The sequence below is a fragment of the Dryobates pubescens genome, chromosome 2 (assembly GCF_014839835.1).
Source record: "Dryobates pubescens isolate bDryPub1 chromosome 2, bDryPub1.pri, whole genome shotgun sequence".
Lineage (NCBI taxonomy): Eukaryota > Metazoa > Chordata > Aves > Piciformes > Picidae > Dryobates > Dryobates pubescens.
The window spans coordinates 27032509-27162343 of record NC_071613.1 but is presented as its reverse complement, the minus strand read 5'-3'; the positions used below and the strand labels follow the sequence as shown (position 1 = coordinate 27162343).

Genomic DNA, 129835 nt, shown 5'->3' with positions numbered 1-129835 from the left:
AAAGAGAGCAGGATGGATGTGTTTCTGGTGATGAGGTTGTTATGAAGTTAGCTCTTGCATTCTGGATTAGTTAAGTTTCTTTTGAAGGACAATTATGCTTACCCACAGGTACTATAAATGCTAGTTATATGACCTGCAAGATAGCTGGATGGATCAGCCAAAAGCCACAAGAGGCTGTGCCCAGTCTTGAGAATTGTTCTGAGCATCCATATCAAGGGAAGGCACCAGAAGCCTAGCTAATCACCATTCTATTGTACCCCTTTCTTAAAGTGTGCAGTTTAATGAAGTCACTTCTCAGTCCTTTTCTTGTAGCCATCACAAGCGCTGCTGGTAAAATGTGGCAAAGCATGAAAATACCAGATAACCCACTTAATTAGTGAAACATCTAGGTGATGGTGCTCTCCTCCCCAGGAATGGCTAAGAGGCAGAGAACAGTATGGGCTGTGTACTGCCTGCACAGGAGGTGAATGGAACTTGTAACTCCCTTGGTGACTCCATGTATATGTTGAAAAAAGGGACCCTGAGCTTCATAGTGCTCCACAGGTAAATGCTCAGGATTTAGAAAACCAGCACACTGGCATGTCTGGAGCAATAAATGGAATGTGTCTGCTACTTTTTTGACAGCCCAGAACTAAAGCAGGTTAACCTATGCAGCATTTATTTTGCTTCTCTGCTGCAGTTTTAAGTCACGAGCAGAAGATGCAATCTGCAATCTTCTTTGCAGTTCTTCCTGCTGTGACAGCACCCACTGCCAGTTACTCATCAGGCTTTCATCACTTGGACAATTTATCCTCCCCAGAAATACTGGGATTGTTTGGAACCAGCGTGCCATGAATATATTTTGATAATATTTTAAATATTCTAAACACATTCTAATTCCTGTTACTGTTTTGAAGGGGACAACAAGTAAAGGTATTGATTCCTATTTGTTTGCATGATGCATGTTATGGAGCCAAGTCACAGCTTTGAATGCAGAAGATATCTGTGACAATTATAGTACTTCCTACGTTATTGTCACACTGCAAAATGGCACTGCTCCACATTTTATTATAAGAACATAAAGTAAAGCATTTCTGTATACTGCTCATCAGCAGTTGTATTGCTTTACATGCATTAGACATGAAAGCTCAACACATTAAGTCATACTCAGACCTAGTCAAACACCGTGCACTTCATATGTTTATTTGTTTAAGCTGTAACAAATATGTTAAAACAAAATCTTGCTCCTACACCTTATGGAAATTAAAACAACTAAAGCAGGATTATTAATTACTTGAAAATAGTTTTCAAAAGCATTTTTAATCACACAAACAAACAAAAAACCAACCAAAAAACCCCCAAACAAACAACCAAAAAAACCCTTACTTTCATCCCTGAATAACTCGGATCTAGATCCTCTTTAGATTCTGCTTGTATCTGACACTTCTCCTGTCTCTGGGTTTGTTTCACTCCTTTCACACTCCTTACTGCTATCAGATTTTGCTAGATGCTGCACAGGCCAACTTTGAACAACACACATATGGTTTCATGTGGAACTTTTAGGGTGAGTTTTCTTTACATCCACGATGCCCTTACTCTGGCCATAACACCTAACATTATGGTGCTAACAGTGATCCAAAAAATAAGAATGAAACTCGTCATAGAGGCTGTGAGTCTTCTGTAAGTACAACTTGAGCCTGCCTTTTAGTGACCTCAGACATTTTAGTGACTCCAAACTCACTAGAGTGAAGTCTGATCCCACACATACAGGATCCATCTCTTCATCCTCAGGTCCTCTCTACTGGGTGATTTTAGCAATCCATTTGTCCACGTGAGCTGAGCTGATACTCATGTAGTCCCATACCACATTGAAGGGCCAGCCCTGGGAGGTGATGAGCACTCCAGCGTCACACTGGCACTCAGCACCTCAACAGAAGCCTGCCAAAATGTGCTGCTTTGTAGTCATTGTTGGGAGATCAAGAAGTGCAGGCGTCCCCCTACACATGAGGTCTTGATTCTTAAAATAGGGTGGGTAGTAAAAGTTGCAGATAGAACGAAATCCAAATGTTGGTAGCATATCAAGAATGCCCTCAAAGCAGACTGCTAAAACACACAGAGCTGCATGAACAAATTTGCAAACCAGTGATAAAAAGGATGCAAATAAGTCAGGAAAGAGGTCAAAATAGTAACCCCAAATGAAAAGTAGAGAAACCCAGGTCAGAGAGGTTTAACTATTCATAGGCCTGAATCCCAATGTCCGTCCATCAAAATAACCAATACTTTGAGAGTTTTGTTATGCCAAGGATTGAAGGTTTATGAGTAGAACCAGTCACTACTCATAGTTACATATATATGAAAAAGGTATTAAAAATAATAATAAAAAACTTAATTTAAAATAATAATTAAAAATAAAGGTATTAAAATAATAGTAATAATAGCCAATCTTATGGCAAATTACTATACTCCAAGTAGCTTCAAATATTCTTGTCTTATTCCAAAATTATATTCACACAAAGCAGCACATATAAATGAGCAGTCTACTGCCTGAAATTTATTTCTTTTTACCTACAGTTCTTGCAAGTAATATTGAAGGTTGAAAGACTAAAATTCTATGAGTCTAATCTAAACATTAGATTATGCCCCAGGATGTTTCATTGCATTTCTGATCTCTCCCCTGTAAAGTGAATTTGTTTTGCTTGTTTGTGTGGGTGTTCAACATCAGCAGGCAAAAAAGACATTAAAAAAAATTAGGACAAATATAATAGAATTTGCTTCACACAAAACCTGTAAGATCCTAGTCAATATTCCAGAATATCTGGGGGATTTGAGGAGGCAAGCAGATTGAAACAAGGCATTAAGATTAAAGCAATAAAAAACAACAGATGGGACCTTGGACATAAATCAAAATACATGAGATAAGCAAAAGACAACTTACAGCAAAATGCATTCCTGCCACGTTTTATGAAGTACAATATTTAAGAAAAGTTGTCACATAAACAATATCCTGAGGCTTCGGTGCCTCACTAGTGTTAACATAGTTTTGACAAAAATTAACCTGTTTCTTAATGCAGTATTTTACTGTGGACAGGCTTGAGAGGGTGTTGCACACTGCTTTTATGGCACACACAATTACCTGGGCCAAGTACGAGGTTAATTTCTTCAGAAGCCAGTGCTAAGTTCACCTACGCACAGCATGTTTTTCCACAAATACAGATCAATTTTCTGAATGCATGTTTAGTGACAGCAGCAACACCAAGCAATAACCTCACAGTGTCCAGCTGCTGAAGGACAGGGGCAACTCGAGTCAAGCTTATTTCCTGTCAAGTGACAGTGGCTGCAATGGGTTTTAGGTTCTCTTGAGGGAATAGAATGAGCAGCAGTAAAGGTACATTGTCCACCATGTTTCTGAATCTTTGGGTTTGATACCATTGAAAGAAATGGCCTAGTTAATTTAAACAAGAGAGCTTAATGTCCCCAGGTATCATGCAAGAAAGATGCTGAATGACAATTTGCATATAATACTCTCAACAATAAAACTTCATATCCTTTTAGGAAGCAAGTGATTTTTCTTTAAATTTATCTTCCAAAAGCACATATTTACAGAGCTGGCAAATATAGTACAGAGGTTTGCCTATACTTGTTTTGTGTTTAAGAGATGTAACGTTTCTATATTTCTGTTCTCAGGACAGAAGAATGTGTACAAACTACAGAAGGAAACTCTTGATTTACAAACATTAAACACTTCTCCCACAAGCCACTGTTAGGATTTTGGTCCTGTGAGTATAATGAAAACATATACTGTAAAATAAATATTTTAATTGTTGACATTAATTAATTTGATAAATTACAGTATTTTAGTAATGTAGATTTTATGGCCATATTATAGGATGATAAACATACTTTACATGTGATGAACAGGCATATAACTATAGACACGCTTCACTTAAGAGGGCAGAGATGAATGTTGCTCCTTCTGATTCAGGCCTAAAACCTTGTGTTACTTCTGTTTGTTTTTATAACATTTAGAAAAGCTAAAGAGATTGTGAGAAGTATATTGGCATGGCTTATTCATTCACTGAAAGGCAGTGACAAGATTAGTTTGCTTCTCTTTCCACATATATATATACTAGCCCTGTAGTTTAACTTCAGCAGAGCGTGTGATGAGGTGGGAGCATGGGATTCTCTGATTTGGGAAAACATCTACTTGGAGATGTTCTGGAGCATTCTGGATCCTCCTTGCCATGGGACAAAGGGAGCTTTGAACTAGTTTAGCTACATCTCAACTACACAGCGTCTTGTCTTCATTGCATCATCCTCGTGTATTGCACCTCACACTCAGCCTGACTTTCCCTCCAGCAGAGCCAAAGAGCAATCACCGAGGGGATGTGATCTTTGAAAAGATGAAGAGAGAAAAGCCCCAAACCCCACTGCTTTTTGCAACCAAGACAGCATGCAGTGCTCAGCCCGAGTATCAGGCTCACTGTGCTCAGCAGGAGCATCTCCAGCAGTTAAGGCTTGCATAGCTCAGCTGATGCTTCATAGTAGGAAGCCTGCAGGCTTTCTCTTATCCTTGGAGTAGAGACCAGTAAATAACAGAATCACAGAATGTTACAGGTTGAAAGGGACCCCCAGAGATCATCAAATCAAACCCTCCTGCCAAAGCAGGATCACCTACGGCAGGCTGCATAGGAATGTGTCCCAGGTGGGTTTTTGAAAGTCTCTAGAGAAGGAGACTCCACAACCTCTCTGGGCAGCCTGTTCCGTGCTCTGTCACCCTCACTGTAAAGAAGTGTTGAGGTGGAATCTCCTGTGTTCTATCTTGTACCCCTTGTTCCATGTCCTATCACTGGGTACTACCAAAAAGACACTATTTATCACCTTCATCTTGACACCCATCCTCAGATATAGACATTGATAGGATCCCTCATTGATAAGATCTTTGGACTAGGTCTACTTGGGGTCTTTTCCAAGAAGCCTCAACACTCTGCCCAGAGCAGCAGGGTTGTGCAGTGGTAATGGGAGGAAGATGATGTGGATGTGCTTGCAATCTATTTGGCTTCTCACAGAAACCCTTTTGATGCAGGGTAAACAGCAGCATGACAGCCACTCTGAACTGTATGCTGGGCTATGCCCTTCTCTCCCAAGAAGAGTGGCAACCACCTAAGCACATTTGCTTCATGCTGCATGCTGAAGAAAAACTCAATGTGCAAGTGCTGCTGTTCAGCTCTGCCATACACCAGCACAGAGCCAGATGGCATCCCACCAGGGGTGGATCATGAACCAGCCTGCCCTTTCTCCTGCTTCCTACCATCCCTCTCTTAGCAGGGTTCAGTTCCTCTGCCAGCCTCCTGCACCTTAACTGGAAACAGTTCCAGAAACAAGGCTTCCCAACCCTGTAGCTTGCTGGTTTGCAACAGAAGAGACCTTCTAAGTATCTCCTGTGGCTGGCTGCTATGCTAGGGTTTACACAGTACAAGCGGTTTTGATACTACTGCTTGCTACTGTTTGGCTACAAATTCCTTATGTTTCCTCTTAGTCTCAGTTCATGGCTTACATAAGCAGATAGGAACTTTTGCTTGCCTGTGTCTTAAAATCATATTTCTACCCCTCATGATCCCAGGGTAAAACTGGTTTTCCAGAAGCAAACAATAAATAAAATTATCCTGCTTAATAGTGATTTTGTAGCTGCTGGTTTTGAGGGTTGGTTTAGAATTTTTAATGGTCCTGCAAGAAAATTCTTGGCATGGCAACAGAAATGCAGGTTTCCAATAAATACTTCCCACTTCACCAGAAATCCTGCAAGGCCGCCCTCCTGCAGGAGATTCTCTGGCTGCCCATATGTGCCTTAGCCCCAGCAGCAACACCTACCTTATGGGATAGAGTAAGACCTACAGCTTGCTGTAATGGTTTGAGTCTGATTTTGTAACTAATTCAGAGACCTGCAGGTGCTAGAATTTCCTATTTACAACGTATCTGCAGGGATCAATTATTACCTTTCCAATAAGAGAAAAGGGGGAAAGGGAGAAGGAGATTGAGAAAAGAGGTATAATTATGGCAGACTTGAGAAATGCCAGTCACTGCAAAAAAAATACAGACTCTCAGCAACAAAATGAGGAACAGAGCACAAAGTAACCTCACCTTATGAAAACTGTCTTTCTGCTCATTCTTGCACCCTGTGGCATGAACTTCTCATTAACAAAGGTTACACTAAGTGACAGGGGAAAGCAAAAAAGCCTGTACTATGCCTAGGAGCTGCTTGCAGGCCTGTTGCAAGCAGTGACACTAGCAAAATGAACTGTGCAATTTCTGTACCTGCATTATCACAGTGCCCTACATTATCCTTCCCTATTAGCAGCTGGCTGGAAGAACAGAGAAATAGGGCCAAAGACAAATGCTGAGTCCTACTGTGTTGCTGATGTCTACCCTCCCTTCATGTTCTTTCCCCTTCCTCAAATCCACCTCATGCAGGTGAGACGCTGCCCACTGGTTTTTGTCCATCATCTGCTTAAATGATGCCTCTTCTGTACTGGGTGTATGTCCTAATTCTCAAAAGGTGCTTGGACTGTCCTTTCCGTTAGGAATTGAAATGTACCTGGACCTTTCCAACCTTCCTTAACATTTTCCATTTCCCCATCTAGAAATGGCATTTGTTCTCACACTGCATAGTAAATATGGACTTGCTTTCCTTAGTCATCTTCCACAGATCAGCTGTTGTCAAGAAGCATTATTTGTTGTCTTTGTAAAAGAGACGTGAGTGATCCCCAAAGCATGAGTTCAGCTCTTATCACCATTTATGGATTTCTCACAGACCTTCCCTGTTGTACTAAGAGCTGAAAGAAGAAGGTCCTCTGCCATACAAGCAGAAAACCCAGGTGTGCCATTTAAATTCTAGGGACAAAAACATTCAAACTCCTCATAGGGTGGAGAATGACAACCTTTCAGGATAACATGAAAAGTTGAATTTATAGAGATAAAAACATTTTGGTATAGTTGAGTTTTCCTGCCTGTGAAAAAATTAACCTTCTTATTCAATAGAATGTGCTTTGGGTCATGGTAGTGAGCAGATGTCTATAATCTCCTGCACCTGGAGAATTTCCATAACACCAGAATTAACAAAAAGGAAATGGGGGAAAAAGCCTTGAATGGAAACAAATGGAAGACTGACATGGATGTATTCCACAAAGTGCATTCTGCAGCTGCATCACTGCTCTGGAAGAAAGGGGAATATAATTATTGTTATTTTACTTTCATTTCCCATTAGCAAAGCAAAAGCTGAATAAAAGTTGCTGTCAGTTCTGCAAACTCACCTAGGGTGAATTCTATTTCCTCATCCAGATCATTGATAAAGATATTAAAGAGAACTGGTCCCAGTACTGAGCCCTGTGGAACACCAAGGGAACAATGTCAGAGCTTAGCTAGTGTTTGCATGAAAGAGGAAGGAAGATGGAGCTTGTTTCTTGTTTAAAGGGAAGATCTAATATTTTGCTTCTAGTCAGAAAGGGTCCCATTCCTGGGACACTTTTGTATTCATTTCCCTCTGTTCTCTACATGGACAAGCATCCATGAGCTAAAACCTCAGCAACCTGCTGCCTGCCTCAGTAGCAGTCAGGCCATGGAGCACAAACTCCATCAATGAGATGAGAAAGATAAGACCAAATGAAGTGTCACCTGGGTATGGGGTGTATCTACCATTTGTATGGTGGTGATTCCAGTTAATGACTCAGCTTCAAGTTCCCCACAAGCATGACCAAATGAAAGGAAACTGGAGGAAAGGAGACTGCAGTGAGGAAAAAAAACTGTCTCTTCCCAGCACCTTACCTTCAGGAGGCATAGCAGGCAAACTCCTGGGTCATGCAAGTCAGCAGGGCCCACTTAATCCATCTCCTCTAGTTCTGATAGACAGGAAAGCGGCTCTGGGCTGGAAAAGCAGCTGCTTGCAAGAATCCTGTGACATTGTCTTCTTGTATGAAGGGGAAAGAGTGCAGTAGTTTGTGTGGGAAGGATAGAGGGTATCTGTTTTACTTCTTGTCCCACCTGCAAAGGTTGTTGCTGCATTCCTCCCTCATGCCTGGTTGCCATCCATAGAATCAGTCAGGGTTGGAAGGGACCAGAAAGATCATCTAGTTCCAAACCCCCTGCCATGGGCAGGGATACCTCACACTAGATCAGGCCAGCCAGAGCCTCATCCAGCCTGGTCTTAAACACCTCCAGGGATGGGGCCTCAACCACCTCCCTGGACAACCCATTCCAGGGCTTCACCACTGTCACGGTAAAGAGCTTCCTCCTCACGCCCAGTCTGAATCTCCCCATCTCCAGCTTCATTCCATTCCCCCTAGTCCTGAGAAGTCCCTCCCCAGCCTTCTTATAGGCCCTCTTCAGATACTGGAAGGCCACAATAAGGTAATCTCAAAGCCTTCTCTTCTCCAGACTGAACAGCCCCAACTCTTTCAGTCTGTCCTCATAGGAGAGGTGCTCCAGCCCTCTGATCATCCTCGTGGCCCTTCTCTGGACATGTTCCAGCATGTCCATATCCCTCTTGTAGCAGGGGATCCAGAACTGGATGCAGTACTCCAGGTGGGGTCTCACCAGAGCTGAGTAGAGGGGGAGAACCACCACCCTTGACCTGCTGGCCACACTTCTCTTGATGCAGCCCAGAAGGCAAATCAGATCCTGGGCTGCAAGTGCACATTGAGAGCTCATGTTGAGCTTCTTGTCCACCAGCACCCCCAAGACCCTCTCCTCAGGGCTGTTTTCCAGCCAGTCACTGCCCAGCCTGTATTTGTGCCTGGGATTGCCTCAACCCAGATGCAGGCCCCTGCACTTGGTGTTGTTGAACCTCATGAGGTTGGCTTGTGCCCACCTCTCCAGCCTGTCAAGGTCCCTCTGGATGGCATCCCTTCCCTCCAGTGTGTCTGCTGCACCACACAGCTTGGTGTCATCAGCAAACTTGTTGAGGGTGCACTCAATGCCACTGTCCATGTCAGCGACAAAGATGTTGAACAAGACTGGTCCCAGGACTGATCCCCGAGGGACTCCGCTTGTCACTGGCCTCCACTTGGACATGGACCCATTGACAGCCACTCTGGGTGTGGCCATCGAGCCAGTTCTTTATCCATCTAGTGGTCCATGCTGCACTCTACCCAAGAGCAACCAGAAGTGAAGCAGACAAGTACTTAGTTTAATGCCTCTTTTTTCCTGCTTGCTTTTTTTTCTCTTCCTGGCTGGGTTTTTGGCTGGTTGGTTTGGGGCTTTTTGGTGTGTTTTTTTTTATTTCCCCCCCCCGCCCTTTCGTTTTCCTGTATTTAAACACTTAGCAGACAAGGAGTTTTAAGAGGTTATGTAAGGCCTGGTGCTTTGGAACACATACAAAGCTGTATTTAGTTGCCAGTACAAGCATCTTAAATGGCTGACTGGTGAGAATAGGACAAAAAGCAAGCAGAGGCACTGTACTAATGTAATGCTGACAAGCCCTTATTATTTCACAGTTATCGGACAACAGTGCACTGTGCAATCTGTCACATGCCTAAGGTGTCTGAAAGTCCTGTTTAGCTGTCAATAATGAAGCAGTGCCTTACCCTTCAACCAATGAAACACAGCCGCAACAGGGGTTCTCCTCTTGTTCCTGGGAGTGTCTTGTTACTCATGGCCAGTAGTACCATGAAAAACCCACAGAAGGCCATGTTGGTTTTGTCATTAATACGATCTTTAATAAATGGAATAATGCACCATTTTACAGCAAGCCTTTTCTTTTAGACCTAAGGAATAGCCTTTTAAATGTTCTTATCCAATGTCTCTGTATCAATACAATCTCTTTATTTAGGTTTATATATAACAAAGCAATTCTTACAAGTATTCATAGAAAACTCTGTAGTGGCTTTAACAATGTCAGCTTTCATAGTGGCATCCACAGATGATTAAAACCCCAAAATTAGCTTTTTATTTCATACTCACACTATTCCATGAAACACAACTTATACAGCACAGCAAGGGTACTGGGCAGCTTATACAAAAGAAATAACTGAAAGCAATTATTTATAAATTCATACATGATATTTCCTCAGTCATGAGAGAAAAAAAAATACCCGTTAGCAAAAGGGTTCTGACGAGCCTCCATATTCTAGGGTTTCTCCCCCTCTTCCCCAGAAAAGCTCACTCAGAAAGTAATGCTCTCTTTACAGTCATTTGTAAGGAAAATGGCAGTTTCACATCTCCTCGTTTCAGCTTCTACAGAAGACCAAACTCTAGAAACCAGTCTTTGTCATGTTCATTTTCCTCTTGTACTGCATTTGGGGGAAAAATAATCAACAGCGATTGTAAAATATGATTCCAGCTTATATAAATGTGAATAGAGCACACTTTCCTCTAGAGACAAGAAGCAGACAAGAAACATTACATACAAACCTTTTTAAATACATTTCAACAGCGTGAAAGAGAGAGAAGGGTCACAAATCAGGAAATTCAAAAGTGACAAATGAAAGTCGGCTGTAACTTGTACTTGCCTGTTTCGCTGTTCTTGTGACTTTTTACAAGCTACAGAAACATAAGCTATTTTCTTTCTTTTTGAAGAAGAACGATTGAAGTGTTATACTTCATGATACAGTTCTGAAGCACACAAAAAACCCCAAACTGAATCAAGTGCTCTAGAAATAAACCTCACAGAAAACAAGTGAACAGACTACAAAAACTGATTCTTGGGAGACCCTGAAACTAGGAAGTTACAGAGGCTAATTATTTCTGCTTTAAAATTGTTACCTGGCAAGATGCTATGCCCTGACAGATGTATGCTCTTGTAAGGTATCTGCAAAACCCAGAAGCAATTTTGAAGAAATGCATCCTTACTGAGACAGTTGATGCATCTGTTGAAACATGATGAAGTTAACCAACTGAATGACTTGCAAAAATTTACACAATCACTGATCAAAAGGTTTTAAAAATATCTGACAATTATGTGATAAATTAACATAACTCTGGACTAGTTCCTGCTTACTATGGACACATGTATTAAACTACAGTGAAACAAAGACAAATGGCCTTAAGAAGTAATTCATGTTAGAAATGCACTACAGCAGCCATTAAGTATGACCGGCATGAAACCCAGATCAACATTAAAAGGACTTTGGTGTAAATAAAGATTTAGCTTGAAACCTTCCACTACCGCTCCCACTGGTGCAGTTCCACTTCTTGACAATGCCAGATGCACTGGTACTGACCCTGACAGCCTGAACTGAGGCATCAGCTAATATCCCTCAAAATGTCAGTAGCCAGGGTTCACCCATGTGGTCCCACATTCCACCTTAGCGTTCTCAGGGATTATCCTCTCAAACTTTTAAAACCACTGCCAGCAGAATCCAAACCTCCTTTGCTCCTATCAGTGGCAGACTCCTCTTTCATTTCAACAGCAACCAGCTCAAGCACTACCCAATCAGATGCTGATTTCCTCAGACACACTAGTGCCAAACATAAGGCCCCTTTTGATTTGGAGTGCCTAAATCTGTTATCTGCAGAAGTGAAAGTTCTGCTATCAGTCTTAGTTGGTATAGAAGAAACCTCAAATCTGAGTTGTTACTATTTCACATTAAACAGAACCTACTAGGAGGGTGGAATCAAAAAAGGGATGTATTTCTACAGTTCAGTGTTTTATATGACAATACAGAAGCCTAAAATAGAATTGGGTTTAATGGTCTAAAATACTCTGTTTAAATGGCAACCACACACACAACTATAGGCACTACATAAAATAGCTTTTTTAAATTTATCATGTATTAAGAATTTTGGGTTATTTTTTGATCTTTAAGGTACCTTGAATTGCTCAGCTTCAGATAAAGTTTGTCATGTGCATTCCCAGCTTTCTCCTATAAATCCATTGCATCTTTAAATAATTAGTGACAAGTCTGTCTTGTGACATCTTGCACTACTGGACTGTATGTCATAGTCTGATCTCAACTTTACAGTGATGTGCTAAAGACAACTTGAAAATGGCATAAGCAAAAGGACATTATACATGCTACCAGTGCTCCATCTGATGCTGGAATTTATGCACAACAAACATATGCATCTAAATGCATACAGAGTTTACATTAAAAAAAATACTACTGGCTTCACTGCAACTGGCATTGCTTTTCCCCTGGAGAAAGGCTTCAAGCTGAACAAAAAATAATAAGCACATTAAACCCAGGAGGTTAATATATTTACTTGTTAAAATGGATGGTGGGAGACCAGATGGAAAAATTCAAGTAATCCCAATTTATGCAAAATACTGCATTGTCCAGGCTATAAACCAGCTTGCACAGGCTAATCAATCCTCTTTCAGTTTTCTTTGATAAGCTGCATCAGGTCACATATATACTAATGTACTCAGCAATTATTATTTTTATGACTTAAAACCAGCCTGTTTCAGCAAGGGAAAGTGCCACAACTTTTATATAAGTGAAAATTACAGCATAACTGGTTTCTTCAGTATGTACTAAAATTCTCCCTCATTAGGCTGAAAGCTTCCATAGTAACGTTTCTATGGCAGAATGACTATGATCATTTGGATATTTTTCATGAAAGAAAATTAAAATCTGAACCCAAAGTTAGCAATATTGTATTAATGGATATTTAATTTAAAAGGGACATATAAGTAGAGCAAAATGCACTGAACAGACACAATGGTATGTGCAATGGATACATACATATTTTCAAAATAACAATTCATTCTTACTAAATTTGGCCCAATATTCTATTCTATACCACTACAGAACTTCCTTGTTCTCCTTTCTGAGGCAGGCTGGATTAAAGATTTCTTTCAGAGAAAGTTGACAGTAGTTGGGAAATACTTACTTTCTAAACATACTGATAAGGTGGGAGTTTTTTTTTGTTGTTTGTTTGCTGGAACCTGTGCTATTTTTTGTTCCCCAGTGCACTGAAAAAAAAAAGAAACTGTATTGCCTTGGAAAATTAGGTAATTTTCTATACAGAAACAAGACACAAGAGAATGACAGTAAGAAAGCAAACACAAACAGAAACATTCTTTGTTTCTGAGAATATTCTAAGGATATCAGTTGGTTTTCTTTTAAATTAGGAATTCCTTTACCTTTAGCTGTGCAATTTAAGTGCATCTTGGAGTTTTTTAACATTACTTGTTTAGCACATGAAGCTGTAGATCATTATAAGCAAACTGAGGAGAAGTGTTGCAGTTAATCTGATTGGTACATACCCATTCTAGTGGAAAATAAATCTGACTATGAGTCATGTCTGTTCAAATGGTTAGAATTCGCATTTTAAAACTCATGTTATGTTGGTGGCTATTTTTATAACAGGAAACAGAAAAAGAGACAAAGCATTTACCTAAGCAACTCTTCTGGCTTCTACCAGCACATAATTTTCTAAAACCAGTAAGATTTTGGATTTTGGCTTATTTACACAAACACCACAAATGTTTGCTCTAACATTTTACTTGAATTATACATTATAAATTACCAGAGCAAATATTCTACTGTTGCCTATTTGACTGTGGCACAATTCATAGGTATTTACACTATCAGTCTATTTTCTTTTTGCTATATTTATCTTGTTGGCAATATACACGAGAAACTGATAAAAAAAATTATCAGCTGTCAACATTATCCCTTTTTCTTACAAAGCCAAAACACAAAGTAAAAAAAAAAAACAACCAACAAAAAAACCCCAAAACAACCAAAAAACCAACCAAACACACATGAATTTGTCTCCTCTGATTATAGTACAGTTATCACCTACCCTCTGTGTCTGATCTGTATAATTCTCTCTCTTACATGTATTTTATCTAGTGAAAGAGGATTCCCCATGGTACAAGATACAATTCAGTATCATTAATTTGCTACAAAAGCATTCTGTGGAAATTGGATTACAGGCTGTGAGTGAAAAAAAAAAAAGGCATTACTAAATGAAGCATTAAAGACAGACTGCCAATCTGATCTCATCAAGCTGTGTAGAATTTGTCTTTTGACACCTACTTAAGTTCATTTTCACTGACCTTTAAGAGTTTTTTCTCTATTTTATGGGGTGTTTTGTGATAAAGTACACATTTCTATCATGTTACAAATTATCCGTGATAGATTACAAAGCCAATACTTTCTGTTAATTCTTATTAATCCCAGAGGCTTTCCAGCAAGTGACAGACTTGATACAGGGAAAAAAAATACTATTATGGCTACTTCAAGAATGTTTAAAGAAAACTGCAGAAAATAACATTTTCATCTGGTATTAGAATGATTTTGACTGCATTGCTCAAAAAAAAAAAGTTGGATTTCTTGCAAAGGGCTGGCCAGAAAAGAAAGGCTAGAAGACCGGTGCAGACTTAGCAGAAAGAAGCATTAGTCAGCGCAAATAACTTTTATCGCTGCAGAGTGTTGCAAGTTAGATAAGAGTGTCCTAAATATGCTTTTCAACCCACATTATGAAATGCTGATAGATGATACACACAAGGCAAAGCAAAACAAAAAGTCACTGGGCAAGGAGTGAAGTATCTTCAATATACATCATCGCAACACAACATACTGTACTTCTAACGAGGACTCAAAGAACACCAAAAAAAGAAGACAACCACAGCTAGCATTTTGAACAAAGTGCCAGAAATTTTGATTCAAGTCTTGAAACCCATCTGAGCAACTGGCAGGTTTTCAACATCTGGGATGCAAGACTGAGGCAGATGGGAAGCTGAAGAGTGAATTAAAAGTAAAACCGGAGAAAGGCTGTATTTTTGAACAGGGAAGATGTAACTATGTATTTATCTGGGTAGATGACAGAATGACACCTCAAAGATGAAAGGTACTACTCGAACTAGTGCTTAAAGAGCACAGTGTACCCAAAATGTGTCTAGTGCCTTGCTATTTCTACAACTACACTTAACCAAATTCTGGATTTATAGAGTCATCTCTTGGAGGTATCTAGGAAAATATAATAAACATTAAGAAGCATGTCAAGGGAAAAATCATAGCAATCAAGCATGAACAAGGCAGAGTTTGGGAAATGCCAGGAATCAGATGTAGCAAGGCATATATTATGCTAGTTGTATATAGAAGAACGGGGATGACAAAGTTTATGTGGGGGGGGGGGGGGTGTGGAAATAATATAGCAAGGAAACAAATGAACTTGAAAGCATAGAGCATCCAAAAGCAAAGCCAAAATAAGACAGGCTGGGGGAGGCAATTTTTTGCTGCCAGCATCCTGCCACTGGAGTTTGGCGGGCTGACTGAATAGGTTTTCTTTCTTTGAACATCACCAGTTTTTAGGCAAAATGATAAAACTTTATTCAGTACCAAAAACTGCCACATGTAATGCCTTCTATCTAGTTTTTACTGATGTGCTTTCAATCAGAAAGAATATTTCTCAGGTGGAAGATACTTCTTAGGTGGAAGGAGGTCCTGACCAATGAGGAAATTAATTTTCTTTCAGTAGACAGTTTAAACAATCATTCTAAAAAAGGGTAAGGTTTACTTGAGATAGTGAAAAAAAATAAAATCATCTCTGTTGAGAGATTGTTCATGGACATCTAAAATTATTGTGCAAACAAAAGAAAGAAGGGTCTAAGCAGAGGGACAGAAACTCCAACCCTCTCCTACAAACACACACAATGATGAATTTTAAAAGCACACAATACATTTTAACAAGATGAATGAGGGTCTCTAAAAACTCTGAAAGGCAAACAAGCTTTACCTCAATAATGTCAGTTAACTCAGGTGCACCTACCTGCATAAGTAATCAGGCTGATTTTACCCCAGACTGCTTCTAAGGAGGTAAATCAGGAAAGATTTGTGACTCATTGCAAAACTGCTTTATGCCAAATAAGATTCATGATTTTTCCACTGTGTAAACAAAATACATTCACAGCCTATCTTCACCAGAGCTTTTAAGTATGACAGTTATTAAGATTTCTGAATAAAATGTAGTTTTTAATGTACTTCATTAGTGATCTAAATAAGGTTTTACATAAATACAGAGGATGAAACTGCACGTGAAACAACAAAATGGCTGACACTGCTTATGTTTTTTCAATGTTATGTTATTGAGAACTTCACAGGTTGGCATCTACTGCTATAAAAGAAACACATTTCGATTTGGAAGGATCAAAGGAAAGGTAGTGAGCTCAGGTTGTCTTTTTTGTTCTTTTTTAAAAGCCCTTTCAAGTTGGGGAAAATTCATGCATTGTCACCTCAGAGCACAATGTGAAGAGGCAGCCGCTTCAAGCTGGCTACAGTGTGCAAAGTTCACTGTCTTGACCGTCTGACTGCTCAACTGTCAGGGAAAAATTAACAAATACAGAAAGGGGAATATGTGGCAGTTTTAGAAAACCACTTTTCAATAAAGCATACTGTGAACTATAGACTATTGCACATTTCAACATGACACGAGAAAAATGTGGAGTTTAAAAGAGAAAACACTTTGTAACATAGAAATATACAGACTAGCTTGTGCACAGAAATGAAAACATGGTTACAAGACACCACTGCAGTCAAACCTGTCTTATAGTCTGCTCATGATCTTAGTGACCTTAAGAAACTGGTCCAAACTGATTATCAGCAATACTTCCTTTGTTACTTTTTTTTCTAAAAAAATATTTTGAGACCACCTTTTCGATATACATATATATATTCCGTGGTCAAAACAGACAGACTCAACCTTAGCGATCCGAAATAAAAGTGCAAAAACGTTCAAAAAAATAAAACAAAATTAAAAAATATGGAAGCATAAGCTAAAAATTCTCTGCATAGCTGAAATCTATTTAAAGCGAGTCCTCGGGAGGGGTTGCTGACAGGAGGAGAAAGCAGTTTTTTAAAACGTCTTCTGCACATTTGTTTCAAATAATGCAAAACTCAGGTCATTTGTAGGCTTTTGAAGTATTTCACAGGCAGTTCACTCCTGCGTCCTTAGATACCATGGTGGTGGCAGCGCCTCCTTCCGCAAGATAAACAGCGGTGCTGGATTTGGAGTGAACTGCGCGGTCGCTGCCGTTGTTGTTGACCTCGCAGTGCAGCGGCTCTGTGGAGATGACCCACGTTGAAGGACGCCACCGCTTAAGTGAGTATGGAGTTTTCACACGTTTCTTGATCTTTTCTCCTGAGCCCGATTTGCCATCCTGTGAGGAGTCACCTACTGAAGACAAACCAACACAACAAAACAAAAAACAGAGTAGAAAATAGGCAAGATTAGACTGGAAAGTCCCAGGTTGTTACTCATACAAAACAGAACAAAAGAGCAAAATCTTTTAACACAAAAGCAACTGTGGCAGAGGCATGACAGGTGTATCGACTACAGTAGCTGCTGCTAAACAAGTGCTCAGATTCTGTTCTCTACCAGAAATTACTTCAGTGAAGTAATCTGTGTTACCTTGAACGCACTTTGGCATCAAACAGCAGAATCAGCATTTGACATTTGAGGAGCTTTTGCAATCGCAGTACCTTATATTACCTATAAAGGGAGGTACAAACAACTGTTGCTATTACAGGACAGCAAAGGCTAAACTTTCAATAACATAATTAAAACATAGGTCCCCATATCCTACTTTACCTGGCAAAGCATTTCACCTGAAGTCAAAATGGTTCATTCTCTGTTAAGATCCTAAGCCAGGATTTGGGATGCTAGTTTGTAAAACTGACAAACCCAACTTTAATCACAAAATTTCAGCAGTAGAGATCCAATTTATTAAAAAAAAAAAAAATCTTCAAACTCTTTAACCTTCAGTTAAAGAAGGTTACTGCAAGAATCTTTTTTTCTTAAGATTTTGACACGAGTTAACACATTAAGACAAAAAATTTAAAAGGAAGGCTTATACGTTCCACCTCTGAATAGTCAACTGCATTTCCTGAAAGATCTGTTCTGGTTTGTTTCTAAACCTTTTCTTTCCAAAGATGCCTGGCATCTCCGATTATCTCATTAATACTACAACACCTGTCTAAACAGAGGTTTGCAAGCACCTTTCAAAGGCAGCACTGTATTCTGAAAATATATTCTCTTAAAAACACATAGTAGGAGGCCTTTCCAACAGCTCCAGCAGGCCCAAAGTCAATGCGCAGGATGTACTTATTTTAACTACAACTACATGCTTGCGTTGTTACTGTAAGAAGTGAGCCCCATTGTAATGCCTTAAGAGCTGCAGAGCTCTTAAGGCAGTTACTGTGAAGGAGTCTGTTAAAAAACAATTCCTTCTCTACCCACTTAATTTAATGAATCTACTGATTACGTTTTAATATGTACATGGTAAACTGACAGATTGCCATAATTATTAGAGCTCAGACATCAAAGCAGAGAATGCTTGACCCTCCATCTAGGCTGGGCTAATACAGTAAAATGAGCTGCTCTAAAATTAACGAAGCATATACTTGGCTATTACGATTATTTTAATTAGTGCATCTTAGAGACAGCTACTCTTAAGAGAATGAGGAAAAGTAAGGAAAACAAGGTGTAATGTGTCCCTGAAGGAAGAATCAGGAAGCTTTTCCAAGCTCCCAAGATAGGTTCCCTCTAAAGAACAATGAAATAATGAAAGCTAGAAATTATTTCCTTCCTGGATTATAAGTTATAAAGGGATGGATTTACCCCATGAATGCGGAAGGAAAATGTGCTGGAGTTGATGGATATAGGACTTCATTGAGACAATGGACAGGACTTAATATAGAAGACCAAAATTGTGCTGATAGGAATTAAATTTACATGGGATTTAGTAAGTGTGCTTTGAGAAGGCACAGGAGAGACAGAGTTTTCTGTTCAAGAGGATAGACACAGTTAAGCAACAAAGTGTCAGGGAGACTTTTCCAAAGTCCTGTAGGCACTTACACTGCATACTACTGCTATCCAAACTATTTGTGGCTGACAGATCCAGCGAATTAGGCCTCTGTGCTCTTCTAGTCTGGGTCTGCCCAGGGTTTCTCACTACATTCTGGATACTGGCTGTGGCTGTGTCTTGCACTGGACATGGATTACTGTTGTTGTTATTGGCATTTGTTCGGCCATTATCCAGTGGTCGCTCTCTCCTATCTACTAGTCGGTCTAGGACACCTTCGTCGTGGCCAACCTGCTGCTCCCGCCTCAGTAAGGGTTCATGCTCATCAGGGCTTGAATTAATATTCAGCCGACTATCCTCTCCACTGAACTGGTTCTGAAGCATTTCCTGGGCCCTCTGTGCTACTGAACTGGTTGTCTGGCCAGATGGCACTGTGCCATTGGCGTACTGGGTTGTGCCAGAATGAGAGTTTATGCTGTGGCTTCTCCCAGCCACTCCATTCATGGTAACTGTCACGACATGAGGTTCTGCAGCATTGATAGTGTTCATCTTGGCAACACCTGTTTCCACTTGCTTCAAATTTGATTTGTGCTTGCCACCAAATTTTAACCGTGGCTCCTTGGTTGAATTTTTGGTGTTTAGGGGGAGGCTAGTAGGCCTCTTTGGAAGGTTCTGTTGCTTGGGCAGAGGATAGACCTGAGCAGATGGGACATCCGGAATCAAACATGCTTGACCGTTGCTAGCTTGTGTGAAGTCCTGTTGTCCTGTCACCTCTACTGCAAGTTTTATGAGTGGATAAAGCAAGCTGGAACTAGTGCTGCTGAGTGGATCTGGCCCACTAAACTGCTTAAGTGAATGTTCCATCAGATTTTCATCAGAGCTTTCTTTCAGGTTCTTATCCACTTCTTTTGGATCCAATTTATTTGTCTCTAAGTCCTCCTCTGTTAGCTGCAGACAAACAGGGGTGGGCCCACCTGGCTGCATGACATTTGTGGTATGTAAGTTTGTTTCATCCAAATAAGGCATTTCAGATATGGTAGTCATGCCAGTGCTAGGAGTGAGGCCAGTTGTATTGGTGGTGGTAGTATTAGTGGACAAACTGGTTACACTTGTCTCAGGACTGGGGATGCGAGCTTGAGCTTGTTGTCGCTCATAGTTAATGGAGTTTCTATTCTTTTCCCCTGAAGTCAATGGTGTAGTGGACATTGAATGTTCAGAAGAAATGTTCTTCACTATGCTGTCAGTGTGGTGGATTGAATCTTCAATGTAGGAAGAGGAAGAGTAATCTGGATATGGCCTTATCTTTGAAACACGTCTATGATGTGACAGATTCCTTTAAGAAAAAATAAGTGTTATTAAGATCACATATGTAAAACCACCTCATATTACAAAGCATCTCATTTAGCAGAGCTGAATATCTTTCTGTTTCTTTTCATGCATACACAGTACAAACTGAGATCTTTCAGTAACTTCCTTGAAAAATCCCGGGTGGCAGAAAATTTGGTTTGTTAGGACACCAATTTTGTCCCAGATAGTATTTATACAAATAGGTAATGGCAATTTTCTTCTACTTTTCCAATAGGCTGTCTGTCCAGTTCACTGCAAAGGTACTGCTCTAGCTGCAGAGAAAGTGGTGCTGAAGAAGGGCAACAAGAACTCAGCATACAGGATGGAGAAGGTGATGCTGGGAAAGTCACAAGGTCCTAAACCAGGAAAAATCTATTATTTTAACCATTTCGGTATTCCATGATTTGAACATATTCTTTTTCATTACAATAACCACAGCCAAATCCAGACCTCTAGTATATACTATTAAGCACCAATATCAGTTCTGCACATTCTCACTCTCTCTGGATCGTCTCTAAGCAGAGAATGTGCAGCATTTCTCTCCCGGGGGTCAGAATAATGATGACTTAAATGATGGCACTGTGGTTCTTAAACTGAAAACCTAGAGGTTTGAGATTCAGCAATTTCCTGAACTCTTATTGCCTGCAAATTTACAGTTTTTAGCAAAAGACTTCAAACGGAAGTTTTATGTGTTATTCCTTCAAGAAAATCCACAATCACTTCATATCTTTGCAATCCTGTTTGGACAGTTTGCCTAAGTTCAATTTAAAAGGCTCCTCTGTGAGAGGCAGAGTTGTTCACATAAAAGGTGCCTGAATTCTGGGGACACAAAGGAGATCTGAAGAACACAAGCTATCAAGAACATGTCATATAACACCCTTTAGCAGACCAGCTCACATAACACACACCCACTTCATGTGTGCAGGAACATTATATTAACAGTGTGCTCTAGTTTCCTTCGTAGAGCGAGCTGAGCACTGCATTGGGCATTTGCTGCTGACTAAACCCAAATGTTTCTTCTTACCGCTCATTTTGCATGGCAGTTGACATAGGGTTGACCGTTGGACTAACTGATTTATTTCTCTCCCAAATCATCATGAGTTCTGCCATCCTCTCCTCAGCACACTGCGCTGTTAGTCGAGCTTCAGCATCTTGATCCCAGCAGTCTTCAATTGTTTCTTTAAGTGACCTCACAGCCTGCCAGGAGACAAATAAACCAACCCACTGTATCATAAACAATCTTCCCTTTGTATTGTGCTTCTAATTGACTGTTTTCTGTCAGCATTCTGTATGCATGAAAATAGTTACAAGCTGGTGAGAAAGAGGAATGGAAGAAACACAATTTCATTCAAAGCTAGTTTACCCTAAACCCAGCAATATGCAGGACTAGTTTTATCATACCAATACTTCCACACTAGGAAGACCATCAGTTTAGAAAAGCTCCATTCACCAGTGTCCACACAACCTTAACCCAGCCCCCTCAGCTGACTCTCTCCACCTCATGAAAACTGTGTACTAAGGACTGATGACCTGGGAATGCTGTCATTGTTATCTAATGATCCCTGCCTTGCTTCTCTGCACTGTAGGCAACTAACTTAGCCTCGCTCATTTCATCATGCTTTCCTTCCTCTGTTCACTACTGAAACATCCAAATGCCTCATAAATACAATGAATTCGTCTGTGCTTGGTGAGTTCTTTTATGGACAGAGAAACAGAAATAGACACCCTTTCCTGGGATCACTCTGTGGGGTGAATGGTGCAGTTAGAATTGCAACTCACGACCTCCAAAACATGCTACCACCTGGTCAAAAACCCAGAGAGGAGACAACTGAAATTATGAGCACCAATGGCTTCTGCTTCCACCTAATATCCAGAGTATAAAAAACAGGCAGACATATATTGACCCCTGCTATGAACCTATACCCCATGGATAGGATATGGCTTGCTAGAACATCTACCATCTACAGCCCAGCTTTACCTCTCCAGCACCAATGACTGCCTAGTCCCAGCTGGGTCCTGCTGACTGCCTCTGTGCCAGAACTGCCTTGCTCACTTCTGGTAGAGAAAGCCAGAACCTGCTCTACATGCTAGCCAAGAGCCCCTCACCTGCAGAGGGTGGTCCTGGCATCACTTGCATTTGGCAAGTCACTGCTGCTTAGTGATGCAACTATGACTGCACAGGTGGGGATGAGCCCTCACATAAGTAAACCTTCTATCTCGCCACAGCAAAGGGGCAAAGCAACTACACCCATCGTATCTGAGGGACATGGGTCTAAAAAGCATCCTCAGGGACAATGACAGGATATTGTACTGGATCTGTTTTCTCTCCTAGTATAAAGCCTTCCTTTGACTTTTAGGACTTGATTTAGTCCCAGTTTAGATGTATCAAAGTCAATGGACACCCTAATTTCCTGTCTTGGCCCTTTGTAAGACTCCCCTATAGGTTTCACCAGCAGTAAATTTCACCAGAGTCTCTAATCTAGCAGATCCCTTCCTTTTGATGTTTTAAGAACCATGAAAGGCACACAATGATGACTTTATAGGCAATTAAGAAAACTGAAGTTCTAGACCACAGCAATGTGTTTTCTATAAATTTCAAGTACAGAGAGATTTGTACTAAAATGCATTATCTAGAAGTTCTATCACTCATTTGAAAAGGTATAAGGAACAGAAAATCTGCATTATTCTATTAGTATCTGTCACTCCTGACCTTTGAAGTCAACCTTGGGCCTTGCTCTGGCAAATGAGGTAAGTGCTCCTGACTATCTCACCTCAAGTTTATAACCCTTTAATGTACATCATCTCCTCAGATTGTTGGTTTACACTGTGAAAAACAATTAGATTTTGATGATCCACATTTGTGTCTTAACATGTGTGTTCAAGAAGCAGTCTGAGACTGTATAGGTAGTAATAAATTAAGGAATACCTATCTTTTGAGTGCCTTATGTCACCTGAAAAAATAAAATGTTGCTTTAAACATTGCTTTTAATTTGTATTTCTCAAATGAAAAATCCATTTCTCTAATAGATTAATTTGCATCAAAGTATTATAACTCAACATGTCAGCATAGCTTTAAATAATGGACCAAAGTCCATTGCATGCATTAGATACAACAAGCTAGTACCCGGGTCCCAAGTGATGTTTCCTGGAGCTCAGTTTTCTACAGTATCTCCCCAAAAGTACTCATTCAAATGTTATCCAAGACTGCCATAGGGTGGAGTAGATTGTTTGATACTCATCAAAGAACCACAGATTGTTTATCTGTTTCTGATCCATCCTTCGAGATGGACTTCTCATTATTATTTTGATTTTTTGCCAAAAAAAATTGACAAGACAAAGCAGTTAGGCAGTTTACCTATGGGGACAGTTACTAGCTCAGTGTCTAATAATACTGGAGTTGTTTAGCTTGTTATAACAATGAACATGTAAGATGATGTTCTGCAAAACAAAACAACCCTTCTGGAACTATTTTAGATGTAACTGTTTTCAAAAACAGCTGTCAAGCTTGGTTCTTCCAGTACTGCGTTTGCCAACAGAGCTGTAGTTAAAACAGTCGCTGTTTGATTTCCTATATAGTTTTGGCACAGTGGTTTTTTTTCCCCTCTTCTCTCCCCCAGTGCCCCTTTCCAAGATTGTCTAGCCAAAACTATGTAATAAAAGAATGTCTCTATGAAGCTCTTAATTCAGTTACAACATGTTTTACAACAGTGCTAATACTGGAGGCTATGCTCCTCTCTGAAAACGGTTTCATACACATTTACAAGCACCAGCACAGAGGAGCCCTTAGGCTCCCCACTATCTGTCTGCACAGTAGCTACATATTTATCAACCAGATACATTTCTGAAGATCAAAGGATATCATTTGAGTAAAGGAATAACTAGAAATATCTTTTAAAGTACGAGTCAGATACATTATTTTCATACTTGCAATCAAGCTATTTTAGCTTAACAAGTTACCATGTGTCAGGGGGAACCCAGCAACTGCTTACATTTCACTTTGCTTGTAATAAAAGACAAACAACCCCCTCTAAGCTATAGGGATTTGCATTACCTCACCTTTCCCACAAACAAGAACAAGCACACAGACTCTTTCCAGATTTCAGCTGTCCTGCTGTAACTTGTTGGCCTGCAGCAGCAAGCAAGGCTCTAAACCATATACTAATTCAGAACAACAACAAACAGCTTTACTGTGTTTACAGTCTTGACAGTAAAAACTGCAGACCAAGTGTAGCCATATAACATTTCTAATGTCATTATGATGGACTGATTGCTGGAAGCTGTAGCCTCTGAATTCTGAGGACTACACAGCTTTAGAAAAAGTTTATTGCAATATTTATAGTTTTTCATTTTGGAAGAGTGTAATACATTTTTGCCAATGTTTAGTGCATTATTAGTCCCCGAGATGTCAAAAGACAGAAGATGCCTTTATGTTTCTTACTCAGCATAAGGTATGCTAAAGACTTAGAGCACCATAATGCAGACACTATTTAACAGTTAATATAACAAGTTATCTTCTGTGTATCACACTTCAGTACCTGATAATAATCATAGTGTGTTTCCCCAAAAGACATCTAGTTTTCATGTCAATGGCTTTTTACAAATTGAATACAGTATTTAAGAAATGTAGGCAGGAGTAGCTCTCAATCTTTAAGTATTAACAAAAATTTAAACCCTAAAAGGAACTTGTTCAAAAATTACTTTTAAGAAGTAAGCACACTCTAAAGCTGGTTAAATGATTGTTTCTTTGAAAATACTCTCTCTCACCAAGCTGTTCTCCTTCCATGCCTCTGGGAATTTTGGTCTTTGCTTCTCTCTAGACACCAAGACTTGCATATCTTCAAAAGTGGGATGGTTTCCGACTTCAGTCTGGAAAGCCATCTGATACTCTGGCACAGATTCCCCTGTTAGTGAAAGAAACAATAATAATCACAGATTAAAAGGCAGAGCAAGGGCTTTCAGATGATGAAAGACAGTATTAAAGTTGTTGTCTATTGAGATGCTCTCCACTTTGCCCGTAAAGTGTAAACTTCACAAAACCCAGCTGAATTAACTGCAAACGAACAAAGTGTTGTGCAGTAACCTCTCAAAGGATAGCATCGTCAAGCTTTGCTGGCTGAGTGGCATTTCAGAATGTCTTGGATCCCGAGGATGACATCTAGTTTCTATGAAACAATGCCGACAGACATATATCAATGTACTGCATTTGGGAGGAAGCCCTGCAAGATTACAAGTCTTCACACAAAGTACAGCTGGTTGACGTCAGAGAGAATGCTGCATGGCAGATTAACTCTAAATGCTTTATCTTGGTAAGAAGATGGTGGTTGTGACACAATCTCACAAGTTACATTTTAAAAGTCCACTTCCTCTTGTTTTGTATTACAGGTATGGAGAAATTCCCTGAATTTTCAATGTCACCAGGTTACATAGAAGGACCACTAACTAAAGCCTACATTAAATCACAGCACTTTCCCATCTGTTATTTCATGGGGGCAGTCTGAAAGACACTTCAAGTACTTTTATTAGTTCCAAGAAGTGAAAGCACTGCCTTTGACATCATTGCAGCGCTCAGTGTTTGTTAGCTCTGGACAATAAGAAGAATGCTCAAATTGCACTTATCATGAGGCCTGAAAACTGCTTAAATAGGTAATGTAAAGCCTATCAGCATGAACAATGCTTTGCAAATACACTCTGTTGACAGCAATCATCCTGAACACTAGATGGCACCGACTTAATGGCAAAATCAATTCAGAAAATTATTTCCCTTTTCGCTTTAAAAAGCTATGGCTAAGGAGTCCCTTCGGTTGCTGGTACTGCTTTCTACTGTTACGTTTTTTTCCAGTTCTTTTAGTTACCTGGGAAGAGGTCTGTGCATCTCATAAATATCTCCCAGTAGATAAGGCCTAGTGCATACATATCTACTTGTTTCAAAGCAGATTCACAGTCCCTCAAGTTCACTGCTCCTTCAAGCACTTCTGGGGCCATATAGCGGATTGTACCAACCTGGAAAAACAGAAAATAAATGCTTCAAATCAGGAAGTGTTTTCCAAATCCTATTTATTATGAAGATTTGGGGGTTATGTAATACCCTACTTTGATATTTTCTACAGTTAAGAATAATGCAGTTCACGTTAAACAACGTCTTACCAGAACCCTTGTCATAATGAAATCCTTCCCCTACTCTGCCACATTTTTGCATGTACCAAAACAGAGTAATTTTGCCTTTATTCAATGTACTCACATGTGATATAACGTAACAGACATTTTTATTTTTCCTGAAATTACTCTCTTAAACACCAAGGTATGTATCATAATGGCAGAGGATGCTGCTGAAGAAGAAACTTGTTCTCTTTATTCCTGGACTGTAAGCAAGGCTCTTCCCTTACATATTCCATGTTCTAAGGTTATTAACAGCCTTGGAAGATACCCACTAATTTCCACTATAAATATGTTAAGAGTAAAGAAATCACTCATCAGCGCTTGTAGGACAGTATTTTGTCAGGGGGACTATTCTATATCCCTGCATTTTAAGCAGTGGTTTCCCTGTTTCCCTTTTCAGTAAGAGATTAGACATTATCAATGTAGCTTTTGCTTTCTAAGGGAGAGTGATTAGCACTGGAAAACACATTCTTTGAATGAAATATAAAGGTTTTCTGTAAAAGCACTTCAGCATTAGGGACTTTCACTCCAAAATAGTCTCACTGTATTTCAGTAGCTTATATTCAGGTGTCAGTGTATTGATGCCTATACAAAAAGAAAGCAACAACAAAACCACTCTCTGAGTCACAGCATCATAAAAGAGAAAGCCTGAGAAATCAGTTTCTTTTTTCTGCCCAGAATCCATTCTAACCCACTCCTAGCAGATGTTTTCCCAATCCATTCCCTAAATTCATAAAATGATGCAAATTCTACATTGATAGTCCGTTCTACACCTTGGCTGCCTTCTACAAATTAGAAAGGTTTCCTCATAACTAACTTAAGCTTTCCTCCTACAATGTAATCCAGTTACCTCTTGTCCTACACATGCTGAATGCAAACAGTTTATTCCTTTCTCTTTGTAGCAGCTATTTGCATATTTGAAGATCTGTCTTGGTCTTTACTTCCCTAAACAAGCCTCATTCTTTAATCTTTCCCCATAAGGTACTCTTTGAAGTACTGCCTGTTATTTTGTCGCTGTTCTGTCTCAGCTGGTTCATGTCTTTCTACTTGCTTTCCCAGATGTATCCATTTAAAGTTCAGAAAACTGCAGATGACAGAGAAATGGTTGTATGATGTAGAATTCAGTATGTTGCCATTTCAGAAAAATTGACACCTAAACCACCAAAGAGTGTTTGGTCTTTGGTTAATACTTGCTGTATTAACCTCTACCACAGCATTGCAAACAGTGCGGCAAGCAATCCTGCCTCACATCGTCTTGTATCTCACACAGAAAACTTCAGTCTTCAGGACTGCCACTCTGTCGTCTTTCAAAGTACTAGGTTTAGTTTTGAATATTTGGAGAATAAAACCAGATTCTTCCTATTAGAGTTTCAGCCACTTCTCACCTGTGCTGCAGCAATTCCCTCTTACAGGAACTGAACCATCTTAACATTGACCTTGTAACAACAAAAAGAGCTGTTTGTCAGGGTTACTTCCACGCTTATTTGTTTACCTTGGTAGACTGGTTTACCTTCATTTGTACTTACCTCACTGATAGCTGCATTATCTTCCTCACCTGGACGTACCAGTCTGTTTCCAGTTAACTTCATGGAGAGCCCAAAATCACTTATCACACATGTTCCATCATTCTTTACCAGTACATTGCGGCTGTTTAGGTCACGATGGGATATTGCAGGTTTGTAATGGTCTGTTTGGACACATGGAAGTGCTTGTTACTATTTTAACAGTTCTACTGTTTGGCAAATTGAAAGAACCTCTTTATGTTTGCTCAGCTATTACAGATAGAAAATCATCTTATTTTTCAGAAAGCTAACATTTTTGCTTCTAATGAGCTCCACTACGCTACCTACAGAAAACTGACTGGCATTCAGAGTTTCACTGACTCTATACAATATCTTCGTCTAACGCTATAAACAGTTTTAATGTTTGCCAATAAGCTTCCAAGGGATATTTCAGTATGATTTTAGCAAGGGAAACACAGGTCTGTGTTGCTGCAACCCTGACGGCCGTTCCAAATGTCCTCTCTCATCTCCACACTCCTGTGTCAAATACAGCACCAACTGTTTATGTTATGATTGGAATTAGTACTTATTACGAAGACATGTAGACAATATTATTCCAGAGAGTGTGGACATATTCATCTTGCAGACAATTTCATCTTTTCTAAAGAATAATCTCAGTTGTTCCTACTTTATATGCAATTAATTCTGTTAGTAAAGCTGTCAGCACTATTGAACAGTTTGTACAGTGGAATTTATTCTACTCCACAAGTTCCTTCCTCGCATTGATAGCCCCAACCTACGGCTGTCTCTTCTTTATGATGAAAGGTTTACACATTTTCTGGTTGCTAAAGGACACACCTGTCTGCACATTTTGAAATGATGACGTTAAGATGATAGCTGCAGTTTCCTTGACACACTGATTTAGGTATTTTTAGCCTTGCACTTCTAACAGCATTTTCTTTGCTAGAGATGACGCTCAAAAATGGAGATATATATATAGTTTGGAATTTTAATTAAAACATTAGCACCTTTACAAAGAATTTATAATACCATCCCTTTATTTACTGCCAAAAAGCTAGTGCTTTGGTAGCAAGACATATTCTGCAGCTTGATACATCACAGATCTCAGAATATCTGCTTTATAACCATGCTACATCAGCGGTTGAAACACTGGCTGAAGCCTGCAAGCAGAGATCTAAAGATATAAATCACTATATTGTCACATCTGGTGCTCTAATTAAACACTGCAAGTCCAGCAGTGTAGTTTGTAGACAGCAAAGACTAGACCCACACCCTTAGACAAAAATCAAGAGATATGATAAAACCGCAATGGAGTTAGAAGATAAAACAATTTATCTTTGTGTATACAGTTCACAGACAAACTAAAAATTGCTTTGGTGATGTGTGTCTGAACTGTAAAAACAAATGGAACACCCCATCTGTTTGCTCTCTGCTAGACAGACATCCAGTGCTCCAGGTCTTCAGTAATCTGTTGCCATGATACAGCAGCACCGCACAATTCTGCCTCCTCCTCCTGCCTTTTTCTGGGGCTGGCTCTTACTCCATGTTTTCATACAAGCGTTACAGATGGAGCCCACAGCACTGGATTGTTCAGAAGGCAAGAATGTATTAGACGTTCCAAGCAATCTCCATTTGCATTCATAATTTCCTACTCCCTGTACTGTCACAGAGGAAAAAGAAAGGCAGGAATCTACTATCTGATAGAAATAAAAGAGTATCTTGGCATCCCTCTCTGACCTTACCTCCCCGAGGTAGCTCTGTGTGGAGATATGCCAAGCCTCTAGTTATAGAGTGGGCCAAACGACAGGAGCTCACCCAGTCACTCGTGTGGAGATTCAAGTATTTGCACAAAGAACCCTAAAAAAATATATGTAAAATTATTGGATTAAAATCATTGTCCAGGTGAGTAACTCAAGATCTTCAGGACAGTCAGTTTTATCCTTTGCTTCTGAAAGGTGTAATCCTGCAACTGCTTCTGTGTTTACTCAGATGTTCTGAAACACAAGACTGGACCAGTTTAATTGATTTCTAATGCTGCCATTCATCTTACCTGAAGAAGTGGAACAGAAAATTTATCACAAAGCAATAGTGATTAAGAATGATAATATCTATTATATGACAAAAGCAAAGCATGCACCTGCTGAAAAAGTCTTGCTGAACAACAGAAAAATAAAAGTAGAATAGAATAAACCAGGTTGGAAGAGACCTTCAAGATCATCGCATCTAGCCCATCAACCAATCCAACCCCCCTAAACAACTAAACCATAGCAGCAAGCACCCCATCAAGTCTCCTCCTGAACACCTCCAACAATGGTGACTCCACCACCTCCCAGGGCAGCCCATTCCAATGGGCAATCACTCTCTCTGTGTAGAACTTCCTCCTGACATCCAGCCTAAACCTCCCCTGGCACAGTCCGAGACTGTGTCCTCTTGTTCTGGTACTGGCTGCCTGGGAGAAGAGACCTGTCTACAACCTCCTTTCAGGTAGTTGTAGAGAGCAAGAAGGTCACCCCTGAGTCTCCTCTTCTCCAGGCTAAGCAACCCCAGCTCCCTCACTGGGTTACTAAATAAGGATCTTTAAGCCATAAGCACTTGCAGAAGAAAACTCAACACTGCTAACTAGCATCTCCCATGCTATAATCTTTTTATTTATCCAAACAAAAACACCCCAAAGGCAGTTTAGAGTAAGAGTGAGCCCACACACACTGAAGAAACAGCAAAAGAAGAATGCCATGTCCCCTTTTCTGTGCTTTTAATGAAGTTTAATATAAATGACAAGCAGGAATTGTTTTAGCCAAGATTCAAATATATATATTAGTAATTAAGATTAAAAATTAATTAAGCCAAGAGAGGCATGTTAAATCTGAGATACCTGTTCCAATCATAATTTTTAATAAAACTGATGTTTTTGTCTAAACAATCCTATGATTGTATTTGTGTTTTACAACAAATTTTCTATTTCTAGTCTAAAAAGACATGAATGCCTGACTACTGGGGGGGACAATTCTGTGGCTATTAGCCATTTCCTACTATCTCATCCCTTGCAACTTACTGCTTACTCGCCTGTCACACCTCAGAGTACCACCAGAACAGCATAATGATTGATAAATACACATCTGTCCTTTCACTTCTTGCTCACCTGCGTTCTATGACCTGAAGGCATGTTTGAATGATAACATAACCTGAGTCAAACTTATCAGTCTTGCTTTCAGTGAGGCAGCACCAAAAACAGTTTTCAGTGTGAAAATGTTCTGGTCTATGTGTTCCTATTTCCAAGGCAGAAAGTATTTTAAGGAAGAATTGTGTTTTGGATGGAGAGTATTTCACCTGCACATCTTTTATGTTCTGGTCTGTGTGTTCCTATTTCCAAGGCAGAAAGTATTTTAAGGGAAAATCGTGTTTTGGATGGGCAGTATTTCACCTACACATCTTTTATGCCTTCCTCATTATTGAAATAAGACTTACGGCTCCAGTTTGAACAGTGCAATTCCCTTTTAGCAGGGCTGCCACAACAGGTTTCCTTCTCTTAGCTCCACAGACAGCAGAACACCTGCTCACTAAATTAAGGATCACACTTTGTGTTAATTACACCTGCTGTGCACTTTTCCCAATGACTTCCAAATCATCAGTGGATTGATTTTAGACTAATCTTGCTGTTTTTAATACCATCTTGAGAAAGAATGAGATGATGTCATAAAGCTCATCTGTGCATTTAACAAGATTGTTAACAGATCCTGTTTATTTTAGCAACAAGACAATTTTCAATCAAATTACATGTCAGCTGAAAAGTCTTTCATTCAAGAAACCAGTAAAACCAGATCACTTGTTAAGACAGTTATGCTATGCCCTCCCAGGAGTAGAATACTCAAATTTACTTAACTCAATTATTTGAAAATCAAGCCTACTCCTTCAGAGCAGGCCAGAGCTGATGTGCTTTGCCACTGACCATCTGGTATGGGCACAACTGAGCTTTTTCTATGGTCATTTCTAGTCTCTTCAATCTCTTCTTAGATGCCCATCTCTCATAAGCTAACATGATCAAGCACGTTCTAACTTAAAAGTTTTAGTAAAGATACTCTCTATAAAATATTTGTGAAGTGCTTTCTTATTTTAAGTTTGTATATGTATTGAGATTGGTGCGCATTGAACTTTCACAGAAGTGCACAAAGAGAGCCTAAGACAGACTGTCATTACTCTAGTTCTCGATCTTTAGTTCTGTATCTCTTTGCTTCTTGAATAAGAAGCTTTTGTCCTACTATTCCCATAACAAATCAGGCTTCAGCCATCACCTTTACACACCAGAAGAAATACAACGTGAGCTCGCTTACTCGAGACCAAAAAGACCAAGTTCAAAATTGTTTAACTGAACAATTAAAAATTGTTTGCCATACATAAGCAAAATAACCTCAAACCCAAGATAAACTGTGATTTTTTTTTTTTCATTTTCATATATATATACCCCCCATATACATTACATTTGATGGTTTTTCATGAAAGCAATTGATATTATGCTGTGTATTTTTAAACCACTTTTGTTGTACACCCACTGAGGGTTAGAAACTCAAATCAATGAATTTCAGGGATGTAAGCATTCAGTTACCTAAGGAGATATGAAGATATGTTTCCAGGAAGTAAAGCTGCCTTCTTAAAACTTGTCCTACATCATCAGTATATGGTACAGCAAAATAAATATGATATGCCACAGAATTTTTAAAGAAGATAACAATATAAAAACCCAACATAATTTATAGTACCACAAACTTGTTTGAAAGTAACACAAAATCTGTTTCATTGTAAAAACCTGCATTTACAGCTACTGAGTGAGGTCATAGTGTCTTAATACTAAAAATAATAGATTTTAAACTTCTTAAGTAAACACACCTCCTCAAGCTCTGTACTTGAATATTGACTAAAAAAACTGCACCATAACCAAAAGCAAATACTACAGCTAAGAATCTGTAAGACTACATTTGGTAGCACTAACTGGGAAATCTTAAAGGGTATTACAGTAAGACATATTAAAATTGTAATTTATATGGATAATTTTTACATTACTGTGCAAGAAGTAGCAATGAAAATCACTGACGAATACTGAAGTACACCATTTTTATGTGGCTATTCTTAGAAATCGACATCAATCTGATTAATTTCCTGGAAGCACTTACATTGGGGTAATATTCCATCACCAATAAATATTCCATGCGGCCATCTGCAGTGAATCTCTCATCCCCCACAATGAAGTGAGCAATGTTGTCATGCTCCATCAGTGGAATCCTGTAGATGTTCTTCTCATTGACAAAGTTCTGACGGTTAGCAAAAGAAAATACTTTCACAGCAACTGGGCGTTCATCTAGGGAGCCTTTATACACTGCTCCATATCTTCCCCGACCAATCAACTGGAAAAAAAGTGCAAATAATAAGGTTCCCAAAATAACAAATGAGAACAAAATCTAAATTTTCACTCTACCAAGTTTGTACACCAACTCTTACACTGATGTGTGCTATAAAAAATAGTGAATATAGTGAATATTTTATATTGAAAACTGCAATTTGAATGTTGTCCTCAAAGCTGTTTTGGAGCTCTAAACCTCACCACAGGCCAATTTAGAGCTTACTAAATTGATCTGTAGTCTGAAAACCCAGCAAATAAATTATAAATAATCTATTCAAGACTTTTATATATAGAATCAATAAAATCCAATGCCTTTTGATGCTAATTATTTTATTAAACAGTAGCCCACTAAACTTCTATAGCTTTTATATCATCAATTAACTCCAGAGACCACAGACGTTAAGTTAAACATTTTAGGTTTAGGATAGCTTTATAAACTGTATCCTTCAGGTGAGCAGTTACAAGGTCTGCATTTGTAGTGCAAAATAAATAGGTAAACAGCTTTTAACAGAAAGGAGTAACTAATTCCTTACTATCTCTGAATCTGTATTCTAGCCTCCATTATGCTAGACGATCCTCACAGAACAGCTTTCCCTGTCTCCATGGAAACTAAAGAATGATGAGATCTCTGTTCAAAACCAAAACACTGGACCACCTTCAGGAAGTGCCCTGGTTTCTAAAGCTCAGAAAATTTTAACTACATAATTAAAGCACCTGTTCATCTCAAGTACAGAGGACCTAGACATGAAACTAAGGATTTAATGGACCAGTATATTTTTACTTTTTAAATATTTATAAATGGAGGAGGGATGAAAAGCAGAAGGGATTACGGAAGTAACACTCCTCAAGAAGATAAAATTGTCTAGCAGAAAAGTTTTCAACAATAGACAGATTTCTGTTTCTCAGTCTTTCCATAGATTGTAAAGTGTCAGTGAGTCACTTCAAGGTACAAACCTGGAAGGTATTCTACCCACAGAGATGTGGAAAGGCAAGCACAGGTTAAGATAAGCTGTTCTGCAACAGCCTGTGACTGAGAGCGAGGAGTCAGCTCCCTAGGATTTGAGGAAGACGACACCATAGCAGATCTTACCACCAAAAAAGTGGCTGGTTTTTCCAAGTCTGCAGATCAGTATGACTAATTTCATCTGGGGCTTTGCACACACTTCTGCAGTATGTATCCTCATACTCTAGTAAACTCTGTCTGAAGTACTTTATTGGCAGAAGGAACCCAGACTTTTGCAGACTAGTTTGCTGTCACCAACAGCCCAGACTACATACCATGTCTGCAGCCTGCATCTCTAATGGGCAAAACCAAGAAAAGTACCACGCTCTGAATCTGAATCATTCTACTGATTTATTTCCAGACAAAAGGGTTTAAAAATTCCCTAAGTTCCATCAAGCACACCAACTGAAAACGTAACATTTTTGCAGTTTTCTGATGATATATCTAATACCAAGCTGAGCAGAAAGTTCTGGTTGGCCTCAAGTTGCCATGGAGATCAGAGTGCCCCACTGTGAAGAATGACTATACATAAATGCACTACTACTACCAAAATATACTGCCCTATCTTCAGAAAATTCTGTATTTCAATAATGCACATTCCAATTTCTCCCATTACTTCACAATATTCAGTATTTTCTTAGAATAGAATAGAATAAACCAGGTTGGAAGAGACCTTCAAGATCATCGCGTCCAACCCATCAACCAATCCAACCCCCCTAAACAACTAACCCATGGCACCAAGCACCCCATCAAGTCTCCTCCTGAAAACCTCCAATGACGGCAACTCCACCACCTCCCTAGGCAGCCCATTCCAATGGGCAGTCACTCTCTCTGTATAGAACTTCTTCTTAACATCCAACCTAAACCTCCCCTGGTGCAGCCTGAGACTGTGTCCTCTTGTTCTGGTACTGGCTGCCTGGGAGAAGAGACCAACATCCGTCTGTCTACAATCTCCCTTCAGGTAGTTGTAGAGAGCAATAAGGTCACCCCCCCCGAGTCTCCTTTTCTCCAGGCTCTTCTTAAGGCAGAACATACACCAACCATATTACTAACAAAACTAGACAAGAATGTACAGCAGTGACCTTTCTCCTTTTAATTTCTTCTTTAAACTATGATTTAGAAAGCCGTACAGAGGCTGTCTTATATTTCTTTCTGTAATTGTACTTGGGAGGTGACAGAACCTCATTACACTGAATAAAAACGAAGATTAAGAATCCAAGTTGAACATTTACCTCCAACAACTTCAGATTATCCAGATCCAATGAGGGCTCTGATGCTGCTGCCTCCATCATGTTCATACTGTGCAAACCTTGTTTACGGTCTCCTGAGGGAGGGAATGGGGAGGGAATCAGGCAGATTCCTTTTTATGCCACACTACAAATGAAAACAATAGAACTTACCTGGGACTAGGCAGAAATACATACTGTAGGCAAGGACATAACAAGTAAAAAGGAATCCTGTAAAATCTTCTTGGAGTCAAAAAAAAAATAAAAATCAGCAGTGAAGGTGCTCATGGGTACAGACAAGGTTATCCACTACACCACTGTTCTGATAACTGAATGTCACTGTCAATAACTGTAAAGAATGTGCACAATCTCACTTAAGCTGTGTTGAGGAGTTGGTTGGGTTTGTTTTTTTTTTTTAAGAAAAATGGGTCCCAAAATGCCAACTAGAAGAAATCATAAAATCCTCTGGACTGTTGTGAAAGGATATAACTATAAAGTGTCAGAGAGGAGAAAGGGGAGCATTATATACAAACATATGAAAGGCACCAGCGAGAACATAGGCCATGAGTATAACTTTGAGAAGAGTCAAAGGAACAAGTTTAGAAAAACCCAAAGGATCATCAAACCTAACCTGCAAGCATCCTGTATCCAAAGTACAGAGCGGCAATCAGAACAGCCAGTACAGACACTGATGCCAGGGCAATAACTATCGTCTCATCTCGATGAAAAGAATGAGAAGAATCTGAAAAAAGACAAGATAAAGACTCTTTAATTGCAATTTTGAAAGAATCAGCACTATAAAACCGTAATTGTTATTACAACGAGGAAAAGAAATTGTGCCCTGGATTATAAGGCATTGCACTAAACTCTTTTGCTTCTTAAAATTGAGGAATGGCAAAAGATCTGAGAAGCTCAAACAGAGGTGAGTGCACATTCATCAGCAGCTTCTCCCAGTTCTCTGTTGCACCACAGAGAGTGGCACCAACAGCAAAAAGTGAATCTTCTTTCTACCTGGCAAAGTTCAGCCCAGCTATAAAGGGTCAGACTGATGCAGTCCTGCTCTGCTATCTGTGTCTTAGTCCTGCTTCCTGGCATGAATCTGGTTTGTAATCTTCAAAAGTTCATTTTTAACTTATTTTCCCCCAAATGAAAAATCTAAAAAAAAGTTTGCTAATAATGCTGTCAATCTGATCAGTACTGAATGCTTTGTGTTCAAGTACCTACAAGATACATTAGATACAAGTCCGTTCATGTGAGTATTTCAAAATACTTTTGGGTTTTGATTTGTTTTGTGTAAGCACTCAGGTAATTTGTAGCTACTTCTCACTCCTTAATTCACAAAAAGTCAGAGACATCTCCACAGACTGCAGCAATCAGAAAACCTGACTCAACAACAGAAAAATAAACAAAATCAAGGAAGTAGTCATACTGAGCCATTTTTGTCCAAATGTAAGTATCTTGCCTTTTTTCCCCCTCTGGATAAGAGGAAATAAAAATTCATGAAACTATCTGTTAGTGTCTCAAATGGTTAGCTTAATGCTTCTGCATGTCAGAAGCCAGTCTTTCTTCTTGCAGGCATGTAAAAATTCAGCCACTTCAGTATCAAAATGTATTAATGTATTAATGCAGCTACTCCTCTGATGTCAGAATCACTGGAATGTGGCAGTACAAGACCTCATTTACCTTGGCTTCAAAACCAAGTTTGGGAACTATGTTTAAACTTGCCTTATATATTGCTGAAAGTACCCCTTAGAAGACTGTAATAAGGCCTAGCTATGCAAAAACCACAGAACATAAAATACACACAAGGCTTAAATACTGGGTAAAATTTTAGGTGAGTCTGAGTTGTAATTTATCCCAGTCTACACTAGATGAATAAACTGACAAATTCACTTGAACCGAATTTAAAAGAAATTAAACATGATGCACTTGTTCCAGTTCCCAGTGTGCATAGGCAGAGAAGAACCCAGTAAGAAGTCAGAGCAATTTTAAAAGACAACATCTTCCATTTTAACATAACCATAATGGTTAGAGGACATAGCAAAAGGTTAGCAAAACAAAAATATCCATTTCAGCAGCGATAGAAGTATGTGGAAAATCACCCACCAAAAAATAACATACAACTCATATCTGATAAGGCCTTCAAATAAGAGCTTTTGATAATCACAACAACATCAAATTTGATCTTTTTCCATCAAAAGAAATGCCACCACTTCTGGTTTTGGTAAAATAAGTTACACAAAGAAAATAAACTATTACCACATACTGTGAAATAAGAGTTGCAACCTCCATAGCAAGGAGATTAGAAGATACACGGTACAGTTCTCATTGGCATTACTCAAAACATATACATGCATGTATTTCGTAGAACACATCAGAAAGAAATCTTAAGGCATACAAAGCTAATGAAACAGTACATAACTGTAAGAAGCTGAATTATTGCTAGGAGGGAAACCAACATTTTGACTTTCCTATTTCTGTGCATGGAATTTACATTTCATTGGCTTATCTTTTAGAATATGTATTCAGTGTGTGGGATTTGCATCAGCTGAAGACAGTGCTTCGCATGCACTGAGAAAATGCAGCTTTTGAGGGGTTGAACTTTTTGCCGTAATCTCAGTTGTATTTTCTTTGACCATGCAACTAAGCTGCAGCCATTTACAACCTTTCCATTGCTAAATATACAGTAATTGTTTCCACCACTGCTTGCCAAATGCTGTGTAATGTCTAAGTTTGAGTGCTCTACTTTTATTCTTCTTACAGTCAAAGGGTTAACAACATATCTCCATCATGAGGGCCCTCCTCTACACTGGAAAAGGATTTCCCTGTTCTCTCCCCTCATAGCATGGCCCAGGGCAAGGGCATCCTGAGGACCATGGATTATTTAGCAGCTCTGGCTGTACTGGCACACTTGCTCTTTCTCCTGTTAGAAGCTTCTGAATGGTGGCATTATGCAGGCTGGAGAGCTACTAGAAAAATCTCTAAATAACCACGTTTTGTGCCGAACAGAAGTAGAAAAACAAGCAGAGAAAAAGGATCATTGCTTTCTAGTTCCTTAATGGACCATCCCCTCCGAGGGCTTTTTCTCTCTAGTGGGCAGCCACGCAGCTTGCAAGGTAACCTCAACTTCCCTGGAATGTCTGCTTGGGTTTTGTTGGTGGTTTTGTTTGTTTGTGCAGTGTGTTGTTTGTTGGTTTGTTTTAATTATTATTATTTATTTGTTTTGTTTGTAAGTAGAGCTGTTTCTTAACAAATCTTAGGCTGGCTTATCTTGAATCAATTTTTAATTCTTACAAGCATTTTAAGAAAAAGTTGTCAACATTCCAACAGCCAAATCCAAATGAGTCCTACAGTGCAAGATACTAGTCTCAGGTTGCTGAGCAAACATTTGTAAATTTAATAAATATTAATTTCTTAACAAGGGTAACTGAACATCTCAATGGAGTGGTAATGTGCAGCTCAACACAGTAAGTAAAAGGCTGCATTACCAAGGCCAGTCATTTCCCAGCCAGGATAATTTAAATATCTTTTACTTGTAAATCTACATAAAAAGAAAGGCACAAACCCACAAAGAAACACAAACTTCCACAAAGAGTAGTATTTCTATCTGCCTTCTAACTGCTTTGTATGAGTAGTAACATGTGATGTTGTCAGATTATCAATCTTTCTTAAAAGTACATGTCACTTACAAACCCAGTTTTGAAACCTTCCAAAGCTTAACAAGACTCTCAGTAACGAACTCATTTTTTCAATCCATCTCCTTCTTTGGACATACTCATCTTTAGACTTTTACACCAGCAGCTGACTTGCCTTTAAATGCCTAGATGAGGAACACTAGCAGAAAACCAAAAAGGATCTCTCAAAGCATCTGCAGGGATTCATATTTCTTCTTTTATCTACTTCTAAGTAAAATAATAGCTATTTCATATATATGTACGCACATGAGCCATGTTTCTCTTGGTTATTATTTGGCGATGCACTTTACCTAATTCACCAAAAGGCATATCAGTTTGGGTCAATCAAAAATAATTCTTGACTTTTAAGCAAGTCACTTTTAAAAGAAGAATGTAAAATGTACACATACACAAATTTCTTTCCAATTTTCCTTCCATGAACATAGAGATGCCTGAAACGACCATGACTCCTGAAGATTAGGAAATTCAATATAAAGTTTATTTCCTATCAGTAGCTGCAGATGCATCAGAGAGCACAAACAACATATTCTGAAGTAAGATTTTGTTAGTCTAAACCTGTTAACAACCCTATCACCAAATCAGTGGGCTCTGCTTTTAAAGCTCATTTACAATTACAAGACACCTGCCCAACAGCTTCAGTATTTTTTGGTCATGTCATAGTGCAAGCTAACTTTAAACATACCTAACTACCACTTAACAATCACATTTGCGTTTTTGGGACAATTATGAATATCTGTGTATCACTTTAGTGACAAATACAAACTGAACAAAACCCAAACTGTCCCATACTTGCTTCAAATTTCAGAACAGGAACATTGGTATCTCAGGACTATATCCAAACAAAGGTATAGCATTAATAAAAAAAAAAGAAAAAGAAAATAAAAAGGCAATAGCATATGCTGAGCACAATTAGTGGCAGACTTGAGAAATCCAATGGTCAAGAAGCTGACTGGTGAGCCAAATTCTGCCTACAGTAGTAGATGGAAGATACCTTCAAATCTTCCTTGGGTTTACACTATTGTAACTGAAAACAGAGAGTAGCATAGTTTCTTGTTTCACTGCTATTTTTATGTGAGGATTTTATTTCCAACGTCCACTTAGGCTCCTCCCTCTGAAGCAAAGTCTGCTGAAACAAAAAAAAACCTAACAGAAACTGTTATAAGGCCCAAAACACCTTAAGAGCCAACTTCTCATGCCATATGGAAGGGAAAGGGAGAGCACCACTCACAAGGTTACAAATGCTTTAAGCAAGAGTATGAGTATGCCATGTAGAAGTAACCCAGAACAAACACACTTCTATCCTGAAACATTTCTACCAGTAATTCTGGTACTAGTCAAGCTTTTTTGGAAGTCCACCAATCCCATCATAAAGAAATACCACAGCAAGTAGTGTACAAGTTGTCAGAGGTTTTTAATAAGAAAAACAAAGAAAGCATGATGCATTAAAACACACAACCTACTTCTGTCTGGGGAGCAGCTAGTAACCAACAAGCCACTGCTCCCAGAAGCATCCTGACCTTGTAAAAATCTTGGGTTTGAGTTCCAAAGACCTAAGTACAACAGTTCCTGTGTAGGGAGAGAACTTTGTCAAAGGTACACAAAAATAACTGAGTGTGCATTTCAGAGCAAACTGTGAAGGGGAATGCTTTTAGTACTCTGTTAAAAGTGAGTCATCTGTCTGAACTCACCCCTGCACTTTGGATACTCCCTGCAGGCCCTTCTCCTACATTAGGGATTCATCTCTTCTCTTAGGCATCGATGCCATAATAGCTTCCAAACATTTACATAGTATCTTTGGTAAATTAATAGTTTTTTTAATTAAGCTTCCATATTCCCACACATCGAGGTTGTCTACTGCTGCCTTCCTAACTTTCCTCAGGAATGACAGAGCGAAGAATGTTGACAGTGCTTAATAGCATGAAGGGGAATAATATTTTTCCTTCAAATTAACTTTTCCACCATAAACACAAACATGTAGTAATAATTAATGCAGAAGTATTCCAATCTGTGTCTATGATTTGGGGGGGGGGGGAACCAAACAAAACCCCCCCAAAAAGAATATGTAAACATACAGGACTCTTCTGAGGCAGCCAGTAAGAGGATGCATGACTGCTGTTATCTTCCTTTCCTATCAGCAAATACTGCAAAACCTACAGACAGCTATCCCCTTATCCCACATAATTTTTTTCCACCAGATCTCTACATTGCTATTGAAGCTTTTCATTCCATTCTTAGAAATCTGTCTGCTTTTCATGTAAACAACTCACAGCTGTGTATCTGTTACCCAGTAGGGAATAATTCTAGAAAATATATGTGTGTATTTAAGTTTAGATAAACATTGCACACAAACATTCTAGAGAAATGTCCTATTAATCCTACATTAAAAATATCTTTTCAAATAATTACCTATATTCTCATTGAATTATGGTATCAATATATCAGAAACCACGTGGTCTTGCAGCTGAAAGGTACCAAAATATTAATATTTAAATTGCCATATTGCTAAGTAGTAATGTTAGTCTACAATAAGTCAAGAAGACATCACCCTTTAACCTTCACAGCACAACTGTAACATCTGATTCTTCAAAACAACTACAGCTGGATGGACTCTGATCAAAGTAAAATCACACGGAAACTCAAAGATCTGCCCATACAGATCACTTTAAAGTAAGCAGTCCTCATGCCATTCTACAGCTATTTCTTTGATGTGATACATTCAGTATGTTCATTGCCAATCTGTTGCAGAAGTTGCTTTTCCATTAAGGAATCTTAATGATATGGAGGATGAGAACAGAAGCACAAGGGAAACCTCATGGCTCAGTCACCAACTCACTACATGGGGGGCAATATGGCCTTCAGTGGCAGATGACTGCAAACGTGCTCTGCAGATTGTAAGAGAGACTTTAAATAGAATTAATTGTACTCACTTTTCAAGTTGGATTTCCTTCTGCAGTGCCCCTGAACAACTTTCATGACAGCAATAAGATCTCAGTCCTTTGGAAAAACTTAAAATGAGTAGTCTTTTCCAAGGGCCCACAGATCTCAATCACAATCTGTTTATCTGTTCCATCCACACATAGCTTGTATCAAATATGCTCTAGAAATCTTCCATAAGTGTAAAATAAGACCTCATCCCTTACTGCATGCTAGCAGCACTTCCCAAAACCAAAACACTTCATCAGGTCTTTTTTCTTCTCTTTTCTAGACAGTAATCAAAATCTCTTTCCAACTGATCACTACCTCATTCCTGATCCAGGGTACTGCAGCAATGAGTTCAGTCCTCATCAAGCTAGAGCAAATGACAAGAAAGTATCCAATACAAACACTAAAACTATTTTAAGTAAATCTTCAATTAATTCATTTCAGGGAAGAACATGGCTCTGAGCAACCTGATCTAGTGTGAGGTGTCCCTGCCCATGGCTGGGATGTTGGAAATAGATGATCCTGGAGGTCCCTTCCAACCCTAATGATTCTATGATAACATGTGAAAGAAACAATAAGAATCAGAGAATAAAGAAATATATTAGTAGCCTTTTAGATACTGTGGTGATAGGTCAGATTTTCATATACTGCAAACAAGAATCCAAATCACACAGCCTTCTGCACCAGTTTAAATGCATTTAAACCCACTTTTCAGTTAAGCTGGAACTACAAGGTTGGAATACCTTAAAGTCATGTTCTATAGACCTTTCCAGTGAACTTGAGCAGGAACTATTGTCAGTTTTCCGTTAAACCTATGCAGAGCTGAGAATGATGAAAGGAGGAAAACAGCATTTCCTAAATAACTTTTGCCATTCATATAAGCTTTTGAAGGTGCATGTTTTAAAACAATTGTTACCCTAACCCTGATTTACGTGCATGTACATTTGAAGTAAGGCTTCATCCTTACTAATGAAAGTAAAATTCATGTTCAAATTTTGGAATAAGACAGTATAAAATGTAAATGCCCGATACCTTTCAGTATGACACCTTCAATACTTAAACCAAAGTTAAGATAAGGAACACTGTTTCACACAGAATTTTTGAAGGCACTTAAATGCACAATATAGTTATCAAGAGGACCTCTATGGAAGACTGAGCACTTGTTACTCACGCACAATAGGATTTGTATTTTTCTGTGGGATATGGTGCAACATTCTTTAACAAAATAAGCCTGCCAACCAGGAACCCTAAAGCAATTTTCTTTCATAACTGAAAATGGATGTTTTCCCTGGACTTAAGCATAAATCCCTAGTTTCTAGTCTACTGGCTTAGATGAAGCAGAAAATTTGCACTTAGTTCCAGTCATTCCATTATTTGAAAGAAAGATTTAGACAGTCACCAATACGTTTCCACTTTGCATTTAGCATTATCATATTTGACCAATTTTTAACTTTTTCCATAAAATCTTATATACTTATTGTCATTAAGTGTCCTTTAAGACGTAACCTCTAACGTTTTTCTCCACATCAGAAGAGCTAAAAATGTTATTTCATTTTTGACATAATCACACTGATGTATGGAACTTGGGCTGCAAGAAAGCACCACACTCTCATGAGACTTTCAATAACATCATGACCGGGCAATGATGCTTCACAGATCCCATCTGCCTCCTTAGAAAATCCTTCAAAATATTCTACAGCTGGGGCTGTAAAATTTGTTTTCCATAACATGCTCCAGAGGAATCCTGCTACAGCTAGAAGTGAGGGAGTTTCAGCAGGAAAACCTCTCTTTAAAAAACCTGCTGTCAGAAAGCACCATTTGGGTTTCAGCTTTCTGCATTTGCTCTAGAAGAGGAGGGCTTCCTCATTGCCCCTGTGTCCAGGTAGAATCCCTTCTGGTGCCTCTGTCCTCTGCAAGGGCACTGGCTTCCAACAAGCACCTAATCAAGAGCCAGACTGTGGGTATTAGATTTGCCTTTTTTGTTTGTGATGAACAGAAGGCAGCCCTAATACACGAAACTCAAAAAATTAATCATGTGTGGTAATTTATTTGGCAGAGAAGTGGGTTATGCAATTCCTAACAGCTCTTTCCTTGATGACTTGATACAGAGAGGTAAACTGGCAGCCTGACACTTTTGTATACAAGTAATTCCTGAGCTGAAGCTGAAAAAAATAACCCAACAGCTTCTCCTTCTGCCTTTTCTTCTGTGAGTTTGGGCATTTTTAGTGTAAATTGTAACTTTACTGAACAGACCCCTATAATCATGATGTATGTAAAATGAATAGCAATTCAAAAACAACCTGAAAAATAAATTCTCTTTCTGAAGTTCCCCATATACTTGGTTACTACAGAGACTGTAGGCAAACTACCTATAGGTAAATTGCATTTGAGTATACCTCAAACTTACTTTCAAAAGCTCAATGCAAAGCAAATGTGGGCATTTAAATACGTATCGGGAACATCTTCTACACTGAAATAAAAGTCAGAAAAACTTTTTTAATAAAAAGGCTGAGGAAAAAAAAAGTACCTTATCCTCTTCTCTTGATCTTGCACCAACAGGACTTTCTCCTTACCACACTAAATGGTAATACCAGCTTTAACATAATAACACACTCTCCCCCACCCTCTGTAAAAACACTGGGTCAAAAAATGCACATGCTGCAATGGAAAAAAATACTTCAGAAAGTCTCTTTAAAGCTATTTTAAGCTATTTTAAAACTAACAGGCTCAATAGCTATTTCATGTTTGTAATCATCTCAGGCACTAAAAGTAGAGCCCAAAAGATATCAAAACACTGTGACACCTATTTGTATGTGGGTGATCAAACAAGGAGACCCCTCCAAACCTTCTCTAAAAGGCAGCTCTGATCCACGTGCCTGCATTTTCCTGTCTTCCAGACTCCCAAACCCCAGTAATGTCATGATCCCCTCGCTCCTACAAAGGTCTGTCCCACCCTTGCCAGCAGTTTCCTCAGTGGGAAGGCGACGCCAAGCCCATGCGGCGAAGGGTGCCCGGGCCTGCCCTAGCATGCGCTCGCTGGGTGCACCCCAGAGGAGTGGCGGGAGCCCGCGCCTGGCCACGCAGACAGCAGCCGTACAGAGAGCGCTGACGCTGCTCCTGTCTGCAGCGTTCTGCGCCGGGGGCACACGGGGATCTAAAGTCCAGTCAATAGAGCCGCACACCTCCAACTGAGGTTCAGGATTTTTTTTTTTTCCTGTCAAACTCTGCAACAGGCAATGAAAAATGAACTAATTTAATGGACCTGATTGTATGAGGGGCTTACTCCAAAACAATTTCCCTCACCACGCAACAAAATCTGAATTACAGCGCAATTTTAGGGAACTGACATCTTCAAGTAAAAACCCATGATAAATACAGATAGGGTGCAAATGAATTCTGGCAAAACCTTTTTTTCATACTTCTGGTTTATATCCTATTACTTCAGATTTCATGTCCTAAATCAGCTTAATACTTTAAACCTCGAGCATAGCAAATACTTTATTACTAAAACTTAGGTGTTCCTACTTTAATTCATTTTTCCATACTTTCAGTACAACTCAGTATATTCTATGTTCTTGTATGTAAAAGACTTTGAAATATTAAATTTGAAGGCATGTGCTACAGAGATGCAAGTTAAACCTGTTTGACATTTTAGAAACATTCATGGTTTTTAAAGATTGCATTTGTTTGGCCAATGCCAGTTCAAATAACACCCATGGTATTCCAAAAGGAATGCATCTGCTCCAGCTCTTCCTATCATTGTTCAGATGGACAAAGTCTAACACGAAAGCACATGCCCTATTTTCCCATTAATCCTCCCTCATACTCTCCTCTTTTTCCCAGCTGTCTTCTCTACATGGCCATATAATTTCTACTTTTTTAACAGGTTCTCCTTTTAGGATTTCAAAATTATTTTAAGTCCTTTACAACTTTAAGATAAGAATAATAATTTTCTTTCTCCATCTTCTAACATAATACTGGTTGGTTGTACCAGGTATTTCCCAGATGAAATCACTTTGTATGAACTGAGTGATGAAACAGAAAGTTTGGGCTAGCCAAAAATCCTTCTCCTATCTTGCTCCAGGTTCCCTGAGAAACACAGTGAACAGCATCTTCCCTTCTTTTCCTTGAGATCTTATGCACTCTCATTCAGGCAGCACCAGCATCTCTGTCTCTTTCTCACACCCCCTTTTCTTGTTCAGCTCCCATCCAGCACAGTGTCATCAGTGAAGACGCTGCCCTCCCTCTGCTGCAATCCACTGTGTCCATGCCAGCAAGAGCAGTTGAACCTCTCCTGGTTCCTGCTGAAAGCTGTCCCTCCTCAGCTAAGACACCTTAGCAAGGGCTATGTTCCTCTGTTCCTACCTTTGCTTAAAAGGAGATTCAGCAGGCTTCTGGGCAGGAAGAGCCTCCTTCTCAATTTACTTCACAAATATCAAGTACATCTATTTAGGGACACCCTTAAGCAGAAGGAAATTGAGGACAGAGATGGCTGAAGAAATCTGACAAACCCAATAGAGCAGTCAGGAGCAGACAAGAGGCACGGTGAGCAGTCAGTGAGGTGAGCAAGATATCGTCTCCACTGACACAGAGTTTCTCTTTCTGAGGCATCAGTTGGAATCACCTTCTCCTCACATGTAACTTCATCTTGTATGAGGACACACAAGTTCATATGTTATACATGTGCAAATGCTTTTTTTTTTCCCCCTAAAGGAAAGAACAATTTTCAAGAACTTGAAATACAAAGCAAAGAGAAACTCGGGTTCTGTTTCTGGTTCTGATATCAACAGCCTGATCTTAGGTAAGTTACTTTGTCTCTTTGTGCTTTATGTTAGCCAGTTATATAATGGCAAAACCAGCACCTTGCCTAACTTCAAAGGTTATTCTGATTATTTTAAAATAGCATGAAGATGAAAAAGGCAATAATGATAAACAGTAATCCTTAGTTTGCACTTATGCAAAATCCTTCTACAGATCTAAGTACTTGATTTCAGATAAAATACAGATGTTGTTTGATGTTCATTTCTTGCAGCACAAGCTCAAGCTTCCCAGGCCTCCTACTCCCAGGTGCCTGTTCCAGCCCAGCAGTGCCCTGACAGCTGTACTGTACAACTGTGGTTATGCTGAACAGGAAACTGGGTATGAAAGCCAATGGGAGAGACCATGAGAGGGGAGGCAGGATGATATCTAAGGCATCACTCTGCCAAAACAAATATACATCAGTCAAATATGGAGGCTGGTATCAAAGCTATCAATTTGTGTTACACTGTGGGTATATGAGAAATACAGCTGACTTCACCTGTAGAACATGTTCTGTCTGCCCTACAGTAACAAACTTGTTTCTAATCAGGATTAAACATTTCAACACAAATCTGAATAGGTTACAGTGAGACATTCATAATCCTGTGAAATTGATTTGCTAACGATGTTAGAATATGTACAACTGCTAGGTTAACTTCACAGACCAAATAAAACTTTTACATATTGAGTGATACCACTTCTGTAACTGTTCTACTTTAAACATATTGTTAAAGTAATAAAAAAATGTCTTAAATCAGTCCCTGAAGTTATCACAGCATTGGGTATTAGCTTCAGCTAGTTTAATGATGCTGTACAATTAAACTGCAAGACTGAGATAGGTACCTTCACAAAGCATTTATTTACATGAAGAATATAGAAATCAGAATGGGAAAAGCAGCCTTTAAAAAAATAAATACAAAGAAGGCTTCTGTCAATCTGATTTACTCAAATCCTGAGTGTACCATGAAATCCTGTTAAATGAATGGCAAAAATCCCAAGTCTCATTAAAGAAACAGAAAATTTTTTCATGAAACAACAGAATACAATTAAGCTGGAGACTGACTCCTTTCTGACAGGTGTTCCTGATTTAATGTGTCACAAAACAGAACTATTCATAGCCAGGGTTTTCAAATGACTCTTCTGGTTCCCAACCGGGCACCATCAAAGCATTTATAGGTTTCACTGAAGACACTGTGTATGCTTTTAATGCATACTTGTTTGGTCATCCAAAAATTGAGACATCCTCCATCAATTGTATTCTGAAATTTTTTGCCCATGAGTTTCATGCTACTTTTACAAGAAATCAGATTTAGGAACATGCAATTCTATATGCTCCATTAAAATGAAAATACATAACCAGGACACGAATAAGGCTTTACACGACTGCCAAATGAAAGGGAAGACTTCAATCAACTTTACATTTTCAGCATGCACTATGGGTTGGTGTTTGGGTTTATGCTTGCTTTCCTTGCTTATCCCTTGTAACAATTTGCAGGTAATCATATAAGTTATGCTTTTGAGCAGGTACTGTCCTAGCATTGTTGTCAGACAAGAGTTCTGCTTCTCAGTATTTCTTTTCAAAACAATTTCAGTGATGCTTAAAAAACACTTTCTGGAGAAGAAAATAAAACCTGCAGCTAACAGCACCTACCTGGTTACTATTTCATTTTATAGTAGTCTAGAACAAATGGAAAAGTCTATCTTCCAATCTCATTTCCAGGGCTCCAGCATAACACGGGCCAGTGTGGAAATAAAACACTAACATAACCCATTACAACTCTTACAAATACTTTAATGCAGTGAACAAATCCACTACATGCTTCTAGCATCACCGTAGCACTGAAGGTGCTATGCTGTTCACCAGGTCCTGCCTTAAGCAGAAACTGTCAATGGTGAAATGTGAGCATTTCAATTCTTACACACGTTCCTAGAAAAATCTCCACATTTACCAGTCTATGCTCACCTACCAACTTACTTGTAAGATACGATGACAATGTGCAGACATGAAATGAAGATGTCTTTGATGAACATTGAGGCGGTATATGAACGCAGCTAATTAAATATATAGTACTGCACTCCTCCCTACTAGAGGAAACTTCTGCTCCGCAACAAACATAAGATGTTGACCACACAGTCAGGCTCTTACTAAATGCTGGGCTCACCTCCACTCCCTGCTCTGTGTTGTCTACTATAGATTACAATGCTACACACTAGCTCAGTGTAGCATCAAGTTCAGTTGAGCGAAAGTGTTCAGACTGATGTCTTTGGTACCGTACTCACTTGGTCTATTCAGGAATATTCAGTGTAATTTACAATTCATGAGTTTTCCCCATTTGTAAAATTTCATTAGTATTGTCTTCATAACAAATATCTAACACCCCAAGACTATTATGAAAACTTTCTCACAGTAAATCTTGATGTTCTCTGTTGTAATTAAAATAATGGTATTTTTTGTAATACTCAGACATTTCACTGATCTGAACAAAACCAGGAAACAGAACGTTAACAATCTGAGCTATACAGTCAAATTAGTTTAAAACTTTTCCCTTGATGCACTCTCTCCCACTGCCATTGGACACTAACTATATATATATATATAGGTTGGATGTGATGATCTTGAAGGTGATGATCTTCCAACCTGGTTTACTCTATTCTATTCTATTCCTGTAGTGCTGGACATAAGAAGTCTCCTATGTAACCCTCCAAAGGGTGTGCCTGTGCAAGCAGTTTGCATTAGCCGTGAAGCCTGTGGACAGTGTCCCTCCCAGAGCTCCTGGCATAGAGCTCAGGAGATGTGTAATGCTTTTGGTTTACAGTCTATATTTGTTTCACCCACAAGCATTTCTAGTTTGCTCCAAAGATGCTATGAATGGCTCCACAGCTGGGAGGGGCTAACATAGATGCGTACAGTGCTTTGCTCACTCCAATCTATGTGTGGTGGTGGACACTTCCCAGCTTTGTCTGCTCAGCTAACAAATACTTGATTGATCTGCTGACAGTGTTGACAAAGGCAGAGAAGTTTCAGTACTCTTCAGGATCATTAAAAAACTTTCAAAACCCAGTTTAAATATTTTCCATATGGTGATTTATCAGTGACTTCTGGTGGGTTTCCATGCTTTATTTTGCAACAAGCTTTCACATAACATCGCAGAGCAGCAGTGTCTGAACCTGCATTCAGAGGAAGAACATTGCCAATGAATTCACTGTGGCTCAGCTTCATTTATTTTGCCTTACTCACTGAAATTATATCCTCAGAGAACAGAAATGGAGAAAAATGGAACAGCAGTCAGAATACAACCGATTTGTGTATGCTGCACTTCAGATATCTACCTTTCAGGTTTTGTTTCTTTTGTCATTTTGGGGGGATCTGGGGAACTACAGACCTGTCAGTCTGACTGGGAAAGGTCACGCAACAGATCGTCTTCAGTGACATTAAGCAGCACATGCAGGGAAACCAGGTTGACCAGGTCCAGGCAGCATGGGTTCAGGAAGGTCCTGCTTGATAAACCTGATTTCCTTCTGACAAGTCAACCCCCTTAGTGTATGAGGGAAAGGCTGTGGATATTGTTTACTTGGACTTTACTAAAGCGTTTTACACAGTGTCCCACAGCATTCTCCTGGAGAAATTGGCTGCTTATGGCTTGGATGGGTGGGTAAAAAAACTGGCTGAATAGCTGGGTCCAAAGAGTCGTTGTGGACTAAGGAACTCTTCTCCCCCTATGTCTCCTTATATTTTCAGGAATTTCCTTCCCCCCTTATTTGCCCTGTTAACAACTATAAGCTTTTTCTGTTATAGAACCAATACAAATGTAAATAGACTTTTGTTATCAACTTGAATCTGTTTGCTTGAAGGCCTTTCAGTAGTACAAATACATTGACAGGAATCTTCATCAAGATTTGAGTGAATAAACTGTAATCACCTCCTGTTTGGATAGCAACAATAGCAGTTACTTGGTCTTGAAAGTGTCAGCTTTGAAAAAGCCTGCAACTATCAGTAGTAACATGACCAGGAACACACAGATGCAAGGCTTTCCTGTTTGTATTGCTTCCCCTGTGTTTTTCAAGCACACAGTTCTTGTTAGTCAGAAAGCCAAAAGATCTCTGTGACTTCAAAACCGCCCTGATAGCTCAGCTCTTCAGAAATAACGGAGACCTCTATAGCCAGGATGATATGTCAGGAGCTAGATGCCCAGTTAAAAAACTTCACATTCATGCAGTTTGTCATAGTTTCACAATTCAAACACCTGAGGCACTTAGCTGAATTTGCCACTGACTTTATTAATAAAAAAAGGCATAAGCCTTTCTTTGTATTTTAATTTTAAACCCTGATCCTCAGTACTCATCTGCATGCAGAGACTTTGTCTGATATGGTAGAGGAAAAGAGAAACTGTAGCTTATATCAAGTACAGCTCCTAACCATTTTTGTACTTCCAACAGAAGATGCTCCAACAGCACAGCAGTGAAAGCAGTAAACATAAACCAAATCACAAACAACAAGCATGTAGTGCATATATACAAACACAAGCACAAACAGTCCTGAGCTCAGGTTTTGACTGCAGTGCCTGTAAGCCAGATGCAACCCAGCAGCTGGACTGGCATGGTCCTGCCCTGCACCGTTTGCCTCCTGACTTAGGGGCAGTGTGGCTCTCTACTCACAGCATGCTCTACACCAGCCTCTGCAGGAGCTGCCTGGCATCTAACTGACACAATGTCATCTGTTTTAAATGCTTTGTCTACAAGCAATTCAAGTTATTCTTAGATGCAACTTATTACATTGTTAAAAACCAAATGCTTTTTTTTTTAACCAAAGCACATAAGACTGTGCCAGATGGAAATATCATTTATCTCCAGATAAGGTCCTTTTTGAAGATGCTCTGTACACTGTATCACAAAGCAGTGAAAAATCAGGGTTAAGTAATGCTTCAGATTTTCAGGATCACAGTATTTTCCAGACACAGAAAAAAAAAATTACCAAAAAAGGCTCAAAAAGGACCAGTGATTAATGACCAGCTCTGAAGAGTCAACAGCTTTTAATCACCTGCCTGGACTTTCAGTCTCCTCTGAGAAGGCCAAGTTCCATCGTGCTGAACTATGGATGCAATTTAGGTAAGACTGCAAAGCAGCTGGGCTAACAGGCTTATTTTAAGTGTATGTCAAATACCAAGAACCTACAACTTTCTTTCTAAATTGAATCAGTTCCAAAATCAAGGGGGTAAAACATGTTGGACAAAATCATGATATACGACCAAATTTCTGTCAGGAAGCCTAGCACATAGGACAGAAACAAGTGATGCATATTAAAAATGTCTAATCATGGAGCAAAAAAACAACCCCTCAACATAAAAGGTTTTCCATGATCTAAACACTATTCAGAACAGATGAGCTTAATAATATATTGAACAGCCAGTAACAGATCCAATATTTATAAAAGATCTTTTGCTTTGCACTTCCCAGTTCCAGTTTCAAGTCTGCCTCTTACTGTGTCAGTAGCCTGCAGACAAAGACTTTCTCACCATTACTATACTGGGGACAGACAAAAACAGTGATGGGATGGGGGTGGGAATTTGTTAGAAGCAGCTGGCCAGCACCTAGCATTGCTTTATAACTGACCTTTGCAGAGTTCTCATTCCTTTTAATCTTAACTCCAGTCATTTCAGCACTGATAAAGAAAAGGAGAGCAGAGCCATGCTAACAATCAAATATGAGGAACGCTACCAGGGTAATGTGGCAGGAGAAAGGGGATTATGTTGGGCAGCATTCTCAGCGAGCCTAGCATCTCCAGCATGCCCAGGGAGATACCGCTGTAGCACTTTGAAGCTAATGCCCTTTGTCAGGAGCTGCAGTGGTGGAGAAACCTGCACACAACCAGCTCTACCACTCCTGCTCACGGCAAGGAGCCTTTAGCACAACAAGGCAGGAAAAGAGGAATATCAACAAAGCTGATGTGAAAATAAATATTGTTTGAAAAAGAACAGGGACACAGACTAGTTGAACATTCACAAAACATAAACAATGTTTTCATTTTCCTTGGTAATGACTACAATGTACGTTATCTTAGCTACTTCAGTTAGCATACTGCTATGGCAGTGTAGTCTTAACTCATGGCAAAGTGCTACAATTCACAGCACCCAATCTTTAAATTTTGGGGGTGAGTGGAATTAGAGCCCCATTACTACTACCACATCAGAAAGCCTGTCAGTCTAGAATGTCCCCAAAAAGCATACTGATATGTCAGTCTGCTTCCAGAGAGCTCCTACCTATTTCTCAAATTACCTGTTTAGAATAATGCTGATATTGCATACCTCGTATACATGTATTACACTGCATATTGTAGCATCTGAATAAAGAAATAAAAAGCATAGTATCCTTGCCTGTTCTCCATTTTGCCTTGAGAAGAGGAAAACCGATTCCTTATCTACTACCTTTTCATTTGCAGTCCCATTTTCCACTAATGCATTCTGAAAGAGTCCCATTGTTATGAGCTGTATCTGCTTTTACCTTGTGTCTATATGGCATCCACAATAAAGGCCCAGTGTGTATTATCACCACAGATATCTACTTATGGCATTGAATTTATTACACAACAATATGAAAGTCAGAAAATATTAAGCATTTTTGGTAAAGGGAAATAATATATTTACTGTATTTGTATTACCCAAAGATGTTTGCAGATCTTTAAACTCTTAGAAGTGCATAACACATACTAACTATAAGCAACTAATTTCCAGCAGAGATGCAAATTAGTGCCTCAAGAACCACACATGATGAAAGAATTGAGTGACCTATTTACAGATAGTAGTTGGCTTAAAATGTACATTTTTACTCTTACTGAACACAGCAAATATCATAGATTATATTTCAGAAAGCTGATGTTTCCTTTCTTCATTCTAGAGCTTAAACTTGAATCACATATTTGCTGTGTACTACTAAAAATGCACAGGACACTTAAAAAATTACAAAAGTGCAGATCAGGCAATTATATCAAAAGAGTAAGAGAAAAGTTACATTCACATATACCTGAATTGAGATCTCTAAGTATTTCTAGCCCTCTCAAATTAAGTGTGGTTATAGCTCTACTACTTCATAAACACAATACTGCAATGTCAAGATAAGGATAAAATATCACACTGCATCCCAAAAGCTATCAGATTTCAACAGATTATTTTTTTTTTTAAAGAACTTTGCAAAGATCCTTGTTCTCAAGCCTCCAGGTCAGTATAGAGTCCTAATTCCTGTTGGTACAGCTCTGCAATTTGTGCAGCTCTGCCAAAAGCAGTTTTACAAAGCAATAGGAAATGTACTCTATAAAATTAAATTAACAAACAAACAACAATAAAACCAAAACAACAGCAAAAACACCACTAAACCGTTATGTTTCTTTGTTGTTGTTGTGTGTACTTGTTTTTTCTTGGTAGAAGTAGTATTTGAAATATTCCTCCTTTTTCAAATAACTATATCTGTTCTTATTTTGTTTAACACAGTTTTTAGGATTCTGTGGGTTTGGTGCATAACAGAAGTATTAAAACATTTCCAAAGCATTTCAATCTTAGTGCAAGTAAAACTCTCCCAATTTCATGTTCCTGATTACATGGTTGTGCAAGAGAAAAAAAATTATGTGTACAGTTTTAAGTCTAAGCAGGCTTTGCCTCAGTTAACATTTCATATTCAGACTCCAATTGCACATCAAAGCTTTACTTTTAAGTTCAGTAAAGATGCAAGTTTAATCTCAGGAGACTATGATGTCTTGGAAAATTAAAACATTCAATGCTGCTACCAACAATCTTGAAGAGATTTTGGTCTTGATATATCCATTTCTAATGAGGATCACTGAACTGAAGTTACTCAACAAGCAGTACCAGTTATCCTGGGTGACTTGAAAAACCTTTCACTGATTCTAGAGAAACTAAGGCTTTCATGTGAATTTCTATATAAGCTTCTGTATCAATTGCTTTAATACTTCATTTCACTTCTACTTTTTTCTCCTCTACATTAATCCACAACACTATCACCTCACTTGCAACAACAGTAGAAATAGTCTTAATTAGCACACTTCCAAAAAGTTATCACTAAGTATTTGTAGCAATGTGCACCCTGTGTCGCAACCCCTTCCACAGTTAATTAATTTCCTGTAACCAAATAAACAGCAAAGATAAATAAAACAAGAATTCCTTTCAAACATGCATTGAATTTCAGACAGAGAGGCAACTTGAAGTTCAGGAAAACACACACTCATCAATAGCTGGCCAAAAATCCAAAATATTTCATCCTTGTTTCAATATCTTAAAATAATTATTTCCAAGAAAATCCCCACTTTTTGTTTTTCCCTGCTCTTAACTTCTCCACATATGATCTCTTTCACACAGATACATATTTCTAAATCTCCAGGCACATTCATCTGTATCACCTTCAGTAGTTCAGCATCTTCATTTTTACAGTATCCCAAAATGAATTCCTGGGAGACAGAGCCCTTTATTACTGCCTTAGTATTTCCTCCCTGGCCTTATAAAATAATGATGGTACATTAACAATATAGCATACAATGCTATATCTCTTCCCTGAAGGGAAGATGTGCCTGATTGATTCCCTATCATTTCAAGGGTACAAGTTTTAATCCTCATGTAATCTGTCCTGCTGCCATCTTTCAAGGCAGAAGATCTGCCACCTTGCAGATTTTCTTTGCTATACATACAAATCATCTTAAAAAACCACGTAGTGCAAGAAACAGTTATTTACAGAGTGTTTTCTGATATTAGGCAGATCAGAAATGAAAGATGACCTCCAACACTGGACAAAAACCTAGCTAATAAGGTAGTGCAAGCAGAACCTAGTGGAAGTAAATGCATTTCAATTATAAATTAATATTGGATGCTGCTCTCCAGAAAAAAAGCAGTTCAGGATAACAACTGAGAGTGAGCAGTTGTTCCAAAATTAGCCTGACATGATCTAATTCAACTTCAGTGGGAGTTGGGCCATGCGCCCACAGCAACATGAGTCTAACTGCTACCTCTCAAAAGCAATAGCTAACTGCCCATTACTACCTTAATTAACCTGACCCAACCACATACACTAATAATTACTTTCCCCCCCCACCCCCCAAATGGTAGTTTTCTTCAAAGTTTCCACAGAATTCTGTGAGTCACACAGACTTTTTACATACATAATTTATATATGTAGCAAGAAAGCCAACAAAGAAAGGTCAGGATGACACACCTAAAGGATAAACCTGTCAGTGCATTAGAAGAAAGAAATACCAACTTCATTTACTGTGTGAGATGGCTTCTTTACATCCATATTTCAGTGCTCTTATTTAATGTGTTTCTAAATCTTCTAAAATGTTGCAGCCATCATTTGTTGTTAGGAGGAGAAAACCCTACAGCATTTCAACAATAATATTTGCTAGTAATGCTCAAGTGTTGCTGCCAGGGAATTTTTCCATATATCATGCAAATACATCACCTGTCATGCAGAAATATATTCTTAAAACTCACTTGCTGCGAGATTAATTTATTTGCAGTGCCAGGAATGCAGCCTTGAGGGGGAAAAAATTAAAAAATAGCTTTGTTGCTTTCATCTTGATGTTATTTTAATGTAAATGTTTCATTACAGCAATCTATCTACCTATCTGGCCATTATGAATGATTGTATAACTAATTAATTGGTCTTCTAAACAGTCTCAGAATTTAGGAAGCATTCTGTAGTCATAAGATGCAGATATTTAACAAGTCTCAAAATAAATATTCGACAAAGCCAACAGTACAAACACACATTTCAAAACATTTACCCAGGAAGCTGTAGCTAGCACTCTCCAGGTTAGGTTAAGAAAGAGGTATATATACATAACATTTTTGGGGGTTGTGTGTGTGTGTTGTGTCTGTTTGTTTGTTGGGGTATTTTGTGTTTGGTTTTGGTTTGGGTTTTTTTTTGAAACAGAAGATGAAAGAATAATGAATCTATCCATGAGTGATTTGGCAAAGCATAAGAAAGTGTATTTTCCCACCAAAGTGTAAACTTAGGTTGAAGATGAGAGATTGTTTTTGAACTTCTGCACTGCAGTAGCCTCAGACTTCAGAGGCAAATCTTCAGATCTGAAATAAACACCATTTTCCAGCCTCTTCATCTCACTATCTCCAGGTACACCTCACACTACAGCATTTACAAAACTCTGCCTAGGGAAACTAGCAGTCAGTAACTACACAAATCTGTCTGGATTATCTTTGAGATAGAAGAGAACAACATTATCACAGACGTATGACTGTTTCAAATTAGCGTGTTCACATTACCAAGCAGTAAGGATTAAAAACCCTGTTTGTCCTTAATCTTACTTCTTATTTTTATAACAGCTTTGTTACAAGATAGGATGGGTTTTTTCCACATTTATGCTCTGGCCAAATACAAACCAACCAAACAAAAAAGGTACTCCATTGTACACAGGGTATGGTTGCAAGATAAATGTGTTTTGACACCCTAAAAGACAACTATGACAGCAAAACTGAGTCTCGTATTAAAGAGAATAATTACTATATTTTATGACGACAATATTTTGTTGTACCTAAGATTTATTAAGATCTTAATTTCTTTTCCTTTTAGTCTTTTTGCATCATTTACAGCCTATGTCTTGCAATACCCTATTGTTTACTACTCTACAAAAAACTGCAACCAAAAGATCGTATTGCCTAATGTTTTTTTTATTCCTCCACTCTTTTTCAGAACAGATTTAGCTCAAGAGCCTAACACTAGCCTGCAGTTTCCACAGATCCTTCACATAGCTGCAAGGAAACATTTTTTTTAAAAAACACCCACAATTTTCCTCAGTATTGTTTTAGACTGACTAGGTTCATCAGCAGTGTTTTCATTTTGTTCCTTTTTAAACAGTAGCTGAACTGCAGCTTACTATTCCAGGAACGATTTACTCTGGGCCATGTTCCTGGAAATCAGCAGAAAAACATTTACAAAATAGTTAATTGTTGGCTGAATCGATCAGGCTTCACATAATTAACCATACACTAGTCACACCTGCTTGAAATTTACAGGATCATAAATACAATTACAGGAGGGCATGTACCTTACTTTCTGTCATTCAGGAGCTGTTCAATGTACAACATCTTTAATGCCTTATCAAAAACGTAGATGAAATAGTGCTCTGACAGTTCTTCTGCAGAAGATTCCTCATATGAGTGTGATGCATTCAATTCAATAATCTAAAAGGTATGGTAATACAGACTGCCACAGCCTGTGCAGCTACGCTTGATGTCCTTAAAGCATTCTGATAATGTTAATAGGAATGTTGGAAGAGTGCCCAAGTAAGGTATCTAGTAGTATCTCAAAGCTTCTCAACAATTACATAAAAATTTAACACTGCCAAAGCAAGAATTCGGTCCTCAATGTTGAGGTGGCAAAACTGAAACTTACAGCACCAAGATGAGTTCTAGGAGTCAAGAGGCAGGGAAAATGACTGTGGAGGATGCAGTGCCTAGTCAGTACTTTTGCAGGGATTTGTGTGCTGTTGCCTCCCTCTTTTTGTACCTGTGTAGCTTTCTAGAACACCCTCTCTCTACCTCCAGAGTGCTGCACATATATGGGGTTTGCACAAGCAGAAGACCCATCTCTGTCAGATGCAGCAGTATGAGTTTTACACAATAAACCACCAGAGTGGCAAATGAAGCCATCCTCACTGCTGGAATGGTCAATCTTCATCTCTTAACCTAGTCAAAGCTAGACAATTGTACTAGGCTGTGACCTACTCTGCTTATGCCTAAAGTAAAATTTGCATTATTATTAAAATGAAAGGTGACAAAATAGCATAAAGCAGTTTGAGACAGCAGAAATGCACACTGTAGCACTCAATTACAGCAGGGAGAATTAAGGACTGTGTTGCAAATTTGATTTTTTTTTTTTCCCTCCCACTTTGCAAGTTAAGCTAGATCTTTCGGTATTAAAAGTTCCACTTAAAAACTATTTGAAGATCTTATAACCCAATAACTGAACTAATTCAGCTTGTTATTTCTACCCTTGAAGAAGTACAAGTAATTTTGTTGGAATCTTGCCTTCCTATTTTGAAAGGATAAAGAATTATCTTTACAACTTTTTTTCCCTCCTGTCTAAATCCCCTGCACAGAACTAACTTCAGTCACATTTGGGGAGCCCAAGCAGATGACCAGTACCAGAATCAAGCAGCACCAGTTCTGCATTGCACAGTGCTGAGCTCATCACTGATTCCAAATGGTGACTGTTTACTGTTTTTACAAATAGTATTATCAGCCCAAAGGCACTAGGTCTTACCAACTTTCTTTACTCATTTATACCATATGCTCTTGCCCAGTAAAAGCCTGAAAAGCCTGTGACCTTTTTTGGCATGCCAAGCTCTCATTTTGACCAAAATAGCTTAAGACGACTCCACCCTACAGCTGCTTTTGAAAGCATCAGTATCTTCATTTAAAAGTTAATTCAAATAACATCATTGTTAAACACATCTTCAGTTCACAGAACACTTATTGATAGCTCTTGACATACAAAAATAGTTGTACCTCCACTTACATAGCTGCCTCTAGTCAGTTTCTTTTCCACATTCTTTACAGGTTCTTAAGGTCTTGGAACACAGCATAACAATGTGTCTGCTAGTTATGATCTTGCTTCTGCAACATGAGGTTAAGTGGTCTGATTCCATATGCTATGCTGATTTTATAATAAATAACAGATAATCTAATCTGGAAGAAAACTACATTGCTCCAACTAGTCTTTGAACATTTTACCAAAGCTAATGTCTTACGGAAAAGAAAGAAGTCAGATTTCAGAGCAATGTGAGACGTTGGAGAGAATGTCAACAGCCTGATGTAAGACTGCTTCAACCACTGAAAGCTATCTGTGAACCATGACTGAAGAGATAGGCCAGCCTTTTCAAAGGTACCATAATGCTAATGAACTTACTGGCCTGTTCTTAGAGAGAATCTTCCTGAACATCCCCTACAGGCTTCTGAAGTCAGGCATCCAAATACCAAAGCGCCCAAGATTGGAAGCCATCCCCGAAAAGGCAATCTGCATTCAGCAGTTGCCTATAGGAACAATTCCCTTGTAAGCATCTAACTCATTCTTTGCAAAGCACAGTGGAATATCTAAATATGATTAACTTTGTGTGTGAAAGCTCTTCTCTGTTTGCCATTTCAGTTGTGCATAAACAGAAGTGTGACAGGTTCCACATTTTATAGGAAAGAAGGATCTTTGCTCTGACATTTCATGGTTTAAAAAAAATTTAAAGACTTACTGTAAGGTGTTGTATCAGTAGGATCAGGAGGTGGAAAATTTTCTGTGAAGTTGACATTACACAAGTCTGTACTACAGCAGCAGAAGCGATATGTTCCATTCTGAATCAAGGAAGGGGTAGTTGTAACTATGCACTCTTCCAAGTGACAGTCTTGTGGGTCTCCTATGCGAGACCAGCAACCTGCAGAAAGAGATGAATGAAAGAATTCTTTTCAAAGGAGGCATAGCATTATTTCTATTGCAGGGACAACTAAACACAGTTATAGAAATCCATACATTTCCTCATTAAAACATTATAGAATGGGATGAAAATAATTATCATAATTGTCTTGTCTGACTTCACTGATCTTCTGTACCAAAACGTGAAGAATTTCTTTCAGACTTCTCCTTGGATGTGCTAAAGAAACACAGGTAGTGATGAAGGCCAGCATCAGAGATGCCCAGCTGTAAACCTCAATATGACACAACCTGAACGCTTGAGCCTTCTAAGCAGAAGTATGCCATTTCCCACTTCTCTGATACCAGACACAAGATTACCAGCCTCTGGCCCACATTCTGGATGAAATTGTGACTAGTCCCTGCCTTAAAGACAGACTACAAGCCTGCATCTATAGCTTGGTGCTTCTTGTGCAATTTCTAAAAATTCTGTCCTTCCCCATTATCAACATCACTGGACCTTCTACAGGATAACAATTTATTTCTTGATTAATGCAGGCCCTTTCTCCCTGCAACAACTGCTCCTTCCCAAGTATGGTCAATGGCAGTTAAACTTTGTTTATGTACAAATGCCTGAAGGAAAAGAGGCAGCAGAGAGGCAGAGGAGAGCAGCCAGACAGCTTTTTTCCAGCAGACTACCAGACCAACAACATGAAACAACACTGAATACAACTGCAGAGGACATCTGTAAATACAAGTTCTCATTTAGACTTACACTACATCAACTTGTATCCACGTAACCAACAGTAGAATCCATTAAAAAGATAATAAAAAATCTTCTCCAGCAACCACAAGTCCCTTCACTCTTCTCTACCATCACCCTTCCTGAAGAATAGCAGCAGACTGATAGTGATATCTGACAGTTCCGTGCTACAGCTGCAATTTCCTTTGTGAGAGGGACCTCAACAAGATTGAGAAATGAGGCTGTGTGAACCTCATGAGGTCCCACAAAGCCAAATACAAAGTCCTATATCTGGATTGGGACAATCCTCAACATCAATTCAGGCTGGGATAGAGAACAGTTCTGCAGAGGAGGACTTAGGGGTACTAGTGGACAAAAAGCTTCACATGAGCCAACGATGTGCACTTGCAGCCCAGAAGGCCAATTGCATTCTGGGCTGCACCAAAAGAAGCATGGCCAACAGGTCAAGGGAGATGATTCTGCCCTTCTACTCTGCTCTAGTGAGACTTTGCCTGAAGTACTGCATCCAGCTTTGGAACCCTCAGCACAAAGACATGGACCTATTGTAATGGGTTCAGAAGAGGGCCACAAAAATGATCCAAGGGCTGGAACACTTCTCCTGTGAAGACACGCTGAGAGAGTTGGGGTTGCCCAGCTTGGAGAAGATTGTGGGGGGGACCTTGCTGCATGCTTCAAGTACTTAAAAGGGGCCTGTAAGAAAGATGGGGCCAATCTTTCTAGCAGGGCCTGCTATGACAGGACAAAGGTTAATGGTTTAAAACTAGAAGAGGGCAGATTTAGACTGGATACAAGGATGAACTTTCTTAACAATGAGGGTGGTGAAGCACAGGAACAGTTTGTGCAGAAAGATGGCACAAGACCCGTCCTTGGAAACATTCCAGGTCAGGTTGGATGGGGCTCTGAGCAACCTGATCTAGCTGAAGATGTCCCTGATCCTTGTGGGGAGGGTGGAATAGATGACTTTTAAAGGTCCCTTCCAACTTAAAGCATTTTATTGTTCTATGATTAATATATATATATACTGAGATACATTCAAGCAAGCCATCTTCCTCTGGACATCCTAAATAACAAACAGTTGTGTGTTTCATCCTTCAGCTGTGCATTGACATCTTTGGGTTTTTTTAAAAAGTCACTTATTTCAGACAAACTTTCTTTACACATTAAGATTGCCCAATGGGAAGTCAAAAACGATGCATTTGTACAATGCACAAGTGAATGGTCCAGCTTTGCAGCTGTGCATTTTCCTGTCTGCTGGCTAGCTCACAAAGAAGCGAAGAGAGTAACAAAGCTGCTGCACTTCACAATGGAGCATTACATACCTTGTTTTACAAGATGTACCTCTCCTTCACGTGTTTTTTCCCAAAGTCCATAGCAGGTACTACCTTTCATACACAAAACTGTGCCATTCTCCTGGGAGATTCGGCTCTCACTGATTCCATGGTCCTGCTGATATGGGTCCTTAAATGCACACAGCCGCTCCTCACTCTGTGTAGCTTTAAAAAATAAGGGAAAATATTTTTTGTCAGTGCTTTTATACATAAAATATTAAGTTTAATAAAAGGATGATTAAGGTCTCCTGGAAACGTACATTCAAAACCATCCTGAATTATACATATCTGTTCCTGAAACTGTACTCCAACAGTCAAATACAAATGAGGTCTACCCCAAAGTTAGCTTTGTAAAGGACAAAAAACACCTCAGCAGATGTTTCAAAATGAATGTGCATGTTGGAAGTTCACAGGTGCAGAACAAAAATTGCATTTCATAGTCTGCATCATTTGTCCTCAAGCAACCACATGTTATTTAATTGCTTCCATATCCTAAATCAAGGTGATCGTTTTCAGACTGCCATCTAATTCAGTGCCTACCTAACCCAGAGGGGCTTTTTCCACTCTTTCTTTTGACCTGTCCCTTTTTCCTGCGTATTACCCAGCCACTGCACTGACACTTTGTTGCTCAGCACTCTATGAGTTTGGGTTCTTTCACACAGCTTCATTAATGACCACCCACAGAAATACTAATGGTAGGGTAAAACCTATATGACTGACCAGGAGTTCCAGCAAACTGCCTGTAAACAGGAGCAATACTGCATGTAAAGTCTCCCTGTGGAATGCCCAGAAGGAATATCATAAAATATACAAAGAGCACAAAAATAAACACACATAATCCTCAGAAAGATATTTTTAATTAAAACAAAACCACCCACAAAAAGCATACTTATTTCTACATGAATATTTGATCAAACATCAAAAATTCAGTATCTTATCATTTTACCAATGTACTTACTGCTTTTCTGTTTATATCACCTCAATGAAAGGAGTCAATCATGCTGATATGCCTGTGACTTCTTTATGAAGAGTAAACACATTTAAAAACTAATTTCTTCAGAAATGCATCAAATCTAAGATAAATAAATCCTGCATTTGTAGTGAGTATGTTATTTACAATACTGTCATTCTTCCCTGGAACAATTTTACAAAACACATGGATAGCTAGGTGTGCAATTACAAGGCACTTCAGTATTATTTAGTAGCATAGCTCAGCAAACATCCAATCCCAGTAAAGATGTAAGGTGGAATAGAATGGTCTTTTGGGAAAACAGGTTTTGAACTTAAAATAAAATTACAGCATATAGAATTATAAATTATTTAAGGTACTGTAGATGCATAAAATATCTCCTCACTGGAGATTTATTTGATCATCCTGCACCTCTGAACCCAAAGAAGCTATGTTTCAGCAGGGCAGACTTAGTGCAAAATGCTGTTGCATTGTGTTATCAGCAGAGATGAACTGGTAGTAAAAAATCCAGAGACTCACATAAGCGTTTTGCTTCTAAGGCCATTGCAATTCATTAAGGAATCAAAATTCATAATTCTCTTATGCTGAGACAACCACAACTGGCTGCACCACCCAGAAAAAGAGTCTGCCAGTGACTGCCCCTTTATCCCGTGCCTGCAGTAATTAAAACAACTTAGCATAAAAAAACGACTTAGCATATTTTTTAGTGGTCTGGTAGGGCATGTATGATCAGTTGAGCTGCATGTCAGCTCAGTGGCAGTAAAACTCTCAGCTGAGGAGACAGGAACTTCTTAAGCCACTGTAACTCAATCGCTTGCAGCTTCATGTACTCTAATAACCTGGCTGGCAGTCCATGCTCCTCATCCACCTCTCTGTACACTGACCAGTGGTACTTTACACGTAGATGCAGAGTTTTGAAGTGATAAATACATTATTATAAACAGCAGCTTGAAATTCAGAAATTAAATTGCCTACATTTCCTGTATTTTTTTTTCCTTCATGAATGAGTAGAGCCAGTTGAGTTACTAAGGACAAAAACGTCACACATTAACATCTAACACATGCTGCCTCAAGCAGTACTTGCCAGTCGCACGTAGTAGTTTTATTCTCAGGAACAGCTGAGTATGCCAGGCGTGAAGCATCTGTCCTGCATTCTCTGCTCCATGACATGGGACTGGCCAAAAAATAATATATGAAAAGACAGTACTCCACTGCCATAGATGAACTGGAGCTGACTAACTTTTTGAAAATCAAAGGGAGAAAAAATTATCATGGAACTAAAATTTTGAAGAGAGAATGTGACAGACTTACATGGCTCTGTGAAATATGACATACCTGCTCCTAAGGGCATTAAGGTTTTAAAATCAGTTGTCTGTGACTTTGCCAGTGGAATGAAGGTCATCTGAGATACTGGTAATTTACAGGATCCTCAAATTGCTGCAAGATAAGCTCTTTCATAAGTTCCCCCAGAATTTTAAAAAGCAGCCACACAGATTTGGTTTCCTTATCAAAAACCTGTAGTTAAAAAAAGTAATTCCTGGGAAATCCACTTCCATAATACCTCAATAGGTTAAAAAATAAACTTCTTTTTTTAACCTCTGAGCTAAGAGAAGAGAAAAAAAATTCCTTTTGATTTCTACCCATACAGTTACATGCATTCTATCTTTGCTCTCTTTACCCTTCTAAAAATCACTTATGATCAAGGCGGAGAGAACATACAGAATTACTTGAAAAAAGAAAATTTGTTAACCATTGTGCTGGATGCTCAACCATATACTATAGAAAATAAGTTGCTACCAAAGGCTTTTCTGATTTAAAAATACAAATTAAAAAAAAATATATATTACCCTATAAAAATGCCTGCAGGAAGGAGGAAGGGGGCAAGCATGAGAAAACACAACACCCACTGTTAGCAACCTGAATGTCTATTAGTTTCCTAGCAAACTAATAAAAATAGAAGTTAACTTGCCACAATTTCATGTCAGATGATCTCAGTGGGAAACTTTTCCAACAAAAAATAAAGGTTACTTGCCCCACAACCAGACTTTTCATGCTGATCACTGCACATTCCTGTTTCGATTAAAACTTAGAGTAGTGCAACTCTCATGGGAGCAGTACCCACTGCAATACTTTGCTGACCCCTGCTCCTTCCCTGATGGCATGGAACATCTGGAGAACAGAGGACATACGACAAAAGCAACTTTATTTTCCTCTGTGGCCTCTGTAGGTTCATTGTTGAAACAGTAATGCTGAAGAATCCTGGGTAGGGCATTCAGATGTCCAGAAAATCGTTCTGAAGAACAACAGAATAGATGAGCCACGTCAATATCTTCACATGATTTTGGCACACTCCTGCTCTGCGAAATTTGGTAGTAAGGTTTCCTTCTTCCAGACAGTGGAAACTACTCAGCTTTAGAAACTTCTAATAGTGGAATACTTCTAGCTGAAGCCTTGAAAGCAACCACCAAACCTAGATGACTATGCTTTAAACCTTCCTCAAAAGAAATGGAGATACTATTACAAAACCACACAGAAGCGGTAAGGTGGTTGTTCTAAATTTTAAGTATTTCAGCTGAAAGCTTACCCTGCAAGTTCAAATACCATCATCCATTTGGATTTATATGCTTTCCTCATGGATGACCTTTTAAGTCTGTTTTTAGTCACCATGGTAGCCAACTATGAGAACTGTGTTTGGTGAATTCAGAGTTCAAACACACCTATTTGTCACTTGGGAGCTCTGCACCTGCAATGCAAAAGGGCAGCCACTAACCCTCTCTATAATAGCTTAGTTGGAAACAATTCCAAAGCTGCTTCTTCCAAAACTCCGTTGTTAGAGATATTCAAACCCCATATGGACATACTTCTGAGCAACTGTCTCTAGGTGACCCTGCCTGACCAGCAAGTTGAACAAGAGGACCTCCAGTGGTTGAGGTACTCCCAGCTGAGGTCATTCATCCTCAACTACTCTGCGATGGTTGAGGAGACAAGTCTCTAAGTACTGAATGTGCACAAACCAGACAGAAAAATTATATTCCTCATCTGGGCTGTTATTTTTTATCTTCAAGGCAGGCAAAACAGTGCAGTAAGACTAGAACTACTGGATTCACTTGTTTGACTTCATTTGAAATAGACCCAAACCAAAGGAAATACCTTAATGTTAAGATCTTTACTAAACAGCAGGAGCAATTAAAGTAAACCACTCTTTTATCCTGTGAAGACTGAAGCGCTCAAACTGATCCATTTGATAGACCCAGATTTTTTGCTATCTAAGTCAGAAAAATGAAGGGCAAAGACCCTGCAGGCAGATATGCTCACCAGACATTAAGGACACTCAAAGATTCACCAGCAGTGTATCCTTAAACTCACAAAATGCAGAAGCCATTTACAGATTAAGCTGTACAGTATATTTGCTCAGACATTAAGCATCCTAGTATACAAAGAAAACAAAGGCCTAGCACCACAATAAACGGCAGGCAGGTTTCACAGGACATCTGCTGCAAGGCTGAAGTCATCATTCAGAGCCCTTCTCTTACTAAAAGAAAACATGTTGTTTCCACTCTTATACATGCCCTTTTAGGCTATCCACATTACCACTGCACAAGTTAAGCAACACAAGGTAACTGCAGCAAAATAATCCAAATTAATTTGGATTGCAGTTTGTCTATAAATGTGTAAATCTATATTAACTCTTTAGGTCTAAAGTACAAACAGAAAAAAATAAAAACCAAAGACACATATTCCCTCAAAGATAATAAATCTAATGAATCAAATGAGCAACTGTTTGTTGGGGTTGTGTTGTTTTGTTTTGTTTTTTAGGGAGGTGAACAGCTCTGGAGCAATGACTACAAAAAGGAGAAAGTCATATTGAAGGCTACCTCCAAAATTGGAAAAAATCTATTTATTAGATCTTTCACAATATGAAAAAAAAAATATATATACAAATAGAAAAGGAATTTTAGTACCTTCATTATAAGGTGAATTTCACAGTAAACTGTATTTGTTCATCACATAATACTCAATTATCCATTGAGGTCCCTTCTAATTCACCTTTAATGTAAGGCTATGAAAGAGATTTTGAAACAAATAAATAGCAATTGAAGGCTTACATGTCGTATACCACTAAATAGTTGGCTGCTACAGAAAACTAGCAGCAACAGATCGGCTGACATTGAAAAGGACAAAAAGTAGAACCTAAAGAAATCATGATTTATAATGAAACACCTATTTTCCATTCCTCTTGAACTTGTGTAACAGACAAATTATGTCAAAATAATTTATTAAGAATTAAAAAAGTTAACTCAAACTTCCATTCTCTCATCCAGCAGAGATTTTTCAACAAATACAGGGAAGGCACCATTCCCACAAGTTCTACCAAGGAATACCAGACCAGCAGGAGCAGGGGCATGCTCTTCACCTCCCTACCATAAACCAGAAAAAAAAACCACAAAAAAACAAAAAAAGAATCAAAATGAGTTATGTTGCTCTCCAGCCATTTCACTTCTATATTTATATATCCAACCCCCACTCCCCCCCAGACAAATAACAAAAAATCCCACACATGGGGGGGGGGGGGGGGGGGAAAAAACCACACACAGAAACAACACAAAAAAACCCAAACAAAAACAAACAAACCCAAAACAAAACCCCCTTTACTGCCCCATTTCAAAAATATGCTTAAGACATGCACAGCATTACAACTGAGTACAGATGCTTCAAGAAGTAATCTAAGAAATATTAAACGTTCTAAGCTTTCCTGCTTGGCTGCCGTCACTGGTGGACCTGATCACCACACACACATTAACAGACTTAAGTTGAAGCAGATTGTGAAACTTTATTGTCATATTGGGAAAGAAGAACAGAGAAACAGAGTACATGAAATTACCTTCTGAACTCACAAAGGAACTGGGAATTGCTCAGAGTTTCCCAAGTCCATCCTGTGGCTCACTCTTACTGCTGAAGTGCTCTAGAGGATATGGAGTTCAGCCCCATACCACTACAGAGTCTCAAGAAAAAGCAACACGATTTCAGGAATTTCCATTTGGCATATTATTACCATCTCAGCATTTATCAGTATCAACAAAAAAACTGGACAAAATATTATAGAAAAAATGTTATATTAATATTTTCAGTATTTTCTCTCTGCAGCTACACTGCTATTCCCAGCAGCTTAGGAGCAGAGATGTAATTCACACAAATAAGTGAATACTGGATGTTTGTAGTGGTTCACTACAAAAACACCCCTGGAAATGTCTGAGTATATGCCTGCATTCCCCATTGAAGATACTTCTGGACACTAAGATCAAAATAAAACTAAAAATGCGTCTACCATCCGTGCCAGAAATCTTGTGTGCTATGATTATATGTTTTATCTGTACTAGTATGAGTTTAAACAAATGAATCTGCTGTCACTGCTTTTAACATACCAATTCTTTCACAATCATTTTGTGTTCTAGGAAAACAATTACAACAGGAATACCAGAAATTACAGGAATCCTACTGCAAATCCTTAGGACATGAGTCATGTTTTCATTAATAGCATAGGAAGTCAGTTTCATTATTACTTAATCAATGCTTCCTGATCTTAAATCTACTCAATGTAGTATATGGAGGTTGTATCAAGTGCAAAGAGAGGAAGAAAGGAAGCAAAACCAATCCGAACATTACTAAAATGCTAGAAACAATTATTCCACTCCATGTTCCAATTGTCTGGACTATAAATAAATAAATAAACAAACATTTACTGTTTCACATTTATCACCAGGGAACACATTTTGTGACACAACAGCAATGACTACAAGAATCTGAGAGAACAGTCAGAAGGCAAAGCTTGCACATAACCTACAACAGGTTTGCCAGCATCACAGACCACATACATGAGTAACATGATGGTAATTATGGCCTTCAGACTGCATGGCCTTCAGGACCACAATAGGTATAGACTTAAAAAACCAAACCAAACCAAAAACCAAAAAAAGGTCAAAAACTGAAAGTGGTTTCTGAGCATTTGTTTGCCTGTAATGGGATTTATTTAAATACAAGCCACCATATATTCAACTGGAATCTCATTAGGCTGCAACAGATTATTTTTTTTAAAGATGAAGGGGTTTTTTCTGTAACTTCTCCTTTGAATTTGTGAGATTTTCATCACAGCAGCCACAGCCACAAAACCGGTTTTCTTTTGGCTCTGTCAGCTTTCCGTGGAGTTCTTTTATTTACATAATATGGAGAAACATCATGGCCCTTGAGGCATGGTTATGAGATAGCACGTATCCTCATAATGCAACATATTAAAAGAAAGGAGATTGAAACACACCAGAAGAGTCTTGTGAGCATCTCTTTTCAACTTACTGATAGCTGAATTCTGGTATAATGTACACAGAAATGCAATCTTGAAGAAATCATCACATAATAAGCACTCTGCTGTTGCTTTTTTTCCATCTTTCTCTGCTCCAAGGTTTTAGTTGCAAATATTTCTGTATCTGTACACACCATATAAAGCACATCACAAGCAGGTATCTTTTGAAAGTCTCTCCTCTACAGACAGACCATCCTTAATACTAACTCAGAATGAGAGGAAGAAAGCTAAACTGCTGGTAATTATCCATGTATTTACACTTCCAGTACTCTGCTTTATAATATGTTTGACCAACTGCACAGCAGACATCTGCACAGACTGGTCAGGGAGAAAAATTGTCTTCTTAAGGAACGGGCATAAGAGCATGAAGGTCTAAACCAACCAGAAATGACCCAGGGATTTTTTTAAGCAAGAGGTCAGGAGCAGCACAGCACAACACACAGGGAGCACTTGGTTGGGCAGATCTGGTAAGCCTATTGCTTCACATCAAATTTCTATGCTAGAAGTCCTCCAGGTGGGCTCCACAGATGCAACCACTAGATTAACATTTTAAAGACATGAATAGAAAAAATGGAAATTTGCAGGAAGGGATTCTGTAGGAACTTCCAGGAAGGAAGCAGGAAAGTAAAGAAAAATGCTTCAGAAATTTACATCTGTGGTCATCTTTTCTCCAACCAAAAAGAAAGGAAATAAACATCAAAATCATTAAAGCTCCTCCTATATTTCATAGGACATATGTACCTCAAGATATACTGAAGAATATATTTTGACAATAAACCCCTTACAGTTTATATTCAGTGTTAAAATTTGGAATAATCTACTCACAGTACTGCATGTCCTTAGCCTTCATTCATGAAAATTATTTTTGTTCTGTCTGATTTTTCTGTGTGACATTGCAGTTTCAAATGCTGGCAATTACACAGAGCCAGGCTTTAACTGAGAAACAGTGTCAAAACTAAAAAAACCTGCTAGTTTTTTTAGTTCCCCCCCCTCCCCTTCCAGGAGGAATGAATTTAAGCTGGAAGAGGATAGCTTTAGACTGGGTATTAGGAAGAAATTCTTTACAGTGAGGGTGGTGAGATGCTGGAACAGGTTACCCAGAGAGGTCATGGATGCCCCCTCCCTAGAGGTATTCAAAGCCGGTTTGGACAGGGCCTTAAGCATCCTGATCTAGTAGAAGGTGTCCCTGACCATGGTGGGGTGGTTAGGGAATGGGGATGGAACTACCTGGTCTTTAAAGTCCCTTCCAATGCAAACCATGCTATCATTACATGCTGATAGCCATTTAAAAGCGATTAAGTGGCTGCACATGAGATGGCTACATCGTTTATGTTCATTAAAGGACCCTTTTCCACTAAAGTAACTTGAGAATAGAAAATTCAAGTGTCTTCTTTAGTCTTTCATTCTTCTCAGTCTAACCTTTAAACAAGCAAATCTGAAATCTTTTCTGCCCTTACTCCTTTTCTAACTGCTGTGAAGCACTACCAGCAGCAAGAGAGACATCAACATTTCACTGTTGTGTATTCAACACTACTTGGTGTTTGGTTGGTTTTTCAGCTTCAGAACGAAGTGGTCTGCTAGCACTACAAGAACTAGACCACGTGGCAGCTGTGTTATCTCACATGCTGCACACGAGGTTCACACTTTACTTCCCACCCAGGCATAGCTGTCTTGCACCACTGTGGTACAGAGTGCATGGCCTCCTCTCGGCCTCAGCTGGGAGGTGTCAACACTCTTAACACAGTCTGTTACAGACCTACCAATACATTCCCACCTTGCAGCCTGCTAGCATTAAAATCCTCTGCCCCGATACTTCCACCATACCAGGAATTTAATGAATTGGAATACTTGATGTAAATAAGTGACGTACAGAACAGCCAAAAAGTAAACAGTCAAGTCAGATTCCACAGTGAAGGCCTTGTTCTCCTTTCCCCCAAATTTAATCTTAAAGGAAGTGTTACCTTAGAAGAACCCAGCTTAAGCAAGAGGAGCAATGCAGGAGAGCAACCATATGACAGATTTATTGCTGACAACTGACAAATTATATGGTGCCCAAACAATGCCAGATTTTATGTGAAGATACTGCCCATAAACCGTGTCATTGATTTATATTGTCTGATGACAACCAGACTATCTTCACTGCACAAAACTCATCCAAACCAGGCATTACCACAGAATCAACATTTTATCCGTCGAGTAAGAGCACAAGATATAGTGGCAAGAAAGCCAGCAACAACTGTGTTCTGGCATAAAAATATGCCAGGAGGAAATTTCAAGCAAATTTGAACCAACAGAATTAATACTAGTTCACGGTGTACATCGTAGGCTGAGGCATTCCTCAGCTGAAGGAAGAAGAGATTCAAGATGAGTCTGTAATGTGGATATATCTCATTGACTCAGACAGGGTCAGAGAAAGACAAACTACAGAATTGACACCAAGTGTACTGATGTCTCAGCTAGAGCCCTAAAAAGTTGGCCTTTGACTACCTTTACCAGATTTTCTCCAGAATGTATACACCCATGTAAAAAAAACCAGAACTGACCTCCTTCAGTAAAGCTGCATTTTCCTTAATGCTTCTTTATAGATGTGTTCAGCCAGCACACAGGACATTTGTTTTCATTGTGTAAGTCTGTCCAGTTCAGCAGGTTTCTTCCTTCCATCTTTCTCCTCTTTGCTAATTTACCAATGGATTTTATTAAGAATTAAAACTAAATATATGCAACAAACAGGTAGTGTAGGAAGTTTAATCTGTTCATTAAAAATTTTCTAAATGTATCACCTATTACCAGTGAAAAACCTGCTCTGGTATGTCCATGCTTAAACAGGACAGTATTTTATCACACAACTTTTCACTTAAAAACCAGCTAAAGGCTTTGCAGCAAAAGATTACAGGAGGTTTGGGCATGTTTTCCTTTTAATGTTGCCAAAGTAGTAAAATGCCATGGTGCCATGCATTCACTTTGTTGGCTTTAAAATACTCAAATTTGTCATCATACTTCAGCTTATAGCCAGCTTATAGGCATTTCCAAAAACTTCAAATTGCAAATTAAAGCAAAATCCAGCCAGCCTGTTCTGTTTGGAAATACAAGGGTCCAAGCAAATTCAAAAAGCTTTCTGAAAAAGCTGTCAAGCTCAAATACTGGAAAGCAAAAGTAAATTAGCATAAAACTTAACATGATTAAACCATGGAATACCATAGAAGTGTCAAACCATGGAGCATGGTTAACACTCACTCAAAGGAGAATCTCATCTAAACACATTAGCAGAGCATAAAGCATAAAAACATTAACTCTTGACTACAAGAGTTTTTCCCAATAATCTTCGGGCTTCTGCAATTTAATAAAGTTGAAGACGACCATTTCCCTGGGAACTCCCATGGCAGAAAGGATCTCTGTGGCTTCAAATCACATTGTCTGTTTTGCACTGCTTTCTTGTCTCAAGACAAAATGATTGCTTATTTTGCCCCATGAATACACAGGAATTCCAGTCTACATGTAGTTGAATCAGCTCAGAAAGAGTCTACTCAGAGACTCATGACAGTGGGCAAAAGAAAGCGATACAAAACAATTTTATTGAAACTGTAAAATAGTTTTAATGTATACCTTCCACTTTCCAACTGAAGCTAAAGGTCATTTAAGCCCAGATTTCTGGGAAAACCTAAGTAGTAGTTGGCTTTCACTGATTCAATGGGATCCCAGGCTACATTTAATCTTTTGAAAGCATGAATGTGTGTATTACAGGATTAAAACAAACCTAACATTTTCCCAATTTATTTTTTTTTAATTATTATTCACTTCTCAAATGACTAAGCCTCCATTCAGAGAAAAGTAAGTCTGTTCATGTTACTGTTTAGCAATTAAGTCAGAACACAAATCATCAGAGTCTTGGTCACACATAATCTTTTCCAGCGGCTGGTGTCTATTCACAGAACTGAAAAAGGACCAAATTCTTTATCTTTGCCCTAGACTGGAGTTCAGGGATTATTTTTTTCTTAGAGTGTCTGGCTTTTGTTTATCTGGGCTGTCAAAGTGAAGTATCTGCATGGAATAACACAGGAAACTGTGCAGCAAAAGCCACAGTAAAGCTAACTAATGACGTGGTAGTTCTCCCTCAAGCTCAGATATAACGAAGTTCCCAGAGCAAAACTGATTATTTCAGAGTCTACTTGAGATTCCCTGGAAAAAAAAAAAAATTACAAATCTGTTCTTGGGTATTTCACTAATACATGTATACTTAGTACTTTCCTAGCAAGCAGGGAAATAGTAATAATACATGCAGTAGAAACTGCATATAATACTAAAACATTCTATTGAAAACTTTTCAGTAGCTTACATTTGGAGGAAGATACAGCCTGTCTTACAGCATATTACAAAAATTCTTCCTATAAACATTTTTAGGAAGCTATACTGCTAGGAAGACACTGAAATGTGATAACTGATTCTGTGATCTGAAGGTACAAAAAAAATATTTTAATTCTAAGATTGTAATTGAACTTTTTCCCTCTGTAATGTGCATTATATTATCTTTTGACTGACTACAGAAGCATAATCTATTTGGCTGTGAAATATTAAACTCTAGAAGAAAATAAGCTACAAGAGAAGCAAAAGGCAGAACCTAACTTCCATCCTAACATGCTTTTGAGGGTATCAAGCCTCTCACCTTTACAGAGTTTCTCAGAGAATGTGTAAGTTCAAAAACATCTTGAGTCTTTACCTTCAAGGCATTTAATAGTATGCCACAGAATATCCCATAAACCACTATCAGGAGCATAGTCAACATGACAGCTCCCCAGGGACCTTAATTTAGCCAATGCAAGGTGAAAAGCAAATTCATGCAGAAGACAGTATTATCAAGAACTGGTAAGAGATTGTGAGCTGCTGCAGGAACCCGACACTTATTTCAAACACTCTTACTCTGTGTCCCTTAACTGAGAGAAGCTATAGAAGTAATTGTGACCTAAAGGTAATCATGCGCATTTGTTAAACTGGACAGAACAGGGCAATACTGACTTCTGCTTCTGTTAACCTTGAAGTCTATCTGCCCCTTGAGCAGAGATTCCTGTTCATATATTACTTGGTGTTTCAGTACTTAAATTGTTAAAAATTTCTGGGCACAGCACTAAATTATTTAAAATAATTTCATACATTTTCTTCAGGCATTTATTCTTTCCCACTTAAATCTGTGTTGTACCAGTAACAGCTTCGTCACCTAAAAGTTTGTATTAAACTAACTCCTGTAAACGTCCCATAGTCAGAAAAATCAGTATCTAGTCAAGACAAGTGCTTCCTTAACTTTTGGTTTCTAATCTTCTGCAGTTAAAAAGGGTATGCTTGGCACATTACTGAACACACTTTGGTTTCAAATACTGGTTTTCATGTTCTGAAGTAGTGTGTCACACCAAAGAAACAAACAACAAGAAATAAACAAACTAAAAAATAATTGTAAACAGTAAAAGATTATTTTTAGTTATCTTTGTTGATGCTAATGACAAGAAAGATGTAAAAGGACACTCCCAAAACACACACACTCAAAGACTGTAATAAACTTGCTTAACATTTTGCATTACACACCTGAGGATGAAGATGATCTTAACTCCTCGCCCTATAAATATACACCAGCTAGCAGAGGTTAAAACATCTCACAAGGTACAACAGGTAGTGTGAGCAGAAAATACCAGATTTTTCAGGTCACTAGAGAGCCCAACCCATCAACCAGCTGTTTCAGGGGGGAGCAGAGAGCCAGTCTGCACAGGGGCTTCCCCATACACAGTTTATCTCTCTACCACAGAGATACAATAAGCACTTCAGAACATAACTTTTTAGAGTTCACTCTTCTTTTTTTTTTTTTTTAATCCAATATGCTTTAAGAGCAGGAAATAAGCAAAAATAGCATCTTGGCATTTGGGTCTAATAAGGAAGGAAAAAAGACAAGTCTCACGTAACAAAGAAAAAAAATAGAGGCCTCACAATGGCAGAATTTAACAGTGAAGTTATTGTGGTTTTTTGCCCTGTACATTTTCACTTTGCCTCTCAAAAGCACCAAGTGGTACATACATTTATTACAGGAACACTGAACAAATATTAGTTGGCATAGGTGTCCCCAGAGAAAAAACAACCCATGATCAAGCACTTTGTTAGCCACCCCTCCAGGGTTATCATTTACGATCTGATTAAAGTAAGTTTTTCTCTTTAATTTGAACTAGAAACATTGGAAGCAGTATTACTTGCAGTAAACATTTTAAAAGCAGGTCAGGTTTCTGAACGTGCTTATTTTCTAGCAAACAGGCTCTAATTTATGAAAATCAAAATATAACATGGAATGATACTCATATTTGTACATGTATTGCTAAACTTGTGTTTCTTCATGCAAAAGCCAGTTTTGTACAGAATCCCAGATATTTTAAATAAGCCATACAAGCTTATAAAAGTAGATTTTTATAATGGAGTATTTCTCTAAAGAAATCCTGATCCAAGCCTGAATTGCTTGACATGGTTATAAGCCAGGTAAGATTAAAATACAAATGCCTTCAGTGTTAAATGAATTTAACTCTAGATTTTTTGCTAAACAGTTTTAGAAATTACATGTCTTCTTTTTTCTTTTTTAGCCCCTTTTTAACATAGCTATCACAAAACAGGAAAACCCAGGAACACAGTGAAAACACTCAACTCATACCTGATACATGTATTTTAGTCTTAAAGCAAGACATAATTTATTCTCAGTATTCACTAACACACATTTACAGGATCAGACAGGTTTTCAGAATCTGAGACAAACTAATACTGCAATCAAAGGATTAGCAAACCAGCTGCCTATGTGCCATTACAGCTGATTACCATAGACTGTAGACAGATTGCTTCCATGGAAAGCACTTTCAGGAATTCTCCATTTTAGCCAGAGAGAAAGGTTTAACAGAATAATGTGATATTAATTCATTGTTTTATTTATCATACTTTTAAAAAAACCAAACACCCCCACAAAACACACACACACACAAAGGAATTTATGGAATATAAATCGCATATGAGTTTAGAAAATCTTAAGATATAAACTGCAATTACAGTAAAACCTGATGAAATTAGTAAGATAATTACAGGACATTGCCATTCAGAGCTAAGGATGCTGTGCAATGTTGCTTTGACTTTTCAACCTCCCTCCCAGATCTTGCTAAAAACTAAACTAGTGTCAAAACTCATGCCTTATCACATGGCTAGGGTAAAACCATAGAAAAACTGAACAATTTGGAAGTTAGAGTTTTACCTTCAAGATATGTAAAAATAGTTTTTCAGAAGGTCATGTGCAGAAAAATTTGCAAATACAAACTTCCAATACTCCTCAATAGAAGAACCGTCTTTGTTAAAGAATGATCAAATAGTTTGTTATGCCCAAACACTTCCCTCCTTAAGGCTATGAGAATTATTGTTCTGACTGGAGACTAAGCTACTACCAAACAGCAGAAGCCACCATTTAACAAAACACTGAAGTGTTTTGTTAACAGCATTGTTTATTAAAACAAAACAAAACAACCAACATCAACACCCACCAACCCAAAAAGAAAACAACCCCAAGCCAAACCAACAGAGAACATTTTGGGCTTTCTGCTACCATCTTATTAACACTTCAGCATCGTGTTCTTTCAGTATCTTTATGACTTGCACTACTGGTAATAGGAAAATATTTGCATCACTCCAACTTGACACAACTATAAAGGAAACCTAAGGTTTATTAACAATAAAGAAAATGCAAGATGTGGAAGGAAATCATCAGTGATTCACTCATCTAGTAAAACCACTCCTTTCAGATTACACTGAAGGAAACCCAAGATTAGTAACTAATTGAGTTCATCCCTCTGGTAGCTGGTGAAAGAAGTAATTTTAGCAGACAGAGTAGAGCTGTATCTTATTATCAGAAGTATGGATGTGGCATTTTTTGCTGCATAACTGATTAACACTAGTTTGGTCTATGTCATTTAGAATTATATATTGAATCCAAGGATTCCTGTACAGGCAGAAAAACAGGATCAGCTTGATCACTGTTTCTAGCTGCTAATATGGTCGCTGTGTATCTCAGCAGAGGAAGCCAAAGTCAGAATTTCACAGCCAGTCAAGAGAAGGCCAAATGCCTAGGGGTAGCTACAGAAGTTTAAATATGCACCAGTTATTCAAACCATGGCTTTCCAGAAAACTTTCAGATTAGATAGATTATTCATCTCCTACATACTTCTCTAGTAGTTGTTCTTTTCCTCACCTTCTGAGGATTTAAAAGGTCTTTGTACATCCCCTGTAGAAGATGAAATAACAGCCATTCAGTTTTCAAATGCTTTGTCTGAATGAGGCAGAGTACTTAAAGAAAAGAAGCTTACTATACTTTTATCCTCAGCTTCTTTGTTTACAACATAGTCACTCTCCAAATCTTGCTTGCTGTCTCTATCCCATAATACTGGAAGCTAAACCTCTCAAGTTTGGAAGTCTTTTTTTCAGCCTTTATATAGAAGCTCTTGAAATCCTCCTTCCTGTTCATCCACCCAAGCAAAGATTGCTAAGAGGGTCTACATACAAGATGACCCACAGTGTCTTTGGCTTCTTTATTTATAAATGCTCTATTTGCCTTTAGATTTTGTTGCCTTTCTTTGTTTTTTTTTTAAGCATAGTTACACACCACCAAGGACAATGAGGATGAGAAAACAGGAAATACTTTGACTGATGCGGATTTTTATGTTATGCATTCAGGGTACAGAAAACACTAACAGAAATTCAAGCAAAGAAGCTCCCAACAACAGAAGCAGTTGGATTTCAGAGTCAAGAAAACAAACAAGCAAACAAAAACACGCACACAGCACCAGCTCATGCTTAGCTTCATTAATCCTTTCCCTCTCTTCTCCTACTTTAATTAGTATGACGTAAGTGCCCTCTGAGAACACTGGACCGTAAGGATGTATGACATGGGGATTAACGCAAAATTGGAAGTAAAATAATGAAAATGTTGGAAGATACGCAAGTCTCTTCTCTGAAAACAGGAAAATGGAACATGAAACAACAGAACAAAAATCCAGGCCAAGTTGCCTTTGTAGGGTAATAGCCTACATGTCCCATCAGTGGCAATAAACTAGAGACTGCCACTTATGGAGGGAAATGAGCATTCCATGGATTAAAAAAAAAAGAGGAATTTAATTCAGTCAAGACTGAGTTACTCTCTACGCAATGAATGAGTATATAAACCACAAACTTTTCATCAAAAAGCCACCCTTCATTTCAGCTAAAGATCTTTTGATTCAATACAAATATGTAAAATATGTTAAAAATGTAAATAAAGTCCTAAACAGAAAGATTTTTTTCTATATGAAACCCAAGTTGGAGGGTATTTTCAACATCACAGAAGAACATTACAAAGACAAGACAGTTTACAAGCTTTGCAAAATTAACAACTTACATTGTCTGTATTTTTCAGATACAAGTATGATGAAATTCAGCATTCTTCCAAATATACTGAGTAGTTTATCCATAAATACCATCATTCTAACTGTAGTATCTGGACTCTAAAAGCTACTGAAACAATGAGTGCAGAAGCTGTTTCACATCTGAAGTTGTAGGTAGGTTTTCCCTAGTGCAGAGTTCATTATTGTAATGCTCCCTTCGATGTCCCTTCTGCACACCTCAAGCAGCTGTCTTGCCATTTCTTCCCTTAATGCTCAACTTCATTATACTTCCCATCCATTTCCAAGTCCTGCAGCATGCAGTCTCTCACTGATTTCTTTCAAATTGCTTATCATTTCCTTGCCCACTCCCCCATGATACACTTGATAGCAGATGCCAGTTTCTCCAATAAGCACCAACAAATACATCTTTTCTAGGTCACCCTCTATACATACAGCATAGCTCCTATAAGAAACTGCTAAGCTACAAAGCCATTCTCTTCATCCAGTGTGTGTTGAAATAAGTTTCTACCACAATGTAAGCCCACAATGAATTAATTAGTTCTTTTTTTTAAGCCATTAAAGAAGTATCAACAACCCCCCCATACTAACACGTGCATTAAGTTAACACATTACGTGCCTCCCATTGCCTCTATTTTTGTCATTCTTCAGCCTGTGACCTGCCCTCCACACTTTGTCATTTTTTGTCTTGAGTCATTACATTGTCTTTAGGCTGACTATAAATAGAGACAGGAAGCTTGTCTTTTATCCAAGTATGTATCAAAAGCATTAAAATAAGAAAGATCAAAACTGTCCTAGTTACTGTCATGTTGCCTACTACTACCAAGTGCTTATCAAACTCCCTATTCAGTGGAAGTAATTAATTTTCTCATTTTATGGGATAACATTTGTGTAGCATCAGAACTGAGGGAAGGATGGCACGGGCATTCTAGAGACCTCTCAGGGCTACAGTAACATGACTAGGATGAACACCCACTGAGGAAGACTGTTGGCCCTGCTAACCAAATTTCACTGAAAAATAAAGACCTCATGGATACTAATTTATTCAGATTTCAAATAAAGCATGCTCAGTAGAGGTGGGATACAAGAGAACCACTCCAATAGAAAGACAAAATCCTTATTAGACATGAAAGATTTCACACCTGAAAGAAAACTTAGAAGTGTCTCCTACTTAATGCCAACACAGCAGCAGTTCCTCTGGAAAGCATGTCACTCCAATTTCTGCCAGATCTAAGCCCTGTATCTCACTTCTACAACATTTTAGTATATACATGTAACAATTTACACTTTACTTAAATTGTACTGAAGTTATTAGATGCCAAATAGCAGTGTTTGAGTTGGACAGGGCAGAAGCTAAGAAACACTGAGGAGGTCTTTCTGCTCATCTTCAACACAGCCAAGCAGCTTTCCAACCAAGACCAGTTGCAAAGCAACAGGGGAGGAGATGGAGGAAGTGCAACATGCAATGTCCTGCTGTGTTTTCATCTAAAATCAGACATAAGCTCTTCACAGCAGTGTCCATTTATAAAGCATTACAAACAATTAAATCCCTTGGGCCCTGTACACACACACCCCCATCACCTTCTGTTGAAGCCTATACCAGCACTAATCCTGTGCCGGTACAAGCAGTATCTTAAAAGAATCAAGAATTCTGTCTATTAAAAGATAAAACTTGCTTTTGGCAGTAGGATGAACAGAACAGATATTCTTCTCATTTTATACAGTTTTCTTGATATGCATAAATTGATTTAAAAGATTCTACACAAGCTACCATTTAAAGCTAAATGAGTCTGAGGCTGTCAATTTTTATTTTCATAAGCTTTACTTTTTATATGTGTTCAAAGAAAATATGAACTGAAAAATCATCATTGCAAGCATCACTATAGCAACTGCAGCTCTTAAAGCTTCCTTGATGCAGCACACTTAGATTCCAGATGGAACAAAATGCCATGTCTATCTTGCTTTTTATAAGGTGCCTCTCTCTCCTGCAAAGCTTCCAAAGACTAGCAGGGACATCTGCCACAGAATTTGCTCTTGCAAAGACCACACAGACTCAGATACATTCACCTATTTTTGAAGTTCTGAAAACAAATAAAACAATCAATACCATGGCATCTGCACCCCTGACATCTGTGTGGCGTGTCACTAGAATACGAAAATAATTACGCGAAGCATCTATTTAAGTCCTTTTACGAACCAGGGGCACTTTTGCCACATATTTCAGCAGAACCAGAATTACACCCTTCACAGGGGATTCCTATGATAGCCCAGCTCTTTGACTCACTACACTGTACTCAAAATATTTGGTAACATTTCACTGTTTATCTGCTGCCTATCTAACTACCTGGATGCAGTTAGCAGAAACAGCTGTTTATCCTTGAATCAACATCTTAGAAAAGAATAATGATTACTTGGGTTTTAATCCAGGATTTTTCTACCTCTAAGCAAAGACGTAAGACTGAAGTAAAGGCATCATTCGCCTTGGTCTGTTCAGGGATGAATGACAAGCCACTTTGAATTTTCTTTGTTGTTTCCACCATTCTACATGTGATTCAGCACTGTGGAAGCATGAACAACTAAAAGATCATTTCAGGTACCACTACAAACTATAACTGCCGTAACAATATTCAAGTTAAAATTAACACTCCCCTCAAAATGCATCAGTTCTCCAGTGAACTCCTACTGCCAAAACCACGAGGAAGAAAACACAATGAAAATTCCTGACACATTTTCCAGCTCGGCCCTTACTCTGAAAAGTAATTGAAGACAACATTCATCTGATGCTTGTCTAATCCCTTTTTGACTTTGCAGAAGCCATCACTCAGTTCCAAGGTGAACATCTGATATTTATTGCACCTTCCTGGTCTGAATGAAGTAGCAGGAGCATGGTGCAGGGAAAGGCAAGCACTTTACCATTGTTTGCAGTAGGCACAGATGCCAGCATTGACAGGATTTCTGAAAGCCTTGATTTTCATACAGCAATATGGTAACATCGGTGTGCCCTGGAGATTCATCCCTTTGTCCTCCAGTTCATACAAATGAAAACAAATACCAGTCATCAAAGAATGCTGTCTCTAATTCTTATTACAAGGGGTTTTTTGCTACAGCTGAGAGATGGTTTGGTTCATATGAGTGGAAGAAAAATAATTTCCTAGCTGAGTTCAAATAGTTGGGCTCAGGTTTCAGCTGCCATTATTTGACAAATGTGCAAGAAGTAACTTAAGGTGTTTAAAAATAAAAAGTTAAAGTGAGGGAATGTCTGTAATTTCTGATTTCTGAAGTTCAGGTCTGCAAAGAAGTTAATTAATACCTAACCTGCAAGCAATTAAGAGAGACAAGCATCAACAGCAATAACAACCGGAAACATTTCTTGAATTGTTATCTGAATTCTTAAATCAAATATCTAAACAAAAATCATTTTCTAAATTATACACAAGGAGCTTTAGTTACTAGATGCAAATCCAGGCTTGCAAATTTGATTACACATTTCTGGCACACCATCAAGGCACAGAAAAATGCCACATATACTTGTCTGCCTAACTTTAAATAGAGATGATTCAGCTTATAATTATTCAGAATCTTTAAAACTCTTTTTTTTTTTTTTTTTTTCTTTTCTTTTTTGTGGGGGGGGTAGGGGTGGTCAGCTAAATAAGTTCAAGGAAATCACTTTTCACTTGTGGGTATTTTGTGAAAAAAGCAAAACTGTAATGAAACTACATCCTTCTCTCTATCTCACCAGGTACAAACATGGCATGCAGGACAAATGGCTGTAGAGGTTTTGGGTCACAAAAAGTGGCTGCAAGGACCTGGAGCATGTTTTAGATGAAGTCAAGGGAAGTTACAACCTTCTAAAAATATCAAACAAATATTTTGAAATAACTATGAAAGATTTTTTTTTTTTTTAAGGCTGGGAAAAAAGAAAAAGTAATAAAATTAACAACAAAAGCTTCTGTGAGTACTTTTTTTATTTTAGTTTGTACATTACCCACCCTAGTATTACTAAACAAATAACCGGCAGTGGTTAGTGATGATTTTCCTACATAATATCAATAAATGTTGTGTAGTATTAACATGCTAAATTTTCAAAGCTGAAAGACTGGAAGTAAAAACCTGAGCTTCTCAACTTGGACAGGAATATTTCCAATTTTTCATTTTTTACTATGTTGCTAGTTGCAAAACTACCATTTCTTGTAAAAGAAACTTAGAGTAACAGCCACCAGTACATGCTCCCCTTCCTGAGACTAGCGCCCTCTAAAAATTAAAGCAATATTCTACAAAAATTGTAATTAACTTCCTCCAGCTCTGTATCAGTTATATGCTGATGTGCCAGCTGACTACTCAGTATTCACCCTGCTCTACTCTTCTTCCTCCACATTTTCCTAAGTTACTACCAACAGACAGTACTATTGCACTGACTCAACATCAGATTTTGCAATCCTTACAGAAATTCTCAACTCCTTTGATAACGCAAAAGAAGCAGCACACTTCCGTTCAGACAACACAGAATTTATCTGCATTGTAAAACAAATGTTGTTTTAAAAGCTAACTGTAACCACTCAGCAGTACTGCTCTTTGCACTGCTCTTCTCTCCGAAAATGATTAACAACATAGTATAGGGCAGACTGCTTCCCTCCTCCACAGTCAACCCAGCTAATTAAGGATGTGTATAGCTTTCAGCCAGTATAGACTATTCAGATCCCCATTCTGGCCTGCTTCTTTATGTCTCTATTAACTGCTCTGCAGCTGTACAAACAGCAGTGTTTCTCCAGCATACAGTCTCCTTCAGAACAATTTATCTCATTAAAAAGTATTTCCACAAGCTTAAATAAGCCTAAGCATGTGAAAAACAGTAACAAATATCTTCAAGACATACTCCCTGCCTACACAATAAGGTAACTACAGGTCTCAAATGGTAAATTGCATGACAGTTCGTCTACTGCATCTCCACAAAGGGGTTTTGCTGAAATTTCAAGTCCTGGGGACTCTGAGGGGCCATGTGTTAGCTTTTTGAATATTCTGACTAATTATCAGGTTCTGTTCTCAAAATAGAAAGCAGCACTGGAGAAGTTTTGCCATATACCCAGTACAATCATCAACAAAAGTCACCATTTATATTTTCAGGTAGAAGAGGTTTTCCCAGCTGTGCTAGGAATGCTGTTAATTTTCCTAAATAAACTATTAAACTGATGAGGAGTCTGTAATTTCTAAAGAAAAGTCTGAAAAGGAGTTGTTTTTGCAAAACAAGCCCACTAACAGGAGAAAATAGTAGCCCTCACAGATGACAGCCGTGGCTAGCAGCAGGTTGGAACTCATTTTCATGCTTCACTTTGCTGTCCCATCACAATCCCCCCAACACACTCCCCCGGCCCTACAACCTATTTGGACACTTTTGGGTAAAAAACTACGAGACAGATCTGAACAGATCCATGTAACACACTCATCCAGTTCATTACTAGAACCAATTGACATTACAATGGCTCAGCTACAATTAATTACCCTGGGTTGTCTTCACACACATAGCTCAGGGTACAGTTTTGCATCTTAGTTGTACAGAACATTCAGCAGGGTAGCACTGAAATGAAAAGCTTTTTATATGGCTGCTTCTCAGAGCTACTGTGGGGTTTTTTAGAAAGCCTTAAACCTTATCCAGATCAAAATCATAGGTTAGAAATAGAAGGAAAACAGTGACATTGGAGTTGAAAATCCTGATGTCTAACAGAAGTTAATTTCAAAAAGTGTTCTTTTTTGATGTCTGAGAACACAGTTCCCTCAGATACTGAATGCTTCAGAAAAAATACAAACTACCTTAAACTTATGTTCTGATATAGAGAATACACTTTTACTAAGGTGGGGAAAAAAATCAGCTTTCTGCCTTATAGAAATCATCATTGCAGTTTAAGAAAAGGAATAAATTGAAGTATTTATTTTTAAGAAATAATTTACAGCTTGCAAAGAATGGGAAATGTGAAAACTAGACCATATTTTTCTAAGGTGGTGATGTTTACATCTTTAACATATGTTATTTCTCATTTGATTTAGAACACAGCACAAGAGAAGTCAATTTTAGAAAGAGTACAGGAAGACCTTTGAACGTTCTGTAACAGTAACTGTGCCTCACACAAAGGAAAAAGGCGAGGGACAGGATGGAGCACATTCAACTTTTACAACAGCCAGCAGAAGTTACAACTTAAGTAAGTTTACTTTTAAGAACTTTGCTAACCCCTTTAGCACAATAAAATACAGCAGTTGATGGGCAAAGCACTCTTCTTTCTCTCCTCCCCTTCTGAACTGCTTCTCCTCGCTGGGAGAGAAAACGCTGAAGCTCTCCTGCCCTGAATGCCTGGCTTTGGTCCAAGCTGCACTTAATGAGGTCCTGGCAACTCCCCGGCACTGCAGACGCCTCTCCAGCACCACAAACGGCCTTCATCAAATAGACAAGAACAGCGGGCAAAGCTGCGCCTGACAGCAGGGCTTTTACTTCCAAAATAAAGAGATAAACAACGTTCTAGAATATCGTATACCCCAGACTTTATCTGAGCTAATCCAGTGTCACTTCAGCCCTTCTCCAAGAAAAGCAAGCGCTAATTCATTACAACAATTAACAAAGTTTACACATAGTGCTATTCAAGTCAGCTAAAATCTGATGTAAAAGAAACCCTTAACACTTCTAACTAAAACTGTTAGAAATCCAGCTACCTGCTTAATATTTGGAAATAATAATAAATTTTAAACAGGAATTTTGATTCCTTTTCTAAGCATCACTAACAGGACAAATCACTACAAAAGGAACCAAGTTCTGTGACACAGCAGATTCTTCCTTTAAACAAGTATCCAAGTTCTCAACTAAAGAAACACCACAGTAATACATTGATGACACTACTCAATATAATTTGCTCAGGAATGTAATGTCCACTCATACTTCTATGCACTTTAAATTACAGTAATTTTCATGCTTCATATCCATATTTTTCCTTTTCTGACTAGAAGCTTGGTTTTATTTTAAATAACATTAAATTGCAGTACAATGTAACTACATAATAGCAGTTTCTCTGCTTTCCAGCTGCCCTACATTTAGGTTTAAGTAAAACAAACAAACAACACCCAAACCCCCAAACCAACTCTAGAATAATTAAATGTGCACAGAAAGTGCTCTCTCTTTATCTTGTTATGGAGTGAGATTTTCCTGTTTCGGTTAGAGGGTTATTTATTTGGAAATAAAATACCACTTTACAATACTCTGCAAACTTTATTGCCATTCCAATTTAATTGCATCTGACCTACTATCATATTACAGGGTACAAAAATCCCTAACAAGGACAAAAACTTTCAAAAAGATCACTCACATACAGAAGATATCCCACATAAAACCATGTAGGCAGATCTCACTGGCAGTCACGTTCCATCAGTAAATTGTCAGCAATGAACCAATGAAGAATCTCATCTCCTCTGACTCAATGCTAACACTGTTTACTCTCTTTACTGCTCGTCTATGCCCATGAATTATATATACACAGTAAGCATACAGGATTTAGCAAAGGCATCCGTTCTTTATATCTTACATTGAAAGACATTATGCCTGCAATATCTAATGAAGATACCAAGTAAATCCTAAGTTTGGACTGCCTCTTGCTCTCTCCACCTAAGTAAGCTTTGTCCAAATGGCATAAACTTTTGCCAAAGGTAGGGTAGAAGGTTACTGCTTGATGGTATACAACTGAACAGGGGAACTAGATTCATGTGTTTCATATTGTTACTACAAAAATACAGGAAGAGACTGCACCTAGTATAAAGACAAGGATGAGCTTTAACAAGTCAAGTCATTAATAAAGGCTGTAGAAAACACCTGAAGTCTCCCCATTGCTGAGAGAGAGAAGGGGGATGCAGGTCCCTCCAGCTGACACTTGGAACAATGACTGCTTCCTATAAAAGGCATTTCATAGCATGCTGTTCAATGAAGCACTGTGTGTGGATAATTTTGTAAAACCAAAATGTTTAATTAATACTGTAGTAATAGCACAAGCAGGGTGTGGGAAATTAGAACAGCAAACACATGAGTATTAGAGGGAGGGCACAAAGGGTTCTAGAGAAAGACAGTAGAAGGCAGCAGATAAAGAAGTCCATCTGCTTTCATTGTTTACATTACCATTACTGTTGACAATCCATTCCTGCATTAAATCACAAATTTTATTTAAATTTCTGCACATCACTTCTATCAGCTGAAATGTAAAACCTGATTTAGAACTAAACAATTATTTCTGTATTAGGTATCACTGATTTTTGATTGATCTGTCCGCTGTATACCATCCACTGTATGGTACTGAAGGGTTTGCACTAACATCACCATCTCACTTTGACTTTCAGACTGTGAAACATATACAAATTAACACCTGTTAAATGCAGAAATGAAGATTTATATAAAGGGATATTTGAGAAAAGAGACTGATTCTGCATAATCAACAGCACAAAGGAGACAGAAATATTTGCTCTTAATATCCAGCAACCTGTAATTTAGCAAGCTGCTATCGTGAAAAACCTGTTATCCCATTTATCATTTTCTCACCAAAACTGGACAAATATTATAGTCTGGATTTCATTTAAATCTGACTTTGTAATGGTGCAGCTGAACATAGTTCCATAATCACACCACAGAATATTTGCTATACAGGCTATATTTTGAGAGAGAAGGAGGTGAAAGACCTTTTCCTTTAGATACACTGAAGTAGCCTTTGAATCAGACTGAGGGACTGAGAGTGAAAAGGCATCAATAATGCCCACATCAGGGTAATGAAGCAGAAAAGCAGCAGGATCAGCAGCAGCAGAGAGAAGAAATTGTGAGAGAACTGGACCTCCCCCACTGCAGGCAAGATGGAACTCAGTGCCTACGTGACAACACGACATACAACCATGCTGTATGGGTGAGCCTTCAGGTTAAGGCCATTCACTTTCCACGTCTCACTTCTTCACGGGGCAACTGTGTGATTTTGAAAGTTGCTCCTCTTAGTTATTTGTACCACCACGCTTTTGTACCACAAATCCATTGTGTAGTGTTTAACATGAAGAAGACAGGGAAAACGCACAACATTGACCTCTTGGCATTCTTAACATACGGGCAAAATGATCAGAAGACCCTTATTTTCAGTATGAGACAAAAGTTTTTTTTCCAGTGACCCAAAGCACATCATTACAAGGATTATCCTGCTGCTTGAAAGACATTTCAGCTAGCTGACTGCTCAGAGTATGAAAAGGTTTCAGGCTGTTACATTAGTTTCCCTCCAGCTATTCACTTGGTGCTAGTAAAAGAGTAGCTCTGTTTTGAAACACTACACTCAGGTTGAATATGTTTTTTGGATGATTTCCAATGCTGGCCAGTTTCAGACCTTACACAAACATATTATTTTCCAGTACAATTTTCTGGCTTCTATGCATCATCATTTTAGGATTACCAAAGTCAGAGATTGCAGCATTTTGTGAAAAAATCCTCCACAAATTCTCCTTCTACAGATATGTACTGAATATTTCTCCTTTTCATCATCCTATTCTATCCTACATGTGTATCAACTGTCTTGAAAAATATCTGTAGCAAATCACAGCTTTCATAGAAAAGTAACAATGGGATTTACTCATAGTGCAAATATGGATATCAAGCAATTGGAAATTTTAAATCCAATTCAATATCCCTTAATGTCATTAATCAATATTCTTTTCAAGAATGTAATGGCATGAAATAGTTTGCATTAAACCCAACAATAACAAAATATTTTGCCAGCAGTAACCCCTTCAATCTTGACAAGATCAGCATCTTTCTCTAAACACTCGTAGACCCAGTACATGCAAGCTCCTGTTCAAAATATCTACAATCCACCAGCAAAAACCATTTGTTTACCATGTCACATTCAAAATAAATAAATAAAGCCAACTATATAAAAGTTTATTATAAACCAGTACTTTATACAAAAGCAATTAAGCACCAAGAAAAATACAACTTCATGTAAATCCAAGCCATTTATTATGAATACAAGATAAATGTCTTGGTTTGGCTTAACACTCAAGACCAGTATTCAGCAGAATCCTTAATTTGCATATCCTTAATTTGTGCTGAGTATTAAGGATTTGTTAATTTTCCATTGTATGTGTCCAAAGGAATTATGATTTTGAACCTGGTATTTAGCAAGTTTGCAATAGATCATAAACACAGACAGTAGGCCCTATAACCTTCATTTTTCCCCATCTCATCAAGCTTGTATCAATTCTTTGTTTTCACAAATGCAAATGGCTTTCTTAAAAATCTCAAGATTTTAAGATTGTAATTTTTAAGATTCTAATGTAAAGACTGCACATTCTTCTGGATGTAAGGGTTACAGCTTATCCAAACACGATGTGAAACCTCAGACTAACAGCTCGTGTCTGTAAGGCAGCTACCACTTCACAAAATAATGAAAAAAGCAGCAAGATTAAATGGCAGGGGAGGGGGAGGGAAAAAAAAAAGGCTCACTCAGCTCTTCAGTAGGAAATCTCTGAATTATAAATAGATTAAGCCTAAGTTTATATAAAATGGTAGTGATTGTTTGGTCAACTCTGCAAGTTTACAGTTACAATCTTTCCTACACTCTCTTACTATCTCTCTCCCACCTTATTCTTTAAGTCTTTCAAAAGCAATCTATGTCTGCAGTATACTTCTAGCAAATAACTATGCAGATCATTTACATATCTTTACTATTTACATTTTCTTAAGTAACCAAAGGCTCACAAAACCAAAAAAGTTTAAAAAGCCTTTACCCTCCTGCTGCCAGGGATTAGCATATTTAAGCATTCTAGAGAGGCCCACGTGAAACAAAAGAGCTGGGAAGCACCACAAAGCAATGCTTCTCAAGTAGAAATGGGTCCTTCAAAATAATTTAACAAAAAACACCCCAACAGGGGAAAAAAAAAAAAAAAAACCAAGAAAAAACACAAACAACTGCACAAAACCACTCCAACATTTATGCACCCACAATAAAATTTAAAAATCACTACTGAAGATCAGGATGATAATGAAAGTCGATGAGTATCACACACAACCAGCTCAAACCTATTCAGTTCATTTTTCTTTGCAGAATGTCTACCCAAAGGTCACTAAAAAGCACAATATAGTCAAGCACTAAACAAGCCTCCTTCTATAAATCAAGGAAACTTCCATCGGGAATAGAGGATGAAAAAGAAATTTCTCTCTCTTTAGATAAGAAGTTCCCAAAACATCAGCCTTTAAGCCAAGCTTTTTAATTGAGGCACTGCAGTTTTAAATTGTTTAATATGGTTTTTTACACATCAGTTGTGAACTACTGACTCTCTCATGCTCCATGGACCACTTGTGGTTAGACAAAGATTTTTGTCTAATCAGCTGCTCAAGAACTCTAGACAACCCTGTTATTCAGTAACCCAAGAATAATTATCTCTTTCTCTCCCGGGGCCATTACACTGCCTCTTAAACCACACTGAAGCAGGATTAGCACCATTTTGCCTTTTTCCCTCCCCTACTTACTGCTGTTTCTCTTGAGTCAGAGCTGACAATCATGAAACTTCACAGTAAAACCCAATTCAGAAAGACTATCTGGGTCTAAAAATCAAACTTGAGGAGCAGAAGGCAGGTTAGCTTTGAAACAACAGCTCTCCAAAGGATGTCTCTACATCCTGGCGCTGGCTACAGAGTGAAAGCAAGGCCAACTGGCTAACAGGATGGTCCCTGGCAGCTCAATGTGTAGATCAACCGCCACAGAACTGCACCACAGACTTCACTGTTTCCATCAAAGGGAAAGCAACACGTGACAATGTTACAAATACAATGAAATCAATACTTGGGAGACAATGGCCAGATCACTGAAAGAGAATTTTTGCTCCCCAAATGCTGACTGGAGGAGTGTTAGAGTGAATTGTCATTGCCAGCTGATTGTTTTAGTATCCCGCTGTGATACCATCTACACTTGCATGAATTAAACCCAAGAACTCTTCACAGCGCAGCTCTTCTTAAAATCATTGACTTCACACAGCGGGTTTATGGAAGTTCTATAGATGTTTAAAAGCTGCAATGTTGTCCTGCATTGAGCAATTACAGTATAGAATTGCACAAAGTGTAAACTAATAAACCTTCGCAGAGTAAATTCCACAGCATTTCTTTCTTAGATCTCAGTAGAACTGAAAGCTAACACCATCTATTTCACAGCAATCTATTACTAAGTACACCTACCAACAGATGAAGAAATTCCATGTTTCCTCTTAAAGAAATGAGAAATATGAAAAATATGCCACATTACAGATATCACTTCAGGACACAAAAATGTTCACTTGTCTCAATTCTTTTGAAGTGCTTTAACTCATTTGATAGCTCAGTGAATGGACTTGTGGGTAGTCAATCTCCATATATTTTGATATAATATGCAAAGAGGTTCTCTGAAGATCCCTTTAAATAAACTACAGAGAAAAACATACATTATTTCAGCAACTATGAATGACAGAAGCTGTTCCAGAGAAATTAGACACCCATACATTGTCTGTATTAAAATTTAACTGGATTATTTACCAGCAATGTAATTTCTTCCTGAATAATGTTTTATACTCATCTCTGACAAGCATCTAGAAACCCCTCGAAGCCAGACAAAAAGTAGAGAAATATAGCATAGTTGTGTTTAACAACAAAATACCCTAAAGTAATACGTCAAAATACCCTAAAGTAAAGCCAGATTGTTGGGCAACCATCACTGAGGTTGAAGAGATAAACCAGCAATGGGTCTGCTAGTCACAGGTGCCTGGTTTCCTCCTAATCTTATAAATTGCCAGTTTTAGCCTTGTTGGACTTCCTATTCCCATGCAGCTTCCTGCATATAATTACTGTGCACAGACATTTCTGAACCTCTTCTTAGCAGTACATTTGTTACTTCCTTCTTTGCGCTGACGCTGGATACCTTCACTCCCAATGACCTGGACAAATACCAGTAGATTTTGGAATTTCAAGTGTTGCTAATAACGCAGACTTACACACAAGCAACTATGAAATTCAAGACTACTTGTACTGTAGTCCAATGCAAACATCTCAGGTCTTCCTCTAAGTTAAGGTGGAAGCACAATGAAGCAGGGAGTTTCAAACAGAGCTGATATATGCAGACAAATTACAAAGCAAGTCAGCTGTACTGTGACAACAAAATGATTTTAAATTAGTTTTATAAGAATGAACTTAGACAATAGCAAAAGATAAAAAGGTGTTTGATTACTCAGAACATCTTTTCCATCTACTTAACGTTAATGGTTACTGAAAGATGAAGAAACAAGCAGACAAATATTCCATCTTGGAAGGCAGATGAATATATCTGTAGCTCAAGTAAATTCAGATTCAAAGATTAGCTGTTACAGGAAAAAATGCACAGCAACAGATGAACATCTTTCTGCAGGTCTTAAAAACTTGTATCTTAGTAACTTAACCAGTTTATCATCCAGAGCTTGTACTACTAAGCATTTCTTTACTTACACCTTATATGTCATTTTGTAGAATAATACAGTATTTAATGTGATGTGCAAAATTCTGCAGCACTTCACATTTGAAGCATTCGGTTAGAACATTAGCATGATCTTATGTTGTTACAATCATTCATTTTACACCCCAAAGAATCATGCTTTACAAACAGATACAAATTAAATTCATCAGTCTGACTGCAGGTTTTAAGGAGTGAGTTTAGATAGCCAGCTATGAAATTTTGGTCCAAGAACATTAAAACAACCCATTCTGTGGCACAGAGAAGTGTCAAGTAAGATATTGTTCCCTTCCAACCCTGACAGATACTATGATATAGATAAGTGTTATGAAGGAACCTACGCACTCACAGAATCTAAGTACATACACAGATACTGTTTCAACATCTAACAGCCCTGAAGTTCCTGAATAAATACAGTGAGCAAGTAGAGCTAAATTTCCATCTCAGAGTAATTGCTGGTAATACTGAAAACTTCAAAGCACAGTACAAAAGTGCTGCATACTCCCACTATTTAAGAAGTGTGGGAGGTGACCCACAGCACGAGCCCCCCCAAAGTGCTCTAACTTGCTGGTCTGGCAGAAAACTGAGTAGGCCCCTAAAACTAAAATTGCTGCCAGGTTATTAAAGATGCTTAATGAGGAATTCCAGATGAACATATGAGAGAGGAAAGAATACATAACTAGGAGCAGGAGAGAAGCTGGAAGAGAGATCTCCTAATGGATTTCTCCTATAGAAGGATGACTAAATCATCAGCTCTAGGAACTGCAATCTCCTGCCTGTCTCCTTAAGACCCTTGCCAGAACGTGGTTGATAGTAGGCTGAACATGAGCCTGCAGTGTGCCCAGGTGGCCAAGGCAGCCAACAGCATCCTAGCCTGGATCAGGAACAGTGTGACCAGCAGGAGCAGGGGGGTCATTCTGCCGCTGTACTCAGCACTGATTAGGCCACACCTCGAGTACTGTGTCCAGTTCTGAGCCCCTCAGTTTAGGAAAGATACTGACTTGCCAGAATGTGTCCAGAGAAGGACGACACAGCTGGTGAGAGGTTTGGAGCACAAGCCCTGTGAGGAGAGGCTGAGGGAGCTGGGGTTTCTTAGCCTGGAGAAGAGGACACTCAGGGGAGACCTTATTGCTGTCTACAACTACCTGAAGGGAGGTTGTAGCCAGATGGGGGTTGGTCTCTTCTCCCAGGCAAGCAGCACCAGAACAAGAGGACACAGTCTCAAGCTGCACCAGGGGAGGTTTAGGCTGGATGTTAGGAAGAAGTTCTTCATGGAAAGAGTGACTGGCCATTGGAATGGGCTTCCCAGGGAGGTGGTGGAGTCACCATCACTGGAGGTGTTTAGGAAGAGACTGGATGGGGTGCTTGGTGCCATGGTTTAGTTGATCACATAGTGTTGGATGATAGGTTGGACTTGATGATCTCAAAGGTCTTTTCCAACCTGGTTAATTCTATTCTATACAACTGGAGACATGTACAAAAAGATCCCTAATCTGCCTCTCCCTACCTCCAAAAGTACCTGTCAACCAAACCTCAGCTGTCATTACTTGCATACATTTCCTACAAACCAAGCCTGTGGAAAATCATTCTGTATTCATTGTTAGCATCTTTAAAACCACATTAAATACCATCTCCATAGAGAAATTACTTGTACTTGATATAAATTTAAAAAAAAAAAAAAGTTTAGGGGTAGGGACAAAGAAAGAAGGCAGCGAGAATGTACTTCTGGATAAAACTGATCTACCCAAAAGAAGTGAAGCCAGACTTGTATGTTAAATCTTTTGGAATAGAGCAACAGACCATCTCATGGGCTGCTCAGTTTCCCAGTTAACAACGTACCTGTTCTACCAAGACAAACTGCTCACTAAAACAATAAAAAAAGGTACTAATGGAATCACTGGAACACAATTTGCAAATCACTGTGCTAGCACTGATACTGGCAAACACCATTCCACATTAAATTAATGTCACGAGAAAATTAACCTTTGTCCCTAGTTAGCTACCTGGCTTACATACCAGTTCTGAAATTTTCACTCTGCCCTACCTGTTAGAGGAACATCAGAAACTGAGATTACATTTCTCAGCCACTGAAATGCAGAGACTCTGCTCCATCAGATGACTATCTGTAAATGAAATTATTTAAAGTACTTTCTGGCTATGATGCAATATTGTTGTGTATAATCAATGAACGCTGTTCAGCTGCAGCTGTTAAAAAATGATAGGAAAATCACTCATGAAATGGTCATTTACACAGAACTGATGAAAAACTGGCTAACTAGTCTTACCTGAAACATAAGCCATGACAAGTCAGAAAAAGTTATTTCTCTTAGCAGTATATATTAGCTCTGAAACTAACTGTTCCCTGTGCAATAATGGCTTGCTTTTAATGAAATCTTAAACAACATTTAGAAAGATCCAGAAGAGTATTCCTGCATGCACCAGCAGCCATTTTTGGGAGGGGAAAAAAAATAAAAATAAATCTCAGTTCACAAAACCTTTGGAAAATGTATCATACCCCAAACCACTTAAAACCTTGTACAAAACAAGCAAGTTAGTTACAGTAATAAATACTATTAAATATTTGCTACTGAAGCTAACCTCAACTGCACACCTAAAAACTTCCACAGACTGTTTACAAAGATGTACTTGACACAACCTAAAGCCAGTAAGATAATACTAGATAGTAAATTCCAAGTTTGTGATTACTGAAATCTAAGTTCTTCTGACACTTCCCTTAAAAATACAGTTGTTGCTTTCTACTGGGTTTTTGCCCATATAACCATCCAAGACAGAAAGTTACCTCTGCCCCAGGTTCTGCTCAGCCCAGGCACCTAGGAGGTCTACATAATCCACACATGAGAGTCAAACCAGAGCTTTTTAGTCTGCTAACAAGTCTGTTCTCAGGTTTTTGTCTGGGGTGTCCAGGGTGCGAGTATGTTTTGAAAGTAGTGAGGGAGAACTGTAATTTTGTTGCTGTTGTTTTAAATGCAGTATTTGAGCCACACCAAAATCCATTAGCATATCCACTTTCTAAATTAACTCGACTTGAACAGAAGTGGCCTTGCCTCCCTGGTCTTGCTAATAATGCTTGAGAAGAGGATCTGTGAATCCACTCCAAGTTCTTGATAAGTAAAAACATAGTTGCACTTCCTAGAAGATGCTGTATCAATCACTTATTTCAGTCACCTTATAGACAAAACCAGGAAGCTCTACAAGCTTCATAATCTGATACTGCAGCCCTGGAAGGCAAACACAGCCAGTACCTCCAAAAAGCCAATCTGGCCTTCTGGCTGGCTGCCACAAAATCTTTACTTCATTTAAATTCTGCTCCAGTTCTACTCCCTGTTGTTTCGTTGCTTTAGGGAGCTTTCACTTCACAATGAGGGCACCTCTGCCAGTCTAGCTCTGCCTCTGTAAATAATTTACTGGTTACACGATTTCATCATAAGTAGTGACTGGAACTGTAGCATCAAGGAATTTAAAACATGCATGTCAAAACGTCCACTTACCAGAATCCCCCACAACAGACAGAGCCCTATCAGTGGCCCTAAGGCAATGTCTGGCAGACTTGGAGCAGGTCTCTGCTTGCTGCAGGAACCACCAAATATGTTTCATCAAGATGGAGGTGAAACTTCAAGAAGGGTAACTTACTTCACAGCCACTGTAAGCTTCAAATGGAGTATGCTGATAAAGCAAGGAGAGAGGGCACTCTACAACAATTCCCACTCTGTGTCTTTGAGCCAACCTTTCACATTCCTTTTGAAACACATCATATCTCATATCCAAAGAAAACTGTCTCAAGCCAATAAAGAAGTATCAACTCCCTTGCTGGGTCCCTTGGAAAACTAAACTACTTCCTGCACACTCTTAAAAATACGGAGGAGGCAAGGAAGTTCCTCATCCACACTGCACCCCTTCACCTGCATAAGTTATTAAAAACTGTACCACTGTCTTCACAAAAGGAAGGATGACAAACTTTTACTTTAGAACTACACTTCACATGTAAAACCAGTTGTCAGACACACAACTAGTGTCACTAGGACAGTCCCAGAGAAACAACACAAAAATACTCTCTCCACAGGCATGTGAGGTTTTGTTATTTGAAAGTACGACTGTAAAACTCGGAGCAGCTCTGCACATGCAGCTCTGAAGAATTTATGCTCTGCATGAAGACATGTAGCTTGTGAATGAGTCCATTAAAAACACTCTTCTGATTACAGAGCAGAAAGCACAACAGAGCAGTGACTAGAACAGTCCTCTACAGCCAGCAGCTTCTTTGAGAAGCATCAGGAGTGTGGAGAAGCTGCAGAAGAGCAGTGATGTGAACTCTCCATCATTAGATAATGGAGTGTTGATTATCCTCTCTCCACAACAATTTTGCAAGGACTCTCCCTGCAAACTTCATGAAATTATTTTACAAATTACTGTGTTTAAGTTTGTATTAATAATGCTACAATACAAATCTGAGCAGAAGCAAAGATTTCATCGAAATTGTGGAAGACACAATGGCAATTCAGGTCAAATAGGTTATAAATATTTGCATTAGCACACTAGGTCTCATTTGTCATTGGCTTTTTATCATGATTTGGCTTTGTTAAACTGACCACCACCACAAATAATGTTCTAGTTTATCCTTACATTATTTCAGCTCAGTATGTTCATACACAACTTGAAATTCAAGTTTTAGAACATCTTCTAAACTAATTGCATTGTTAACCATCTTTTCAAAGCTATCCAATTAAGGACAGCACTGAGGGACAGTTGGGTTGACATTATTTATATTTACTTTTAATTTAAATTGAGAAGGGAGAGAATAATTACATTTATTATAATCAAGCCTGGAACTCTGCCTGTAATTAAGGACCTGACACATCTTAGAAGAACTTTCAGTTGCTTAAGACATCTGCCAAACTATCAGTGTGGTCACAGATTTCACACAGCAAGTGGTTTTCTACTATTTTACTTAGAAGTGAAATCTAGATTCTGCTAAAATGCTGCTGTCACGCCTGAGAGTAAGACTAGAAAAAAATAGCTTGGAAATCTATACTAAAATACTTTTTGGAAGTGTTCTGTTGACAGATTCTAAAACTGGATGAAGCTGAATTTAAGATGTGGCAGACAGGCTGCCTCATACCAAGGGTGGGGCTTTCGGTTGGTTTGCGGCTAGCTCTTATTTTTTTTTTCTTTTGGGGAAGTGGAAGGGGAATACAGGGAGGATTGCTCATTTTCTTGACAAAGTACCAAAATCATAGGCCTCCAAAAAACTTCAGAAGAGATTTTTTGGAAACTCAAGTTTTCACAGACCAGCAGCACTTAACATGCCCTATAGTTTCTCCATGACACTGGATTATTGCACATGCTGCTTCCACAGGCAGGGAAAAATGTACTCCGCTGCTTTGTGAATGAGCTGAGATGAACTTACCTTCAGCTTCTCCTCCATCAGGGAAACACCTACTCTGGTGAAACTGTAATTACAGCCACAACTCTCTAAGTTCCTTCCTCTTGCCAGGGAAACACACAAAATAGGAAAAAGCCAAAATAATACAAATGTTACTATGTGATAAACAGAGAGAAGACAGAACACTGGCTAGTAGAGAAAGCAGCAGTGATGCCACTGCTCAGAGAAGCAGACAAAAGCAAAGGAGGACAAAACCAAATGAGAAGACCAAAAGCCAGGGAGAAGATACAAGTGAAACGGAGATTGGAAGTGCTTGTAGTCTCCAATAAACACTAACTCTGCTTTGTAGAAGCAGGTTGGTGGAGGGTCCTCCTCTGCACCAACACATTTTTTTTGTTCACCCTCTAAGTACACGGCATTTGTCCTATGATTTTGGTCCTAGTGTTTTACTTTAAAAAATACTCTTGTAGTAAGAAACAGTAGGAAATAGACTACTAGGTTCTAAGCATACAGCAAGAGATTTTTTTTTTTTAATTTTTTTTACACAACGTATTTCCTATATATAGTTTTGATTTTGAGGTTGTGAGGACTTCTTGTTTAATTATTTATTTACTAATTGCTTCCATATCCTTATTGCAGGCAGCTCTCATCAGGGTATCTGGATGTGAGACTGATTTTTCAGTCTTTTTTCTCTCATTCCTTAGGACTCTTTGCAGTGTCTTTCCTGGTAATCACTGGAATTCAATCTCAAAATTCTAAGAATGTCTCTAAATGCTCCTCTAATTTGCCCAAATATAATGATAATATATGCAAGATGGTCTAAGAATAATCAGCATTACAGTAGAAAGTGCAACACTTAAAGGGAGAAAGTCTACGCAAACATATACAGACTCTAAAGTTTGTAGCAGCACACATTTATGGAACCAATCTCCCAACAAGACAAGCAACTATTTCCAAAATGAAGCTACAGTAACTTCTTATCCCATAAGATTAAATTACTTGGGCAGAACTGATTTTTAAAAAAATATCCAGTGGCTACAGGATAAGCCTACAAGTGCAGAAATCAAGCAGTATTCTACTAAAGATGACTTGAGGCAAGCCACTCTGCCTTAATTCCTCATCAGAAAAAATTAGCAGATAGCTCAGCTTCCCCAGGATACATTCCCTGTGTGTTATCTGGGACTCAGGGTAACACTGACTAAGAATTCTATTGCTTTCTAGCATTCATGAGGACAGCAGAATCAGGGAATATGTGTACTAAAGAAAACAAGTTTAGAGACGGTTCAGTAAAGAAAGTGCCCATCCCTGGAAAGATTCAGTCTTTCACAGGAGAAAGGACTACATGGAGGTCTACGTAGAGTTCTACTATTAAACTGAACAGAGAGGGTCCAATGCTTTAAATGTATGGTTTTAAGAGACAGTTCAGTATTCAGTAATGTTTAGAGAATTACATCAACAAACAAAAATGGTAAGATTAATTAATTAGTTCTCTGCAGATTCTTCTGTGTTTGGTACGTAACAAGCACAAGGGAAACAGAGCTGAGAGAAGGAATCTATTCATACCATGCCAAAGACACAAACTGTGTGCATGTGTCATCTAAAGCCAACTACTTAGTTTACTATGACACCTACAAAGACTTTAAGCAGAAAACTCCTCTCTTTGACCTTATCCAGCAACTAACTTGGTTTTGTGCAGGTTTTTTTTCTGTATGCTTAAAGAGCTCTTTATTACATAGCTCCTGCAAGAAGGATTCATTCTTCACACCAATCTAGTACTCAGAACTTCAGCCATTCAAAGGAAGAAAATCAGGTATGAAAAAAATTTATCCCGTCATGTTATCAGCATTCTTGCACCTCATCAGCACTTCTTCACTGCTTCCCAGCAGTAAATTACTGAACTAACCTCTTCTGTTACAGACCTTTTCAGGTGTAAACCAATACTATAGCATACATTCCACTGTTTTCATCCACTATTAATCTGTATGCCACAACAGATTTAGATACTTTTAATTCTACTCTCTTTTTCATTAATACAGTTTGAAATCTGCACCTCATTAGTATGTTTTTCCCACAGTAAACACACTGTAGTTCAGCATTCATGGTCCATTCATAATGATTTTAACATGGCAGTAAGTGTAAGGTTTGGTAACTGGCATATTTTAATTCAGGAATTTAATAACACTACATCCCCCTATTTGGAACTTGGATGCTAAAAACTTACAGCTGTCCAAAGATGGCTTAAAATGTTGTCTCCTAAATCCCAATTCACCAAATTTAAAACCATAATCAACCTTCTCTCTCTCTCACAGTGAGCCTTAAGAAAACATTGAAAGTTCACTATTAGCAAAAATAATGGCTGTTACAAATAGGAATGTAATGGAAATAAGTTATTACAAGAAAAAAAAAAAAAAGAGGCATGATAACCTTAAAGTTCCATCATAGTATGCACAGCTTGTTTACCAAAGTGGGCTGGCTAATTGGCAGTACCTGAGTAAACACATAGAATCCACTTTTATTGATTCTCAGGTAGCAGTGCACTGCATTTTCTCACACTAAATTCTCTATGTGAGATGTGAAAAATAAATAGTTTCAAAAAGGATTCACAGAAAACACTCTCAGGGTTTCATACGCTCCTTTAAATGTCCTTTGTGTAGGAGTTCCTTACAATCTACACAGAAGGCAGGGCTGAGTAATTTTACATATACTGGTATAAGACACCAAAACATTCCAGAAACATAATTGGTTAATGCTAAGGCTCAAATTACCTCTCTCTCCTACAGGGGTAGAACAGGTATTTGGAGAACATGTGAAAGAACAAAGAAAAAGTGAAAAAACATCAACACAAGGGTTGCACTTGGGTGGTTTTTTTTTTGCAATTAAAAAAATTAGGAAGAAAAACCATTACATTGGAAATTATCTACTTTCCTGCTGTTCCCAACAAACGCAGCAAAAGTGTGTCAGAATACAGACATTTGGATTTGCTAATTTAGAGATGGATACATTTTAAGATTAGAAATTCACTTTCATCTAAAATAAGGAAGATCCTCCATGTGCCTGTGAGATAAGCACCTTTTTGCTGAATCACTAAAATACATTCATGTAGTTGGGCAATTGTACACACTAACAAAAAAAACCTATTTAGTCAGTTGTTGAGCTGTCTTAGCTGTTTATTAAACTTGCATCTCAAAGAAGATGAGACAACACAAGATATTTGGAATCTGTGGCCTGCTTCACATTCTAAGTTGAAGAAACTGAGAGGTTGTGAATAATTATGTTAAAAATAAATAATTTTTCTTGAATTAGAGGAGAATTCAAAAAGCTGTAGGGTAAAAGAACAAGGTAAACCACTCCAAAATATACTTGAAATGCAAATGCTGCTTTCTTTTGAAGTATTTGCACAGTTGCAACAGAGCAGCTAACAGTGGTAAGACATTAATAAACACATTTCTAAACCTTCTGAAAACAAAATTTCATTTTAAAAAATGGTACCTCTAATAGCTGTATGTTTTGCAATAAAATCACCACTGCTTGGAACTTTCCCCCACAAGTGTAGTTTTAGTAAGTACAATGCTTTTCCAAGCAGCTTTCAGTTATTAGATGTCTCAGAAAAACATCAGTCTGTGATTGTAATGAAAGAAACACAAAATGGTCAGTGGACAACAATGGACTGGGAGCCAGCAAACCAGAGATCTGTTCCTCTTTGCTGGTGGCATGCTAAGCACAGCTCCTTCCATCCATTGTCTGGGTAGTCTGCAAGTACCCTGATGCTTTTCCTCATTACAGTTAGGCCGCCTTTTTGCTGTTTTTTTTTTTTTTCCTTTTAAACATCTGTACTGCAACAGTCAGTGGCACAACACAAGTTCTCAAAACACAACTGGTGCCTCAGAACAGAAAATCCAGGGAATTAGACTTGTCTCCAGCTCCCAAGAAACAACAACATTTATGGCAACTTAGACAATTGCTTAGAAGGGAAAAGCAGCTATTTTTAACTATTTTGCTTAGTGGCTGCACTGGAGGGAGGCTCCCATTTCCTTTCTTCATCTTACGTAGCAGCCATAACTACTATTTCCTTTTCCCTCAGCTGCTTTAAAAAAAAAAAAATCTGGCCTTGCAGCTTGCAACAATGTGCTGTCTTCAATACTGTCACAGGTTCAAAGCAAAAGCCAAATACTGCTTCCAACCCAACCTCTACCCTGAAGGGCAGCAGGCAACTTTACCTTTGAACGAATCTATTTCTGCTTCACACAGAAATAGCAAGCCTGAATTAGGTAAGGCCCTGAACATGAACCAGCAGGCCAGTCAAAAGATCCACGTTTAAGCTGCTGGTGCTCCCAAATGCGAGGTGTACAACGCTCTCACACACTTTGATGGTGCTGCTTAAGCACTGCTACTTGGTGCAACCATTTGCACTCGAGACCATTTAACTCAAGCACAGGAACCTGTAAAGACAGACAGTATTTTATGATTTATCCGCTGCTGATGACCAAAAGCATGTATTTGGTGGATCATTGAAGAGTAATTTCTCTCTAGACCTAGTTAACTCTGAATCTTAATTCTGTTTATTTTAAAGATATGAGAGGTTTATTATCATATGCTACAAGTCTCCTGCACTCCTTAACAGAACTGGGAAAATGCTACCCCATGCCAGGTATGGGACAGGAGAGAGGAACTCTTATCTTTTTCCTCAAATACAGACATTTGAGTTGAGGACAGTCTTTGTATTCACATTTGTATATATTTGGTGAATAAAACCCGGAAGGATAGGAAGGGCAGTGCAAGCAAAGGCTACAGTAGTTCTAAGTTAACTTCCACAGCCTAATCTCATCAGTCCTGCACAATGCAATTCTAAACACAAAGATGAGAATTCAAAATAATTCCAGAAGAAGGAGGAAAGGTATCTGCTGTCACACTGATGACTACATACAGACCTTCAAGAGAGCATGACGACTTTGTTTTTGAACTGTCACACCCTCCCTCTCCCACCATACAGTAGTTCATGACACGGAGAATAATTTTGGTTTTATTCTACACATATTGAAGAAATACATTCCAGAAGTCCTTAGACCCTGTAATAAAATGTGCTACAGGAGAAATAGTTTGGAAATCTATGGCATGGAACTTGTATTCCCCAAGGACTGAAATTATACTTCACAAAATCTTTATCTATGTGCCCCCCTTCCCCCACCCCAACCCCCCCCAAAATCCTAACCAAAGTTTCAAGTGATTCTTCCAAAAGAATTATTCAAATATACATATGAAATCACTGCCTTAATTGCTCCCTCAAGCTCAGGCCTGTTTAAAAGTTTAGTAGATGAGGCACCTCTCATGGGCTATACTGAGCTAAATTTACATAGGCAATGACTGTCCTATACTGACTCTAATACCTCCTCACTGAATTTTCCCCAGAACGAATTATACACTCATAGAGGATGTGCCATCTGTCACTCAGGATCCTCAGAGTTTGTGTTCTACAAAACAATAAAAGTAGAAAAATAAAAGAACCTCACTTTCAGAAAGCATACCAGATGAGTCAGGGAAGCTAAGCATTCCTTTAGGGAAGAATAAACTTCAGTCTTTTGCACTTCCTTTATGCATCCCAGTTGATCCCAAGCACTTATCAAAGATCCCTTTTTAGTAACATGATACAACTCATGTCTTTCTCTTAATGCAAAGAAATCCATAAAACAGCAATGTTTGGGCTGAAACAAAAATGTCTTGTTGCAATAACTGAATTAAGGGAAGTAAGTGAAAATTAAGAAGAGAGAATATCCAGTTTGGGGGACAGACCATCCAAGGAGAAGAGAGAAGCAGGCAAGTCTGCAACTTCAAAAGTCTGTCCTCTGCAAGAACTTGAAATGACTCCTTTTTCTGCCAAATAAGGCAGAGAGCCTGCAGAGAAAAAAAAAATTATGAAGACTGTCACAATTACACACAAAGCAACTGAATTAAGGTGAGACAAATGACATTTTGGGGGGTTATATGACTGATTTCATATTTGTTTCAATGCTCCGGTTCTAGGTAATTCTGGTTCTGCTACTGAATAAAATAGAGAATTATGCTCATCCTCTACATACAACATTTGCAGCTTCCCTTAAGCGCTCCACTTGGACCTTAAACTGTGGGAAGATTATCATCAAACAGAGTAACTGACAATGGTGAGGGAATGATAACCACAAAGACGGAGAAGACAGCATATGAAACTACAGTGGGAATTTCCTTAATTTATCCTGCAGCAACTTTTCATGTACATGCTCACAACGTCTTTCCAAGAGTTAGCTTACACTTATTACAGGTCAGGATCATACACACAGTCAAAGCAAAGTAGTTGGCAAACTAAATAGTTTCCATCTGAAGTGGTCCTGTTCCCTTACATCTCTTTGTTCATGAGTTCTTTTGTCCTGAAGCTGCCAAGGTGGATCTCACTGCTTGTGCCTCAAATCATCAAGAAAATCTGAAAATACTTTTCCACACTTTCCTCAGTAGCTCTGCTGTGTTTTCCCTCAGCAACCTTCCTTAACGAACCCTTGCAGTGCTTACACAGAAATCAAGCCAACAAATCTAGAATTAAACTGTGCTGAGCTTGTGCTACATCACACTTTACTTCTGAATACTGGTATGCTTTACACCACCACCACCCCCCCACAAAACAAACCAACCCACCCCCCCCAAACACCAAACCCAAACAACAAAAAACCCCACCCTTTCCTTGGAAATCTCGCTTGAAAAAGTCAAAGCTCACTCTACTACTCTTCAACTAAAGGAGGGAGATGAGTCTTCAATAGAGTTTTACAATAATTTTTGCTATAAAAAGAGTACCTCAAACTCCCTCCCCCACCTCAACTAGGTAACAAGCTTCTCCTTTGATCAAACATAATTTGTACTTAAATTTAACCATTTCTATCAAAGAGCACCACCCCCTATAAAATGAGAAGAAAACACTATTCTGCAATCCAGGTAGCATACTTTTTAGTCAAAATCCTTAACTCTAGGAAGAATATTGCTGGTGATCACACCAAGCTCTTGGCTTGCCTTTCTGTGTGCCCACCACAGCACATTCTTTAGCTGCAAGGTCACTTTTAAGGTGATTAGCCTTCCCTGTTTGGTACTGGATGAATGATGCTTTCATGCCTGTCCAGACTGAAACTTGATGGAATGCAGTTACCTCTGCACCTCATATCCCCACACCTCACAGAAGTGATGCAAGTCCCACTGTTATCAATTAAGCACTGAAACTAACTGCTTGATGTAATTGCCACAAAGGAATTCACTACCAGATTCTATCACAAACGTCCTCCTCATTTGTTATTATATATTTCAGCTAAAAGTAGTAAGTGTTCGCACATGGCATTCCTAGATTATTTTAACCTATTTAGTTGCAATAATATGTTGAAAGTGCATGTCAGTAACATAAAAGTAAATTCATTACATGATTATGTTAAACATCCTCAAAAGAATAATAAAAACAAAGGCAGAGAAGGGTGGACAAATCCAGGAAATAATCAAGACACAAATATCTTGTCCTGCAATAACACTGGTAAACATCCAGCCAGGATGTCCAGTTTTATCTGCAGAGGCAAGGATATTGCAATAGGCCTACTTCTCAGTGTTTCCTGATAGTCTCACTAAAATACCCCATCTCCAAAACCTGTGACAATTTCAAAGAACTAACTGTAAATCTGTATAAATAAAGTACTCAAAACACTGGCTACTAGAAAGGCAGTGAGATTACACCAGCTTCTTATATATTAAACATCTGAAAAGTGAATATAACTATATTGAACCTCATTGTCCCAAAGTGATTCTGGTTTTAAACACAGGGCATGAACACAAAAATGTGAAGGGGAAAAAGAAAAAAAAAAAAAGAAAAACCAACTAAAACTTTAAGAGGCTCAAAACTGGAATCACTTTAGCACAGAAAACTCATTTATTTAAATTTCCATTTAAATACAGAACATTCACATAAATTTTCATTTTCCATTCAGTAATCAGATACAGAAGACAAGCTGACTGATACAGTAAGAAATTAACTATTTAGAGTGGTCTTGGTTAACTTCAATTGGAAGCTTGGCTAAGGGCTGGTGAAACCTTTTGTTTCATTTTTGTTTTGCGTCATACACACAAACAGATTGCAGGAAGATTGGAAGTGATGTAACAGCATCATCAAATCCTGGTGTCTGAAAATTATGGATTTAACTACCTTTAAGATTTAAAGTTGGCAAAACCCTATGCATAACGAACACATACAACCTGCCAACAAAGAAGAGTGATATCTCTTCCTGTTAGTAGTAAGGAAACATTAAAATGTAGGTACTACTTTTAAAGCTCCACAGCCATTCAATTTCTTAAATTAAGCATTACCTAAGAGACTACACTGATTTTCACAAACATTCAACAAAAATTTTATTGAAGATTAACCCTAGCCAAATGCAAGCAGGTGAAGTCATAACAAGGATTGAGATTCTATGTAAAATTGTATTCCATTATGTTCTTTGTACAAAAACATGCTCCAAATTCTGCATTGACACACAAATGTTCTGAAAAGTTAGAATTTTGGTTTTCATCTGTTTCTTTACACTCAGCAGTTCAAACACAAATTGGTTGCTGCTGTTTTGACAGGTACTAGCGATGCACAGTACAGTTGAGAATTCTGAGGGACATACTCTGGATTTACTGGTAATTTCAGATACTTTCTCACTCAGCTAGTGCAAGCTCCTTTCTGTAACAGGACATACAAAAGGAGTAAGACACACATTGCCCCAGTACTACACACAGTTCACCATTCTTCCCAATTGGTCTCCCAGTTTTTAACAAGAACATTAACTGTGGAGCTTTTTGACTTTTTCACCTGTCTTCTTCCCTCATTATTGGACCGCCAGCTCCGTTCACTTTTGTTGACACAATGTTAAAAAACAAAATACAAACACCAAACATTCTTTATTTCTCTGCATTCCTTACTACATTCCCAGCTCAGCTCTTTTGTACCAAACCTTCTACCACCCTTCCAAAACAAGCTGAGAAAATCAAGTTGCTGTGAACAATAACATTTTGACAGTATCTGCGTCGCTTTGCAGACCTTCACTTGCTTCAAGATGGACTTTATTTTGATAATTGCTTCAAAATACGACATGTGAATTGTTGCTTTCACATTTAAATCTTCCACTCCTCAGCAGGACCCAGTTAACATCCTTTCTAGTGCCTTCCCTCTTAAATGCTCCTAGCTTTCTCCAGAGAAGTGACTTCTGCTCAGAATATGCCTACCAGTCTCATGACGCTACTTAGTATTCAAGTGTCTCAGGACTTCACTGCTTTGGTTGGTGTACTTTTCTCCCTGCACAAGGAAAAGGAAGAAGAAAATACTCTTGCATTCCTAAAATGAGACCATTAAGTTGTTTGGGTTATTATAATTGTATCACTAGTCTTCCTTATTTTTACACACCTTCTCCCCAGTTCTTTAAATTAATTTATTACATTGTACCACATTTGGACTGCATATTCCTATGCCCAAAGGCCACATCTTCAGTTCTAAGTAGTGCTATACGGTCTGCAGGCAGATTAGTAAAATAATAATTAGGGCTTTATTTGTTTTGCACAAAAACAACCTATTCCTCTACTTAAAGTATGGGAAGCAAAGGTACTTCATTAAAGGTACTACTTCTCTGACAGGAAACGATGAAAGTCCTCCTACTTGTCATTTAAGGTATTTCTATGTTCGTCCAGGAAAAACATTTACTAGATTTTAAATTCTTAGCTAAAATAACGTGAAACAACTGTGGCCAAATTGTGTTCTGCTGCAACAGCATTAACTGCTGAAGACTAAATTTAACAAGGCCAGATTCATCTCAGTATGATAAATCATTTAACAGGTCTTAGCAGAACCTGGATGCAATTCAGAAGTTCAAGGTTTACCAGTCACACAAAATAAGCTGTTTCTAAGGACTTTTTTGGATATCAGGAAAACCAAGCAAACATCCAATTTGCTGATATTAAAATACCAGCTCACAGCAGCTAAGCAGATTGGTAAGCTTAAATTTTGGTAACATACCAAGTACATAAGGATATATGCACAGACAGACACACATATATATGCAAGTCATATCTATATACAAGTCATCTTCATTGTATCTATGCACTACACACTAGGATCAGGGATTGGCATATGTTCTTTAAAAAAAACCAAAAACGCCACCAAACACCACATTTCCAGAGACATCCAAATATTGCTGCAGCGGGCATGAGAAATTATTTACCCTACTGTTTCCACATCTCTTTTTCACTCATTTAGATTCACAGATTCATTCATCCCAGTCTGCAAAGCAGAGAAAGAACAGCACAAAACGCTGGAACAAGTTCTTCCACTTCTCAGCTGAGTCCTACTCAAATACCAGCAGCAAGCCCTGTGAGACAGGAGTGTGCGCCCTGACCCAGCACTGGTCTCCTGTTACAGCTGGCAGAGCCCAGGCCTGTGGGGCTATTTCAATCATAGCAGCGGCTACAGCTACAGCTCCCTGGCCTGGGCCACTACAGCCAGAAATAAATGAAAAGAACTTTAAACATGCAAACATAAGAAACCAATACCATGGTGGCATCCAGACAAACTTCATTACAGGTTTCGTTTTATCCTTCTCTGATTGCAACTGAAATTATTTTAATACAAAAAGATTGTTCTTGGGCTAAGTGCCTGCTTTGCATATATATAGTGGTGCCACAGACTAACTAAAAAGAAAGATGCTACAATTCTCCTGCGACAAGTTTAGTTTTTCCTCAGCTTACTGTATTTGCTCTACATATCATCTGTAGCTCAGAAAGTTAAATATAATGAAAATATGTATTTAAGAGTTTTTAATCATAACCTCCCCCTAATCCTCATCTAAGAAGGTCCCTTCTCTGCAAGGTCCCTTCTCTTGTATCACAGTATCACAGTATCACAGTAACTAAGGTTGGAAGAGACCCCAAGGATCATCAAGTCCAACCTGTTCCAACAGACCTCACAACTAGATCATAGCACCAAGCGCCACGTCCAATCTCCCCTTGAACACCTCCAGGGACGGCGACTCCACCACCTCCCTGGGCAGCCCATTCCAATGACGAATGACTCGCTCAGTGAAGAACTTTTTCCTCACCTCGAGTCTAAACCTCCCCTGACACAACTTGAGACTGTGTCCCCTTGTTCTGGTGCTGGTTGCCTGGGAGAAGAGACCAACCCCCACCTGGCTACAACCACCCTTCAGGTAGTTGTAGAGGGCAATGAGGTCGCCTCTGATCCTTCTCTTCTCCAGGCTAAACAATCCCAGCTCCCTCAGCCTCTCCTCATAGGGCTTGTGCTCAAGGCCTCTCACCAGCCTTGTTGCCCTTCTCTGGACACGTTCAAGTGTCTCGATGTCCTTCCTAAACTGAGGGGCCCAGAACTGGACACAGTACTCAAGGTGTGGCCTAACCAATGCAGAGTACAGGGGCACAATGACCTCCCTGCTCCTGCTGGCCACACTATTCCTAATACAGGCCAGGATGCCATTGGCCTTCTTGGCCACCTGGGCACACTGCTGGCTCATGTTTAGGCGGGTGTCAATCAGCACCCCCAGGTCCCTCTCCGTTTGGCAGCTCTCCAGCCACTCTGACCCCAGCCTGTAGCTCTGCATGGGGTTGCCGTGGCCAAAGTGCAGCACCCGGCACTTAGACTTATTAAATGCCATCCCATTGGACTCTGCCCATCTGTCCAGTCGGTCAAGGTCCCTCTGCAGAGCCTTTCTACCCTCTAACTGACTAACATCTGTTCCCAACTTGGTGTCATCTGCAAACTTGCTGATGACTGACTCAACCCCCTCATCCAGATCATCAATGAAGATGTTAAAGAGGATGGGGCCCAGCACTGATCCCTGGGGGACGCCACTGGTGACTGGCCGCCAGCCGGATGTGGCACCATTCACCACCACTCTCTGGGCTCGGCCCTCCAGCCAGTTCCTAACCCAGCACAGAGTGTTGTGGTCCAAACCACGAGCTGACAGCTTAGCCAGCAGTTTACTGTGGGGGACGGTGTCAAAGGCCTTGCTGAAGTCCAGATAGACTACATCCACAGGCCTCCCCACATCCACCAAACGGGTCACCTGATCATAGAAGGAGATCAGGTTGGAGAGGCAGGACCTGCCCTTCCTAAATCCATGTTGGCTGGACCTGAGCCCTTGGCCATCCTTCAGGTGCGCAGTTATTGCCGCCAGGATAACCTGCTCCATCACTTTCCCTGGCACTGAGGTCAGGCTGACTGGTCTGTAGTTTCCAGGTTCCTCCATCCGTCCCTTCTTGTGGATGTGTTTAGGTTTGAACAAATACATGGACTGGCAGAGTTCACAGCATACAGTGCATATCTACAGTGTACTGTGTGTCTGCACCAAGATTTATTGCAACTCAGAAGGTATAAGGACACAAAGCCCCCACAACTCGGGAGGTGGTGGAGTCACCATCACTGGAAATGTTTAAGAGGAGACTGGATGAGGCACTTGGTGCCATGGTTTAGTTGATAAGATGGTGTTGGGTGATAGGTTGGACCTGATGATCTCCAAGGTCTTTTCCAACCTGGTTAATTCTACTCTGTTCTAAGAGCTTTACTGACTTGTCTCTGAAGGACAGCGACAGAAAAAAGGATTCATTTTCAAGTAGGTTCAGTAACAAACTAATTACAACAGAATCACTCAATCACTAAAAAAAGCACACATTTTTTAGCATTGGACAACTAAACATATCCCTGTGAGATCATTTAATGCAACCATTACTATAGAAAATAGCTTGAACAGTAACATGACCCATTATTTTTCCTGATACGTTTGCCAAGTCTAACATATTTGAGAATACCAAAGGATTGTGGACAATCTTGAATTCTCAGAAAATCCAATTAAGGTTCTCTAATATGGATGGTCTAGGAGTTTTGTTCTAAGTGTCTGTACCCATGCTGCTTTAGCTGCAGAAATAAAATGTTTAAACAGAAACCATGCCAAACTAAGCCTGATAAGGTAAGAGCCTATTTAGTCAGTCCTTCTTGTCACTGAACTATGCTGAAACTTCTCACACCAGGTGAAACTGACCTTTGTGACTTACGCAGAAGGAAATGTAATTCACACCAAGAATAATGAACGTGAGAGATGACACTGCCAACACCCAATACTTTGATATTGAGTGCTGCATTCTCTAATGTATAAATTAGGGAGCCCAATTAACATACATGACCTATGATTATACCTTCAGTCATGTCCCTAAAAAAAAAAAGGCAGCACCTCTTACCCACGTTTTCTTACATTTGTCATGTTTACTCAAAACAGGAAAAGTGTGTGTTGTAGAACAAGGAACATAAACATAGTATCAGCTTTATCAATATCAGCTGAATGTAAGAGTTTAGCCACGCAGCATTGCTAGCATTAACTCAACTACTTGACTCTAACAAGTCAGTACAGAAGCTTGGAAGCTCACTATACCAGCAACTGTCATTGTCTGCCACAACTCAGAAGGTGATGATATGTGCCTTTCCATTACACCTGCTTAATACAAATAATGAAACTACTTTTCACGCATTTCATTAGATGTGCATGAATTCTAAGATGTGACAAAAAGGGACCAGAGGAAAAGTGTAGGTTTCATCACCATTCATAAAAGATCATGAGGAAGTTTTAACATGTAGGGTATCTGAAGTGTATACACAGGATAGCAAATTAAAACCAGCTTTGAAAGCATGAAAAACAAGGCATACCATAAACCACGAGCTCCTCATACACACTGGGAAGCTGTAAATGGATGACGGCCATTCAGTAAAGTGATCTGGGCATTGTTTTGGAAGTTCAGTTAAAGAAATTTAAAAATTGCTTACTACATGTTTTCAGACACACAAGTTGTTCCACAAGCAGCACAGTAATTGTCCGTAAACATGCCCTTTTTCCCCACATTCCATACTCCGCTCCCATTCTTTCCACAAAAGGAATCCCCAGTTCTCCCCCAGATCTCCTACAGCATGCCAAGTGAACAGAAGACAAAATATATTGTGCTTTGTCCAAAACATCGTATGCACCAACACACTTGCCAGCATCCCTGCACTGACTGGGCAGTCAGTTTTAAGCAAAGAGAATTACTCAAGCTGAGTTTTACTCCACTTTCCCCTTGGGATATCTCTACCTTGGAATTTTCTCCTCTATTCAGTTCCTAGTTTTCATGAAAACAGTAACAAATTAATCTCTTGACACCTGAAACATTTTTATACATGTGGTTGATGTGGGCCAACAGTTTCAGAAGTTAATGGTGGAGATGGAAGTGTTCACGAAAGGCAGTAGCAATCCATAGTGCCTATTTTTTCCTCCATCTCTCACAGAAAGAAGAAGCAAAAGAGAAAATAGAAAGTACTGAGAGATGCAGAAGGTAGACACCTTTAAAGTTCAAAGGAAAAACCATGATTTGATGCAAATTCAAGAAGGCAACTGAGAAAACTAGCACATCTCAAAGACTTGGAATGAAACACCATCACCACCCAAAACGTTGTGGTTTCCAAACTTCGGAGACTGTGGGACAGGGAGGAAGAAGGTAGAGGTATTATCTGAACGCACAGGTCTCAGATTTTCACATGAAAAGACAGAAGTATTCAAAACTGCTACTTACAGCTATGCTTTCTTTGTCTCCTCCTGCGTAAGTGCATTCCACCACACGAGTGTGAGCACTTACTCTCCAAACAAGTCTGACAAATGTAAGACACCATCTCTGTCTGGCTGTCTAATACGCCTTGGCTCTCATCTCACTGCAAATCAGATTGAATCATTCCTCCTTTCAAATCTCTCCAGTGCTGCTAGCCTTTCTTCCTCTTGGTCACACACTCAAACTGACCTCTCCTATCAGATTTCACTCTTGCTGCTCAGCCCAGCTTTGCAATTAACAGACCCCTCAATTTGGCAGAGCATCATCAGAAATTAAAGTATTAGGAAGCACATAAAACATTGATAGTCATCTCAAACTTCCCACTGCAAACTACTGTAGCCAAGTTTGAGACTCTCCATGCTGTACGTTCAGGTGGATTGCCACATATTATTTGAGGCGTATCTTGAATTAGAATAGAAAATTTTAAAATGAAACAAAACATACCACTGTTGCATTATGAAATAACATGGTAATTAAATCACTGTAACAGGACAGACTACCTAGACAGGCTGTGAACTCCCCTCTTCACGGGAGATTGCAAAGATGTTAGACAAACATTGTTAACTTTACTTATACAATCCAACCACGAAGGAAACAGAAGAGAAGTCACTTCCAGCACCACAGTTCTGTGAATTTATGTTTCAAGGGGGGGAACCACAACACACCAAAAAACCCCAACAGAAAAAAGCAAGCAAACAAAAACACAAAGAAAAGCCACAGATGAGTTTCATTACTGAAATGTTGGTGTTTTGGAAAACAGTTCTTCCATTTCACTTATTTTTAAATTCAAATTCAAGCAGTGAAGAGGTTCCACTAAATCACAAACTTAATAAAATAAATAGTTAAAACTGCCTGTAAGCCCCACACAGATTCCTGTCCTACCCAATATAAAGCATCACCAAGCTTGTTTTTTTCAGAACATAAATATTTTGTTCCAAATGAAACTTGACACACTGTTTATACACCACCCTGGCTGGGAAAGTTAGATGCTGCTCAGAAAACGCCAGCACATGTTCATGGCACAGCTAGTCTGAGTCCTAACTCGGATGCAAAATTTAACTCAAGTGACAGTAAGCCATGCACTCTCTTGTTAGGAATAAAACATTTCAGAAGAACCTGATATATATCAACTTTCTCATCCATCTGCTGAGAATGGCAGAGGAAGAAAACAATGCCACTGACTACACAGACTAGTGAGAAATAGTTCATGGAACAGAAAAAAAAGGCAGGAGGGACAAGAACTTAAAAGTTAACAAATAAACTTTTTTAGAGAATTTCATAATATGTGCTAGAGAGATGTCAAAACAACCACTTTATACAAGCTTGTCCCAGGAATAATTATAAGAAACCATTCATACTGAAGCAAAGTATCTGTGTAATGTCTCAGGGCCCAACATTTGGGCTCCTCAGCCACCAGACGAGCACAGCTTCCATTTCCTAACAAGCTATGCTTACAACACACAGCGTGGTACAGAAGTACTGAAGTACGCTTGGAAACTGGAAGCTTAGCTGAAATATCCACAGAGGTTCATACAGGCCGATTTACCTAATGGAAAAAAAAAAGACTCTTCTCAGGAGGGTGAATGGCTCTGTACAGAATCCTGTGCTTTCACAGCTACGTTATTTCTTTACATAACTAGACAGTTAACGAAGCCCTGGTCTGGTGTACAGGCTGCACTTGTATGTGTGGTTATCCATCAAGCATACCACTCATGCCCCTCAAGCCCACTGTCTCTTTCCATCTGCTAGGTTAGTATTTCAGAGACAGCTCCCAAGTGAGACAGAAAAATAAATCTTATTTTTAGATTGCATAAAAGATTGGTATAGCTCTAGTAAGGAAGCAGAAATTGGGGTGCAGACAGGTTTTAGAAAGCCTGTTTAATATACAAGATACTCAGTTACTAATTTAAAACACTCAATCTACTTGGATAGCCAAAGGAGGCCTTTTCTCATGTCACACAATTCATATTTCAAACAAACTGTGTTGAGACACTAAAAAGTAACTTTAACTGGCAATACAGAATTGGATAAAGACACTCATTTCAGTTAATAATTCACATGATCATTAAAAATATATTCTTCAATCTCTATCCTATTCCATTCACACCGAAAATTTTGCAGCTCTGCTGAACCACATAGATGCTGACTAAATAGAAAGATTCCTTAAGAAAACAGGTTATTGTTCACTTTAATTTTCACTTTATGCTTTCTGCAAATCATTTACACATTAGACAATGGAATGCTGTCTACCCTGAGTATGTATAAAGAAGGAAAAGCAATTCAATATTGCATATCACAGAAAGCAGCAAGTGAAACAAGTAAAGATTCTATCTTTAAAATCAGGTCCATACAAACACCCAAACAAAATTCTTTAGCAATATTAGGGAACACCTCAAAGGTTCACCAGACAGGCAGAACTCTCACAGTGAATACATCCAAATCCTCTAAAATATAAGGGCACATAAATATGTTGAATAGCTCTAAACAAAAGATTTAGAAAGAGGTATTTCAAGTTATTTGAAAAATAAAGAAGAAAGCAGCACAAACCATTCTTTTCCAACACCTCATATTTTTAGCTAAGACTAGCATTGGTCAAATGTCCTTGGTGTAGTATATCTCTTTACAAGGACTAATACATGGTTTAAATGTAGAGTTACCAGATACTTGTTAAAATCTGGATTTTAATGAGGAAGGAATATTTTCCCCTTACTCAGCAAATAATTCTGAATCTAGAGGTAGTTCTTTTCTACATATTCAATTACAAAAAAAAAAAGGAAAAAGCACCTTCTTCATTCATATGCCAGATTAGGAGGGAAACTCTCATCTTCAGCCCTGCTGTAAGATTGTTATTTTTTGTGATCTCCTTTATGCACTTTTACATCTTTCCTGCCCATTCAGTATCCAGGTCTTTGTGGAACACTAAGAAGGTCCAAATACTCTCCTCTCCTCCAGGCCAAAACTTACAAACCTGATGTGAAAATATCTCCCTCTGAAGTCATGACTTTGGATTTTTAAATACACAGTTCTACACACGGTTGAGACAGAGTATCCATTCACTAATCAAAAATAAGAATTAGCAGGGGTTTTCAAAGCTGTAAAGGCAGCCTTTTCACTCTGATGGGAGCATACAGTTCATGCTTTGGGGGAGGGGAAAAGAAGAAAGAGTGTTGGCTCTTTCATGAACATAAAAGGGCAGAATTACACATCAGTGTAGCTTCCCCATGTATAGACTTTCTTTTTTACTGAAAAGCAGTGTAAAGCTAAAATCGACAATTACATGAACTCAAGCTCAAATGTCTAAATCAGTTTTACAGAAGATTATGACCAAGGCTTTTTAAAACGTGGAATGTTAAAATGTCACAATTAAGAAATAAATAACGATGGGAAAATAGGTTCCAGTTCACAAAATGGAAAAAAAAAAGTACGCATCACTAATACCCTTTTAACGAGACACATTCAGAACTGAAATACTGGGAATGCTGTTGCCAGGTCTGGATTTGGGTGAATTGGCAAAACCGTGCAAATGGGCTGGTACAGCACCTGCCTAGCCCTTGGCCTGATTTAAATCTGTACTTAGTCCCCTTCAGTAACCCTTCTTCATCGGTGCAGAGAAAATACCAATCCACTGAAGTTTTCACAAAGGAGACAAAAAACCCCTACACTATAAAAAAAAATGTATCTGAAAGAAAAGTTTAGGTGCTGGGCGTTCTTGATTCATATGTGCTTTAATACAAACATTTGTGACCTTCAGAAGTCCCTTCTTCAGAAAACAACGAGAAAAAAAAAAAACAGCCAAACACAAACCCACTCCTCAGAAACTACCACAAAGATAAGCTGCAGGCATCAATGTAAAATAATGGCAGTTTAAGGTCAGAATGATATAGGCAACATCAATCTTTTAATTTAAGTATCTTCCTGAAAGAGACCTCTTAAAAAAGCAGAAACGAGAAAAATCAGGGACTGTTCAGTCACAGTGATGAAGAAACTGCCTAAACATGCATAATTTACAGGAATTTCCTAATAATGACAGCAAGTATCTTCAACTTTAACAAATAACACAATTTTAAGACCTTACTGAAATGTAATATGAAAACTACCACCAGCTTGCTGGGTCATCTTAGCAAGACACAGCATTTTTCTTCCAAAGATTCATTTATGAATTCTACACATCAGATTACAACATAACACTGAAAAATAGCAAGCACAATTGGATCCTGGTTAATAAAAAAGACACCAGAGTCTTCTAAAACTGCTGAAAAATGCATACTGCAAGAATTAGTGCCTAACAAAGCTGGGTAACACTCAGAAGGCTCCAACATGCTAATCTGTCACCATGACAGAAAACCAAAGGATGCCAGAACAATACACATCTCTCTTCCAATATCACGGCCAAACATCCTCCGTACCTGACACAGAGCTTCCAAGCAGAATTAAAAAATGGTTTACGGTGTTCTAACATACGAGTAAGAATGCTCTTAAACATGCTTCCAACTTCTTGTTAGGGAAAAAAAAAAGAAAAAAGTACCCTTCGAGATCTTTTGGTATTCCTGAACAGTGTTGTTACTGTGCTATAATCACAACTGACAATAGAAATAGCTATTTTTTCTGCTTCGGATCTCGTCTCCAAGAAAATAAATATACATTCCAGTCAGACTGTTATAAAACTGCAGCGCATGTTTAAGGCCCCTAAAAGCACTGATGCTGATAAAATTAAAAATGGCTGTGCCCAAAGATCCCACAGCAAAACAGACACAGCTCTGCTGAAGATTAAAATATATATTAAAAATTCCTGCATTACCTTACGAAGGGCGAGGTATGCAAAACAAAGATTATATATTTTTCCAAAATTGAAATAAATTATTAGACAAGACAAGTAGATCTAGGCAAAGTATAAATCGTGAATGCAGGTCGAGCTCATTTACACAATAAAGCAGATTTTGTTCTCCGAGAGGCTTAACGTATCGGGATTTCAAAACTTTTATCAGGCTTCACCACTGAAGCAGACGCACACCACTTTTTAAGAAGACACAGATGTGCCCAAATACCAGTGGACCCCACCCCCTTTCCCTGTGCCAAAATGGCTAGTAGTTCGTTACACCCACTGGCTACTTACCAGCCGCAGTGCTGAGCAGCAGGGTGGCACTGGAGAGCAAAAGCACCAGCACAAGGTGCTGCAGTGAGGCAGTCATACCTGGGGAAGCCAAGGATCGAGGCAGGAGGAGGAGGGGAAAAAAAGAAAAAAGAAAAAAAAAAGACGACCGACGAGAGGAATTTCCTCCTTTCGCACAGCCTTCCTCAGCTTTCTCGGTTTACAATTCCGTCTGGAAGGGCAAATGGTAGATGAGAAGAACCGTCGTCGCTCTTACTCCATTACACCCGCCTGCCTTCATGTCTCGGGAGCCGGCCGCGCTCCGCGGACACCAGGGAAGCGCCTGCTTCTGCCTCCCAGCCCCGAGGCATCTCCCCCCCTCCGGGGAACGGCGGCACGCTCCCGACTGAGCTGGGAACCAAGCTTATTTCCCACGCAGCTTCACTATATCGAAGAAACAGGCCGGTTGAGAAGGAAACATATCCAGACGCGAGCCCGCGTCTACAGCAGTCAGTCAGAGCAGCCCCGCCGGCTGACCGCGGCACGGATAACGAGCTCTATGGGCTTAATAACGAGCCGCGTTTCATCCCGTTAAAGGTCTCTGTCTTCTCGCCGCCCGTCTCGCTGCCTCATGCGCCCAAGAAGGTGGCAGCGATCCCTTCAGCTCCACCGCGGCGAGGCGCGACCCAGTCTGCTCTCAAAGCGAGGGCTGCGGCTGCATGTTGGCCCATCTGTCTCCCCCGCCGGGCGGGCTCTACCGTGCACCCCCGGCCTTCCACCACAGAAGCGACACCACCCCAGGCCACCCCGGCAAAGGTGGAGCTCAGAGTGCGGGGCGGCGGGACGCGAGGCCCCTCCTCGGCAGCTTCAGCTATGAGAGCAGCCGGCTCCCCTCCGCGGGCGAGAGCACGACGGAGGCCCTTCCCCACACTGGGGGAAAGGGACTCCCCCTCCTCCGCCTTCCTCCCTAACTTTCCACAGCGCCAACAGCCCCCGCTTGGCCTGGCCTCCTTCCTCAGGTCTCCGGTCGCCACCGCGGAACGGCTCAGCCTCTCCGCGCTGCTAGCGCCTTCTCCGCAGTTCTACACCGCTCCGCCTCCTTCCCTTGCACACCACCGGCTGCGGGCGAGGGCCGCCGGTCCGCCGCGGCTCGCGCCCCCTCCCGCCCAGCCCCACAGCACCAGCGCCTCTCCCGGCTCCAGACACAAAGGGGAATCTCCAACTGCCAGTCTGGGCGCCCGGCCCGCCGCGCTACGCCCCCCTCCGCCGGCCCGGCCACGCCCCGCGGCCTCCGTCGGTGGCGTAGCCTGGCGCCACCCCGCCCCTGCCGCCGCGCCCCTGACCATAGAGGCGGGCCTCCGGGCAGGTAGAGAGAAGCCCGCTCGGGCAGGGGGCGGGGCGGTGCCCGCGCGCGGGGGGGGGCTGACAGGGCAGCCCGCCCCGCCATATTGTGTGAGGGTGCGACGGTGTGTGGGGCGGCGCTGGTGGTCGCTGGGCCTCTGGTTGCGCCGGCAAAGCAGAAGGCACTGGAACTGGAAGCTTTGTGAGATAGGCCCGGGTGAAGGCTCCGATAGACCTTCCCGGAAAGGCCGCGGGGGGCAAGCGGCCGCTCCCTGGCAGACTGCAGGAAAAGCGTCTGAGAGCCTGTCGTCAGGGAAACGTGAGCCCAAGAATCACAACAACAACAAAACCCAAAAACATGTTTAACAAAAAGTCTTTTGCAGTCTCTAAGATTGCATCAGCTGTGGACTCCATGGCATTCTTTTCAAAAACTCCAGAGCTTCTGCCTTGTTCTCTACTTCAAGCCTCTGCTGGGCTGCTTTGCTATTACTGCCTACTCCTTTCTCCCTATGGAACCCGGGCAAGTCCACCCTCCGCGTGCCTCTGCAGCTACCTAACTCTCCCAAGGAACACCATAATCTGCCTCTTAAAGAGATTTTGTGATTTCAAAACAAAGGTAAAGCCAACTTCCAGAACTGTTTGTATGCTTTAGCCTTTTGCTCTGTTGCAAAGAACCAAAGGAATACTTGAAATCAGCAGTGACAGGGGAACCATGACTGGAATGTAGTGTCTGATGGTTTTGGCCTAGCAAGGCTCTGAGTGTACTGTAGGAAAAGGTGGTTGAAAACATTCTGCGTGCGGAAGGCACATTCATATCCAGGGTTGTCCAAAGGGTTGATTGTGGAAAATGCTTCCCTGTGCCTACATTTGTTCACTAGTTTCAAGCATGGGGTACAAGGAATACAAGTTCAAAAATCCGCACCTCAAAATACTAGATGCTACTACATAAATGATACAGTTACAAATCAGAGTTATGATTTTAACAATAATAAAAGGTTTCTCTGTACATCTATTAGTCTTCACAAGCTGTAACAGGTGAGATAGCTGTGATGTGGGTTTTGTATTATCAAGGGAACCATTAAAATAAATTCTAATAGGATTGTTATCATTGTGGTGCTCTGGCCAGAAACATAATTTCCCTTTGACAAAGCCCTCAACAACATCCTTCACTCTAATGTGGAGAGATGAGGATTTGATGAGTGGTACGTTTGGCGGAAAAGGAATTGGTTGGATGATCACATCCAGAGGGTAGTGGTTAATGGCTGCACCAAAAGAAGCATGGCCAGCAGGTCAAGAGAGGTGATTCTGCCACTCTGCTCTGGTGAGACCTCACCTGGAGTACTGTATCCAGTTCTGGGGCTTTCAACGCAAGAGGGACATGAACTTGGTGGAGAGGATGCAGAGGAGGGCCACAAAAATGATCAGAAGGCTGGAGCACTTGTGAAAACAAGTTGAGAGTGTTGGGGTTGTCCGATGTGGAGAAAAGGTGGCTTCCAAGAGACACTTATAGTGGTCTTCCAGTGCCTGAAGGGGGCCTACAAGAAAGCTTAAGGGGAACTGTTTACAAGGCATGTAGCAATAGGACAAAGTACAATGGTTTTAAACTAGACAGTATGAAGAAGTTCTTTAGCATCACACTGGAACAGGTTGCCCAGGGAGGTGAAGGGCCCATGCCTGGAGACATTCAAGGTCTGGGTTGACAAGACTGAGCAACCTGATCTAGTTGGGGATGTCCCTGCTGACTGCAGGTTGGAGTTGGACTAGATGACCTCTAGAGGTCCCTAACAAAGCAATGCATTCTGTGATTCCTGAGGTCAAGCAGAGTATTTGTAACTGATAATTATAAAAGTGTTTTAGAAGTTTGTTGCAGTATCTTCCAGTTCATGCAGATGTAACAGAGAGGCTGGTGACATAGAGACTGGTGAGAGACAATAAAATACAGAGTCCTTGATTGTAGTTTGTATTGTCACTTTCTAGAACTGCAACCACATGTTAACCACTCTCCTTCCTGTTGTTTGTAGAATGTGAGCTATCAAGAAATAACCTTTAGAAGAAAAAAAAGCAAACCTAAAGAACACACACATACCCCCAACTATAAACAGAATAGTTTCATCTCCAAGAGAGAAAAAAAAATTCAACAACTGTATTTTTTGTGGGGCCAAACTCCAATGTTATTTTCTGGTTCAACAAATACACCAAACTATGAACCATACCTTCTGCCCAGATGTACCTACCAATGAAAGAAGTGAGATCTGCTTTGTTCACAGAAGTTGACTGTGTGACTTGCACTGCACTTGCACTGTTCAGGTGGTAAAAGGAAACTCCTGTCATGACTGAGGATGTGTATTAAAATGTGCTCAGCCTGATGTAAATGACAGAGGTCTCCCTTGTTTTAATGGTTCTAGTTTCAGCTCATTAATTAATACTCAGGACTTCTCTAAAAAAAATTGTACCAAACAGATACTGTGCCTTAAAGTACTTAATTTTCTTTTTTTATCTCCACAAAATGGATTGGACTTTTGTTCTGTGTTTTCTTAGAAAGAATAAGACACTATTTTAATACCATTATATCCTCTCAGTTTCACAAAAACCCAGACCCTGATCAAGAACACACTCTTGTGAAGGCCATGAGGCTGTTGATCTACTTTGCCTGAGCTTGTGTCAGGACCTTGGACTAATCTCCCAAACTTGCAATCCCAGCAGTTTGTAAGACTTTTCCCTCCTTCCCTGATTCATTTTGAATGTTGCAAAAAAACTTCTCCTCAAGGGCTAGGTCCTTCCTAGTCCAGCATGACTGTGAAGGCTGTAAAGGGCCCCTGGCCTCATACTGATGCCAGGCTGCAGAGCTGGAGTTGCTGGACTTCAGTTTCTCTGGAGCTGGCAGGGCCAAGAAGGGTTCAACTCCTGTTTCTCCACACAGATGTAGGAGTGTTCAGGCACTTTAAAAATTTCACAGGGCAGGCTTACTGTTATCCAAGAGTTTTTCGTCATTGACGTAACTGTTATCATTGTTAGGTCTCAAGGGTCTAGTCTTTTTGACAGGGCCTTTCATGAAGTCAACAAATCAGTTTAAAACAAGCCATAAATTATATTTGGCTGCCCCTCAGCTTGGCCAGAGTGTACTCTCAATGCTGTCGTATTGAGGAAAGAGGATACTAAAATGGCCCATTGCTTAGCTTTTAGGGGGTATTTTGTTCCTAATTTTAAAAACAAAACATCCCTCTAGCACTGACTTTGATGCACAAGCATATGTTAGAAAAGTCTGTGGACATTGTGATTGCTGTTCTACAACTAACTAACCCATTCTGGATCTTAAGTAATAGTGTAATAAATAACGGACTGGGTACAGGTCTCCACTGCGAATGCCTGCCACTCCTTGCTAAATAAGGGAAGTGTCAGCAAGATCATCTGCCTGATCTCATCTCCTATAACAGTATGTGGAGAGAGAAGTGGTTTCTGATAGCCATGATCCAAGCTACATATAGCTCACTAGATTATTATTAACATCCTGAATTGCAGCCAGCACAAACTGAAGATAATGGTGTCTACAGTCTGCTGAATTAGCATCTGAGGCTTCAGCCAGTGCAGCCAAACAAGTAACCACACACTGACGTCATTACACTCATAAGTATTCAGTTACTTCTTTCATGTGGATGTTCCCATCAGTGTTCAGTCAGGGTGTTGCACAGAGGCATTAATATACCCCCTAAGTCCCCTTGGAGTTACAGGTCAGGATAACAAGAGGGGCTGTGGGAAGTTTATAGTTACAGGGAAGTGGGCACATCATAATATGAGAAGGCAAAACGCTTAGTCTTCTTGGGACTTCAGAAGCAATCTGGATCCAGAAGTACTTTTCTTCATCATGGACATGTTTCATTAGGAAGAGGGAGAGGCATCTTGCTGTACAGAGCTTTCCCACAACCTAATAGCATCACTCTCACCTTGTCTGAATTATTCTTGGTTTCTGCTCCTTTTCAAAGAGTTAGCTTCACCTTCGAAAACAGAGACACCAGGGACAGAGACACCAAACTGTGACTGAAGCCCTGGAAAAGTCCTCTGGGGAAAAAAGTCCTTTGAGTCCTTTGTTCTTTCTGACAGGCAGGAAAAGCACTATCCATGACTATCAGTCTGTCCTGCCAAGATGCAAGACTGGCAATGCCTCCTGTGGCATCACATACCAGAGCAGGCTCTCATGTTCACAATTCTACCAACAGCCCTAAGGAAATAGTAAATCAAATTCCCTGACTCAGAGGGAATTAGTTTCCCTTTCAGTCTAGTTAAATAATCTGTGCCAGACATTACTTTTGGCCTATAGACTCTTAAAAGCCTGGCTGAGGGCTGTTAAGGCTTCAGTTTTCTTTCTGAGGCTCAGAAAAGAGCACCAACAGTCAAGCCTTTGAAAAAAAACAAACCATTGTCAAGTAGAAATGAATAAGTGTTTTCAAACCTAGGTTTTTAGAACTCTACCATGTTGCTGTGTAACCTACTGTGAGGCCAACCATACTCTGCAACAAATTCTTGACAGTTTTGACATCATCATGCTATACTGGAAGAGAAGTTTTGTGGGAGTTTTGTTTATCTTTTGATGGGAGACTTTAATTCAATGCAAAAATTAATTGCATTACTTTGTGGCAGTCCCTAGAAACATATATTTTGAGATTAAGCTTATTTTATGCTGGTCTCACACTCCCTGCTTTTGGTATAGCAAGTGGTTTCCTATGGGAAGTCCATAATTGCATGTTAAAGGTGCAAGGGTCCTGCCTGCAAACATAAGCAGGTAAGCATGGGCAGGCAAGACTCCGGTACTCAGGAAACAGAGGGAAGAGTAAGACACGCACTGTGGGGTAAACATACAAAAGGAATAATTTGTATCTAAACAGATTAGCAGTGGAAAAGTTCACAGGCATTTTTACATTTCATAGCACACACTATTTCCCTGTGATAAACTACCAACAATGTAGCAGTCACTGTCTTGCTTTAGAGATAACACTGCTGAGTCTGTGGAAACCTTATCTCCATTTTGGGGGTGGAAGTGACAGAAACTTTCAAGCTAGCTCTGAGAAGTGCCTCCCACTTGAATTAAATCTGAAATAGTATGTTAAAGGCCTTTTACAGCTTGCCTGAAACCCTTGACTTGTTCATCACACCATGAAATGGGAAGTTTGCTGCACAGTGTTTATCAGTTCAAAACATCACTTATTCATCAAATCCAACAACAGACTTATTCAGAAGCAGAAATATAATGAGTTGTGTCAGTATCATCTTCCGGTCCATAGCAGAGGGGTATGTCATTGCCACAGACTGGCAGGGTTTCATTCCTGAGAGTGATCTGAGCCTTCTCACACTCATGACAGGTGTCTGGGAACAGAGATCATGAAATCTCCCATGGGCTTTCCTCTTACTGTTACCCTCCTTTTTCCTTCTGATTTTGAATATTGTTGTTTGGGGTTTTATAATCACTCACTATACAAGGTAGCTGGCAGTGCAAGCCAGGTTTTCAAAAACTACCTTTTCATTATCTAATTTCTCACAGATGATCAGATGTAAAATTATTTCTCCAATCAGCTCAATTTTTTTAGCAGAAAGCTAATAAAAATGCCCCTTGAGAACAAAGTGAAAGCCTCTGATAAAGCCTTGGTGGACCTGCACTGAGCTTGGCATGGCAGAGGTATGGAAGAAGCAGCCTCTGTGTGTGTTCATTGCTGGCCATCCTTGAACTTCATACCAACTTGACAAGCATCAGATGTTCATCTAAAGGAAAGAAGCAGTATCTACTAAATGCAGTAATTACTTATTTTAAATTATGAATTTCAATGGCAAACCAACCATGCATGTAACAACTCCCCAAACAGCCAGAGTAGTGGCATCATTTGCCACTGCATGACACTAGGCCTTGGAGTTGTGAAGCCTTGTTGTTACTCCATTTGCTGGAGTAGCCCTTGAATGGCACTGACATCTTCATTGCTGCCTGCCAGGCCTGGATGGCTGGTGGGGATTAGGGCACAGCCTGGGTTGTATTTGTTCACTGCCTTTTTTCATCCTTTCTTTGGAAGATTCTTTGTGGCTGTAATTCTCCTCTGAGGCTGCTGTTTTGGGCAGTTATTTGGCATAACAGGGCACATGTCCCCTTTTCACATTTTTCAGCAGCTGCAGTGCAGCACTCAGTCTTTGCTGTTACCTGGCTCCTTGGCCTCTTCCTATTTCCTCTTCAAGGAGCCATCATCATCATTGAGGGAACAGCTTTTACTCAAGCTTCTTATAGCTGTTCCCCTTTGCAATGAGAAAGGATGCATCCAATATGAACCCAACAGCAGAACTTCTTCAGGTTTTGTCTTCTCTTGTAAAGGCAAAACCCAGTCAAAACAGTTTGAAATGAGGCATCTTTTATTCCAGGCTTGCTGCCACTGTAAGCATGATGGTAGAGGGTTGACCACTCTCCGAGCCACTGCTTGCGAAGGTGCTGCTCTGAGCATATCTGCTCAGCATTCCTCTGCTGCACGCAGCCAGCTCAAGGAACATCATCTGAAGAAAGTAAAATTGTTACCTTTTACTGTATCAAACAGATCTTTATCCCTATGCTTCTGCCTGTAACATGACCCATCTGTTGCCTGATGGGTTTTGAAATTTATTTTTGTTGTTGAAGAATGTTCCCTCACTATACAGCCTGCTTACCTCTCTCTGACAGATCGATTTGGAAACAAACTCAACTAACTGCTCCCCCAAAACATCCATCAGGAATCCTCTTGTTGAAGTGATACAGGTTAGACCACCAACTCCAGCCACTGGCACCAGGCCTGAATTGCTCGGGCATGCATCGAGGGCAGAATCGCTCCCTTCACCCCACAGTATCAATGACCATTTGAAATTGCAGAGGCCTAAAAAGCTTTGGGTCACAAATGAGAAACAGGAATCCCAAGGCCATCTCCAAAACAGACTGTGCAATGCTTAGGTGACACAGACAGCCCTCAGACTCCAGGAAGCCTCTACCTCTGCTTGCGATTTCTGATTAAATGGCACAGGCATAAATAAGTATGGAGGGACAAGTGGGCTGAGACTTCTAAAGGAAAAGCTGCCCTTCATTTCAAAAGCATAGTTTTTTCTACAGATGAAAGCTCATCAAAAGCAGGAAAGACAATCTCAAAGAAAGAAATGCACAAGGTACTTTACATTTCATAAGCTTGAAGGAATTTTTCTTCACCTCCTCCCATTTGCATCTTACTTCTCCCCTCCATTCCTTTCCATTGCCCCTCACTGAGTTCCTTAAAACCAGTGTCTGAGCAGGGGTTCCCCTCTCTAGCATTTTCTTTCAGTTTCACTTTTGTCCTCATTTCCTTTTAACCATCACCTCAACTTCTGAAAGCTGGCATTTAGCAAAAGGAAAAACTGCACACACCCCTTTACCTCTGCCCCTGTAATTTGACTGAAGGTCTTACATCCCCAGAGGCAGAAGAATGGTGCAAGGAGTGTGTACTGAGGGCAGACAGAAGTATGGACCACAAACTAAATTTTGAACAGAAAGAGGAGCAAAGTTGTGTGCAGGAGAGAGGGGAGGTGAGGAGGGAAAGGAGGAGAAAAAATGTTGCAGGAGAGGGTTAAACAAATTGGAATTTTCATTTACTGATACACCAAAAAGGGGGATGCTAAGCTCAAACCTTTAATATCTCTGGCCAAACCTCCCTGTGTGTTATCATTTTATTGGGAAGCAGCTATTTCCCACAGTCCTCCCATCAGCAATATAGGAATCCCATGGCTGTGGAGAACAGGTCAACACCCCACAATTTTGCCTTAACAAGAAGGTGCTGGTCTGCCTGCCCAGAAGTCCTCCCACAGGAGATCTCCCATCTGGGCCTGTAAAGCAAAGCATGTTAAGTCAGGGTAGCAATGGTGGACACCTTTATTTTTTCAGACACCTGTGATATGAGGTTATCACTGCAGCTGTGTGCTTGGAAAGGTCAAAGATTAGCACATGCAACAGAGAGTGTTGGATGGAGAAAGAAGCTGGTCATTCCCAAAGCCAGCACACATATGTGGCCTTCTGGCAACCCTGTCAGTCACTCCCCCAACTCCCTCTGGCCAACACACAATCCTCACTCCAGTGTCCCATGAACCCCCTTTCTCCCTCAAGGCAGACCCCATCCTCTCCTCCTTTCCCTGATTCCCCAGCCTGCCATCCCTCAAAGCCTTCATCCTTCCCAGGCATTTCCACAGCTCCCTTGCCATGGTTTTGGGCCCACCTCTACCTCCTGAGGAAGCAGCCTAGCCTGATGCTTGAACTGTGGGAAACTAGTCCTCAGCTCTCCCTCATCTTTCCACCCAGGGTCACATCCATGCATGTGGACCCTGGGCAAGGCATGGGCATACACTGCTCTCAGCCACCCTAGAAAAGACATGAGTGCCTGCAACCCCTCACAGACTTTAGGCTTCCCCCTTGAACAGTGCCACACTGGGCCAGAGCTCCCTGTCTGCCCAGCAAAGGTCTGCCAATCAACCCTGCTTCAAATGCCTCCAAGTTTGGATAACCAAGTTCAGGCACTTAAAACTGTTGCAGAGGCAGAGCTGGGTTTCAATTCTCTCCAACCCACAGGTGCCCTGCTTCTTTGGCCTGGCACCAATAGATGCAGACACAAAAATGGGACAGGGAGGTGGCGGCAACATCTGTGGGGGACATAAGGCTCCTGTGGCCAGGCACCACAACATCACCGTGCTCAGATGCAGCTAGATAAGGCCCAAGAGTTTCTCAGTGCCTGGCCACACTAGCGGGTCCCTGGGGCAGGCTGGCAGATAATTCTTGGCTCAGAAGGAAACAGGTTAAGTCCCATGTCTCTCTCAGCTTAGCCAAAAGCTATAAAGCAGATTGCTCCTGTCCTCTGCTAGTGTTTAGACCTTCCTTTCATGTTCTGTTGATGAAATCTCTCATCCCAATTCAGAGATAGTTGTGTTTGCTAAACACATTCTTCTTTGCTACCAGAAGAACTTCTGACCTTGTCCCATCTTCTTGGTGTTTGGCAAATACTTATCAGCACTTGCAGTGACCTCCAGCCAGCTGGGCAGAAAGCTTTGGAGCCAAGCATGTGCACAAATAATTCTAGGGACAGCTGTTGCTACTGTTTTATCTTCTCCTACAGTTACTGCAGATACAAACAGTTAATACGTGTTTCAGTTCACAGCCCCTTTCCCCTTAGCACACCAAAAAAGCATCTTCCTTGAACTTGGGGCTGCTAACCCCATCTCAACAACAGTCTTTCAATCTGCTTGTGTTGGCAAATGTATCTTACCCTCAGATGAAACAAAAGTCTGAAAAAAATTCAAAACAGCCAAAGACAGATAACAGACCTGCCATCTTTAGCTGAGAAGGTCACTGTTTAATCACCCTTCCCAGATCAAATGGAACAGAGGCTGCTTTGTGCATATCGAAACGTAGCACCCTCCCTCTTTCACTCCTCTGGCCTCCTGCAGCTCAGATGAGAGGTATTTTTTCACCCTGATGTGTAGAGGTCCAAGCCTGATCAGAGTTCATTCAGCTCAAAGAGCAGCAATGACTCGCTTCCAAAAAATGAGACTATTATGACTAAAGACTATTATGAAAGTCTGCATGAAACTGAGACCAGCTGTATGCTCAGCTTGCTCCAATTGTTGCTTAGAGCAAAGCCCTGGTTTGTTTTGGTTTTGAAGCAAAACAAAACAGGATTGTCAAGAATTAAACCTTATCTTTAACAAGAAAGTAATGCAGAAAAACATCAGAAAATCTATTACAAATGTGTAGCTGGGCCGGGAGCACACACCCACAGATAGTGCTCCAGTAGCCACCAACCTCCTGCAAGGCCACAGCAGCTCTCAGAGGCTAGCTGAAAACATGGAAGGAGCCCTTATACAACAGGATGGAAGCAAATAGGGATGATGTCTCATTTAAGTTCAGCTCCAAGAATCAGCTTCTCATTGGTGGGACTTACTGTTTTTGTTTTAGGATGCTCTGTACCATCCCCTGGAAATCAGAGCATTTGCCTGGCTATGATCATTCTTTGCCTTTATAGCAAACCTTTCATCAGAGGATCTGAAAGCAACTTGCCAGTGAGGAAGGGCACAGCCTCACACTGTGCCTGTGAGATAAGCAAAGGATGGAATAGCTTAGCTGCTTAAAAGCACACAGCAGCTCCGTAGGATGAAGGAAAAATAAGAAAAAAAAATACATATAAGCTTGAAACTGTACAGGGTTTTAAGGAGAGGCAGCCTGGAAAGCTGCCAGGACGCTGAAATTGCCACCCCCTACACAATGACGAATACCATGGAAACCAGCAGGGCACCAGCAGGCAGGAAAGGAGAGCAGCTGAAAAATGCCTTTCTGTGAAATGTAGCCAGGCTGGGATGCTGCTTTGCTCCTGAGTGAGGGAGGACTACATGCCCAGCCACCAGTGCTGCTGCCAGTGGTATCAGGGCTCCGGGAGGGAGCAATTCCCAGTAATTTCCCAGCCTGGGGTAATGTTGCTTTGCTGGTGGCAGTGGATGACAGCAGAAAGGTGGATGGTGGAAGACTGCTACATCGTAACAGCTGTGGTATGGTGGGTAATGGAAGCCCTGAGAGCCAGGTAAACCTTCGATGTGATGAGAGGTGTAGGAAGATGAAAGCAGGCTGACAGATGAATGGGGACAGGGAAGGAACATGCATGTGCAAACTCCTGTGTGGCCTGTCTGGTGAGGCACAATAAAAAGGCCTGATAGTGATAGTACTTTTCCGCCTTATCACCATAAAGCTCAAAAAAGGGTTCTTTTAAGCTGAGCAAAAAGAAAGGAAAGAGGCCTGGAAA

General features: G+C 39.5%; 1 protein-coding gene across 2 annotated transcripts; it reads right to left on the bottom strand.

The window, feature by feature from the left end:
- Window positions 1–16531: 16531 nt before the first annotated feature.
- BMPR2 (bone morphogenetic protein receptor type 2) lies at window positions 16532–117958 on the bottom strand. 2 transcript variants are annotated; one of them, XM_009896493.2, is made up of 13 exons: window positions 117717–117958; window positions 62281–62454; window positions 60044–60223; window positions 36000–36110; window positions 35375–35466; window positions 32913–33143; window positions 29490–29604; window positions 27751–27911; window positions 25921–26068; window positions 24833–24969; window positions 21093–21265; window positions 18775–20054; window positions 16532–17094 (listed from the first exon to the last, which is right to left on the bottom strand). In XM_009896493.2, exons 1-13 carry the CDS (start codon window positions 117790–117792, stop codon window positions 16844–16846), a joined length of 3129 nt encoding a protein of 1042 aa, XP_009894795.2. In that variant the 5' UTR covers window positions 117793–117958; the 3' UTR covers window positions 16532–16843. The 2 variants fall into 2 exon arrangements, with proteins under 2 accessions (XP_009894795.2, XP_054028854.1); XM_054172879.1 differs by having other exon boundaries at window positions 16532–17091.
- Between the last annotated feature and the right edge of the window lie 11877 nt (window positions 117959–129835).

Coding starts and splice junctions, on each gene's coding strand:
- BMPR2 (XM_009896493.2), bottom strand. CDS start 117,792: ATGACTGCCTCACTGCAGCACCTTGTGCTGGTGCTTTTGCTCTCCAGT. Junction 35,467..35,999: donor TGGATACAGGATGCTTGCAG/GTTAGGTTTGAT, acceptor TCCCTCCCTCAG/GAGACCGTAAACAAGGTTTG. Junction 20,055..21,092: donor ACTGCCATGCAAAATGAGCG/GTAAGAAGAAAC, acceptor TTTTTCTTAAAG/GAATCTGTCACATCATAGAC.